This window comes from Chironomus tepperi, unplaced genomic scaffold, assembly GCF_022539635.2.
Source record: "Chironomus tepperi strain 1889 unplaced genomic scaffold, CSIRO-AGI_Ctep_v1 contig_425, whole genome shotgun sequence".
Classification (NCBI taxonomy): domain Eukaryota; kingdom Metazoa; phylum Arthropoda; class Insecta; order Diptera; family Chironomidae; genus Chironomus; species Chironomus tepperi.
In genome coordinates this window covers 208,347-352,525 of record NW_027226547.1, presented here as the reverse complement: position 1 = coordinate 352,525, position 144,179 = coordinate 208,347, and the positions used below count along the sequence as shown (strand labels likewise).

General features: G+C 29.4%; 5 protein-coding genes and 1 non-coding gene across 8 annotated transcripts; 1 reads left to right on the top strand and 5 right to left on the bottom strand.

Moving 5' to 3' along the window:
• Positions 1-5,913: 5,913 nt before the first annotated feature.
• On the bottom strand, positions 5,914-18,094 carry LOC139097629 (uncharacterized). Its single transcript, XM_070649522.1, has 7 exons — positions 17,822-18,094; positions 12,305-12,615; positions 12,170-12,227; positions 11,997-12,074; positions 11,713-11,846; positions 7,552-7,804; positions 5,914-6,214 (listed from the first exon to the last, which is right to left on the bottom strand). The coding sequence occupies exons 1-7, from the start codon at positions 17,868-17,870 to the stop codon at positions 6,132-6,134; spliced, it is 966 nt and encodes a 321-aa protein (XP_070505623.1). The 5' UTR covers positions 17,871-18,094; the 3' UTR covers positions 5,914-6,131.
• Positions 18,095-30,662: 12,568 nt separating this feature from the next.
• Positions 30,663-70,568, bottom strand: LOC139097631 (uncharacterized). 2 transcript variants are annotated; one of them, XR_011545085.1, is made up of 10 exons: positions 70,296-70,568; positions 61,467-61,970; positions 52,351-52,534; positions 51,833-51,900; positions 51,705-51,724; positions 46,594-46,729; positions 42,632-42,765; positions 31,121-31,346; positions 30,860-31,041; positions 30,665-30,751 (listed from the first exon to the last, which is right to left on the bottom strand). XR_011545085.1 is itself a non-coding variant. In XM_070649524.1 (9 exons), the coding sequence occupies exons 2-9, from the start codon at positions 61,537-61,539 to the stop codon at positions 30,959-30,961; spliced, it is 924 nt and encodes a 307-aa protein (XP_070505625.1). In that variant the 5' UTR covers positions 61,540-61,970; positions 70,296-70,568; the 3' UTR covers positions 30,663-30,958. The 2 variants fall into 2 exon arrangements, 1 of the variants encoding a protein (XP_070505625.1); XM_070649524.1 differs by having other exon boundaries at positions 30,663-31,041.
• Positions 53,976-55,080, top strand: CAH3 (Carbonic anhydrase 3). Its single transcript, XM_070649468.1, has 3 exons — positions 53,976-54,259; positions 54,346-54,641; positions 54,730-55,080. The coding sequence occupies exons 1-3, from the start codon at positions 54,023-54,025 to the stop codon at positions 54,947-54,949; spliced, it is 753 nt and encodes a 250-aa protein (XP_070505569.1). The 5' UTR covers positions 53,976-54,022; the 3' UTR covers positions 54,950-55,080.
• A 9,345-nt stretch (positions 70,569-79,913) lies between the features above and the next one.
• On the bottom strand, positions 79,914-83,001 carry LOC139097604 (extracellular serine/threonine protein CG31145-like). The gene is made up of 8 exons (XM_070649491.1): positions 82,770-83,001; positions 81,874-82,110; positions 81,668-81,792; positions 80,814-80,895; positions 80,561-80,653; positions 80,260-80,503; positions 80,122-80,202; positions 79,914-80,066 (listed from the first exon to the last, which is right to left on the bottom strand). The coding sequence occupies exons 1-8, from the start codon at positions 82,811-82,813 to the stop codon at positions 79,914-79,916; spliced, it is 1,059 nt and encodes a 352-aa protein (XP_070505592.1). The 5' UTR covers positions 82,814-83,001.
• A 3,670-nt stretch (positions 83,002-86,671) lies between these two features.
• Positions 86,672-129,598, bottom strand: LOC139097599 (extracellular serine/threonine protein CG31145). Of its 2 annotated transcripts, XM_070649486.1 has the most exons (13): positions 129,018-129,598; positions 119,658-119,703; positions 119,435-119,585; positions 114,462-115,652; positions 109,136-109,390; positions 103,794-103,918; positions 102,496-102,574; positions 95,416-95,508; positions 95,058-95,301; positions 94,917-94,997; positions 94,154-94,266; positions 93,939-94,079; positions 86,672-87,769 (listed from the first exon to the last, which is right to left on the bottom strand). In XM_070649486.1, exons 3-13 carry the CDS (start codon positions 119,470-119,472, stop codon positions 87,544-87,546), a joined length of 2,586 nt encoding a protein of 861 aa, XP_070505587.1. In that variant the 5' UTR covers positions 119,473-119,585; positions 119,658-119,703; positions 129,018-129,598; the 3' UTR covers positions 86,672-87,543. The 2 variants fall into 2 exon arrangements, with proteins under 2 accessions (XP_070505587.1, XP_070505588.1); XM_070649487.1 differs by lacking the exons at positions 119,435-119,585; positions 129,018-129,598.
• On the bottom strand, positions 107,327-107,416 carry TRNAR-UCU (transfer RNA arginine (anticodon UCU)). The gene is given in 2 exon segments: positions 107,327-107,362; positions 107,380-107,416. It is a non-coding gene; the product is annotated as a tRNA-Arg (tRNA).
• Positions 129,599-144,179: the final 14,581 nt, after the last annotated feature.

Here is a 144,179-nt window from a genome sequence, read left to right as displayed (position 1 = left end):
TGTTCCTTTAGTGTTCTATTATTGCTCACATCGCGTTCTTTTCTTTATTGTCAATGAGCGATTTACGAATGATGACGATTATCGTCATCATAAGTACGTGAGAAAAATTGAAGTTTTCTCGCAAGCGAAAACGGAAGCAATTTTATTTTGAAAAAGTGTTGCGATTGGTTGTAAAACTTGATTGTATTCAACTGATACAATTTTTTAATTGGAAAAGTTTGAAATTTTTCATCTACAGCAAGCGAGCAACTTGAACTTACATTTTTATGTATGGCTTAAAATTGATATTACTTTAATAAGAACTTCTGATCGTTTACCAATGACATCAAAAATAACGGTTTATTAAATTAAATAGTATTAAAGCTGACAACGATTGAATCAGTCAAAACCTACATTTTTAAATGAAGCTAATGCTGTAAATTCCATTTAAGCATAAAATTAGCAACAATCAGTCTTTAATCGAATTCTTATTTTGTTCTGTAATTCCGACTTAAATTCGTTTAACTTTAAGATCTTAAATGTAATTAGCTTTTATCAGCTTCATTCGTGCGTTGGCGGCATTGGTATTTAATCTCTTTAACTCAACCGCAATGATGTTTCAGTCGAAAATGTGATTGAAATTCGATACAAAAACAGCTCCATTTAAAGAAAAATATTCAATTTCATTCCCTCTAATTTCTCAAATTCAATCAAACTTCATCTATTCATTGCTGGAATTAAACATTTTTTCAATGACTCTTTATACATACCTAGAAAAGTACGAGATGAGAGTTCACATCCATTCATTCATTTATTCATTAGACTTTCTTAAATACAATGAAATATAGCTAATCATTCAACATCAAAAATTCCCAGCAAAACATTCTTCAACATGCAAGCCATAGCTACCATTTATTTTATTTCCATTTCATACATCAACTTGTGAGATGTGATGGAAGTAAAAAAAGGGAGAAAATTCACATCACTTATTATATTGCACAATACTTTCATCTGCAAGACATTGTACATTTCTGCTCGTGTTCAGGCTTCATCTGGAGTGAATCGAAGAAGAAACAAAAAGAAGAAGGAACAAAAAAATGAATGGGAAAGGAAAACTTTTTTATGTTCTTGGCAAAATTTTTATTTCTCTGCGTTTGGATGAACGAAGAAATGTAAGAAAAATCAATGTAAAGGAAATTTTCGTTCATTTTCCTTTTGGCAAAAAGGAGAGAAAGTAATGAGCAAGTCTTTAATCTTTTTCTTCCCATCTCTTCTTACTACTTACTTATGTTCAATTAAAACAGATTTTCGGTACTTAACTTTTTCTCTCGTTTTGCTTGTAAAACGAACTTCTATGCTTCACAGAACATCGAATGTAATATATTATGGCAAATTTTATTTTCAAGAAGTTAGGCAGATACTCTGTAAATTTATATTTTGTACATATGAACCAGAACGAAATTCAATATATTTCTTTAAAATTATTTTTTATCATTTCATGTTTGATTTCACTTTTAAATACGTGTAAAGGGGATTGAGAACGTCTTTTGATGATTGAAGATTAGATAAATTTAGAGACGTAAGAGCTTCATATAGAATCGAAAAGAATGAAGCAAAATATAATTTGATTTTTTCTTTCAATACCAATTTTATTTACTTTCGACAATATTTGATTTTGAGTTACATTCATTAGCTTTCATATCCAAATTTATTGATATGATTGAGTTGAATTCTTTTATGAAAATAAGGTAAATTCAAGCCTGTTTTTGTTGTTGTCGAAATATATTTGATTGATAGATTCAAGATCAAATAATTCTCGTTTTGAATGTATGTATCACATAGCTACAAGTATATTTGAATAATTTGAAAAGCATATTTTAATATGAAAATGTGTTTTTGAAATTACGTTGAAAATCTTGGAAATTACATAAAGCTTTGTTGAAATGAAAGAATATGAATTAATTTAAAATAATGTTTCGATTTTAAAATATTTTTAATGCTTTTTTAAGCAAATTTTTGAAAATTTATTAATACAGAATCACAGAAGTCATACAAATCTCAAAGCATTAAGTGAGTTTTACGTTTTAGAAGCTTGTCAACTTGTTGTCAAGCAACAATTGTTTTCTGGTAAAATACCGTACAAAAATGCAAGCGGTATAATGTGGTAAAACCGTAAAAATGTATCCTTTTTGCCATAAAAATGAATTCAAATTAGCCATTGCGATGCTGTCAGAGCAACTTCACGCTCTTTAGTTGATACTGTGACATATGTAGCGGTGGGCTAGAGAACACGTTGTATATGTTGCAGCATATGTCACAATTACTTAGTGGCATAATATGATAGTCACCTAGCACGATCTATTACACACAGTTAGGAAGACACTACTTGCTTACTTACTTCGCTGACTATACAGGTCAATTGAAATACATGGCTTTCCTCGGAATTCGCCTGAAATTGGCCCTATCGTTGACTTCCGCTTAATAATTTCTAATACTAAATGAAACATTATATCTGTCAACAGCTTCACTCCATAAACTCTACAGACATCCTCTTGATCATTTGCCATCTATAGGATGACACTAAACTGAATCAAATTCATACTAAATTCTAAATAAACATTTGAAATAAATGTTTTTGACATTTCAATCGAATGAAAATTTCTGACATCGCATAAAAATTTTTGTCAAACCTACAAGGAAGCAAATTCATTTTCATCTACAACAACTTACTTCCTCTTAAATCTCACATCACAATCATCATCGTTGATCATAAAATAAAATACTTTTTTTCCTCCTTTCTCCTCTAAAAAATTTTATTCTTTATTTTATTTTATCTTGTGATGTATGTGAATCATTCGGTCCATTTAACTTTCGCAACCTTTTCAGCTTTCAACGATGAGCTTTTTTACTTCTTTTGACATTTAAAGCATGTTGAATTTTTTTTTATTTATTTGTGAACTCAAAGACTGAATTATTTTACTTTTTCCTGCATTATTTTCCTTTTTGAAATGTAAATAAATCGTTCGTTCGCATAAAATAAATTTATGATCTCTGAAAAGGAGGATTTTCTCTTTTTTGCTTTCGTGCATTTTTTTTTTTTTGTTGGTGGTAATCGCATCATCATAATAATAATAATAATCATCATCATAAAAGGAAGAGGAAAAATAGAAAAGATTTCTTTTGAAAAGCAAATGAATGAAACGAGGAGAAAACTATTGAAATTGCAAATCTTCTTGTTCTCTCATTCCTCTTCATCTCATCTGATGAATGTTTGATGTTGAATGCTTCCGCTTTGATTAAGATTTTTTTTAAAAAATAAATTGCATAAAAAAATTAATGAAATTATAATTTAAATTGTAGATTTTTTTCACTTTTGCTGTTAAAAACGATAAGGAATTGAAATTAATGCTTCCACCTTTGTTGCTTGGAGATAGCTTTCAATAAAATTGAATTAAATTTAATGGAAAAAGTGTTTTTCGAGATATTTGATTTAAATATTTTATACATAGGGTAAAGAATATAATTTTTGTCGTAATTTCTATCTTCAAGATTTTAAAAGTTCATAACTTTTCACGTGTTAATTCTTTTAGGACAATTTCTTCGGCAAAATATTAAGGAAACAAGGAAATTTACTATAAGCTAATCAAAATTTATCCTAAAATAAAATGATTTTATTAGTGAATTAAATTTAATTTTTGGAAAAAAATATAATTTTTGTGGTAATAATTTGAGAATTTGTAGCGAGATAAATTTGATTTAACTAATATTGGAAAATGATATTGAAAAAAATTTAACGAATTTTTATTTCAACCTTAGGGAAAAATCAACCAAAAAATTTCTTAGAAAAAATACCACAAAAATTAGATTTTTTTACCACAAAAATTATATTCAATGTTTACATATTTTAAATGTGTTTTTTTAGTTGAACTAATTAACTTTAACTGATTTCTTAAATGAATCAGTGATAATTTTGAAAATTGTAGTAAAAACTTGAATTTTTAGGGTAAATTTTTGAATCGATAAAACTTAGTTATAGTAAGGTATAAGCTCCATAAAACTAAACATATATCATTTTAATAGCATTCTTTCATAATTTATTTAACTTTCTGGAAGTGAAAAGCAGTGTAAAATAGGATTTCCAATACCACAAAAATTATATTACCACAAAAATTATATTCTTTACCCTAATTCGCTTGATTAAATTTTCCTTGCATTGTGGGTATAAAACTTGTTTAAAATCTAATAGTTTCAGCGATATTAAGTATGATTCAGAGTGTTGTAGTGATAAACAACTCGACCCCCTGATGAAAGCATTTAATACACAAAAATTCAATTATAAATCCAAAATACATTCAAATTATTATACAAACAATAAAGTTTGTGCTAGTATTATTCATTCACTGAGTTGTGGCAATGAATGAAAGCGATAGATGAAGTTTTTTAATCCTTTTGTAATAGAAGCCTCAAAAATAATTGAATGGAATAAATACAACAGTGGTGGACAACCTTTGTTTTCGCGGCAAACCTTGGTAGCAAGCCGCACACTCGGTATACGACTAATACGGCAAATAAGTATCCCGAGGCACAAAGGTTCCACACCACTGAAATACACTTTTGCAAATAGGTAAAGCACGATGAGAAAACAAATAAAGTGTTTTTAACATGTTTTGCTTGTATTTGCTTATTTCTCGCAGCTAATGAAGAACACGCTTGAATAGTTGAAAAGCTTAAATAATAATGGATGTAATTATCGGTTCTAGAATAAATTCTTCTTTCCTCCTATACATATGCTCAACTTTATTTTGTTTACTTATACTTGGCACACAATCTGTTCAACAAAAAGTATTGGTTGATATACATCCGTTTACTTTGCGTATTATATACATTTTTCATAACAGTATCAGCAACAGCTGAGAAACTTTTTTCATATTTACCTTACCTCCTTGCTTCTTTCTCTTTGCTTTATCTTATACGTATTGAAAATGTAACATTTAAAGCTCTCGAAAGTATTGGATTTAAAAAATTGTAAATCAATACATTTTTCTTCCGGATGAGGAAAGAATTTGAAAAATTGGAATCATTAAGTTGGTAGGACGCAATAAGTGTCAATTGAGAAGCCATTAAAATAGTAGAATGTTGAATCTGAACAGTCTGGAAGGCTGATGAAATTGAATACAAAAGGATAAAAAGGATTAGGTTCATTGAAATGTTATAGATGTTTATGTTTTCTATTTCTACAGCACTACATCACCGACTGATTGATTATTTTCAATTTCTTCTTCCATTTTGGAATTGGCAGTAGTAATAATGGTAATAATAACAGCATTATATTATCTGAGATGAACATATATAGACTAGTATATGCCATAAGTTGCTGGGGTCGTTGAGATCAACAGTAAAAGATTACATCAAGAATGAGTAGGAGAATCAATGAACATTGTATCATCCATTACAATTACACACTATGAAGCGCGCCGTTTGCTCTCGTATAGAATTTTTTGAAGTTTCTTTCCTTTTCTCCTGTGCCAATCTTGATAACCTTTTTTCCTTACTCACTCGAGTCTGGTATATAGAAAGAAGCTGCTCAAGCTTACTTGTTACCCTTTCCCGACAATTCTTATACTTACTAATGTCATGTCTCTCATATCTCACAAAAGGAGGCCTCGACTCTCTCCTCTTCCTTTATTTCATATTCTTTTTTTCCTTCTTTAGCTTGAAACTGTGTTAAAGATTTAAAGAAAGAAAATTTATGAGAGGTTGTGAAAAGGGTTGCCTACAGAATTCTCGATGCTGTGCATATATACATGTTTTATTTTGGGCATGACGCAATGATGATGATGGTGATGATGATGATTATTGTGAGAAAATAGGATGAAAAGGATAAGAAAAAAGGCATTTGCAAAACAATTTTTTTTTTACAAAACGTCAACATTTCTTTACATTTTTTTTTTTATTTCATCCATTCTATTTTATTTTTTTTGCTCGGTCAAATATTTTAACGTACAAATCACACTTTCAGCAGCACTCTTAAAGAATGTCTATGATTATTCAAGCTATTTGTTAAGATAAATAATGAAAAACAAGAAAACAACGGAAAAAAAAATTATTTACACTTTCATGATATTTATTGATGATGAAAATGAAGCGATGTCTCATCGATAAGTAAACGTAAGAAGGAAGAGAAATGTGATGACAAGTTGTATCGTTGACTTGATTGTAATTGCGCTAGATTTCACTGTAAAGATAATAAAAAAAGAGGGATGAAAATGGAGAAGTGAAATAAAATGTTTAGGTATATATTTATAATATTGTCGATTTCAGCAGAAAAGGGAATCTTTATCTCATTGCTGTTTCTGCAAAGGTTTTTGTGGAATTCTTTTAGAAGTCGAAGGATTTAAGGGGTCTCAATAATTTGTGATTAAATTACAAGGAGATTTAAGCTTGATTTCTACCCGAATATTTTGGATGAAATCCTCTTGATTTCTTCAGTTATTCCATTTGATTTCGTTGTTAAAGAAAATGCTGACTCATCGCAAAAGGATAACATAGACTTTGATTAAAACTTTCGTTTATAAACTTTTAAATGACTTGAAACTTAGCCTTTTTCACAACGCATTTTCATTAAATTTATTCATTTTATTTTAATGGTTTTTTCAAGGTTTTTCAAGTTTTTGATAATGTGGAAGTTGCGTAATCCTCACGAGCGACACAAATAAAGAAGGCTTTATTACGCAGCCACATGGACGCCAGACAGAGGCGGAGCCTTTAAAGCAGAGCTTGAAGTTGAGTCGAATTTTACATGAAGTCGACATTTCATTCAAGATCTGAGTCGACCAGGAGCTCTTCTTAAAAGCTTCGTGTCGAAACCTTCTTTATTTGTGTCGCTAGGTACTAGAAATCCATTTTCAGTTTCACAAATTTACTAAAATTTTGAGAATTACTCATAATTTCACTATTTTATTTACATTCTAGTTAATGCTTCAAAAACATCAATGGAAGTCAGCTACAAAAGTGTGAATGATTTTCATTTATATTCCCACAAAACGTCTAAATTAGTTCGGTGGAAAATTTCTTCATTAAGCTCTACTAATTATTTTCATTACAAATTTAATAAATTATTCATAGCTCTAGTCTCGAATCCTTGTAGCGATCCAAACAGCACTTATTAATGAATAATTAATTAATGATCAATCATTCTTTTATTGATTATTAAATTATAACCAAACGATAATAATCGATAATGAGACGCACCTTGACTTATAATGTCTTGAATAGCTTTTAATGACAGAAATTATTCGACAAGTTGTTAAAACGATGATAAAGTTAGTTCGAGGAATTTTGTTTCAAAGGTTATAAGTTTTGTGAGAACTTTTAAATTGAAATTTCTTAGATCCAATATCCTCCCCATCATTTAAGACATTTCAATTCTTAAACCTTTGGGGAGACATATTTTTTTGAAAATTGATTCTAATTATTTACCCTTATCTGACTCAATAAATTCTTTCTTCGACTCATCGTATTACATTTCATTTATCTTATCTTAATTTGACATAAAAAAAGTAAAGTTCTTACCTAAAAACATAGCTTCTCTTGTGTCAATTGAAGGCAATGGTATCTCAAATTGCTGTAAGCCTTGCTGTTGTATAATCGTTTCCTTATTTCCACTCCATATGATGGGCGATATACTCGCAACACACTTAATACTCATTGTATTTTGCTCAAAATATTGCGGTGATATTCGCATGTTGAGACCAGTGGAAGTGCTGATAAGGCCATGGTTGTGATGTGTATCAGGATAATGAATGATATATTTGGGATTTGTTATCTGCGTTCCCATAAAATATATTTGTATAGATATTATATGTATACACAAGCATGCACGTTGACGACATTTGTATGTACGTTCGTACGTTGATGTCAAGAGAGTGATATTTGTTTGTGGTTTTAGGTAAATCCGGATATATGGTCGGTTGAGTCGGCATACACAGTGGAAGCATCGGTAGCAATAGAAAAAAGAAAAGAATGATAAAAATAAAGTGTTGAAATGAGATACATCAGCACTTTTTGGGGATTTTCCTGATTTCACTTCTACTCTCTCTCTCTCTATTTTTGTGTCTATTTAGTATCCACAAATGGCAATGGCATTTTTCTTCTCTTCTGTTGTTGTTTCTACTTCCTTTTCTTTCATACTCCCTATTGAAATAAAGGGAAAACATAACAACAGAAAAAGGACCAAAGAGGCACAGTAGCATACGCAATATACAAAAGAGATATAAAGATCGGAGTGACGCGATATGATGCGATTTCAAATGGAAAAACTTTTTTTTCTGCTGTTTGTATTATGAAGTGACTGCTAATTTGTATCGATTTGTCTCTCAACCCAAATTATCATCATGAGCATTAAATCGACAAATAATTGTCGACTTTGCAGCCTATAGCTGTCTCAATGGATAAAACCGATACGTACATGACAATCACAATAAGCGTGCGAGAGGCAATTAGAGAAAGGTATGGAAGCTCATTTCGATAATCGATATGACACCTGCTCACACACTTTTTCTTCAGTGTGTGATGAATTCTCGCTGCTGAGATTTCCCATTCCACTGGAAGTTATTTTATTTCTGCCTCATAATTCATTCGCTTCTCATACCTTCCTTTTCTTATCCATTTTTTTGTGAGCTCCACAGAGACATTTCTTTTTTTTTCTTTCATATTTTCTTCCTAAATTGCTACAACATGGAATTTTTGAAGCTCAACTTGTTATTATTGTCATGGGACGGTTAAGGAAAGAAAAAGGAAAAGCTAATATTCGATTTAGAAAGAAAAATAACAAACCATCAAGCTTTAAGGATGATGACACTTGTAAAAATGATGTCAAGAAATAAAAATAACAGGAGAAAAAAAGGAAAAGAAAATCAATTGTTAAGAAACACGAGGACGAAAAATTATTAAGTATAAAATACGAATGTTTTTCCTTTTGTTATTGCTATGCTTCTTGGAAATGTATGGAATGTGAAACGAGTAAAGTCAATTGAGAAATAATAAAGCTTATGAAATTGAAATATATTGAGATTTAAATAAATATTGAATGCTTTAAAGCAATGGTGGGGAACCTGTGTGCCGTCATAATTTTTCGGAAATTTTAAGAACCACATGTCGAGTGCGGCTTTCATCAAGGCTTACCACGAAGGTTTACCGAGAAAAATGAAAGGTTGCCCACCACTGCTTTAAAGACTTCAATTTTGGCTCATAATTTGGAAGCTTTAAAAGTGAAAATTTCACTTCGGTACTTTAGAAATTACGAAAAAGAACCTTTTAAAGACTTAACGAAAAACATCAACAAATACATCGTTTTCCAACAAAATACACCTCAACAAAAAAGTACTCAAATGCTGCTGTTATTTAAGCTTCATTAGCAAAAAAATAAATAAAATGAAATTTCTCAAATAATTTGTAAAGCGTGGGTAGAAAATTAAATGTGAATATAAAAAAAAACTCGCGGCTTAATTTCATTTCATTTACTATAAGAAGAACGATTTTCATTGATCGTGTTAGACACCGCATTTGATAAAAATCAAAACATTTAATAACTGTAATTTATAAAATCTCATTTTGTGAAATTCGATCATATTTCAATAACATTTTTTGTATTTATTTAAATTAAAATATTGATAAAAATTTCTTTCGAAGCCTGTCCATCAATAAAAAGAGTAATTTTGTTGTACATCCCTCTTTTTTATTACATTTTTCAATTTAGCTCAGCACAGCTTTGTTGTTATTGTATTTGATTGTATTACAGACTTAAATTATTGCAAAATGTTTTTTTTTACTCTTGTTTGACCCAAATAGTATGCTGCAATTTATAGTGGATTTGAGCAGAGCTTCTGAAGCTTTGTGCCGTGGACAAGCAGTTACATAGTCAGATGAGAGGGGAGGAGGTTGAATTTGTATGGATTGCTAAAATTTATGGAAGTTTATGGGAATTTATCATGAAAAACCTTAAAAAATTAAATATATTTCCAAATGGGGGAGGAGTGGTTTGATCTTTTAAATGCCCTTGGTCAGTTCTGTTGAACAATATCATAGATTTAGCATACCGCGTGCTACGAAAATATGAATTAAACTAAATGAGCTTTTAAGATTAATTTAATATTTTTTAATTCTTCTCTAAAACTATTTGGATTATTGAGATCTTTTGAAGCATTAATAATTATGTAAACGTCTATTAAAGTAAATAACATGATTTTAAATATCTGAACAGCATGAAAATTATTGATTTTAATTTAGTTGATGAGTCAATTTCTCCAACCCAAATTCAAAATAAATCTAATGAACTTTATTAAATTCTATATTGATCAGACATAGAATAAGAAAATGTGTCAGAATATTAAATGCTTAGTGAAAAGTCATAATTAATTCAGGATTCATTTGATTTATTAAAGATATTTCCATCAATAAAAATCATCATCTAATGAAAAATTGGTTATTCTGTCAATAGAAATTTTCAAAACATCAAAAAATCCTCGCACCACAACAAAAAAATACAACATTTTCTTCTAACTTGTCACCGCTTGTCGTATCGCGGCAGCATTGATTGATTATTGCTTTTTAATTTTTTGTCAGCGGTGCCATGAAAACAAATTGCTAAATTATTAAAACGAGAAACTCGGAGGTGGGATGAAAAAAATATCAAAAAACGCCTTTTTCACTCTCGCTTTCACGTCAATGTCGATAAATTTTTTATATCACAAAAAAATTCTTCTTTTTCTAAGGCAAAATTGAAAAGTTGGGACATTATTAATTTATGGCGCATTTTTTACTTTTTGATCAATCTACAACTTTGCTGTAAAAATTACAGGAAGTAATTCCGAAAAACACAAGTTGGTTAATCGATCCATATTTCAGCATTAGGTCGACCGAGACCAAGTCAGAGTTACACCGGTCTGGAGTCAGTTTTTAGATCGATTAAACAATCTATTCCAGAATCCTGGAAATCCGAAATCTGCCATCGTGATGCCATCAGGGTAACTTTAAGTCTTACGGTTAATACGGTGACGCAGGGGTGTCCTAGCGAATGCGGTTTGCTTAGAAAAATCTTAGTTTTCTTTTAGTTCTCTACTACAATTTTTCACTATATTAAAGCCACCTCCGTGTGCACAAATATGTGAATCTAAAAAAGACGTGGCTTTCATTTGGTGCTAATTAAGGAACTGTATCAGATTCTCGAAAGCTCCTTGAGAAATATATCTTCATTTGTTTCGTAGAAGACACAAAATAGACAAAATGGAATGACAAGCACAATCAATTCCCCTAAAAAAATGCGTAAAATATACAAAACACAAAAAAAGGAATTTTTGATGGAATGAGAAACGACAATTCATTAGCATTATGCGAATTTAAGCTTCGACAAAGAAGAGAAGAAAAAAAAAAATTCTCATATTTTTTTGTGTCTCTTTACTTTCCTACACAATGGAAATATGAATGAAAGAAAATAAGAGGAAAAAATTGAACGGAAACAAGTGGTTTGTTGCTTTTTCATTTTCATCATTTGCCTCATCCATTCACTCAACAGTAATGATTATAGTAAGCAACTGTTCGAAATGTTCCACAAATAGCAGAATTCTTGCTCATCAATTTTCATTATAATGGAAAAATATTTGCCATACCATTAGATAACGAGAGAAAGACAAGGAGAAAGGAATAAAGTGTGAATGAGAAAGATAATCTACATACCGGATTATCATTGATAAAAAATTGTAACTTTGATGCCGGATGACTTCGTGCTGATGTGCAATTTAAATTCAATTTGTCACCCGATTGATACGTCTGCTCTTCGCCATTTATAAATGGTCCGTTAGTTGGAAGATCTGTTTATGAGATGAAAATTATTGTCGATGACATTTTTGGGAATTAAAAGAGGAAATAAGCATATTCCTTCAATACATAACTTTTAATGTTATGCAATAAAGGAGGATACTTGTGCTACTCATAGCATGATCTGACACAATTAAACTTACAAACAACAAGCATGTAACTTTCTCCGTGTACGCTTGAAAATGACGGTCCCTCAAGAGACACTTCGCATTTGTAAAGACCTGTGTGCATGAAAATGAGAACAAAAAAGTTTTTTTTTTTTTTTTATAAAAAATTAATTCAATATAAGAAGCCAAATGAAAGGAAACTCACTTACCGGAACTTTTTAGTGAAACATTTCTTAAAAAGACTTTGTGGCTATTGCTTCTCTTGTGCTGTATATAAAAGAATATTTAAATTTTATTATTCAGAATTTTATAAAATTTTAACATCTTTTCAAAGAAAAACTTACATCGACTTTTATGCCATCAAAACTGTAACTATTCTGTGGATTACTCGCCCTTGGAACATAACGATAAAATTCCTCACCATCCTTATACCATTTTACAGAATATAACGTTTCATCCATATCCTCCTCATTATCATAATACAAATAGTTGTTACGTCGATAATGATGACGAGAATTTGTATTTTCATAACCAGAATTAAATTTGTTTATGCTTCGATTATTTAATTCATATTGACATTCGAGTAGTGCATTTTCTCCACGATATTTTATTGATGGTACAACCAATTTTGCTAATCGTAGACTATTTGTGGCTTCTGTAAAAGAAAAATTTAAATAAATAAGGATGAACATTTTGTGGGTGATTTTATTAAATTCTTGAGTGATTCCAGAAGGAAATATTCTTTTGAAGAATTTTGGATACAATCATTGTTAAAGGGACCGTTCACTTGTTACGTAACGGATCTACTATTTGTCCCCTACTCCCCTCTCCGTAACAAAATAGTGATGAATGTTCATGTTTATAGTTTTAGACGTAACAAAATTTCAATCCTCAAATAAGCACGTTACATAATAAGTGAACGACCCCAGAGCTAAATTCCTTTTAAATTTGCATATTTCCATAATTTTTGAAACAATTTTCTGGTTTCCATAGAAGTCTGAGCTCATTATTTTTGAACATATAATAGGAATGCTAGAATGCTCCACATTAAAAGGCTTTTGGGATTTTTACGCATATTTAATTCTGAATCATTTGAAGACTCAGAACTTCTAAAAAAATTCCCACTAACCCACATATCATTATTAAAATAAATATTTTCATGATTTTGTGAACATTAATAGCTCATGATGAAGCCTCATGTGTGCTTAGCGTGTATGCATATTTTTCATTTGTACATGCCATGAATATTGTTGCATATCACTTTCAATAGCATATTTGTGGCATCTAAAATAATACGTTTGCATTTATGACAACAGTGGATTTTTCCTCGTTTTTTTTGTGTCTTGTTTAAATATTTGCCTTTCAACATTTTTTGAACCAAATAATTCTACTTTTGTCATTTTTTGTTGCAAAAATCATATTTTTTTAAATGCCTATTTTTCGCGCGTTTGGTGAAATATCCGACACGTAGATATTTGTGAAAAGTACAGCAATATCATATTTTTAATACTGGTAGTTTTATGATTAGAAGCGCACTTTTCATTAAAACGGCTCTATTTGAATAGTTTTTTTCTTTTAATTTCGTCAATTTTTAATTTTGCTTTATTAAATTTTGCTAATCAAAATATTTGAATATTAGTTTTAATTCTCTAAATTTCAGTCACATCAATTTTTAATTTAGCAAATAAAATTTTATTAAAATTTGCTTATAGTATAATTTATAAAAATGATTTTATTTAAGTCAATAATTTTGTCTTTTGTGTGCCTTTTTGTAAAATGTTTTCTTTCTTCTGTGTAGTCAATGCAATAATCCTAAGACTTCGAGATCTTCCAATAATTATACCTTGTAAAAACTATTGAATTTGTCGACTCATTACTTTTTTCCAGAATTATCGTCTAACGAATTAGGGTACTTTACTATGCCATAACCTTTGCACTTTTAATTATTTCAGTTATTATGCCTGGACACTACAATTCAAAGTCAGATCGGAAGTATTCTAATTTGATGATGACATTATGAGTGCATTATTCAGAAAATTTGACAAGTCATGGAAGGCTGTGAAGCTCTTTCAATATATAGTATAAAAACCTTCCACTATAATGGTTCACTTAGTGGGACTGCAATTCAAAAATCGGAAGACATGATTTAAAAATCTTTCCTGCGAAAAAGGACAAGTCTCTACAAGGTCTCATCATGATCGCAGGGTCGGTATTGCAATAATTTGGTACCGAAGTACTTAGACATCCGCCAAAGGGTCTCTTCAACTCACAAAATTGAGTATGTTTAATTATATAGCACGTTCATTTAAGACAGTATGCTCATTATTTGTTAGAATAGCAAGAATGAATTAAACTAACTTCTAACGGTTTTGGTTGCTAAGGTAAATCTTCATTTTGATGCTAAGGGAAATTTCAAAACTACATAAAAATCTCAAAATAAGTACTTAAAATTACTCATTTTTATTCATGTCGAAGTTATTGCAGTTCTTAAGAACCTCAATGACGTAAAAGTTTGTGAATCAGAAGTAAAATTTTGTCATGTGAAAATATTTTACATCAGAAAGTTTTCATGCATATCATTTTTTGTTATTTAAAGTTTCGCATTCTGTACGACACAACAAGAGAGATTCCAAAAGTTTTGTTTGTACAATTTTTTCAGTTTCTTACAGTTTCTTTATAAAATAATTTACTTTAAATTTAAGGAAATAAGTTTTAACATACTTAAACAGGTGATGCACAAACATTTCATTATGCACCATAGGAAGCAGACATTTCTGTCGTTATTCTGCTATAAAAAAAAGCACGGAAGAGTATGTACAACTGTGAATAAAGGTATGAGCCTTACACACTTTTCTTCGTCACACATTCTTTTTTCCTTCATACTTGGATTGCAAGTTTGTAAAATATTCATCCTCACAAAACATGCTCAACATCAACTTATGAGATTTAAAAATAAAATAAATAAAGGAAATAAAAGAAAAGTAGAAGCATATACAACATACACACATGTATGATAAGAGAAGGAAAACTTATATAGTATACAATGTATAGGATATATTATAGGCACACTTGAAAAGTAAAGTACATGTGTTTTGTGAGGATAATGCTTTGTTGTACTAACGACATATCATAAATATGTAATGACTAAGGACCTTTTGTTAAGCTTTACAATGCATATAACTCCTTATGTTCTGCAATTATACACACATGAACGTACAATATTTATGGCATACGTTATTATAATAAAAATAAAAATCACTGTCTCGACGCCTTAATGTGTATTTTTAAAAAGATTAAAACAGATTATAGTTGTTATCTGATATCCTATTATGTATGTTGTAAGACTCAAAACAAACAAACGGAGATGGAAGAAGACATAATGTTGAATTTTCCAAATGAAAGGATTTGAATAAAATAAAACATCAACTTACGTTCGCATTTATTCTTTATATATACATTTTGAAATAGAGGAAGAGATTGATAGCTAAAAAAAAAATGTGAAAAGCCTCTCCAATACGGCACTTTTCTGTTTTCATTTCACCTGCTAAGCCTTCTTTGAAATTTTAATTCGAAAATGTTTTTCGATTCCTTCTTCTTCTTCTTCTTCTTCTTTAACACTTTTTTCACTTGATATAATATATATTTTATTTTATTTTATAAAGACGGTAAAGTGAGAATAAAAGCCGAACGAGACGAGTTAAAGATATTTTTCATTGGAAATTCAAATAGGTTTAGCAAGAAAAGAAAAATGATAGGGCGTAGAAATAAAAGAATTAAAATTGAGAAGCCTTAGTGGTGCTCTTTTAAATTTTTAAGTATTATAAATTTAAAGCATCCATTATCACTCAGGAAATATCGTACAACAGACTTTTGTCAAGAGCAAGTCATTAAAAATTTAATAAAGCACCTTTTTGATGTCGTCTTGTCTACCTTTCTTGTCATAAGTAATGGATTATATAATTTATCGTTGCTACGTCAAAAAAGATATCAAAATATTAATTTTTCGTCTTTCTGTTCTGTGCTGCTATTTTTAGTTCTGAGGATATCTTATTGAAAAGTATGACAAAAGGATTTTAATCGTTGCTTTTTTATTTACTTAGATTTGTTGGGCAACCTGTGTGCCGCTAAAAGTTTTGGAAATGCCATGAACCGTGTACAGTTATGCCCTTTGTTGTTCCGTTCGATATGAGCCGAGAAAAATAAAAGGTTGCCCACCACTGACTTACAGGTTAACTTAGATTTAAACATGAGATATTCATTTAAGTCAGTCTTTTGTTTATGATTTTCCTCAATTTTAAACCTTGATGGATATAATCAAAAAATTTCTGAGAATAAAAAAAGATTTTTTAATCGCAATAAATTTTTGGATTACATGAAAATCTTATTGGCTTCAGGTTATTGTTTTCAAATATCAGCAACAAATAAATGTCTTGTTCTTTTCGTCCCGCAATGATAAATTTCAATATTTGACAGACATCACGATGAACAAATTTGTCATCAAACCTGAGTAGTTTTGGAGTCTCGTTTTTTGGATTAAATTATTTTTTGACTTTAGAAAAAATGAATGTGACTTTTATAAAATCTGATAAATTTTGGTTTTTGTGCCTAGTAATCTTATGATTAACAAAGATTAGGAAATAAATTCGTGGTGTATATTTTTTTTTTTCAGATTACCGAATATTTTTTGTGCTTTTTATGTTTGCCTCAGAAAACAGGACCCAAATTTAGGTTTAAATTTACTCAACTTCAATTGTGTGAATTTGATTTTTTTGTATTTTGATGAAAGAAAGAAATTTTTTTAAATATTTTGCAACTTTAAAAAATATGAATTCTTGATCCTATTCTGATCAAAAAGTTTGGGATTAATGTTTTTTTTTAAAAATTTACATTTTCAAAAAAAATGGTTATTTCTTATGAACCTTAATGTAATTTTCATGTTTTAATTAAGAATTAAAAATATCAAAAATGAAAAAAGGAATAAAATAACAAAAAAAAATTATAAATTCTTGCAAAAAAGGCTCAAAAAAATCCGAAAATTATTGTGAAAATTGTAGTTTTTTTAGGCATAACAACATTTTAATTAATTTTTTTAAAATTTAAATTTAAAACTTGAAATTTTTTTTGTTAAAACTTAAATTTAAAATTAAACAAAAGTTATGCTGCAATTTTAAAAAAATTATGAAAATTGAAATTTTTCTTGTAATATTCAGATGAGCATCTTAAACATGGTTTAATGGTCATATCTCAAAATCTAATTTCTTTACAAAAACTTAATACAAATTACACTTTAATTGAAATTTCAAAAAATAAATTTCATCTCCCAAAATGTAATTTCATCAATTCTCAGATTAATGTCCTGTCTCATGTCATAAAACACTCAACTTTTAATTCTACAAGACATATTGGAAAATTAAAGAAATGAAAACACTTCTTGTATATAAAATATCACATCCTGCACTCACTTAAGTAATTGAAAAATGACACGATAAATATTTTCCGAGGAACATTTCTCAATAAACAAACATTTATCCTACAATTTTGACTGTTTTTATCAAATAAATAAGTGAAGGCTGTATATGTTTTTGCGTGTATGCTACAAAAAAAAAATGCTTCTTCTCACATGGAATAGTCACATAAATTTTCATTTTTATTCTTTCCCACAATTTTTTTTCTTCTTTTTATAAAAAAAAGTTTCGAATTTTTTGTTGTTGCTTCTTCCAAAAAAGAAATTTTCATAAATTTATCACTTATTGCCCAATTTATTATGGAAACAAAATTTCACTCTCGATTTGGTTTTATTCTTGGGGTTTGTTTTGTAAAAATAAAAATATAGTTTAACTGTATCCATAAAACATCCTCACCTTTTTCAAGTAGAAGTAAAATTATACCAAGTCGAAATATAGAATTCATATTTGTGCTGTATTATAGTTAAATTCCACTAAAATTAATTTCTTTGTTATATTTTTTGCCTCTTAGTCGTCGACAAAAAAATAAATTTAAATAATGCTAACGTGCAGAAATTGTTTTTTTCACAAAACGAAGACTAAGTTTGCGTTTTTATGCTGATTTTTATATATTTTTTATATGTTTCGCGGTGCGAATCGCGAGAACGAATTTTTCTCGTTCTGTTAACAATCGAGTGATATGAAATACTGATTTTTTTCTATCCACAGACGTTCACTCGATGTTCTTAATGTACAAAAAGAAGGAAAAAAGGTCGCTAAAGAGAGAAATTTAAATCTTGGAAAAATTTTCTCTCATTTTCCAAAAATTTTCTCTCAAAATTATTTTCTTCTCAATTTGTGTTCCTCATTTCCCAATGCATATTGCATTTTCCTGTCAGGATAAAGACTCAGCACAAGAGTAGCAACAGAAAATATATGTAATGTAACACATATTCACATCGACATTTTATCAATCACTTGGATAGAAAAAAAATGATAGTTTCGCGCAATATGCATAAATGCACATCAATCATATGATTTATCGTGCTTCTGATTTTATGTAATGCATGAGTTGTTGAGATTTATGCCAACATTGAATACATAATTGACCACATTAATATTCGTATCGTGTTATATGTTTATTACGTTTCATTATTATGAGTTTGAGTGATCGATATAATTTGTTTTATTAATCGATTGGTTTAGAATGTCTGGGAGCTATTCCTTTTAACTGTTTTCTGTGCTGTCTGCACAATACTCATGGTACTCGTTAATGCCGCGTTTTGATTATTTATCAATAATTTTCGACAATATTTTTATTTTTTTGTTGGAAGTCCCTTGTGAACATTTTCAATTCATCGATAATAGCACTGCTTAGACAGCCAATGCGCTCGAGGAATGGGGAAAATACATTCATTTAGGAAAAGTTTTTTTGAAATTAATATTTAATGATATGAAAGCATTTGCTATAATTTAAGCACAAACTTTTGTGCCTTTGCTGTTGCCTTCGATTTGCTTGTTTTCCTCCTTTTTCACATATATTCTTTTTGAATGTATCGAAGGGAATAAAAATGAAATTATGAATGAAATGTTTGTGTACTTTTATATATATTTTTCTTCCTTTCTATCTATTTTATTTCTCTTTTTTTATCTGAAATGTCAAATTGAGTTTCAAATATTATTGACATATTTATAGATGAGTGGAAGGAGAATGGAAACAGAATTTCCTCAGTCAATTTGATCAACTAAATATGATGGAAATGCGATTAGATACATATGTGTACCTGTGTATTGGTAATAGTAAATTTAGATACTTATCGTAATGTTCTGTATGACTTTTCAATTTGTTTAATTTTGGTATTTGATTTAATTGCAATAATTAATTGATTGCTGAATAAACAGTAATTATGGAAAATATAGAAATATTTAGTTCTTATTTTGGAATATTTTCAGGAAGTTGGAAGGACACAGAGTTTTTAAATTAGTCCGTATAGCACAAGTCAGTTAATTGATACAAAATCCAGCACAAGGCTGGAATAACTCTGACATGGTGCTGCTTTAAAGCCGAGTCAGAGTCACGCTGACCTGAGGCTGAATTTTGATCCATTAACCGATTTGAGTTAGTCGACTGAGTATCCATTCAAATTGACTGCTTTTATACATACGCTTAGTAACATATACCTGCATTTCCTAAGCAATTTATCGTGCAATTCTAATCTTCTACCAGAGCTCAGTTCAAAGCATTCAGGCTCTTTACTATTTAAAGTAAAATACTTTTTTGAACTGCATAAAACTAGGACGATTAGATTTAAATGAAAGCATTGCTCTTACAACTGATTCTTTAGAAAACTGTTTACGCATTCATGCCTTATAGAACTTTGCAGTAAAGATAGAAAGTCATCTCCATGAAATCATTCATTTATTACAAATCATTTAGATGTAAAGTTTCAGTTTTTTTTTACTATAGAAGGAAACTTTCCTCTATGCTTTTTTTTTTCATTCTCAAAATGCCATTCATATCATCATCGTCATCATCATCACATGTATATTGTGTATAAAAAATAGATGTGAGAGAAATTTTCCCTTTCATGTAATGTTTATTCATGCGATAAGCTTCATAGCTGATGATGGAATTTCTGCCCGCATGAATAGTCGAGTTAAATATCTAAAGATCAACACATAATCTTATCTAAAATTACGATTTTTAGCATAATTTTTGAAATGCATGAGCATTTTAGGTATCCACTGATGAGCATCTAAAATTAAGGAATCTATGCAGAAATTAGACAAAATTTAATTGTATAATGAGTAAATGTATTGAAATTCATTTCGTAAAAGTTGATTAAACTATCAAAAAATGTCAAAAAGTGACCATACCAAAAGTAACGGACATCAGACCAAAAAAAATGCGCTCCTGTTTAATCCCCCAAAAGAAGCAGAAAAAGTAAGACAACTTTTAGACTCATTCTTCAATTTCTTTAGCAAGAAAGGGTTTTGTCATTTTGCTGTGCTGCAATAAATGATAGAATCATATATTTTGAATAGAAAGACTCACACAAGCACACAAATATGCAATCAATAGACATGGAGAGAAGTCAAAAAGGAGAAAATTAGAAGATTTAACGTGTTTTATATTCAGACATTGAAAAAAAAAAGTTCTTCGTTTTTGTGTCTTCATTCAACTAAACTGACAAGAATGCCTGACATTATTTCTACCAAGAAAGAAACGTAAATGGAGATGGGAAAAGATAGATCATGACAACAACGAGAGAGAACGAGAAAGTGAAGAAGAAAAAAAATTATTAATGCTTCCTTTTTATTATAAATGGTTTTTCATTCATTTTGACTTAAATTTGTTATATACAGTATAGTGTGATGCGAGAGAAATGATAGTGCTATCAAGTTGAGCGATAAGTGAGGCCCCAAAAATGCCCTAAAGGCCGTTCATATTTCATATGCTTTTTTTTCTCTCTCACACTTCTCTGCTGTTTCATAGACTACTATAAAAGGCATTAATGGAAGTAGAAAAAAAAAATTATTATATATTTTAAATTGTGATAGCGATGCCTTTAAGCACTTTAAGGTTCTCATATTTTTCCTCAATCATCGTCATCAACAACGTTGTCATGATGATGAATAAATAAAAGTTTAGAATATAAAGGTAAATCACATGATGAGATATTAAAAGCTTATTCGAGATATTTGATATGTCAGCATGAAGCTCTTCCTCACTCTTTCTTTTTACTTTTTTTTTTTAATTTTTAAACAAAGTCACAGAAATGACAGTGAAAATTTTTATATTGCAATATTTCACATCTTCTTTTACTTACGTTACATAAAATTACCTGAATATATTATATCTATTGCAGATGCAGCAAACATGTATGTCGAGGAATCTGTCAGCTAAGACAGTCGTGAATTTATTTAACTTATATTTCTTTCATATGTGTAATGCATATTCATTTTTATTCTATTTTCTTTAATGCGAATAAAAATATGCAAAATGAGAAAACTGCACTTGATGTTGCTATTTAAATAACATAAAACGTGATCTTTACATTTGCCTTACTTCTATTCTATTCTTATACAATATTCAGCATAAGTGAAAACGTCTGCTGAACAAGAGATCTTCACTGTATCTTTTCTTTGCTTAGTAATCCTTTTAAGTGAACACAAAATATGTTAATTTCTATTCTAGTCAAGAACTTATGAGCAGACGCACACGTGTGCATGAATATTGGTTTCTACTTTTTATTTTCATATGTAAGGACTTCTTTGAATGGTTAGTTCTGCTTCTTTAATAACTTTTTTTATTACTTGACATATCAAGGAATGTCAGAGTCAGAGTTGGTGTCTACACAATTAAATTGAATTAAATCTAAAAATGAAATCCTTTGCATCTAGCTACAAACTAGTATGTCCATTATACTCCCGAATGGACAGCTAAACATAATGCTTGGTTAAAAACTAATTTACAGACCGTGCCAGAGAAAATATCATTTGTAGATCGAAGGTTTAGTTAACAACTAGACATTATTTCAGGTTATCCACTTGAAGCACTTTTATGAAATATGAATTTAGAATTCTATTCATATGATGTCCATTTGAGTCTTTGTAAACCCTCGTCCTTCTTGGATTTTGCGAGAATATTAACTGATTTAATATAATTTTTCTCTTCAGAATCGAAACCTTTTCTCTTTTTAAATTCCATGTCTTCATAAATTTAATCGATCAGCATATTTTATTAAAATTGGTCATCCATCAAAAACAAACAAGCTTTTTCAATTTAGAAGCATTTTATTTACGATCAATTTTTTGTAGAACAATGTGAATTGTAAAAACCGAAATATGGAATGTTTTATGTCGATTTTTTTAAATTAAATTCCAAACTTCTCCTTGCTTTCATTTTATCCAAACGTTTGTTTGATTTATGACCAAATGAGAAAGGAAATAAAAAATTGATCTTTCCTCTTAGTCAATTCTTTTACTCTGTATAACTGTATATTTCAATTTTCTCAAAAATTTCTAAAACATTTGTTATTAAATTCACCTAGGAATAACGATAAGAGCAATTGTGATTGAATTGGAAATAAGTTAATGCATATTGCAGAAGGAAAGTTTGTGTAGTGAAACATATAGTATAAGAATGAAAGTAAGTGGATTGAGAAAAAGAAAAAACCTAAACCATCAAGTAGTTTTGGAACGATCTTAAGACATTTCATTCTTCTGATTGCATTCAATACTGTTATTCAACTTGAAAAAATAAATAGATTTCAATATGTACACAATTCAGGAAGAAAGAAAAAAAAGGAAAGCATTCATCGATAACTTGCTTGCATTTTAACGTTAACTGAAGTGCCATTAAATCCCATATACACAGAAATGAGTGAATAAGTAGTATGTAGCAGTTGCTCAACTCTTTCCATCAGTTTGATTGATGGGAAAATTGAAAAAAAAAAAAATAAAAAGAATTGTAAAGCATTATTGTCAGTGCATTTTTCCGAATGCTTTCCCATCAATGAATAAAACTCCATTGCAATTGCTGAAATTGCTTGCTCTCAAACGTCACATTCTATCTTCTTTTACAATGATTTCATCTATCGATTCCTTTTTTTTTAAAGGATTCCTCTTTCCTTCGTTTTTATCTAGTCATACAGACGGAATAAGATGAGAAACATTCAATTGTATACACATAAAAGAACTAAAATGAGGTACATCAAGTGCTATAAAGCAGACGGAATGTAACCTATATATGTGTTTAATACAATTCACAAGAAAAGCTGTATAGCTTTCATTTCAATTTCTTCTAAACTTTTTTAAATGATAAACTGAAATGTGTGCTAGAGTTTATTTTCATGCATTATCAACGTTTTTTTTATACTCAATTCATTTCAAAAATATTGTGAATTCATATATGTGCAAAATGCTCTTATGTATGTTTTTCTCCTATAGTTATTTCTATATCTCCTTTATATTGCATTAAACTTAAATATTTTTTTGTTGCTTTCACAATATGCAAATTTCTTTCATTTCTTTTAGATCGACAATGCATCGCAACTTTTCTCTTTATTCTGGCAGCTCAAGAAAATGACATGAATTTTTTAAGCACACTTCTTGAGCATAGTCTATTGGCTGAATTTCATTTTGTCCTTTGAATTTAAATTATTATCATAAAATGAACGAATTAATTGTTTATTTTTATTGACATCTTCCTGGTCGAAGTATCACGTAGACGACCAAAGAACTAATGGAAGGAAGCAGTCGATGGTGACAGTACTGCACATATAATTGGGAATTGATAAGTGGTAGTCAGCAATAGAGCTAGTTGTAGGTGGCAGTTATTAGGGGTCGTGGATCAGAATTGATCTGTATGGCCAGGGAAGTAAGTATGTTTAAGTCGAAAATATTGAATTTAAATAGAGAATCGGAAACAATTATTTTGATAAAAATTGAATTCCACAAATTTTAAGTTTGTACCTAGACATTCGGTCGACTTCTGTTCGATTCGGTCAAGCAATTCGATGTCAACCCTAAAGTTTTACAATGCTCTTATCAAGCTCTTATACGTAATACAAATCGAACAAACTCTAGGACAAGTGATCAGAACTTTACTTTATACTTCATGCTTCATGAATATTGAAATTTTAAGTCGTTCTATTTTGATCATCGATCGATGCAATTTCTCCACATACCACTCTGAGGATTTCATCTACTTATGTCTTTTTCACTTTCTTAAATAACTACACGATTCCACTCTTTCTTCCATTGTAGCTTAAAATGCATTTTAAAAAAATATAAACTTCTAGAACGGTTTTAGAATTTGGTATCTAAAATTGTATCTTTATTATGTTTGCTCATGTACGTATATGTTGTTATTTAAAGTGACTGCTATTCACTGATATTGAAAGTGCATTTTTGAGCATAATGTACTTATTTATTTTGCGATTAAAAAGATTGAATCCATTAAAGAAAATTAAAATGCTAATTTTCTGTGAAGTTGTTTTTAAATGTTCTTTTGAAAACTTTTCATGATTAAACTTAGACGTGAGCAGTTAAGGAACATCATTCTTTTGGGGAATTGCATATCCTATTTTATCAGCAGATTGTTTTCGAAAGATATGCTTAATATGGTTTTATAAATGATTGAATTTTGGAAAACGTAATTGTTATTGTTATTAAATTGGGGCTAATTGTTTAAAATCTGAATTAAGGATGGCTGATATGATTTGAAAATTTAAAGAAATTGGTTTGATTTTTACTATACTGTGCTATCTAAATAGAGTGGAATATGGAGTATTGAGCTATATCAGAATCATATATAGACAATTCTATCATTACGATAGTAATGATTATGGTCAATAATATCGTGAGTCGATGTGGCCGAGTGGATAGACAAGCAGTAGATCTGTATGATTTTTGATATGGCTAGGATTTGCACAATTCTCTAGACATTGTACATACATATATACTTTACTTACTGTGAAGATTATAAAGATTATTTTTGATCACTGGTTTTCCTTAGACAGGACCCAATCTTGTTTTTATCAACAGATCAATATAGCAAATTTGACTTTTTAGAGTTAGAGCCTCTAGTAGATTCAAAAATGACTATAAACTTTTTGTTTAATTTTCCTAATCGTTGGGCCTGTTTTGGTGTGATGTAAATGTCAGTATTCTCATCTCCTCACATTTTGTTATTTAAAAAGCAATCCCTCAGTCGAATCTGCTGAAAGCATCATTTTAAATTGATAACAAAACATTTTTCTATGCAGAAAAAAGTAATAAAAATATTCTAACCCAAACTTTTTCTTTTCACTTTCCATTTTGTCTGAAAATTTATTTTTTTCATCTTTGGTTGTTTCTGTTAAGGTGCCAAAATGAAGCAAAAGAATTGAAGAAAATGAAAAAAAAAGAGGAGAAAAAAAAAAAATTATATAAAATTGGATGCACGTGAAGAAAATGTTTGATGTGCGGCAATTTATGGAATTTTTCCTTTCTATATTATTTTATATAACATAAAGGAAGGCATTATAATGTAAAAAGGAAGTGAAAAGTGATAACAATTGAAATTTTATGAACATAACTTTTTGTTGTCCAAAATATAAATCATTTTTTCCCCTCAGTATTTCTTTTTTCCAACCATTATGTTATTATTTTATTATTGTAGAATTTTCCGACATTGCCGTTGTGTAGTAAATTACAACAAAATTAACACATTATTCATTAATCAAATGTGACTGTTGTTACCGTTACTACCATGTTGTCATGTACATACATACACACAATCATAAGTATTTTCCACTTTCCAAGGCTTTTTTTAAAAAAATAAATTATTGTTCTCACTGCCACCGACACCACCTACCTTAACATCGTTAAAAAAGCATTATTACTTTAGCTTTACCTGAAATAGCTTCACATTAACGTTGGAGACTTTTATGATTAAACAAATAATATTAAGGAGCAGAAGAATCATTAAATCTATATACGTGAATCAAGACTGTTTTATTATTTGAAATATATTTTTTACCCAATAATTACATTTTTTACTGTTATATCCTTCAACTTTGAACTGTAGACTTTATTTTCTATGTCGCAAGAATAAAAATGGAAATGTAAAGTGTGAGGAATGAAAGAAGAATAATATTATACAACAATTTTCCATCGATTTTCATTTTCATTATAATATTTATATTCATCCCTTCTCGTTGCTTTATTTTTATCGCGTTTTTTTTTCTATTTTCGTTATGACTTACTAAGGTGTTTTGATGTGAATAAAAATAAATAAATAAATGGATGGATGTATGGAGGGAAAACAAAAAACAAAAAAAGAAGTAAAGGAAATGGATGATTTTGAACAGGGAAAAATACTTAAAATGCTAATGCCTGACTGCAAAATTATGAAACTTTTGGTGTTGCTATATATTTTTCACTTGACACAAATTGAGAATCGATTTAAACACTTCATCCTGCATTTATATTATAATGAAATGAAATTATGTTGATTTTCTTTTTCTTACGCATTTTTGCATATTTAAGGAAAGATTTTCATTTATTTTGTACTTGTGCCTACCTGAAATTTTTTAAGTCAATCTTACTCATTTTCACAAAAGCTGATGAAATTTTCCTTTGGAGGGTTTTCAATGAATTTTTATGAAGACTCAATTATTGGAGGGTGAAAGCACGTTGACAGGAAAAGTTGCAATTCAAAAATGTCTGGTGCTACTTGTTTAATGGTTTTCGCTGCTATTAAAAGCTCCACCTGCAACAGTTAATCAATTTTTGCAGACAATATAATTTTAACAAATGTTTTTTAGCTTTAAATCCTATAAAATTTCATATTCTGACCTATTGTCACTTATGTTTGCCTATATGTATATCAATAGGGTGACTTTTTTCATAAAAGGAAACGTTGACACATTTTGTCTGCTGTCGCGATGTTGAAAATAACAAAACGAGCACATCGTTCACGTATCTGCTCTTTTCCATCTATTCATATATGAATGAATGGATGGATGAAGAGCACATTCTACTTAATGCTAACTATCTCCTTTTCTTTTTCCACTCTTTCAGTTTTCGATTTTCATTCAATTTTATTTGCACTTTACTTTACTCTGCTGTCAGTCAAGGATTTTTATGACTTTTCTTATTTTCCATTTACCATTTAATAGAAAAAACAAAAGTTTATGTTTGTAAAGGAATTTGTGTTGAATACTCAAACAGGCTGATGGAAATGTTTTTATTTATCAATAGTTTTTTGGTGGTTGGAGGCTATTCGAAGCCTAATTTTGAAGTCAGAAAATTTGAATAAATAGATTCACTTAATCTTATAAACTTTTAATTCATTGGTTCGTCAATTGATTAAAGTTTTGAATTATTTATTAAGCTGTAGATTGAGACAAGTGGCAATTATGCTTATTAACTTTTAATATTCTTAATCCTTGGCTTTAGTAAGACACAGTAAGATACTCTGTTGAATATTGGGAGCAAAATTTGTATGTTTCGAAATTAAGGAGTAGGAGTCGATTGGCCGAGTGAGCCATGCAGAAAACTTAAAAGCTCTGTGATGGAGCTTTCTTCATTTGAGTCACACGGGAATGTGTCATGCTTTGAACACATTAAAATAATTATTGGAATATATACACTTTAAATTTAATAACATTAAAAATTAAAAAGGGCGATAAAGGTGTCTGTTTGCTGTTAAGTAGCAAATGTAATAAAATTATGTAAAAAGCTGCTATTAAACTCCGACTCATGTCTAACTCTCAAACGCTACATTTTAACGCAACGGCAATTTTCCGAGTAGTAAACTGTAAATAAATGTATATCCAATTTTGTCATGAAAACAGGATAACGTGGGACTAAAGAATTATTTCAACAATTTTTCACATTGACTGTATAATCATCATGTTGCTCCTGTATGCATAGAGCGAAAAAAAATATATATATATAAATTTATGTGTGTGTACATGAAAAATGTGTGTATGTGTGAAAAATGGATGGGAAATTATAAAAGCCAAAGACAACAGAGATATAGAGAAGGGATAGAGGGAGACGGAGGATAGAGATGTTTAAAGAATTATTTATGCATAACAGACTGCGTAAAACAAATTTGCCATGAAATGCAAATATTGACAGTCAAATTTTTTATTACTTTTCCATTCGCTACATTTTATGTATGTGAATGTGTCGTTATAGGCATAAGCTATCCTTATATTCAGCACATTTTGTGACATTCCCTCACGTTCAAGAACGAACATGAATGAATGGATGTGTGTGCAGTAGCGAATAAAAAAATAGTCAAAGATAATAAAAATTTATGTTTGTTGAGGAGAAGAAGACAAAGAAATTTTTGTCAAGAAATTGCCGCAGATGCTTTTGATGATTTTTAAAAACGACTCCTTTTCGTACTCACTAATTCTCAAATCTTCCCACTGCTAAACATTTTAAGGAAGAAAACAAATAAACGCCTGAAAATTCAATTAAAAATTTTTCTGTTCTAAAATTTTCATTTTTTCACTGCTTTATTTACATTTTTTCTCTCTTTTTGGTTTGATTTTCATCATTTCTACATTATGATAATGTTTCATATTCGAAGGATTTATTTTGTCTTAAAATTTTCATCATTTTTATATCTCTATTCATATGTGAAACATAAGGCAATTCATTGAATTTTATTTTTGTTTATATTTACGTCACATTCAAACTTTTTTTTATCTTTTATCATCATTATCATCGCAATTATTTTCATATATTATCACACAATCGAATTGATTCCGATTGGAACATATTGAGATGTTGCCACTATGGGGACGAGTCAGTATATTTCAAGTATATTAAGAATCAAGTGACAATCACTTAGCGAAAACAACAAAATTTGCCAATTGGCTGCCACTTGATTCTTAGTATTTTTCAGCTTCGTCACCATTGTGGCAATATTTCAACATGTGTCGATCGGGGATATGTTGGCTCTCTTTCATACACATACCTCTTATTTTAGTATACATTACCAAACCAACATAAATATGATATGGTACAAATGATTCATGGCAGCCAGTTGTTAGCCGAATGGCATCCAAATTGCCATATGGATGACACCTGACTGTCACAAAAAAACTTGTGCTCGGGTAAGGCTTTGAGGATCATCTCAAGTTCTCGTTTTAATGGAATTTATCTCAATTATTCTGGATGTTTTCAGAAGAAAATCTCAAAAATGGAAACCCATCATCCACGCCTCGACATACATATGCTGTTTGTTTGTGTGCATTTCCTCATCATCTCGACAATAAAAAAATTCTTTTCTAGTATTTGTGTCATTATTATTATTATTATTTCTCGTTATTATTTTATTACCATTTTGGGTAATTAAACACTCTTAGTTGATTAATGAAATTTATGAGCTTAATGAGTGAATTTAATCTGATTTGTTATTCTTTATGAGTTTCAAGGGATGTGAAACTTTCTGATTTATTTTTTACATATTGAATCTGTAATTTTTGATAGAAAAAGAACCAAAAAATTTGCAAATTGTTATTTTATTGTTGATGTTTTACGTGCCTTTTTGAGAGACATAATTAAAAATTTTTATATTTCATTTCATGTTGTCGTTTATCTGCATTAAAATTGAATATATTGTCACATTTTATTGTTTTAATTAATTTGATGACGCTTCCATTAATAATGAATTTAATGAATGCTGATGATAATGATGAGATAATTTCTTTCAAGGAATGGTACATATTTGATTTTTAATTTAACTTTTTACATCTCAAAGATGTTAAGTTTCAATTCATAAAAATAAATTTACAATTTTCTGAACAGACAATGAGCATGTACATTAGTATGCTCAAAAAATTGACCACGCTCAATTATGTTGATTGAGTTAATTGACAGACGGAAGCCAGCGATAGAGCCAGCTTTAGACGTCATCTGATTGAGGTCGTCAATCACAATTGGTGCATGAGCTCGCTAATTTAGCTGAGTATGCTCCTTGTCTGTCAAGGTTTGAAAAACTTTAAACTTTTTCAAGTGTTCACACTTAGACATGATCTCGAAAATTCAAATAAAAATCTCAAACTAGAAATTCTAAACTTTTTGAACAGTCTTCAATTACTTCGTGATTTATTGAGATTTTCAAGAAAAAGAAGAACTTTTTGTATTTTCGAGATCAGTCGTGGGTGTGGACGCCTTGTACATATTTTAGCTGAATTGTTCACGCTTTTGAATATTTGCAATTTCTATGAAATTTTGTATACGTTAGTTTGATAAGACGATGATTTCAATGTTTTGACCTCGAGTGGACAATTTGACATTATGTCTGGCTAATAACCAGACCTAAGGTCGATTCATGACATTTTCTCTAGAATCCGTATAATTTGTCATTTGTCGACCGTAGGTCTAGCTTCTAAATTGACATTCCATCAAGTGATCTACTCAGGTGCTGTTCAGTTGCTTCAAATAAATTTTTTTACACTAATATTCTTATAACCTTACTCGTCGACTATTTATTTATCACCACATCATTTTGAACAGAGATTCAATATACACAATATATTTATATTAATTTATTAGTATAATGCAATCATAATCATAATCAATTAATTAATTATAATTTCCTACTTGTATTTCATCTGTAGAAATAAAACATTTGTTGGTAATTATTATCGGTTTGAATAATTATTTATGTGTATTAATTAATTTTACAATGGAATATTTATGGATAATAATTTGAAATAAAATTTATTTTATTAATTTTTCGTATCCCTTGAATTTATGTACTTTGTATATAGCACTACTATAATTTCAGTTCCTCATAAGTTCTATTAACTTAATCAGCAACAAAAAGTTCATCTAATCATGTTAATCATAAATCATTCATCATGATAATAAAGGAAAATAAAAAAAAAGTTCTTTAATGTAAAAAATTCGTTTGTGTTTCCATTATTTCTGCTACATTACCTTCTATGTACACAATAGTTAATGTATGAATTGAAAAAGTCCCCTAATTAGAAGCTCTCTTTTGTTATATTTATTTCTATCTCCATCCGGATATGCTAATTATATTATTAGAACATTAATTAGTAAGATTGCTATAAGGATAATTGCAATTGGCATTTTTAGACTCCACGCGCTGCTCCTCACTATGAAAAGAAACAATAGAATGGATAATATAAAGCTTTAATCATTCATATTGACTTAGTACATTATTAGCATTATTACCAAGCAGCATTGCTTCTCTACTATCCATTGATGATAATCGTCTATGAAGTACACTCTCTCGACCATTCTGTAACAATGGTGAGAGATTCGCTACACAACGTACCCTCATCACGCCATCGAAGAAATGCCGTCCATCGACAGGAATGTTTAAACCAAGTGATGATGTTATTAAACCATGTGCATGATACATATCACGGTAATTTGTTAGATAATTGCTGTTCATAACCTACATATGAAAATTGAGGAAAGTTTTGTAAGTAATTGAGTTATTTTGTTTGGTGCACCCACTAAAATGTTGATTACGATTTTCATGCAACTTAATGCAATTTCTTCATTAATGCGCAGATTTAAATTTTTATTTCCAATCTAAATTCAAGTTTTCATGATGATCAATAATTTAACAGAAACATTGAATTGGATTTTTCTTTTAAAAATTTTACTCATTTTCATAATGTGCTGCTTACATAAACAAACAATGGCACAATTTCTGCAGCTGACATTCACAAAATGTAAACCCAGTTGCTAAAATTTTCCAACAAAACAAAAGTAATTAAGATTTTTTGCAAATTATCTATAAAAGTTTTGCATTTTTGAACAAACTTCAAAAAAAGTGTCAGTAAAAATTAACACAACACCGACAAATGTTGAGGATGTAAGAAGTAGTTTAAAAAATACTGGAAGGTATAAATTTTTATGAAATTTTCATCATCATTTTCACAAGGAAAAATAATAATAATAATTTGCTGTGGTAAAACTGAATGAAAAAAGTTTTTTGTATATTTTTACTGACTTCATAATTGAGATTCATCGAGGCTGCTTGTAAAATTAATTTAGCGCAAAAATTCTCACAATATAAAAGAGAAACTGCTTGTAGTTAAGGGTTGAAAAAAAGGAAAAAAATAAAAGTTTTAGTTTTATACTCTAGATATGAAATGCAAATTTATTGCAAAGTAGCTTCCAAAGCACACAGAAGAGGTAAAATAACAAATAATAATTCAGGAAGAGAAATTTCCTGAAATTTACTTAGCAATATATCCATCCAAACATAGTTCTTTTGCACTATCTAACTATAGTTAACTGTAGCTTCTGTCTACCTTCATTTATGATAATATTTATTTTCCCTTTTAACATCAGCAATTCTTCCCAATTTTTCCATACTACTTTTATATCCTTTCTAACGTTTTCACTTCTTTACTGTAGTACGGTGTTGTACTCACTCACTCAATATTTAGTTATAAACTAGATATTCGTACTCTTATGAAAATATTGTTTAAAGCAAAGAAAATATTGAATATAATGAGATTTTGTGGATTTTCTGATAAATTCAGAGGAATTATTCTTGAAGTCAGCATTTTTTAGATTCATTAAATAAAAATGATTTAACTAGAATCTAGTGCATATTTAAATATTAATCTGTTGGAACTAAGCAGTTCTGCTTCAAACGTCCAACATGTTTATATCTAATTTAACAACCAAAATGTAACCAAGTTTTATTCAAGTCTTTTTGTTCAAAAAGATATTTTCTTAAATGTAGATATGACTTTTTCATCTAGAATCTCTCAGTTTTAAAAAGTTTAGTAAACAATATGATAGGGTTCGTACAAAAATACCTGGAACCTTGGAAGAGCTGTAAGGTACAGCCGAAGCAGGCGTGCATATCTCAAATTCAGAAAATGCAAGCCTGCGGTTCTTAACCGAGCTCTACAATAAGAGTTTGTTCAAATATTTAGAGACTTCTGTTTCAAAATATACAGCCATTATGATGCAATGATACAATAAGGGGTAGTTCCAATATTTTGTTACTTAAGCCTCAAAGCTGCTATGCTTAAACTTTACTGCTGTCATGATGCAATGATGGTGATATTTTAAATGTGCTGATTTGGTAAATTCATCAAACATAATTGTCATTGTACTTTTATGTCAATATTTAACTTTGGAAAAATCGATTCAAGCCTTTTTCTCCAGACAATGTCTCTAGCCAGACCCCTATCTCTTCTTTTATGGTTGTATATCCTCAGTTCAGCCATTAATTGTATGGAGTTCAAAATAATTTGAATTTAAATCTACATTTTCTTAAAAGATTACCTGACAAAAAGTAAGACGGATACTTTAAAGTCATTCAGTTCTGCCACAAAATTTCTTTTCATTATACTTGAGTAATAAAACATTAACAACAAGAGGAATTGAATTGTTGTGTGCGTATAATGACTTCCGTTTCTAATTTTAGAGAAAATTAAAAGCAAAAATATGCAGAACCTTATCTCTCAACATTAATTTGATTTAGTTAGCATATTCTAAGAAAATTATAAGGAAATCTGAATGGAAGAGGAAGTTGGATAAGGATAGGTTGGCAGGAAGACGCTTTTATCCTTAAATTCACCCTCATTATTTTTTTAGATCAAAACCTTATGAGTTCGTCTGCTTATGACTGCAAAAAGTGAAGCTTTAAATTAATATTTAATTTCCAACCTCAGCCCTACCGTCGTTTATGATTCTTCATCATAAATTCTTTCCTTCATATGTGCACATTAATAATTTTTCATATTGCCTCTGTTGCTGCTTTTAAAGAAAAAGAAAACGAATTTGCCTCTTTATACTACGCCAAAATTACATGACTCATCCATCTCTCTTTTCGCTATTCTGCCTTAATACTTATAATATTTAGCTAGCATAAGGAAGAGTATAAAAAACGCTTTAATTTAATTTATAGTCAGTCAAGTGATTTAAAGCTCCTATCCCCTCAAAAAGTAGAAGAATTTAAATAGCAAAGTAGGAACTGCCGCATGAGAATTGACCTGTAGCATTAATGCGTCTTTACAGTATTTATGACTCCTTTGCTATCTTCACATCATAATCATGATTTATCGTTTCATATGAGGGTTGTAAAGCTCTCTGAATAGAAATAATATATTTGCTGTTTACATTAATGAAGAAGTAATTCTGACTCAGCAAACGATGGACTACTTTTTTAGTACTTAAATAAACTTAATTTACCGCGCGTACAGAAGAAAGAATGAAATGAAGCACAGGAAGAAATTACAACATTAAAGAAAAAAAAATTGAAATATAAATTCAGGTGTGTTAAGCCTACACATAAACGGATGGAAGTTTAATATCTTTTAGGGGCCGGCCGCAAAAGAAAAATATTTTCAGAGTGCAAAAAGGAAAAATATATAAAAAAATCTGAGGAATTTGCGCTTTTGTAGACATATCTGACTAAGAATGGTTCCCCACTAAGCATGACGATTAAAATTATGGTTGTATTTTGGTATAAAGTATTCTTCAGGATTTTTGTACATCATAACAAACTTTTAATATCCATGCACATCATGTCCTATAGGACTCATGTCAACTGTAGTCAAATCAGAGCTACCAGACTCCAACTCAAGAAAATACAATTTTTTGAACTTTTGAAGTCCGAAAACTAAGTCTTGCCGATTCTGGCTCAAATTGGTATATGTGACAGTTGCTCCTTTAAAAAACCTTTATGTTAGTGAATACAACATCAAATTTCGAAAATTATATTTCTAATGTAGCTCCCTTTTGCGGTGTTTTAGTAAAGAAAATATTTTCATAACACATTTCTACAATTTTTTGCTGTTTTTACTGCTGGAAATTTCTGTTTTTCTTTTAGGATTTTTTTCTGTCAATCAAAAAAGTTGGAATATCTCAAAAAAGTGAGAAATAAACAAAAACAAGAAAATAAAATATTAATATGGAAATGAAAAAAATATTTTTTGATAGATTTTTAACATCATATCAAGTATAGAAATTTTGAGTCATTTGAATGTTTTCAAAAAATACTGTATTAGGGGAATGGGGGAAGCTGTCGATATGACTTGGTGGCTGACCAAGCGTCAAGTGTTTCACCTTCTCGTGATACTTGTTGATGTTTTCACAATGAACACTGCTAGTGACCCAAGATATGCCGGAACAAATCTCACCTATAGGGTAGCAGCCTAACAAACACTCTAGGCATAGATATAGGCTTACAACCTGCTATATTCGAAACCAGACTGTACAAAGAAGATTACAATATTATATTCTAAATTTGATTTAATTCAATACATTGTCACTAAATTTATGGTTTCATTACTGTTTTTCTGGGAAAAACCGTAAATTTATTTACGGTATCAGTTCTAAAATTGTATCGATGACTAATTTTTAATGAGTAACACCTTCGTGCGAGTAACAAAAATAACTTTTTTTTTTCATCATAAATTAATCGCGAATGTTAATGACGGTCAGAAAGTTTGAAATTTTATGTCTTGTAGGTTTTTCTTTTTCAAGCTTCCGCCAAAAATAGTTTTTCTTATTCAATAGAATTACAATTTAATTTCTAGTAATATATTTGGCATGAGCTTTAATTACTCTTTTTTGAATTCGTTGCTACAATTTTCTTGTATATGCCAAATATTATCTACAATTCTGAATGTAAATGTAAATGAAAATGAAGATTATAGAAAATAGTTATAATAATAAAAAGTGGTGAATCTTGATTAAAAATGCCACAACTGTATATTGGAGTTGGATAGTAAAAAACGGCAAACAACCAAAAAAAAAAAGAAGAAGAACACGGGTGAATGTTCAGCCATAAAAATTTTCCCGCTACTTTTCATAAAAAAAGAAACAGAGTGAGAGAGAGAAAATGAAGTAAGAGAAATAATGGAAAAACAAAAGCCCATAAAAACGAAAATATGTCTATGGGAAATAATTTATTTGAAAACTTCCATCGCTTATGTTGTTTTTCTTTCCTTTCTCGTTTTGCTCGTGTTTTCATACACTCGAAATTGCATGATTTCAGGTGATTAAATAATCAGACTGTGGCACATTGAAATAAACTCACACACACACATTTTTTTTCAGTCTTGTGTTCTTTCAGTGATATTTTTGTTGTTATTCACTTGCCTATCGAATGGCAGCAGTCAACAGTCACTGTACATAACAATTTTGTGAATGTTTTTATACGAATGATTTCGCACCGCGCCATTGAAAATGCGAAAAATATTTTTGTTTTAATATGCGCAAATTTTATAAAAAATTAAGTTTTTATGCTGCTCATTTTGGTTGTCTGCTCATCCAAACACGAGCGACACAAGTAAAGAAGGCTTCACTATGCAGCTTTTAAGGCTTCCTTTGTCAACACCATATGAAAGCTGCCTATGTTTGGCATACATATGGCTTCCAAAAATGGGCAACTTCCATTTGTGTCGCTCGGGAAAGTAAGTTCTTGATCCCTGATATTCAAAACTTTCTTAAGAAAAAAGCCAAAATTGATTAGCTATTGTCTACCAAAAGGTACGATAATAGGTTGAAAGCATGTGAATATGCTCATTAATTTAGTCAACCTGTATTATTTTTAACACAAAAAGTTTATTCTTGTTGCTCAAAAGGCCATGACAGAAACACAATTAACCCACTTCTAACGACTTTATTACTTGATTATCCTTTTTTATATTGTGGGAGTGTGAGACTGAAACCGAGCTGAAATTCTTTAATCAAGCCATGTCCATAACTTAACACAAGGATTTTTTTTTCATAATATAGTATAGAATGTCGAGGGGAATATGCTTATATATTTCCACTTATCAGATTATTTAACGTTTTCTAATGTAATAAAAAAATTTTTTATGTGCCTTCCATTATTATGAATGAGCTTTCTAGTTTCCCCAAAAAATAATTTTTCTTTTCCTTCTTCTTCTTCACCTTTACGTTTTTTATTGTATTTTTTTTTTTCATAAATTTATTTTCATCATCAGACTATTATACAATTTATACAATATAAACTCATAGAATATTATATTATAGAAAAGGTGAGGTGGGAATGGCAGACTAACCAAACCTCAAAACACAATGGATAGAAGAAAACATTTTTTTATGATTACTGTGAAAATTTTGTGTGGCAATTGCAATAAAAAAGAACTTATAATGGCCTTTCTAGAAGCTAATTCACTAATTAGAAGATAAAACAAGAAAATTCGTCGATGGAAAAGAAATTTTCTCATGGGAAAAATTACAACCAACGTACGCAGAAAACAATAAGCAAGTGTATTAAGAAGAAAGAGAAGGAATTGATGTCATAAAATTCTAAAATGCCATAAAAAAGCGGAAATTTTTCTTTCAACATTTCTGGTTTCCTCTGAAGGGTTCAGAGAAAGGGAACTTGAACTTTTATTTTATTAGACTTAGAACAATGGAGAAAAACCTGTGTGCTGCGGCACACTCGTTTCTGGAAGTGTAACGAACCTTCTGACGTATGTGGTTTCAATAGATGCTAATCATTAATGTGTGACGTGAATAATTAAAGGTTGTCCACCACTGACTTAGAATATACATGTTATGTGTGTAACTTTAACATATAGTAGACTTAAAAATTGTTTAACTCCATTAAACGGGTGGAATCTTCCCTATAGATGTTGATTGTAAATTTAAAGCAATAGGCGGATGTTGTGTGTTTTGTGTAAAATGAAGCTAAATCAAAGCCTTTTTCTCTTTATTATTACATATACACTTACGGTTTATATAGTCGAAACATATTTGTCTTTTTAGAAAATTTTACACAACAATAAAATCCCATAAATTACACTTTTTCCTTATGTATGTTTCTCGAACGATAAAAAGAGAGAAAAGAAAACGGAAAAAGAATGAAAAAAAAATTACGGAAGGGAAGAGAATTTTTTTCCTTTTATTTTATTCCTGCTGATCAGAGAGGGTGCTTTTAACTTGTTACGTGATATAAAAGTGAAGTTCATACACTTTGCCATTTTCCGATTCTAATTTCTTGTCTCCTTCTGCTTTTATATCTTGTGCTCGAAATAAATAATTCCTGACGTTCAAATAAGAAAAAAAAAATTAAACTTTATTTATTAAGTAATTGACTTGAGTTATATTTTAGGGAAGCATAGACAAAAGAATTTGAAACTTTTGAAATTGGTATTTGTAAATAGTTGCTATGGTTTTGAGACTTGTAAAGCTTTAAATTATTAAAACACAAATTTTGTGAGAAACGCTGTTAGTTGATAACTTGCTGATTGATTATAAACATAACTTGATTTAAAAACAAATATGATTGGGGGTTGTTTAATTATGCTGTACAAAGGGAAGGGAAGGTATGAATGATTTATGGCAAAAGGGCGCAAGAACTTATAGAGAAAAGCTGTCGATAGAAATAGTATTACATTTGGTATCGGTAATTGGATCATTGTCATGGATCGCAATTGATCTGTACGACCAGCAAAGTAGGTTTGTTAGGTCAAAAAAGCACTTTATTTTGCCACTTAATAGCTGAATGACTTCTAATAGGATACAATATTCAAGGGTGAAAAGGGAGTCTCACAATGGGCAAATAGAAGATTTTTGGTATACTTTGTGACAGAGATTTAACATAGAATCGTATCCGGAAAAGAATGTGAACATGACTCCTACCTGGCTACACTTTAGAACAAGAATATTGTATTTTAATGGATATCATTTATAAATGTTCCCTCAACATATCTATAATGTTTAAATCTAGAAACCTAACAAAAATACCAAAATGTAATATTTGGCAACACAGCTAAGTTAACTGCAACATTTTAATTTAATTCACATGCCACTATTTATCTACCAGGCTTTTAAATGCTTTGTTCATATACAGTTTCAATCTTATAACATATGTTTTTTTTTATTTATTCCTTAGCACAAAACTTCGTGAGAATTCTCAATTCACAAATTTGTATTAGATAACAAGCAATTTTCGCGCTGTTAAAAGGACATGTAAAATGTTAAAGTACTTTCTAAATAAGCAGCAATCGCAATAAAGAAGAATTTTATATTCCATTATTGTATCATAAAAATAAATTTGAGAACGCTTTTGAATAAATTGTAATTACGATTTCAATGTTAAGATATGCGATTTTACTTTTTTTGTCACTTGAGACTATTCCATATATAAAAAATTGTGTGCGTATGGGTGTAAGCGATCTTGTAATTTTTTGTTCCACAACTCCCCATCTCACATTGTTTTTTCGCATTGTTGCTGTGCGTTTTCATGCTTTGTTTCTTATCTTAAGTGCGCCTCAGATCGAACAAATAGCAATTGTTTGTCGCACTTTGTCAATGTGAATATTTCCGGCAGAATTACTTTTCCTTCTCTTATTCTTATTACTTTTTTTTTGCTTTTTATTCTCAACATTTACGAAATGAAAGAATTTCTCCTGCTTTACAGAGCGCATAGAGAAAGAAAGGTGAGGGATGACATAAAAGAGAGAATGAACATTTGAATAAATTAAGGTGTCATGATATAATGAAATTGACTTTTTTATACACACAGTTTTACTCTGACCGTATAGAGCTTAAGGACAAGACCTTACAATTTAGCACTTACTTTCATCTAATTTTGATAAGAATAGAAACAGAATAGAAATTTATTTGAGGGTAGTAAAATAAATGCCTCGAAGGATAATTTGATGACTTTTTGATTGTTCTTACAATAATACACCGAAGAATGCACGGTGTGGAATGTTAAGTATACAGCAATCTCATATCGGCTTTTGTGTGAATTTACTCATGGGACACATTACATGATCTCACCTTTATTTTTATCTCTCACAACTTCCTATATCCTTCCTAGATATTATTGTATTTTAAGATGTTTTTCTTGTTATTTGAAATAATTTCGGACATTCCTGAGTAGCATATGACACGAGAATATCACGAAAAATATTCAGTGTTGGGGTTTAATTGAGTCAACAATTTCTGGGAATTACAGTAAAAAGAGCAGAGCTTTTCAAAACCCTCGTAGCAATTTAGAATGAATTTTGTAGGAACTTCTAAGGAAGTCGGACCGTAAATTGTCCTTAAATGCACTAGACTTTTTCCCATGATGACTCAAATCAGTTTTAATGGATTTACCATATTATCACTAAAAATACGAATTTATGGATAGTTATTAAATGCATAACTGCATCGACAATTGTTGAAATTACAACGATTGACAATAATCATGATACATATGCACAGAAATTTCATATTGTGAACTCAAGACTGTGAACAAAAAAAAAAAATCAATGAAAGCAGCATTAAACCCAATTCACTTTACACGTCAAAAAGGGATTTAAGAGATTTTATCATTAAATCGTGGAGCATTAAAATAATTTTTTGCGACATTTTCATAGCGTGAAAAATCAATTTTTTTTTCTTTCTCTCTCTTGAGCATTTAGACGGGAATTAAAAAAAAAATTAAAAAAAAAATAAAATTTATGTGAATTTATTCAGGTCAGGCATTAGCATTTGCTCGCGTCCAACCAAAAAAACAAAAAATGTGAAGAAGAAAAACAAGAAAAATTTTCTAGTCTTATGCTGTGTCGTTTTAATTTGAATTTAATGAGTGCTATGTATTATTTTGCACCATTAGAGGCCACAATGAATCATGTGTCTGAAGATTAGGGGATTGAGAGGTTGCCACAGTTTATGACTTTGCTGTCCTTATTTGAGTGAATTTCATTAATATTTTGTAACTGCAAAAACTGACAAAATCAAATTTCTAAGCTCTAAAATCCTCTAACCCTTAAAAACCAATAAACAGCATTTTTACGAACTCTTAATAAATTATCCGTCCATAAATTAAGTTGAACTAGGTATTTTGCTTATCATCAAATCAAAGTTTAATGCTTCTGTAATAAAATATTGAAAAGCAATCAAATGCTAGGCGATAAAATTAGCGCTTTGAATTCATTGTGTATACACCTGAAGGAAATTTAACTTTGCATTGTAATTATTACAACTAGAAATTACATAGGAGGATATATATGAATTGCCACCGCAACGATTCAGTGCGTAGATGAAAATAATAATGTGAATATATGGGCCAACATGGAATATGTGAAGGATGTAATTTATTAATTGTGGATATTTGATATAACACATATTTACGTGTATTACTTTAAGTGGTACTTTATCGTCATTCTGGTAAAATTGCTAAAGGACTAATTGTCATTCACGTTTAACTTACTATATAATGTAATAACATCATGCCTAATTTAATGGTACGTTTCATGATTAATATCTGTGAATTAATTACATTTTCGCTACAGCACCAACATTAATGCCTTTCTGCCTTACAAAGCTCGAGAATTTCTTATAAAATTCACAATAAACATAAATCATTAATTGCCAGGCAAATATGAGAAATGAAAGTCCTCGACGCTTTTCATGTGATTTTCGCACTGATTACAAGTGACTGTAAGTGGAAGAAGAATAGAAATCACGAGAATGGAATTTATATTTTGATAATAAAAAATCTTTTTTTTTCATGTCATTAATCATAATTTCTCAGCATGTTCTTACACAAAGAATTCATTATTCATACTTTGTCTCTTACATTCTGGTTGAACTTGCTTCAAGGATAAGATTCTCATGAAGATATTTAATGTTGGATCAGATTATATTTAAAAATATCTTCTTTGTCAGTGTGTCAATTGTGATCTATAGCCTCTTTCAAACTTCTGAAGCTGGCTATCGCTTGCCAACAGTTAATAACATTGTTCTATGAATTCTTTGGCTGTCCACGTGCTCTTTTGCCATCTAAAAAGTCAAACTTGAAGATCTTATTTAAAGAAGCTTTTGCAGGGTTTCTTATAACATGTACAGCCACTCCTGTTCATTTTAATTCATTTCCCAATTTTGCACTGGCATGATTATTTAATTGACCTTACTTTACTTTTGAAATGTCATTTCCAAGTTCAAGATGTCAAAAATTAAAAACAGCGCCTCAAACATTCATCCCACTGTGCATTACAAATAAGATTTTCTTATGGATTTTTCATACAAATTTCTACTCTTATTCAGCTCACCCAACTCATTTTTCTTTCTTCCTCTACTCGAGTGTTATTGTACGAACAATAATAAGTTGAGATATATCGCAAATTGAATGAGAGTCAAGTCATTATTTTCTTTTCTACCTTTTTTGTTCATTGTGAATTTAGATAGATGATAAATATGTATTTTGTTGATTTATTCATTGAAGGAAAAATGTGAATGATCATTTGAGTACTTTGACATAGAATGATGAATTTCAATTTTCATATCTACAGGATCATGTAAAACTTGTCAGAAATTTATTTTTAATTGCTTTACCCTCTAATATTGTGTAGCCATTCATATTTTTGGTCAATTTATCATGTCACCAATTTTGGTCAGTTTTATGTCATTAAATATAATGAAAAAGTTGTATTTTGTATTTTGGTTAACAAATCAAATATTCATTAGGTTCTGATTGTGTAGAACTAGGAGAATAGATGTCAAATTTTCTCTTGAGCATTTCGATTTATAGAGCAAACAGCTATTAATAGCTGAATATTCAAATTATATTAATTCGATTCATTGAAAAAATTGCTCTAGAATCGCCCACGTAAGACATCAAACATTTAATATTTATATTTAAAGGAATTCATTGATGAAGAAACTCTATAGTGTAGAACATTGTAGTAGGTGCTATTTCCATTAAGCAAAGTCAAATAATTTCATACTTACAGGCTCATCATTAATATAAAAAGTTAAAATAGATCTCGGTGATGATTTTCCGGATGTACAATTAAGACTTAGGATATCTCCAATTTGATATTGCTTCTCCTCGCCTAATATCACTGGACCGGATGTAGGTAGATCTAGTTGTAGTAGGAGAAAATGAACAAAAGATAGAAAAATGAAATCACAGAAACTTGTTGCAATATTATTATATTCTTGTGTTATATTTATGTCTATATATGCTCAACACAAAGTTTTTCCTTCTTGTGTACATAAAAGGGGAAGAATAGACCAAAAAATAAAGAAAAATTATCTTTCATAGCTAAGGGAAAAACCAAAGAAGTGAAATAGAAAAAAAAAAAACTGAAAGGAAGGAAGTATTCCTCTCCAACCCGAAGAGGCAGAAATGCTGTAAACTGTATCAATTAAGTGTAGCATGAAAGCGATAAAACAAGTTTCCAATTAAAAAAACTTTTCCATTTAAAAGTGGATAAAAAAAAAGTTGAATTAGTTGAATCTTCCCATGCTCTTCGCTCCCTCTAACTTTTGCTTTATGCTTGCGTCAAATATTTTTCTTTCTTGTTAATGGGAAATAATTCGTTTTTCTTTATTTCTGCTGAAATGCTGAAACTTTGTATATTTGCTTAGACAAGCGTTGTTTAACTTTCAAATAATAAAAGAAAAATTGAATTAAGCTGTGAAATTTTTTCTCACTCATTGCTGTTTTTTTTTCTCATTCATTTCCATCATATTTCTTCATTTAGTCTTATTAATTAGTAAGGAAATTGTGAGCGTGCATTGGTAATTGGGCAATTTTACCATGAAGAGAAGTTGAAATATAGCATAAAAGTTGGTTGATGATGTACGATAAAGATGAAATGAAAATCTTTCCCCATCATTGTAAGTGAGCAAACAACAACGGAAAAGCAATTAAATCTTTGCAAGGTTAGGGGATAAAAAAAATCATTTATGCTTTACGCTAGCCAAACATCGTTCATTCGATATTTTATGTTGCTTTATATTATTATTATTATTATTTGTTCATGCGACCTGAATACAATTTTTCTATTCTTCGTTTCAGGTGTCTTTGGAGGGAGCCATGCGGGACCAATTCATTTTCTTTATTCCTTTTTTTTTCATTCTCTTTCTTTGAAGACTTTCTTCAATACAATGATTTAGTTTTTCTACAATTTCATCTCAATTCTGAGATTTTTTGAATTCAAAGACTGAGTCTATTGACATAAAATCATGATCAGTGGTATGTCAGCACTAGGATACTTAGGAATTTGAAAAATTAGAAAACTGTCACTGTATATTTTATGAATTAACATGAATCTGGCATGTGAATTGTTAAGTGGAAGTCAGCGATACAGCGAAGTAAGTAAGTAAGTTGATTTTGAAGCCGAGAACTCATACGACATATCAGATTCATTTATTCATTTATATTAATTTAAAAATAGAATTTTTACCAAACAAAAGCCAGTAAAATACTAAAATGGCGTAGAACCGGAAACATCAAGTATCAAAAACCAATAAGTTAACATCTTTCTATATTTGACTCATTGTTTTCCCTACTTCCTTCACAACCACACAATGTTCTTTTATATTTATTCACAGTATAATCCATAGGTTTTGATTAATGTGTTTGGGTGCCTTTTTGTCATAAATTCATATACACATAAACTGTAGTTCGTGTAAATGTATTTCCATTTTCTAACACTTTTGCTTCCGGCATCTTAAAAGCCATTATTCTAAGCACATAATGTATTCAAAACACTTTTTTTGTTCACAATCTTGGAGTGATTTCAAATTGTTTCAGTAATGCATTTAAGCACTCATGTATTCAGAACAAAACCAAATTTCATGAATGATTGATGTTTGAAGAACGAATATGAATGAGACTGAGACAAAAAGATTGTTTTTAATACAAAGAATTACAAAAGTCCTTATTTTTGATCGAGTGCCTTGAGCGCAGCGATTAGTATCAAATTAACGAAAGAGTCCGAGTCAAGGAATTAATCATTTTGATATTAAGAATTCGGAATGTGTATATTGTTCCTTTTGTTTTAACCACTATTAATGCTAATTTCTAAGGCTATAGATCTCCCCTAATTATTAAGCTAAATACATGGTCGAATTTATGGAAAGACTTTCTCAAATTATTAAGATTTTCAACATTTCTAACAATTTAGACTAGCCACTTCTGAATCCATAATACAGGAAACAGTTTCTAAGTCACTTCCGGGTCACAGTACACAAATTAGTTCACTTTGAACTATTGAGCATAGTTTATCCATTCCATCAATGAATATTATTTCATTTAAATTAATATTTTTTGGTATTAAAACTGCACTTTTACTAAGGCAAGAGATTCATAAAAGCACAACATGTCTCAAGTATCACAAAATATGTTTGTGCTTTAACATTTCCATTAACAACAACAAAAGAAAACGGAAGAAAAGCAATTTTATTCCTAAATTTCAACATTACACAGTACAAATCCACCTGTATGACTCAATGAAAGGATTAATCTCGTGAAAATTTTCGAGGATTTGATGTCAGAAAAACACCTCAATGGAATTAATGTCGTTCAGAGTCAAAAAGGAAACAAAGTAGAAAGCAAAAGGTAAAAAGACTAAGTCTCGCTTTTTTATTCCATTTTTCAATTGAGTTGTTCTAGGAAATGACTCTGCAAAGCTACCATACTCCTTCTTCCTCCTTTTCTTTTATGCTGTAAATGCTTGCATTACTCACTCGTTTTACATACAATATAAATTCTTTTTTGTACTTTTTAACTGCTTGAATATGTTCAAAGTACAACGAAATAAGGAAACAAGATTCAGATACAAATATCATGTATGTGTAAGGATAATACCTTACGTGTATATGGATGTTACTCAAAAATGACTTCGTAAGATATCTTGAAAAAATAAATTCGTATTTTTTCGAGTGAAATGCTCTACATTTCTACTGTTGTTGGCTAGAATAATATACACACATTGTAATATAATGCTAAACATTAGTAGTGATTTTGCTGTCATTTTGACTTTTCCCAGTGAAATTATTTTGAAAATGTATATTATGTTGCTCATAGAGATACACAAAAAAGATGTTGAACAAAAGAAATTATAAGCTGACACAGCTACGGTTGTAGATTTTAATATCAGTCGAAATGTTTGGCACAATAATATCCTGTCTACATAAAATGTACAAATCTAGCAAGTCTGTAACTATAATATAATGTGTATGAACATAAGACTATTAGAATGAAAAAATGTATTTCAACATTAAAATCCATGCCGAATGGAAATAAAATCCTTTTTAAAGCCTTTAACATTTCTCATCAGCTTCTTTTGAGAATGAAAGTTAATATGCTCACATTTATTACTGTATACTTTTGAATTTTGTTCAAGGAATAAAATCGGCTGATATTATTAAGATTCAGCTTTAATATTACTTCCATAAACGTTTGCAGTTTGCAAAATTCGCTTTCTTAATTTCAGTCCTTTTTTCATTTAATTTAAGCTATTATAAAAGCAAGTAAATAAATTACAGCATGAATTGCTTCATTGAAAAATATGAAAGAAATCCATTCAATCCGTTTTCATTCAACAACTCAATCTGAATGCTTCGGTGTGAATAGTTGTTCTTAATCGCTCATTAAACTTTCTTTTTATTATTTTGAATAGCAATGCCTGAGAAATGCGGAGAAATGCTAATTGGCATATTATGTTGAATCGCTTCATTAGAATTTCTGTAATTAACCAAGTAATTCAGATTCTTTTCTATACATTTATTCAATCTTAGGATGCGAAATATTTTAAACTAATAAAAGTAAATGCTTTTCGAGCCTAACACAAAAGATTACCATTTCTATGAGCAAATAGAAGGAAGTAGAAATGAATAGAAAGTCATGGGCTTACTGCCCATGAAGAGTATTCATGCAATTAAATTCAGTTTATACTTACAAATAACTTCTAATTTTTGTTCGCCCATTACTGTTTTAAAGTCAGGCTCCTCCGCAGATATCTCACAGCGATAAATCCCTGACGATTTAAGTGTAACGCCTTTCAGATAAACTTTTTTACTATTTGATGCTTGATGCTGTAACGAGAATATTCAATGACAATAAATCAATGTAGTAAGGAATTTAATCATGCTATACAACTCTCTTCTTGCTATGTCATATTTGCCTGAAAATTCCATGAAGTTATTCAATGTTGTGGAATTCATATTAAGCACAAAAAAATTATTCTACAATTTTTTAATCCCTGTCGTTGCTTATATTGGACTTTCACAAGTGATGTCACGTTATCTATTTTATTTATTACCACGGAATGTTCAAGTCGTTTTTAAATTTATCCTGATCACCCTAGCAATTTTATTTGGAAATTGGCAAACGGAAGACAGCGAGAGAGCCAGTTTTAGGCGCCGTCAAAGGGAGACCATTGATCACAATTGATCTGTAAGACCAAAGATACACTGATAAAAATAATTTAATATTTTGTATTAAATTTGTATGAGAAAATCTAATACAAAATATTAGATTTTCCTCAAATACAAAAATATTAAATTTTAATACATTTGTATTAATTTTTCGAGAAAAATTTAAAAAGAGAAAAACCGTTGTGGTCATTCCAAATTTAATATAATCGTATTAAAATTTAATATTCCCATTTTAAATTTCTTTAATTTTTTAAAACTGAAAAAATCGGTAAAAATTATTAAAACTAATATTTTTTTTATTCGATTCTAATATAATTTTATTAAACATTGCTTATATATAAACTTTGAAATTAATCGCATGTGATACAATAATTTTGTCTTTTCGATGCCTTTTTGTAAAATTTCTTCCTTCTTTAGTGTAGTCAATGAAGTGTCCGAATGAATCCGAGTCCGCAGCACACTATAAGTTTTTTTTTAGAAAAATAATATATGATTAATAAAGTCAGAATCGTTCATTTTATTATCTTAAATATATTATACCTGATTTGAACCAATCGATGACATTGAATTTGCTGACTCCTTACGACCTCTACTTTTCCATAGCATCTTCATTGATCATCCAGTCCAGATCGGTTTTATTTGATAAAAAAAAAAATTTAATTAGCACAAGAATTTTTAAAAATTTCTATTAAAAATTACCTTTTTTTTTTGTGAAGATATTTCACTATGTTTTATTTGTTTGATGCTCTTTATGAGCTTTAATATCACTAAAATACCCACTGAACTTTTCTTTAAAATACAGCATTTTTAATATTTCAATTATTAACTCTTAAATTGTACTGACGCTTCACATTTTTTTTACTAATAGAAATATATTAAAATTAAATACTAATATATTAAATTTTAATACAAATTTAATACTAAAATATTAAATTTTAATATGGAAAATTATTAAATCATAAAATATTAAATTTTAATACTAAAATATTAAACTTTAATATAATTGTATTAAAATTCAATAGAAAATTTTAAAATTTTCGGATTGTTTACAAAAAGCTAATAAAAAACTATTAGAATCTAATAAAAAATATTAGAAAATAGTTTAATACAAATCTAATATGAAAATATTACAATTATTTTTATGAGTGTATTATTAACCCATTAATTACGGAGTTTTTTTAGGACTTGAGAATACATTTAGGTGATAGATAATAGATAAAAAATAAGTTTCACGAAGAGTTTGAAGCAATTTAATGTCCGAATTTAGTTAAATTAACAAAAATTTAGTGTAACATATGTGTTACGCTAGTATTTTACAAACATTTTTTTTTCACCTCTGAAAATTTTTATTCATTTATTTTTCATTTTCCTTACTTTTTTGACTAACAAACTAAGCTCGAATGTAAATCTGGTGCTCTATTTGATCATTTGAGTCATATTTATATATTCAATTATGCACAGAATTGTTAAAAACTAAAAAAAATTACTCTTACATTGCACCTTTTAACTCCTTAACTATTTATTTTTGAGCTTTCAAACTATGTATAAGGAGTTCCTTTCACCTTAATATATCACCTGAAGCACCACAAGAAGCATGTCATTCCTTTAAATAGACCTAAAACCACTTAAAAAATTTCACCACAAATTTTCATATCAAAAAAAATCTCACGTTAAAAAATCCACTAAAATGAGCTATTCTTTAAAAATTATTGTCCAAAAATATCTAATTCATAATAATTAATAAATACACAGAACAACAACGCTCAAATATTAGTTAAATCACATTAAAACAATAATTAATTATTTTCTGACTAAAATCCTAAAACACTTGTAAAATACTGGCGTAACATATATGTTACAGGCAAAATGTCGCTAAAATCCTAGCGTAACATATATGTTACATTTATTATCAACGAAAAGTTAATGTATTTAATTAAGCTATTCTTGTGTTTTTAAGCTATATTTGATAATATTCAACGTTATACTTTAATATTCTTTTGATTTCTGGTTAAAAATATGGATTAAAGACCGAAAATTTTGAGTTTGAAAATTATACATTTGGCAACACAAAAGTTAAACTTAATTAATTTTACTAATTTGCATATTGCAGTAATTTAAATTAGTAAATATGCAAGTTTATGCATTAATGCATGATAATTTTTAACCAGGTCATAAGTTAGATCAATATTAAAAGAGAATTTAACGTAAAAGTTAGCGTTACATATGTGTTACGCTAGTAATTAACGGGTTAAGTAAGTACAAATAATAGCGATTAGTCAAAAACGAGAGATTAGTGAGCATGCTTATTGGTACCATAAAATGCTCATATGTTAGGGTGAAGATCTCCTCAATCTGACTAAATGGCCTAAAATGGCATTCAAAAAAACTTTATAATACGCAATAACTATTAAAACAGGTCCTGTCTGTCCTGTCTTTTGGTCACTTGCTTGCTACGAAATATATTTGGAATACTAATGGTGCTTGATCATGTAATCCATGACTGATTCGACTCTTGATTAGCAATCATTAAACGAGCAAAAGTTCATCAAACTTTATTATTCAAACCTGATGTTCTATGATCAAATCAAGAACATTTTTCCAATTTTGACTCAATTTTATGCTTTTTAAATAAATTAAAATTTCGTGAAGGTAATTTATGCAATCTTGGAACTCATCATCATGACTTTAATTATTTGTTTATTTGTTCTCGCAATCATTGTACGTAATCATAGCAATAATTACGGACATAACAGCAGTAAATTTTATTCTTTTATTTATTTCATGAAACTGTTATTGTATCAAAGAGGAATTGAGAGAATGTTTCATGACAACAAGCAAGCAAGTAAAGCATGGAGGCAAGAAGAAGGAATGAAGAAAAAAAAAATAAAATAAATATGCAAATTTAGCTTTATTGAATTTAAATTGTGTTATCAGAGTAGATTGGCATGGAGGAGTATAAAAAGTCGAAGTAGGGAATAACACAAGAAATTGACAATTTGTCGCTATTTTAAAAAAATTATTTTCTATCTTGATTGTACAGAAGAAAAAAAAAACAAAGTGGCAGGTATCAACATTCAATTAGCAGATATTTTAGATTATTCTGTGATATTGACAGATGGAGGAGGTATATATGGTGCTGTAAATCTCTCATCTTCTTCAATTCAAACTCCATTTATGCAATTTAGCATCGACAAAATACTTTTTTTTTATTCTTCATGATAAGCACCAAAAAGTGGGTGGAATTTCAATATCAGAAATGTGAAACCATACAAGTTAGGGAGGAGCAGCAGCTGAGAAGGATGAAAAAAAATTCCTACTAAGAGCTTACAGCATTTTTATTATTCAGTCTGTAGAATCGGTTCTTGCAAATGAGGGATGACAGCCCTCTCTATAAAAATTTATCTTTTTCTCTCCTCACTCTGTATTCTTATATTATGTATACCTATATCTATATAGCTGCTTCATTCATACTAAAGAATGTGAATATATATATTTTTGTATGCTATATCGCTTTTGCCTTTTCGGCTGAATAAAAAGTAGAGAAAAAAAATGTGATTATGTCTTCTGCCAGAAAAAGTATACACAGGAAACAAATTGAGTATAAAATTGCTATGTATAGACGGTTTAATGCTTAATGCAAATTTTATTAACACAGTTTTCTCTCCTTTATTCCTTTTTTTTCATCTTTGCTATAAAGTTTTCACAGTACTTCAAGCTTTTTCATCCTTACTTCCTTTTCTTTTAAACGAAAAAAATAAAGAAAGTTTCACTTCCTTATAGGAAGCATTTTGTAGATCAGCAACAAAATATCTTCATTCATTCATTCATTTAGGAAAGAATAATACGCTTTTGGATACAAATAATTTTTGCTCGCGGACTTTTATGTCTGACTGTGAAGATATAAAAAAAAACGCAATATGACCATGATTCCGATACGAAGAAAAAGGATAACTTTTAAGAATAAATTTTAATTAGCGTATAATGGAATGTACAGTAGAAATAAAAACAAAAGAACGAAGAAGAAAGTGAAAGAAATAAAATGTCCAAAGGCGGCATAGAGGAGCTAAAAAAGGATAAGAATTAATGGATGGAGTGCCATACAGCGTAGAATTGAGATAAAGTTTTCTTTCTGTCTCAATGAGATTATAAGCTTTAGAGTATTAATATATTTTGCAATGTATATTTCTCTCATTTCTTCAAATAGAACCATCGACCGTGAATCTTAGATCAAGTTAACAGTATTTATTTTTCATGTTTATTGAAGAGAATTCATCCCTTCAAGTATTAATAGTAAAACTCTTTTATTTGCATTTCATATTGCCAGAGTGGGAAACTATATGCTTTTGTATGGCACATTAATCGTGGGTATCATAATTACCGTCAGGGTGTCATGCAATTTATTTAATAAAATTTAGTCCGCGCCGTCAAAAAATCCTGCTTTGTCGTCATAAACCCTAACATCTTTCTAAGTAAGATTCGGTCTGATTACAGTCATAATACAGACACCAACACTGTAAAGTGCTTTATCTATAGGAAAATTTTCATCATATTTTTAAATGAAATATAAGAGCTTCTGTAGTTCACCATAGCAATAAGAGAGACTTGGGGAAAAGTAATTGAAATTTGTACTCACATCAACTTTTATTCCTTCAACTGTTCACAGCATATACATGTAGGAAAAAAATAGAAATAAAAAAATAAATTAAATTAAAAACCAATAAAATTTTCCCCCAATATATCGAATAAGAGATTACGACCTACCTTTATAACTATTTTGTGGAGGATTTGATTTTGGTACATATCGATAAAATTCCTCTCCATCCTTATACCTTTAACCCACACGTACATTTCAGTTGGTTTTTTTTGTGAATTCGGAATTGATTGATCGAGAGTTAAAATGTAAAGAAAAAGTAAAAAGGTTAGTAAATAAAATTTCAATGAGCATTAAAATCGGATTATTATGGCAATAAGGAATAGAATTTAAATTTTGGTTTCAATTGTCATTAAGCATTGAAAATGTAGGTTAAAAAAATATAAGGGATTTTCAATAAATTTCTAACTGAGCAATTTTTGCTCAAGATTTTGAATATTTTCAATGCAATCCTCATGCTTGAACAATTGTAAAGCTCTTAGAAATAGTTTTTCACAAGCATTTCAAAACTAAAATCATTGATGAATCTTTAGATTTAATCAATTTCATGTATAATTCATAAATTAAACTTTTAAGTTCTAAAACTAATTTAAGAAATATTTAGTAAAAAAATTCAATAAATTCCTACCATTTCACAGAGTATAAAACTTCTATTTCTCCATCCTGATAATTAAAATGTGAATTATCGATATCTTCATCACCTTCGGAATCTCTACTTCCATTAAGCTCATAGTCACATTCAAGGATAGCATTCTCTCCTCTAAATTTATATTGTGGAATATTTATTCTATTTAATCGTAGACTTTGTACAACTGTAAAAAAGGAAAATAGCAATCAATATGATTATAAGAATATAAAGGTCAATAAAACTTTCCATTAATATTTTTATCACATATAAAACTCCTACCAAAAGGCTATTGAGAAGCATTAATCATGCAAAAATTAATATAAATGTCAGTCAATATATTTACAAATTTCAGCGGTCAGTTCGATAAATATTTTATTTATACTATATTAAAGCAGTTCTTAAAGCAACTCGGGATCCATGATTCGATTTCATTTGATTTCCCAAAGGTAGAATTTCCCAATTCACTAGAGGAGTTGTGGGCAACCTATGTGCCGCGGCATACTAGTGTGCCGGGAAAAAAGCCATGAAACGAAGCTTACTGCCTAGGTATGCCATGAAAATAAAAGGTTGTACATTACTGAACTTGGGATTAAAAAAATCTGCCTAAAATACCTAAGTCTGCCCCTGCATAATTATGATGGCGAATAAGAACACCCATAAAAAGTCATCACTAGCTATGAAAATTCAACGAATGCATATAAACAAAATTTATAAATGTAGGTATTTCATAATGTCAGGCTGCATACATATGGATGTACATATTTTTAAAGCGGAAGTATTTAGCTTCAAACTATCGTTCAAGTACAATGAGGATGAAAATTTCAACAACAGGCAGCATAGAAATAGCAAAAAAAATTTGTGGCATGTGCAGAATGGGAAATGCATTGAATTCAACGAATATGAAAATGTTCATAAATTCTTTAGAAGATTTTTTTTTTCATGAAACGAGCTCGAAAAAAAATCAATAAATTTGATTAAATATTCATACATAAAAATGGTAGGAAGTGAAGATGTGACGTGATGTGCTGAGCTGATGAAAAAACAACACAGAAAGATGTCAATTCATTGTGATAGTAAGCTGACAATCCATTGTCATTTTCATTCATTATTTTCATAGTTACATTAATAGTAATGGATTTGTAATATGGATTAGTGGATTACTATCACATCCCACATCGTCTAATAATATTCAACTGACATTCCTATAATTTGCGTGCATGTATAGTAATCTAAAACAATAAATTTAGGTCTAATCCTCATATCATGTTTAAATTGTGCTATACATCATGGAATCTATGTCATAAAATGTCAAAAAATATTTATCTTTTACTAACTATGAAAAATATTGTCATTCGGTTCTCACGTTCTTATCAGTTTCGAAGAATAGAAAAGATCTTTTTTATCAATTCACAAATTAAATCCCTTTGACACAACTGATAAAAGCGAGTATATTTCCTTATCACTTTGCAATCGCCAAAAAATATCATTATCACTTCATATGTGTAGGAGGAATTATAAGCTTCTTTATTATTAAATGATAAATGCTAAAATAAAATTTATTTTCGATTTCATTTTTCGATAATTAGAAATTTTTTTTCGTGTTATTTTTTAAAGCAATGAAACAATCAGTCGTTCATAAAGGTTTGATAAATTCACATATAGCACAAAACAAATGTCTACTACACCAGTTCAATCTCCAATTGCATTGGAAATAAGAGAAGCAGAATTGAAGGATGATGCACCAGCATTGGAATATGTTGGTCATTGGGATAAAATTGGAGGCAGTGCTGAAATGATTAATACAGGAACGTCAGCTATGATAATGCTGCCTAATCGTAACCGCAAACCATATATAACTGGAGGTCCTTTAAATGATAAATACATTTTTGAGCAACTACATTTTCATTGGGTATGAAACGTGAAACGATTTCTATATAAAATTTATATTATCGAAAATGCAATGAACTAAAAGAGAGAAAAAAAAACTTATTGCAGGGTGATTCCAATGAGTACGGATGTGAACATTTGCTAGAGGGAAACACGTTCTCAATGGAGGGACATTTGGTTCATTACAACTCAAAATACAAGAACTTTCAGGAAGCTGTCACCAAACCGGATGGTTTAGCGGTGACAGGATTTTTCTTTCAAGGTTTGGGAGATAAGGATTGTCCTGAATTCAAGAAACTTACTGATGGCATTGAACGAATCACAAAGCCCGGTACCAAAACTCGATTGGGTGCTGATTGTTTGTCATTTTTAAAGCTTCAAGAGTTGAGCAAACATTATTATTGGTAAGCTAGCTTGCTCATGAATTTATGTCTTATAAAATGTGATAGTGCAATTTTAAAATCCAATTTTCTTCAACTTTACTATCGATAGTTATCGTGGTAGTCTTACAACACCACCATATAATGAAGTCGTTCAATGGATTGTATATCGTACACCAATTTATGTATCGGAAAAACAAATTGCAGTATTTAGGTCGTTAATATGTCAAGATGAGACAAAGTGCATCGTTAACAACTATCGTGATGTTCAGCAGCCTGTTCGTTCTCCGAAAATTATCTTTACTCGCAATATACTTAAATCGAAATTGTAAAAAAAAGAAGTATAGCTATACATGTATTGTACATAAAAGAGCACAAAGTACTGTATCACACAAGAAGGAAGAAAAAATTTTTATGTTTCTGTTGCAATAAAAACATTTTTTTTTTCTTCATTCCATCTTCATTGCTATCTTACGTTTTTATTTTTCATATTCTTTCTCTTCCTTCACATTCCTTACGGCACACGAAATAACGTGAGGAAAGATTTGTGTGAAGACATGATGATGGTATGTATGTATGAAATGAATCGAAGAGATGGTGGTGAAATTCACATTACCGTTTCAGTGGCTGAGGTGCTTTCATTCTCTTATTCTTTGCCTTTTTAAAGATTATAACATTTTTTCTTCTTCTTCTTTACTTCACAGAATGCACGGAAATATCATGATCATATAAAAAAAATTCTTGAAGCAGATTTGTGTTCCTCTACATTGCTCTATTGCCATTTCATACATTTAGACGATTATCAAGGGATGGAATAAATTAATGGTAATAAGCAAATTTTAGTGCCATTTTTTGCAAATTTTTGACATAAAATTAAATTGATTACTTTAGATTACGACATAATGGAGAATTTTATCATTTAAATAAAATTACAAAGATAACGATTAATCTGGCTTATGAAAGTATTTATTTATCATTTTATATATAGAATGACATAACTGTTGTGTACATTTTTAAAGATTTTATTTTGATGACAATGACAAAAACTTTGAGTTTTTGATGTTAACATGTTTAGAGACCAGTTTACTGCAGTTTACAACTTTTTGAATATTGTCCTGATTCCATTGATGGCAATAGCATTATTCACAAGCCACACTCTAGTGAAATTCGTGCTCAAGTTTCAGCACAAATCCTAAAGTGTCCAAAATGCTTAACTTTTTAGTCACAAAGAAATTGAATTCACAACTATGAGTATTTATCAAGGGAGCGGAACTGATTTAGCATGTTTGGCAATGATCAATATTTTTGTTCAGTTTCGTACCCTTGGTTTGTCCCAAAAATCTTTTAATATAGACCCCCTTCTCCTACCATAACACTAAGTTACTCCCTTGTGAACCAAATTTTAAACTCCTAAACAAAATTGCAACCCCTACCCGCCTACCCGTTATGTAATTTCCGCCAACTCATTTCAATTATCAAATTACTTTTTCACAGGAACTAAAACCATAACTAGTTTTAAGCAACACACAACCCTTGTCGTGCTTTGTATTTTCTTGTCATTTTCTCTATTCTTTCAATACTGTTCTTACATTTTATTTTATCCAACTTTATTTTACTTTATATCATTTTTTTTCTTTATCACTGCCATTTCGCGTCGTATCGCCTTACTTTTCCGTTTATTTTTTTCCGTACACATTTCTTACTCCACAAAGCGGCAATGAAAATATGAACGTTTTTTACGAGTTTAATTTTTAATGAAATGCAACAGCAACGGAAAAAGTACACACGACTCGCTACAGAGATTTATAAGATTGTACAAGAATTTTTATTAAAATTACAATAAATTTTATGCATGCTTTAGCTTTTATACTAAGCTTTTCCTTTCCTTTCTTTCTCTTTTTCTGTAACAATGAGAAAGGGAATTTTCCTTTCTTAATCTTAATGAAATTGTGGAAGAAGGAAGCGTTGATACAAAGTATTCTTAATTCTGTAAAGTTAAAGATAGTGAATGTGAACAAAAATGCAGCGAGGACTTGAGAAATATGGGAAATAAAATTAAATTTCAACAATTACAAATCTATTATTAGCTTGGGACATGGAAATAAATTTTCATTGTTATTTATATTAAATGCTATTAATGAGAAAATTGTAATTAAAAAATCATAAGGATTGCAAATTTTACAATTTCCCCAACGGAAATGCAGAGCTTTGTATTAGTGACATATTCTAGCAAAGAAATGTGAATCCTTTCTATTTAAAATTTCTGAAAATTCTATTTATGATTTCTAAATTTGAATCTCATTTATAAATAAAATAGTATTAGGTAGTTGAATAGCTTCGCCATTTATGTAACGCATTGTTGTACTTTACATCTTTTTATAGAATTCCAAATATTCAAAAAAAGTCAAACTGATCATTATTCCAACAAAAAATGTTTTTATATGTAAAGCTGCAAGAATTTTATAAAGTTTCGTAGAAAATGAAATCTCTTTTGACGTTGTTTCTTTATAAATAAAAAAGATTTTCTTGTTTACTCCTACATATGTCGCGTAAATGAACACGTCAGACATTAATCAATTTGATTTTAAGAGCTAGACATTATTCAAATCTAGAGTAAAGCGTAATGGGCAGAAATGCATACACTCTATAAAGTTTAGTTTCCATTTGAATTATGTTATAAGTTGTGGAAGTCCTTTTTACTTCTCAATGTCTTTAATCTTGAGATTCAAATATCAGTAAAATTGGCTAGGCTTAAGAAACTTCAACTTTACCAAGACCATCTAAACAAATCTTATTTTGAGATTTCGATATTATTAAAAATAGAGGCGGTAGAGACGGATCTATGACAAGAATGATAGACAGAATCGGGATCGAAAACCTACGCATCTCATCTTCCGATTTCCGAACGTCATGCATAATTTAATAATGGTTAATATTTTATTCTGCTACTAAATTTCTAAGAAGACCAAAAACAGTGATTGCATAGGTTTGCCATAAAATATCGATTTACTGGAAAATTTCCATTTTTCCAGGATCAGATTTTAAAATGAATTAATTAATTATTAATCGCTTAATAAATTTTGGTATTTTTACAATTTTATCGTTTAGTCCGACATTCATTATATAAATTAAAAATATTCAATTTTAACCATTTATCTCTTTTATTTAATTCCCTACAATCAATTATACAATTATGTTTGCATTAATGTTTGTCACACTATGTGAGCAAATGAATGATTGCTCGTATTCAGATATAGGTTTATTCAATTCAATAGAATCAAATTAAAATTTCAATTATGCCTATACAACTACACATTTTTGTTGAAATATTTTGTAGATAAATTTTTGCCGTGGCGTGGATGAAATGGGGAAACAATTTGTTAATTGCACGTTGTTTATAGAAATTTCCTGCGAATTCAAAATGCATTCATAAATTCTCGTATAAGCCAAATTTTTTGCCATGTATGTCGTTAGTGATATTTATGAATTTTTAATTATGTATTTACTTCATTGCTCATTTAATGCACTTACAATAATTAAGCCATAACATAAATTGCACACAATATTATTCTCACATTTTATATTCCATGTCTATGCTGATCATCAACAAAACAACTTTTTTTACAGTCAATGAACAAAATAATAATAATAATAATAATAATAATAAATGAATAATTGATAGTGTGTTGTCGTGAATGGAAAATATACGCATATGGAGGAAAATATGATTGAATGATTATCTGCATGATTAAGCAATTGAAATGCGATTTCTGTATTTTAGATTTTTCCTTTCGTACACAACCGATGATCATCATCATTGCATTCTGTTGCGAAATAACATCAATAATATTGGTAGTAAAAACATACACATATATACATCCTTTTTCATTCATGAATAATAAATCTGACAGCAGAAAAGTTGAGAAAAGAAATACAAAAAAAAAATTACATTTTTCCATTAACGAATGAATTTCACTTCACTTCTCATTCAGCACCAAACTAATGTATCGGAGATGAATATTTAATTAAAATGGAATTATATGATAATAAAATATTTTCATTGATAACACTACACTACGTTCATATTTTTCGTAAGTGTATATTCAATTATGTTTATATCTTTATTTCAATTTCATCGAATGTGCATATCCATATGTTCGTAAAAGTATCGTATGGTATGAGAAGATTCTCCACTTATCCGTTCATACATATTATGAGTTAAATTTTATTTTACACATTCTGATTGTTTCAATGCTGATAGCGGCAAATGAATGTGAAAATAATTTTCCATATATTTTCAATCGCATTCACACAATATTGTAGAGAACTCATGTTCATTAACACAATTTTATGGCTGATAAGCAAAAAAGTAGAAAAATGGATAATTCAATCATCATTGAAATGGAATTCATTAAAGCTTCAATTGTTTGATCGTTTTCACCGCATATTTTTCAGATTACTATTATTACATTTTGAAAACATGTTCTACTTTTACGTAATGATTTACTCATTTATGAAATTTGTCTCATCTATGACTTGTAAATTATTGAAATTTCTAAATTAAGGACTCACTACTGAGCGTAAAACCATTGATGTTAATGGAGACTTATTTTAAATTTACTACAAAATTCTATCAAGGTCTTCAAATGACGCCCATTAAAATTATGAATTTGAAATTTTTGAACAGCACTCCCGAATCCGACGCCCAAGTCTTTAATGAACTACTTCAGACTTTGTGGATGGCAAAAGATCGCGAGGAAGACCGAAGAATTCCTGGATTGAATGTGTTGGAAAGGATGCTAGAGTCTTAAATATCCCAAACTGGCAGAATGTTTCGAAGGATAAAGTTATCTTCAGACATTCCTTATGCGTTGCAGTGGGCCCTCGTGCAAGAGAACTTCAAATGCATGGGGAATTGCTCATCAAACAGAATCTTGTTATTAAAAGAGGTTTAGTGGAGCTTTTAAAACTCCGTGGCTGTGCCTATAAAACTCCGCATTTTCCATTTGTGTTGCTCGGACTAGAAAACATTCTGAGATCTGCTGAAATCATTAAAAATGTAAATAGCAACATTAATTGTTGACAATTTGCTTCAACTAAGGATGTTTCTTTAATAATTAAAGCTATTAAAGCTTTTTTTCTTAAATTTCTTATCGAAATCTGGAAAAAAATGTTGTCAATACAAAGAAAAAGTGTGCATTAAAGTAAGGAAACTGTAAACATTAAAGGAAAAGTTATAGCAACAACGTGGAGACAAAAAGAAAATAAAAAGAGAGGAAAAAAAATATTGAAGACGTAGAGAAAAGCTCAAATAATGGGCAATCATGCTCTACGTGACAGAGTATATTGTGGAAATGTGTAATGGTCATCAATAAAGGTAAATTGTGTACGTATGGTTGTGGAAGGTCTTCATTTTAATTCTTAGGCCATTATTTTAATTAAGCATTATTGTGACCATTGTTTGCATGGCCGTATGTTCGGTCATATATTCTTCGTCATAAATTTATTTGCGTTCATTATAGCTGTCATATTACTTGTGAATTTGAATGAAATTTCGCCACTGGGATATGAAATTGAAAAAGTCTTTAACCTAAATTGTCCCCATTGAATTTATTTTCTAGTTTATATTATGTCCTTTTATGTATTCTTTATTTTTCATTTAGCAAGGAAGTTGAAAAAGTGTTGAGAAAATAAAAACGATAGTGATAAATGCTTTCCATTTTTCTTACAAGAGTACGAGATATGAAAAAAATACGAAATAACAGTGAGACAGAGATAAAGTTTTTTATTCTATGTTTTCATTTCCAACTTCTTTCATTTTGTGCTAGTCTTAAGGAAAACGTAGTAATTTAAAAGGAGTGAGTGGGAAAGCAAAAAGAGAAATTTCTTTTTCCCAACTCGCTTCCTGTCACTTTTCTGTCATTTGATAGTTTTCTTCTGCAGTCTCATTTTTTATTCGGTGACATTGCATGGTACTGACTTAACCTCAATAAAGATAAGAAAGCTTATTACTATCGAATGATGTGGAAAAAAGTTTCTTTAAGATAAACCATATGTGTGTGTTTTGGATATCCAGGAAATGGAATTTTTAACTTTGTAGTATCTTTGAAAATTATAAAAGATGATGTTTAGGATCTGTGGGGGCTGCTTAAGGTTTAATTTAAAATTGAATGGTTTAATACTTATTTGTGGTATTTACATTAAATCTATAACAATATTTGACATTTTTGAATAACATTTTAGAATACTGTGGAGGTTGAAATAAGTATTAGAATACAATCAACAATACGCTGTTGATCAACCTTTTTTATGTCATGAAACATTTCGACAAAAGAAACATTTTCGCTGGTCAGCAGATTTTTGTTGATCTACATACAGCATTCATGTACAATCTATATAGCTACATGGCGTCCAAGTGGCAATTTTTATGTTAACTACCAAAAATCCAATTTGGTCAACATCTGGCTGTGGCTCAAGAATTTGAATTGCGGTTCTTTTTGCGTCATTTTCTCGACAATAATCTTTAATTTTCAGGAGAACTACCTATGAGTGTATCGTAGCACATACGCTACCTACCCATGAATTACCACGCTCTGTCACACAAAAATGCTAAGATGATTGATGATTATTAAAATGATATAAAAATAGAACTCATCAAATAAAAGGTTGAGTTCTGATAAAAAGAAGTAATCGACCCTCATTGACTTGTTTTAAGAGGTGATTATATAATTTGGGATAAATGGTAAGTAAAATTGTGGTAAATGGATATTACATCAAATTTAGCATAGTAAGAGTAGAAAAAATTAATGGAAAGTTTTACGGTATCATACTACACATATTAACACTTACCTTGACAAAACATAATTAAAATAATGGTTAAAATGAAACCCTTAGACTTTGCCATGATGTCAACTTTGAACATTTTGCTAGTTCTTCTGTTTATATATATGTTGCTGCTACTGCAATAATGATGATGAAAATCTATTTCTCACTTTTACTGAGCTTTTCTCATTTTCTATGTGCTCACCAAGTTCAATGAATTCATAAACTATTCTGCAAACTTTTCACAACAGCACATCGAGGATCACATCATGTTGATTAAAATTTTTAAAAAAGCACACTTTTCAATTTATTTAAATGACACTAGGTTTGCTGTTCCTTTAAACATGTGAATTTCAATTTTCTTGAAAAATTCAAGTTCCTTCTTTGATGACATTTCAAAGTTTTTCTCATGATTGAAAATATTTTCGGGCTATCCACTGCAATACAATATTTCAATTGGATGATATTATAATCTCATTTCATTCCTATTTCTGTATCTCTTATTCAGTTCAATGTATTTTGTTTTATTTGCTATAAAATTGAAGAAAAAAAAATTTAAACATGAAATTTTATATTTCTAATCCCGATTTAATTGGACTTTATTCATTCATTCATTTTATTGATTTTTATTATTCCTCTTTTTATTGGATTTTCCTTCTGTTTTGTATTCGTTTATGAAGAGAAATTTTTTTACTGCTTTGCTTTGCTCAGGAATCGAGCATTATGTTTTTTTGCAATACTTTCACAGATGAGTTAGAGTGAGTGATAATTTGATGGATGCAATAATTATACCAATATCCTTCCCAGTGGACAAAAAATCATTGGAGGCAGTCATTAAATAGCCTATAACCAGTTTTAACTATTTTTATACACTCGGGCCTGATTTTTACATTTCTTCCAATCTTTAGTTAGTTAGTTATAGTGATTATTTGTCTTAAATGATTTTTTGCGTTTTTCCTGACTGTGCACAGTTGCATGGCTCAGAGTATACCAATTCACAATTTGTGTGTCGCGAATGCACAAACCGAATTGGCGAGACTCGAAACAACGAAAAATCACCCAGAACTGAATAATCTTTCCCTGGGATCAAATCCGTGTCGTTAGGGTCTGTTGACCGATAATCTTACCAATTCTCAATAGTTACATTTCTACCGCTCTCTGGTAAGGAGTAAGTGAAAAGTAGTTCATGAACCCTTAGGTAAAACGACTTAAAATGCAAGCAATCAAATGACAGCACTTTCTTAAGTTCTGTTTAGATGTTCTTGACTTCATAACTACAAAACTTCATACTTGACTCTAAGACCTATCCAATTTTCACACTTATAAATTCATTCAAAGAACAACTCATCTTTATACTGCTTTGTATCGGCATTACATTTTTCCGATGAAAATATGATGAAATTTCAATTTAATTTTCATGCAGGCATAAAATAAGCCTATAAAATTTTCACAATAAATGTCTCATATAGTAATAATAATAATGGTGCATATATCAATATATTTCAATATTATTTTTATACAGAAGGATGAAATTTCCTTTCTTATAATACACAGAGAATGTGTAAAATATAAAGACGAAAAATATTACTTATTCAATTGACTTGTGAAGGCGTAAATTCCATTGCTTTTTGCTTCTTTTATTCATTCCAGAAACGTGCATTTGAGTGATTTAATATTATAGTGTTGTATATATGAGCTCTACCAGTCATCGTGTATATACATCGATATATAGATTGCTTGCTCTATGAATGACACCTGAGACAGTAAATGTGCTTTGTCCTGTAATATAACAACACATTTTTTATTTCATTTTTTTTTTGCTGCTCTCACTTTTTTTTATTTTATTTTTATTTGCCACCAGGAATGTTACCTTGACGACAACTTTTTTTATGTCCATATACGCTGCACTACGTACGAACGTATACAATATAGTAGTAAAAATACGAGTGCTTCCTTTTTTATAGCACGGGAGGTTTTTGTTTTCACGTGTCAAATGATAAAGGAGAGTGAATAAATGTACATGTTGAGAGTGTGTATGCCAAATGCCAGAAAGTAAAGTTTCTTTTTTTGGTCTTGAAGTTTTTCCTATGAGCTGTCGAATATATATTTCTCCCACACAAGAAGGATTGTCTTTTTCTTCTTAAAATTATGCAAACTCAACAAGAACAAAAAAAAAATTATGAATAATGAAAAAGAGAAACAATCCTTTCCATTGGCATTGGCAATGGCTAGCAGGTAGGTAGTTGAGAATGAAAATAATATAAAAAAGAACTTCTCTCGAAAAAAAAGGAAGGAAAATTAATGTTTCTCACGATATTTGTTTTACTAATCGTAAAAGAAATAAAAAGCTTTACTGGACGACAATAAATCATTAACTTCCATACTTTGGGTGTAGAAGTGAAGCAATGCTGATTTGTTTATCTTGAATATTAAATGAGAAATTATTATTTGCTTCTGAGATTTAATTTCAAAAACGCAAACAAATTTAGGTACTTAAAGTCCACTTTTATTGTGGTCCTAAATAGAGTGCTATTTTTAAATTACAAGTATAAAATTCCAAAAATACCCGAGTAATGCTTAACCGAATATCTCACCATCATGTTTGGTAGGATTTTTTCTAGTAATACGATTTCGGGAGGATTGGGCGAATCCTTGTCAAATCGACAACACTCTGTTAAATGATTGGAGATCGATCTCTGATAGAAATCGAACTCTTTTACTAAAAATAGAGTGATTGCTAATCACTAGGACACAGAGGCCATACTCTTGCATTCGTTGATTCGCCATTATATGAATTGATTCCCAAGATTAAACTCTGCTCAGGCACCTCTGTTAGGTAATCAAATTAAGGTTGAGATAGTCCTTAAAAATAAGATTAATTTTAAATTCAACAAACTGACCAGCTCAGGAACCAACTCCTCTGTCAATGAATAAAGGCAAAAACGCATTGCCAAAAAAATATAGAGAATTTTAAAAGAAATTACAGTATTTAACGCGGAAGTGCAAGTTATCTCATTTTGAGACTTTCTGCAAGAGAGTGTCAATAAATCACAGAGTGATAGCTCAAGTGCTGGTCGCATAATCTTAGAATAAAATAGTTACGTCCGGTTGTAAAAGTTTGAATACTCACATTCCTAGATATTTTCATGAAAACCAACAAAATAAATCACTTAATGATATTTATGGACTTGAGCATTTTATCTTAAGCTGAGTATGTAAGTTTTTATTGCCTTCATGATAAAAAGTATTCAGCATTTAATAACATAAATCTTCATATCAACTTAATATTTTTTCTGATATATTAATTCAGGTATGAAGCAGTTAGTAGTATGTTAAGTTAGTAGTTCATTGAATTCAACTATATGCAAACATGAAACTGTATTAACAATTAAATTGAGATAATAAAGAAGTAAAACACAAATGTTTATAGCGAGTGAGTGCTGAGCCGCTTTTCCGCATCGATGATATGAGAAGGAAGAAAGGAATTGAAAAATTCCGGAATTGTTTGTTCTATGCTTATCTTGTAGTCTATACAATACTTCTCATTCTGCATTGCATTGTTTGCCTCCGCTTATACTCGCTAAGCTTGTTTGCCTGCTTGCAAGCAACAGCAACAAAAAAAATTCTGTAGCATGAGATTGCATTTCTCAGATTATTAATAAAAAAATCTCTCTTTTTCCCTCTTTCGATGCGGATGAAAATAAATTGCAATAATATAAACTTTCATTTCGTCGATTTCATAAATTCTCATAGAGATGAGCAACAGCACTAGATGATAAAAATATCTTCTGCATTCAAAACACCCAAAAAAAATTGTATGCGAAAAAAATTGAGCTCATCGAAAACTCATTTTTAAAGTCGATTTATTTGCGATATTTTCATCACAATGAAATGATAAGAATGCATAATACGTACGTTCAGTAGAGATTTTATTGATTTTCATCAAAATGTTTAATGTAAACATTTCATTTGAGTACTTTTCACATTCATTTGTGGGTTTTAAGGAACATTATTGGAAAATTACCATGTAAGTGGATTTTTTCGTAATTTCAGATGTTTGCACTCGAGATTGATGGAAATTCATTTAAAAATGTTTTATAGTGTAAAGGAAAATTTGAGTAGCTTCGATAGCTAAATATTTATCAATAACTGATGATTCGCTAAAATTCTTGCAAATAGCACAAATCGTTTAATTGATCTAAATCCGATACCAAGCCTGTTAGACTCTTTGGAATGGTGTCTTTTTGGTTAACAACTTGGTTAAAAATTTAAACTTTATGCGACACCGATAGCGCATACGAATTGTCGAATTCAAAATTCGACACCAAATCAACGTGATTTTAACATGGATGTAGACGTGAATTGTAATGTGTGATAAAGCCAACAACAGAGTCAGGTACGAAATCATTTTTAGCAACCTAGTCTCCATATAGGAGCATGGTTCCAGTAATTAAGTAAGTATCCAATTCACGAATGATGTCTTTTTCAAGCAATTTGAGTAAAATTTTCAACCTTTTAAGACACACCAGTACCCTCCAGTTGGGTAATCTGATTTGAATTGAATCCTGAACTAATTCACAGTCACACTATTCTGGGACCTTGATCGATTATTCGTTTAATGCTATTAGTAGTAGCGACTCAGTACTGTGACGTGGACCACAGTTTGAGAAGCACTGCAATATTGGTATTTAATCCATTTAAGCTTGATGTAATCTTTTTTAAAATGAACATTACATTTTCTTTTTTGGTAGATATTTATCCAAGAAGAAACAGATTTCATTTCTTTTGGGAATCAAATTTCAACGAATTTGGATCAAGTCGAATCTACACAATTTTTCTTAGTTGGTGGTCAGACTGATAACATTTACATTAACTTTTACCTTGAAAACTTGTAATATGAGTAGTTTAAAACTATAAAAAAGTTTTTAAAAATGAGAATTAATTCAAGTAAATTTCTGGACATGAAGATTAAACTTAATCTCTTGATAATCTCTGCAAACTATGTCAAAGTTTACAAAATTTCAAACTTTTGAGCTTTTTGCTTCCAATCATAATCAGGACTTTAAAAACTCTGCAATAAGCTTCAAGTTTTGAGGATATTTTTTATGTTAAAAGAATCTTTAAGGAAATATCAAAAAGTATGGTTTTTAAATCTGAAAATCCAACATCAAAAACTTTTTTGCTCATCTTCATAAATTTATCTTTTCATATTCTCAAGCTTGGCAATCTTTCCTTTATATGTAGCAATGACTATTTCTATATATGACTGTATAAAAATATTTCTCCTTGTATATATCGTTTAACTCCTTAAACGTAGGTTTGTGTACTCAAAAAAAAAGACTGAGAAAAAAATTCATATATTTTGAAACTTTGCAAAGGAAAAAAGAAATTCTTTTTCATAAACATAAACATAATATGGGCAATTTATTCCGCAAAATAAGAGAAGAGAAGAAAATTTCTTCTCATTTCAATGTCAAATCATTGTTGTTGAAGGAATGTTGAATGGATAAAAGAATACGAATTTATATGTGTATATAAATAGAAGTGAAAGAGGAAAAAAAAAGTATTGAGGTAGTGAGTATGGGGAATATCCTTTTCATACACATATCGTGTGTGTCATGTATATATACATGTACGTGAATGTTCGAACATAAGCAGTGACATCGAGTCGACTGAAAAGTCAACGATGGAAAATTGAAACATTAACCTTTTCTCTTCCTCACATTCTATCATATTACCTTACCGAAATATTTCCCCTCATTCTACTACGTATATTGTATATAATTTTATCGTTACCATTTACGAAGTGAAAAACCAATGAAATGAAAAATTTTTTCCCTGTCATCAAATTTGTGACTTCAATCCTTCAATCTTTTTTTTTTACTTTCTTCGCTTTTTATGTGTGCCTTTCCAATATGCTCAGATAATTCTGTCTCGCTTTGAACCTCAAATAATAATAAATAAGAAAATATATTTTTATTGTGCAAATATTTATCGAGATGCTTTTGAAACATGTTAAAAAATAGAATAAATTTAATATTAATAAAATTATGGTCAAGTTCATTTGTAAGGATACATCAAGAAAAAAAAAGGAAAAGGAAAAGGAGATATAGAAGGGTAAATGTTTACATAATATCACTGCTCAGATATTTCCCTGTACCTAAATTTATATTCACATGCACAAACACACACACAAGTCATCTATGTAAATAAAAAATTTAAACCATTGAGAAAAAGGACATATGTAGCCTTCATCAATAGAGAAATGTCATAGAATTCAAATATTTTTTTATGGTTGAAGAAAGTTAGAAACAAAGTTATAAGCTTAACATGGGATTTCTGCATTTGCTCACATTGTCGTCTTATATGATATTCACGGGGCATTGAAGGGAAAGTAAGCAGGATTCAGATGATTCGAAAATTCATGGATCTCATAATTCATAATGTAAACATGCTTTTTGCACACAAAAGTGCCTTCATGTGAAGAAATTCTGTTCTGCTATGTTATTTAGATTTATACTCAGTGTCAGTTTGGTAAAATCAATTGCTTTTGAGACTTAGCGGTTAAACACTCTTCTTTTGAACTTTCATTTAGGATATATTAGAAGAAATGTGTAGGTAGACTCATTCTCATAATCATTCTATCAAAGTCATGTTTTAAAGGTTAACTATCATCAAGGGAACAACATCTTGACTGGTATTAAGAAAAGTTACATTGCTGTATTATGTTTATATTAATTGCTTCACCCTTAGAAATGGGTTTTAGCTAATAGGATTTAGTTGTAAAGTTATGGTTGGAAGAATTATTTACGGAATTAACATTAAGATGAACATTAACAAACATCATTGAATTTTTATATTTTCCTATGATCATCTTCAATTTCAACAGCTATTCTTGAAAGATTTGTTATGCAGCAATTCATTTGAGAAACTTATAATTGCAATATTGTATTTACTGACTGCTTAATTGATATTTAATAGTTAAGTGGAGAACAGCTTATGCTTTGATAAACAAACAAATTAATTAATAGGAAATGTTCAATTAAAATTGTTAAAAAAGGAGGCCGAAGTCGAATTGAGATCGCTCTGGTTCGATATACCGAGCAACATAAATGAAGAAGACTCAATCAAGGAGCCGCCTCTATAAGAATGCCCTATGACAGCCAGCAGGAAACAAATGCATTGTGATACAAGAAAAGACTGCGTATTCAGGAAGAAGTTTCAAAAAACATTCCCGAACGCCTTGTCCCGACCTCGAGAAAGCCTAGAGTTCAGGGCCAAAAATTCTTCCTCCCTTTTTGAGGCAATTCTTCATTTCGCGGTTTCCCGAGACTAAAATTCACTAAATGCAAAATGCTACTCAATTAAATGAAAGTATTCATTGAATCGGCTGCATGTGTATTCTCTGTGTGCCTCAACAAACAATTACAATTTAACTTAATTGTTAATTGAAGCATTTGGTTGTTGTATTTTGTATTCTCGAGAATGTTTCTTAATACACAATACATGAAAAGAGGATTTAAAGAGTTCAATTAAGAGAAAATGTGCTCCGAACTAAACAAATGTGATAATTTGAATAGGAATGTAAATGAAATTTAGGGTTTTCGGATTTTATTGCTTTTGTTACAACAATTATTTAATGGAAGGTTAAGATTTAGACAAAATACAAATGACCGACCCGAATCGAAATAATAAAGTTATTGGAAACAATAAAAATTAATGTTAACAATTTGAATTCTTTATCAAAATTCTTCGAAGCCAATTAATTCTGTAAAAAACATAAATTAAGATTGTACCTAGAAATGATCATGACTTCAAACATAAATTACCTTAAGTGCTTCATAGAAAAAGTGAATTTTCCCATGAATTGTACTTTTAAATTTAAATCGTTTAAACGACCTACAAGCACTTTCCGTAATCGGTCATGAAAAATCATTTATTAACTTTTATAGTTTTATAAAAGTAACTCTGCAATAAATGAATTGAATAAATTTTCATTTTTCGTTCTATTCGAGTAAGAATGGCAAAAAGGTTACGTTCATTTCTTCTATTTTTTTTTTTCACAATTGCCCTCGCTCATTCCGCATAATTTCTTTCTTTCTTCTCTCTTTTTGACACCAAAGTATCATAAATACTATTTATTCGGCATTTTAACCTGAATAACTTTTTTCTTTTTTTCTTCGCTTTTTTTTTTGTCTGTTTCTCTTTTTTGTTGCTTGGCATGTCTGTTTGTATTATTGGGGTGTATATGTATTTCAGTGGCTCCTTAGCAAGCAGCACATAAACTTTTTTCTGCTGATTCCAATTTTTCTGTAAATTCTTTTTATTGTAAATTATGTGGAATCTGCATTTTGCTGCCTCTTATTCTCTTATGCCTCTGTGTGTATAAATGAGTAAGGAAGAATAAAGATATAAGGTAGAATGAGGAGGCAGTAAATTTCAAAAAGCACATAGAAGAAAATTCTATTGTATAATAATAAGATGAAGGAAAAAGTTCTCTAAGTTATGTGTAAATTATTCATGAGATTTTTTTTTTCTTCCTTATATAACAGAAATTGACATCATTTCCGCGTTTATGACAATTGAAGCTGTTGCTCTTAACTGTTATTTAATTTCACTTTCATCACTCAATTTAACATATTAAAATTCTTTCACTTTTATAAAGCAAATTATGGCAACGGTAGCATAAGATTCAGGCGTATAGACTTTTATAAATTTATAATTTTATTATCATCATCATCATCATCGTTAGCGATCGTATTGCAATAAAGGATTTCTCTCAATTATAAAGAGTGACTCGAAATGATTGAATAAAATCAACAATGATGAATTATTTAAATTTCACATTCAATTTACATTTTATATTTGTTTTATTTCCTTTTTTTCGAACTTCCATTTAAAATTTTTTAGTCTATAACTTAATAAAATTCACCAAATGTGTGAATCACATTCCGACAAAAGTCACGAAATGATTTTTCTTGCACGTAATCACAGAAAAATAACTCTATTAGATTTAGCTCACTATTGAGTACTTAATTTCGCATGAATCTCTTCCTTTCATGAATGTCTAATGTCTGTGAAGACGAAATGTTTTATATCACGAAATATTTTTTCACTTCAAACACGAACAACATCCGTCCCGTACGAAATTTCATTATAAACTGGAAAATTACTGAGACGCCTCGCTGAATTTTGTCCAAAGAGAAAAGAAATCATGCTGCTCACTGGAATATTCCTAAAAGCATTTTCTTCTCTTTCGCTCTTGCTTCTCTATTTTGAGCACATTTTTCCATATCAGCATGGTAAGGAAGATATTGTGTCTGTTGGATGAGTTCTTTTGGTAACAACTTATGTTGTATATAATATGATAGATATAGGAAGTATTGAGTACACTACAAAATAAATTATTTACGCTTTCTAGAGAAAAGTCCCTGAGACAGATATGTATTTGATGCATCACAGTAAATGCACTTCAAGTGCAACATGTAACCTTGTATGTTACTTTTTCGATTAAGTTTTGATCATCAGATAAGCTTATAATGAACATTTCTGTTAGTCTGTCACTCTTTGTCATTTGCAATTTCAAAGATTAATCTGTAATTTTATGGAAATTAAATTGAACTTTAAAGGATAAAGTTTTCATCATCTACCTAAGTCATTTATCAACTTTTTGTAACAGCCTCAACCAAAAAATTATTTTTGTAACGACATTTTGTAACGAGGGGGAGGGGGGTCTAGAAATGTCATGTGATTTTAAAAGAATTCCTTAAAGATTCTAAATATACTTCAATTTCAAGAGTTTTATTAATTTACTTTACATCTTAAATGTGTTATGTCAAGAATTCCTGTCGATTATAGCTTTCACTTCGACTATATACGAACAGCATACTCTTGTGATGTTTTCTAATATCCGCAATTGCCTCTTCGTTTCAATAGATAATTGATATTTTATAAACAAGTTCTCTGTTATCTATTGACGAGCATTTAATATAATAATGTATTGAACGTACTTTCATAGTGAGCTTCTTTGTGTTATTGACGGGAAAATTATATCAAGCATAAGCAGTTTATTTTCTTTATGATCTTGAAGTATGTTCATCTTATCTCATCTTATCGAGATCTCTACTCCTTGTTATTTTTGTGGAAATTAAATAGAAAGGTACTTCATAAAATAGATATAACACATGAGACATACAAGGGATGGGTGATGTTAAAATCTGAATACATTGTAAGAAATTTCAAAGGAATCAATAGATTAACAAGACTGGACATTTAGGAAACTATGTAATCTAATTAATCAATATCTAAATCATGTTTTGATTCCCATGATGCGGTTCAATTTTTGCAATAATTCCATAAAATCAGAAATCAACAAGCTTATTCTTCTCCCTTCCTTGTTTCAACAAGATTTCATCCCCTTGAGGCGTTAATTAAGATTTCAAGCTGTACCAAATAGATTCGTTTCATTGAATACCGTAACTATAATTCAGTATACAATAGAGCACGATCCGTGCACATAAAAGGTAAAATAATTTTCGATAGGCTGCTCTTGTTACTGTAGATGCCGAAAATATTATGCGGTTAACTAATATATGTGATTAAATTTCGCTTAATTCATTTATTTTTTTTGGCTTGTTATGTGCCCATTCCAATTCACATCCAATTTAACAAATGCCTTTTTCGTACTTAAGGATTGCTTAAAGAAAACTTAAATGCCATACGTCGTATGAAATATATAAAACAGAGATTTTGTTCATATATATTTAGGAAATACTTACACACAAAGCACCAAAGAGAATCGTGTGTTGGATGAAAACGAAAATAAATGAAATATAAATTATTTTCTCTCATCGTAGCTCCTCAACTTTCCTCGACTGCTTATGTTGCTGTTATTTGTTCATTCATCTTAGCCGTTGTATTTCTTTCCTATGTAAAAGTATACATTTCATGTCATTCTTATCCATTATTTAAACGTTTGGAGTTCTTTCTTTTGTTGTTGTTGATCTTGCTGTTGTTGTATGCATTATAAGTATTACAAGAGCCATTAGATGCTTCCATGATATTGCCCTGAAGAGAGCATAATTTAAAAGAAAATTTATGATAATGTTAAAGTCTTCTTCTTATTCCTGCTTTTCTCTTCAAATCATTCTCGTACAACATTGCTTGTCTTACAACTTAGTCAATTTTTTTCAGTATGTATTCATAACATTTTTCGTTGTTGCTGCTATATACGTTTTCTTCCTTTATTGCATGCCCGTATAAAAACTGTTGAATAAAATGAAAATCGAAGACGAACAAGGGATGAAAACGTAAAGTGATGCAACTATTTAATTAAGTAAAAATTCCTTTAACTCCTATCATTCATTCATTCATTCATTCAGTCATTATTATTGTGCTGAAATTTGTGTATGGTATTTTTTAATAAAACATGAGAATAATTAAGAATGCTATGGATGCTTTGCTGCAGGATAAAAAGTACATTAGATAATTAATTTTTCTCCTTTGAAAAATTGCTGATGATAAATTTTTATTGCTGTAGAATGCATGCGAAACATACATAGTTGATTTTATAAAGCCAATGGAGATGTTTGTTACTAAAATGCTCCAGAGTTGGACTCAGTGATTTTCTTAGGAACCTGAATATTTTTTTAATTTGTGTTTCCAAAAACTGTCAAACTCCCGAACGATATAAATTAAAAAGGCTCCTTCATGGAAATTTAAAATATCCCATAAGCCTCTTTTATTAACAGAAGCCGGCTAAATTTGGCAGCTATGAGAATGGATAGATTTATTCAGATTTTAAAGCCATATCCACTGAAAGTCTTTATATTCTGTGTCTGTGGTTGACATTGTAAAAAGAATTAAAGCCTCTTCATCAATGAGTTGGACATGTGATTGAGAGATCTGAAGAAGCTTTGTTATACTTTGTTAAATAAGTTCTATTAATCTCACTTTGTATATGGCAAAGATAAACGAGGGCGGTCAAATAACTCATAAGAATAAAAGCTCTTGATGAATACAGTTGCATTATTTAAGCTTTTCAATTCTGGATCAGAATGAAGTTTATCCGTGGATTGAATATACTTTTTTCTTGGAACTAAAATCCCCTGCATTATTGGTGCAGCCTAGTGATTGAGGCAGCTTCAGTTGTTATCTTAAGGAATTCATGAATCACAATTCTAAAACTAAGTAAGCTTGAGTAATACTCAAAACCACATAAAACATCCCTGGTTAATAGGAATTCAGCTATCAAAAATTAGACTTTTATATCCTGAATTTACTTCAGAATTTAGTAAAATTTTTAAGGCATAATATATTGTGGATATAAAAATGTTAATAGAATTGATGGATCAATATTCTTATTTTCATATATTGTTTGCAGAACACAGCCATATGTTTACAAGCGCATCCTTTTCAACTGGTAGCAAAAATGTACACATTGATCATTGAATATGCGATGAAAAGGGAATCGTTTATACAATGAACGATTTTATCTAATGAGAGCCTGTCCTATCATATAATAGATGGAAAAATGTTAAGTATATTATTATAGTACATGAAAAAAGAGAAGCGAGAAACAAATCATTATAATCATGATTATTAATGCGTTATCACATATGCGTGATTCCAATATATACACGAGCACGCACGATATATGTATTAAAGTGAGAAAAATTTTTAATCTTGTGATATTAATAATTATCACATTATACGAGTGCTTTTTTACGCGACGCACGTTTCATTCTTTTATTTTCGATAAATGTGCTGCTATGCATGCATTTTATATCCCACACAATTATCATTTTTTTTGCATACACAAATGAATATGAGTGTGTTTTATTCATCATAAAAATTATTATTGATTTTTCTGTTTCATTCTTCATATTTAAATTTCACCTTGTGCCTGAATCGACAGTCAGCATAAAAAACCTCATAATATAATAACAATTTTTTTTAAAGAACATGAATTTCTAACTTTCCAGCAAATAAAAGTCACATAAAAAAAGTTCTAATGAGCGTTTTTATGAGTCATAATTTTGCTATAAAACAATGCCATCAACTTTTTTTTTCCTTATTTTTCTAAATTTTATTTTTCAAAATATAGAAGTAGAAGGTTAAAAATATTGTCGGCTTGTCAATTGCGATCTAGCAACTAAAATATGCGTTGAAAATCGTAAAAGAACTCGTTTATTTTTGTGGCTTTCAAAGCACTTATACACGTATAAATAATTACGTGATGTTGATTTGAGTGCAATTCAAAGAGAACAAAAAATATTTTTTTATATCCCCCCACTTAATTGCATAATTTAAAGCAACTTACAACAATTATGAATAAGCTTAATGAACGATCAAGGGAGAGTTACTGTAGTTAACGAAGGGATATATTTTAAAAGCTCATTTTGAATTAGATTACAATACAGTGAAGTCGATTCCTATTTTTTTATGTCGACTTTGAGTTCAGGTTTGCATCATTAAGGGCAGTTAAACTGTTCTACGACATCTTATTAAATGCATTTAATGTGTCGTTAAAAGCATGAGGTGTATTGCATTCTAATAAGCTTGGAAAATATTTTAGCTGAAGCTATAAATTCCTTCGGAAATGAAATAAGTTTGAATACCTAGTTATGCTGGAAATGGAAACATCAAACGTGTTCATTCAAATGAATTGTATAATTTTTAATTTCTATGAATTAATTATTGCAAACACCTTAGCAGAATGAATATTTCTCTGCTGAATAGTCTTCAACAGCACGCAGCAAAAAAGCTGTATTTCTATGTAAATTCATTATTTTATGTTGAATATACATAAGATCAGAAATCTGAAGAATCGACAAAAACTGGAGACTTATGTCAACATGATAAAAAAGAATTCCTTTCAGGAGAGGTCAAGTGTGGTAAGTGGCTCTTAAGCATTAAGAAGTATAACAGCAACAAAAAAATAAATGAATGAGTGAGAGACTAGAATGAAACTTCCGAAGGACACACACACAAAAAAAAAGCTGAAAATGATTTATGTGACAATAAATTTCAATTATAATGCCGTGTTTATTCTATTTTATCGTTTTGGTACCAAAGAAATAAGATAACAGGAGAGAAATGTACACATCGATTGTACACTTGACACATTGACAGTCTGAGTGAAATTATGGGGTGTTAAGCTTCGATAGATTGAGACTAAAATGGGGAATAAATACTCATAGGATTGATAGTAATGAATTTATTTATTTCTCATTTCTTTATACCTTAAGGGCTGTAACATCATTATATGATTATTGAGATATTAAGTAAGAATCTTAATGAAAGTAAAAGTTTCAGCATATGAGCTTAGAAACACAAATAAATCCAAAAATTTCTCTTCATTGACATGACATTATTTCATTCATTAATGTTGACACAATCTATTTCCACGTGTCTTTTTGTTGACAAAGCCATCAATAGTTCATATCAAGTTCATATTTGAACATCCGGCAAATTACTCAGAAAATTAATTGATTTTATTGAAAGAGTAAAGAACTTTCTGATTAACTGTTTATTTCTGATTAGGGCTATTTGGAATCAAATGTCTTTCAATGCCTAAATAAGATTATTTCAAATCTTTGAATGGTATTCTGTTTCAATTATATAGCATCCGAGCGACAAAAATGAAGAAGAAGTTATTAGCACCAAATGGAAGTCACCAAATATCCATATGGCGTCCAAATAGTTGGCAAATTTAAACATGTTTCATTTGGTGACAATGAAAGTGGTTTCACGGATCCTTTAAAGCGCTGTGACGGAGCCTTCTCCATTCCGTGCATCGTTCGGAGGACAAGCTTGTTACGAATTATAATGATGTAATTTTCTATCATGATTTTGAGCGCACATGGATAAAAAATGAAATCCTCTTTAAATTTCTTTTTATTTTTTCATAGGTCTATATTGACCACCAATATGGGAAGGTTTTTCCTTCGTCAACATAAATTGGATGTAGAATAAAAATGTTCTTCTCTTTATCTCATTGTCAAATCAGCAGTATATTTGAATTTATTTGTAAATAATAAGATAAAAATTTCTTCTTTTTTTATATTACAGAAGAATAATATTCGATTCTCAAAGGACTTTTCTGACATTGATACAAAATATTTTAATGTGGAATATTTATTCAAGTCAAATGAGACTCATCATGTTTTTCTTTATGGTACAGTTTTCTTTTTATTCATATCATATCTACGATGAAGCAAAATCAAGAAATCCCTATCAAATTTCCCTGTCGTTTTCCGATTGAATTAATATCCAATTTCTTTTCAATTTATTTCGATTTCATTTCATTTTATAAGTTGATATGAAATTTCCGCTATCAATATACGGGTCATTTAAGTCAAAGCCAAACATTTTCATTCTTTTGACCATCAACTTGTTCACAATAATTCAAGATGAAGGTAGGAAAAGAAATATTTCAAGTTATCCTCTTCAACTCAAGTGCAATTTTGGTTCTCTTTTTTCCTTCTTCTTTTTTTTCATGTAGTGGATGATCATCATCTCTTTTTCCGATAGAAAAAAAGAAGCCTCATACTTATATCTCATCATACGATACGGAAGATAAATTTTATTTTACTTCTTTCCTAAGTTTTGCAAACAATTTGTTGATGTTTGTCAAGTGTACTTGAGAAGATGTAAAAAGTATTTTTATTTCTAATGTCCTACATCACATAACGTAGCACTCTAAAAAAATTTCAAAATGTAATTGATTTGAATTGAGATTCTGGTTAAATGTAATGTTTGCTGGCACTACTGTTGACTCCTAAAAAAGGTAGTTACCCTGTAGTTTGTTGACATAAGAGCACTTGTGAAAGCTTACCTCAAGTTGTTTGAATAACTTTTCATGAATGTTTTCATTCCACAAATTTTGCAATGAAATTGATGTTGAATCGCACATTCCGCACGCTTTTTATATTCAATAAATTTATTTAAAAAAAAATTTCAATAAATTGAATGGGTTTTTGATAAATGAGCCATTAGAGTTCACTCAGACGCTGCATTCAATTATACATAAAACGATAAAATAATAAATTCAAGAGAAAGGTAAAAATTTCCATTTAAAATCAATTAATGCTCACAGCATAGCAAAAATTGTGATCTAAAAAATCTGCTATAATTTCCCTGACCTGCAATTTAGAATGAAAAATTTTTCCACAATTAAACCAAGATATGAAACTTTGACCCCTATATAATTTCTCTCAGATTCTCTTAACATATTGCAAGGTAGACCATTGCCACCTTCACAGGGAATAATTGAAAAATTTGTATATATATGTTTATGAATCTATGTGTGGAAATGGAAGACAAACTTATTCATTTTAAGTGCCGAGAAAAAAATCTCGTTTAATTTATCATCATTAAGTAAAATTGTCGAGAAGATTAAGTCGTTTAATTTAATTCCATTTTGTCGCACTTTTTTTTTTGCAGTCTTTCAACTTTTGTGCGAATAACAACGGGAGATTTTTTATGTTACGCTATTAAGATGACAAGAAAAGAAATATATTTGAAGTCAACCTGGAAAATTGTTCCTTTCCTGAGGTATATTTCGGCACATTTATATCATAATTATTTCTACTCGCCATTTACAAATGTTTTGAAGGACGAGAAGGGAAGAAAAGTTTTAATGACATTCTCTTGAGGCTTCTTTGCAATCCCCTCTTTTTTCTATATTTTGCTAAGCTTTTTGCAGTTCCTTTGGTACAAGCATACGGTAATACAAAATAATATTTTAACGATTTTGGTCCTATAAAAGCATCAAAATGTCATTATTGTGAAGTTAGAACTTTTACGTGTATTTTGAACAGTAATCAAATGCTGCCGTAGTGTCTACTAAGCTGCGTATTGTTGAGTTGCGTAGTCAGAACATCAGCAGCTTGTTCTAGCCCATTGAATACTTACATTCTGTGTCCAAATTAGTCGCTACTCATTAATTACCCAAATTTTATTGAGCGTCATAAATAAACACAAAAATTGTTGAGAAATCACACAAAATTCTGCCAACTGTCCACAAAAGTCAACAATACTGTAAAATAAATGGCCTAAGACCAACAAAAGAATTTTCGCTCTTTTTTGCGTGAAGATTTACACAAGAATGACATAATTCATTGTTGCCCTCATCGTCATTTTATATGATACACAAAAGCGAAGAGGACCTAAAAGAAAGACGATAATGACAATGGTGATGGAAAATCACTTTAAAGTGTCAACAGTAACTGGAATTGAAAAGCGAACATGAAAGAGAAAATTTTTTTATTTCATTTACTGGTTTCACAAATTGTCGGCTAGAAACTTTAAGCAAATTTCTCATCATTCATCCAATTCAATTTAGGATTAATATATGTATAGTCTAGCCGTCGTCGCTGTCGTTCATGTCTAGCATAGTAATTTTTTTTTCTTCGAAAGAATCAAATTACAATTTTTCCACTTCATTTCCAGTTTTATGCTTTATCTTCTTTCCTTCTCCTTTACATTCTGTGTGTATTACTTAATATTATAAATTTCAATAAAGCGCCATCAGAGATATCTATATGTTGTATTTCATTCTTTATCCGCCATTTTTTTTCTGTTATGCTGCTTATGCTCATAGTACTTGTGCAACATAATCACTGAAATAATGATTTGAGTTGATCCAATTATTTGATAAATTTGAGAATTTTCTTATTTTTTTTCATTTTTTGTATCCTTAAGTCATTTTTCTCTCTTTTTTGTCAAGATGTAGCACAACAGACATATTGCGAAACGTGAGATTTTTTATCGTTATTATTATGCAAGCTCTACTGTAAGTGTACTATAAGTTTTACATCCTTGAAAGGCAATGCTTTTAGCATTTATTATTTATTCACTTCTTCTTTAATTTTTATTTTTTCATATAATGAGGAATTCTTTTAAAATGGGGAAATTTTATTGGAAATCATTACTAAATTAATGCTGAAAAGTCTCAATTACGATAAGCTGATTTGCATAATAAGAGTCATTATGGCAATTTTTTCTTGAACTTTAAAAAAATTATGTTAATTAATTGAAAGATTGTAAATTGAATTTAAAAGAATTTAAGCTGTAAAGTTGCAAATTGAGACTATTTGGCTGCCACACAATTTCTAACAGTTTCTAGAATTAAAGCAACTCTTCTGTCAAGTGCTTCTAGATGTGAATCAAGCAAGATTGGTGCTAATGGATCTGCTGACATAGCTCCACGTAAAACTGCTGATAACTTTTTAGATCCGGTGTGGAATCTGCAGAAAAAGTTCATTTTTAGAAAAGTTCATCAAATATTCAAAATTTTATGCTTACTTTATGAGCGTTTTCAATGTAGATGCTCTTATTGAGCAACATTGTTGAAGTGGAGCTAGGATAGAAATTTCATCATGGTATGGTCTGTTGAAGCCTTGTCCGAATTCTGAGTGAATTATGAATGCATCGTCTCCAAATAATCTAGAGAAATAAAATTACTTTTTGTTAAAAAACCTTTTTGAGATTTTGACATTTGATGTCATACCTGAACATTTCATAATACTTGCGATTCATGTTTCCAACAAGAAAATCCATAATTGCCAAATCCACAACATCTAAAATTCTTTTTCCAGATTTATATGGTTTTATACCGCGAATCTAATCGAATAACGGAATTAATCACTTATAGTTTTAATAATTTAATTCCTCTTACAGTTTCGCAGTAATTTGGATTAACTTCCCACATAGCTTTCCTCTTTTTATCAAATGAGCGTTTCCATGGATATCTAAATACCTTTAGAAAATCAATTATATATTAATAGAACTTCTAAAAATAGTTTTATAGACTTACATCTCTAGTAGCATTATCATGTGTTGGAAGTGATGCGGCAAGTGAAGCTTCAATAATGTTTGGATGCCCACATGTAGGATGATTAGTATCGCAATAATTTTTACATCTTCCAGTGATGCAATTGTTTCCTTCTGGAGTAACATAAAAAGATTTGAGTAAATCATCATATGCAAAAGGATGAATTTCTTCCATAATATTGACATAGCGTCCAACATGGGGAATTGCACGACGGAAACCTAGAACTCTAAAGAAATAATTTAAAAACTTGGAAATTGAATTAAAAATGCTCATTATTGTTTACCTATCTAAATGATATGCTGCAATTTCTGCATTATGTCTGTCTAAATCATCCCAGTAAAAGTGATTGGGATGAGCATGTTCGTCGCGCTTAGCTCTATTAATGAACAAAGGTGAAATTAATTCTTCAAATCGGTCAAGTGATTCTTTTAGATAGCAAGGATTTTACTGAGGACTATTCATAAATTGTCACAATTGACAACTGGTCTGATCATTAGACCAAAAATATTAGATACAATAAATAAATGACCTCTTACCTTCCTGGTTTTAAAACAGCTCTTGTTTCAGTTTTCAGATACAAAAATATTTTTAAATGTTCAGTATCATATTCCATATAATCTAAAAACGAAAATTTTAAACCAAATTAAGTGATATTCTCATAATATTTAAAGCAACACACAGGATGGGTCCATCACTGATTTAATGGGTCGTTCACATATTACGTAACGCGATAACGATCTTTTTTAGCGCATTTTTGAAATTTTTTTCAAAAAGGTAGCTTAATAAGACACTATGTATGTCTGTTCGGCTGACGTTAAAAACTTTTATCTAGACATCGTAGAGAGCTCGGAATGGTTTTAAAAGATCAGTTCCATAAAGTTATTGCGGCCACGGGCATTTAAAAGTTTCAAATCTACGCATAAATGCTATAATTAACAAATTTTCATTTTCATAAACAACAACAACAAAAGCATCAACACGTTTTTTCATTGTTTTACAGTGTTCTTCAATGTTTTTCGATGTTTTTACAGTGTTTACTGAACAAAGTTTGAATTTTTTTTGACCGTTATGTGGTTTGAATAATGAAAATCCGTTAAATCATGAACTTCTTAAATTTCTAGTATGGTGACTTAGAATTTACTGGATCTTGCTTTGTGGGTCTGGAAGTGATGGTTTTTTTTGGTAGGAAAACTAATATCTATTAATATCTCTTAATCAATTACAGATCGCTGGGACAAAAATGCGCTTAAGTCCCTCGATCAATAACACGAGGACTTTTGTAATTTTTTTTCAAAAAAGAGCAATTAATTTATTCGAAAATATATTAAGTCTCTTAACTCGCTTGTTACGTAATAAGTGAGGATATAAATACTGTATGCTATATACTTACCAATGAAGACCACAGGAAGTGTTACCAAGTCTTTCAGTAAATGCTTAATAACTTTTTCATTTTCTGGATACATTTCATTTTTAGAAATTGAGTATTGAAAAAGTTCAAGATTCGTTGAATGCCATCTAAAATTCATGAAGTCGTCGGTAAATTGACATAAATTATAAATTGGATAAAAAATAAATTTCAACAATAATAATATTTACCTAAAAACAAAGTTTGTAAGCTCTGCAAATGTGGGGTTCTCATTGCTTAATTTTTCATGAATAACAACTTTTTCATGATTTTTGGGAGAATTTTCATCAACTCGTCCTTGAGCTATTGCCAATAAGTCAGCAAACTTGTCACTCATTGTAGGTGGGATTTTGACATGTTTACTTCCAAAACAAGTATCTTCCATGTCAAGTCTTGAAAACTCTTCAAGATGTGCCCAACATAATGCTCTAAAAATTGTGAACAAATATAAGCGTATGAGTTTCATGCTTCAGAATGATAATGACAGCTTTAAAGCATCTATTCTGTTTGCAATATGGAGACACGCGTTCATCTACTCATATAAGAAAAAAAGGCACAGATTGTCCTTACAACAATTTTCACTTTTTATTATATCATATTCTACAGAAGTAATAACAAGAGAAACAATGGCAAAAATCATTTGTATCACAAAAAAAGGCAGAAAGTGAAACAGCAAACTTTTTTTTACAGTTTCAAGAGGGAGATTGTGATGAGATATGAGACAGTCAAGTCTGACAGTGTGTGTGAAATATGATGACATGAAAAAATTTATGCAGCAACATATTTTTGTACAACTCTCTCTCGACAGTCCTCATCGCCCTTTATGGACATTTAAAATAAAATTTAACTACAGCAATAATTCTTGTTAACAATGCACTTTCGTCCTATTATGTTAAGCTTTTTAAATTAATAATTTGTAATTTTTTCCAACAAAAAAATAAAGTTATGACGAAAGATATGATGTGTGTTTTCACATCTATTTTAATATGCATGAAGCTCACACTTAAATTATTTTAAAAAGCATTTCTTTTATTTGTGAAATTGGCCATAACTTTAAAATGATTTAAATACATCCACATATACTTACACAAGCAACAGGAATGATGGGATAATAAATCTCAATTTGATCATATTGAAAATTTATATGAGCCTTTTTAAATATTGATTGAATTCTAGTGACAAGGATCTTTATGGCAACTTTACGTTTGCATAACAATAAACCGTAATCACTGTAAAATTATTAGATACTAAAAAAATATTTAGCGTTTAAGGCAACGATGTGTTCACCATGTGCCTTTGAAATACTAAATGAGCTGTTGACGTGGGCTGTGTTTCAAAACTTCGAACTTCAGAGCATCCGTGAATTTAAACAAGTGTTTTTATCAGCCCGAAGTTCATATGAAATAATAGAATTCGAACAATATTGAAGTAATGGTTTTGAGTTTTATGTGTTTGATGACAAGTACACACTAATTGAGCAGTAAACGTTTAGTAATATTTTTAAAGCAAATGGGGTCGTTAAATGAGGAAATGTATTCGGTCTGGAGCTGTGTGACAGATGAATACTTTTACATAAGTACCCCCTCAGTTAGTACGCTTGCTTTTTGGGAGGGAGGAGGGGTTTAGTATTTTGAAACAGCTCAATCAAAAGAAGATTTTTGTATAGGCAGTTTGAAATTAAAACAGGAAGGGAGGGTGGTTGTAAAAATTCGTTTTTTTTGTGAAACTTAATAAGTGTACGGACTCAAAACCAAAAAGTCAACGACTTAATTTTTAAATTACGTTTTTCGTGTAGACATTTAAAAAAATATGAGAAATTTTTAGGGCTATTTAATCATTACGTAACCTGATAAATTGACTATACCCATTAAGTCAACGTCCTCTAAAGGTTTTGATGAAAATCTTATGAAGATGAAACTTTTTTTTGTCAAACTAGAAGGCAATGTCTAGGAAGAAAACAGTTAAATTAAGCATTAATTAATTAAGTTGTTCATGTTTCACTAAAGATTTTACCATAAAGTAAATTAATTTCAGTCAAAAATCAGTTTTCGTAAAACTTAAAACCTTGTAATTTTAGTTGAAAGAGTTGCTGTAAAACGAAAAAGTTGTTGAAAAGTGTAAAAAGAATGCTGAAAAATAGTAAAAAGAAATCAATCTTTATGAATTTTTTAACATTTTATTAAACAGTTTTGTTTCCTCTTTTCTCATCATTGTCGAAGAAATTCAACGAAAAATTATTCGTTTTTAATTTTTCTTATAATAATATTTTTTGATTGTTAAAAATTATGGATTACAATATTTGTATTAATATGTATGTAATCAATACCGGCATTGAAATCCCCAGTTAAAATAAGGTGATGAACAAAAGTTAATTATTTTTTTTGGAACTTAGCATTTTCACACTTATGAAAATTTAATATAACTTAGAAATTAATAGTAAATAAAGGATTTAACATTTTTCAGTAATCAAAAGTTGAATAAGTTGGTAAGAATAATTTAGCTGCATCCTAACAGCTTTTGGTACATTTTCTCTCTCAATTTTATTGTAAATCTTTTTTTAATTAGTAATATATTTTATTTCTTTTATTATTTATATGTATAAACTAGAACAACAGCCTCATTCTCATTTTTTAATTTATATTTTTTTTTATATATCTCGACTTTTTTGGGTACATTTTTTTTCGTTAAATATTTTATTTCCCATAAATCCTTTATTCAATTTTATTTTATACAAGAACTGAATAGAAATTTTATCATCAATAATTTATTATTTTAAATATGAAAACGAAGAATTGTTTTGTTATTGAACCATTAAAAATTCAGTCAATTTATATCCATAAAAAGAGTTGTATTTATTGTACAATGCCTAATTTAGTTCACATATTCAAGTGCAACTGAAACTGAAGGAAACAGGAGACATTTATAATGAATCTATTATTTCCATCACAGGAAATTGAATTTTTATGATTTTATCAATGCAATTTCTGGTATTTAATTTCAAGGCTGCATTTGTCTGACTCTAAATTGATCTTATAATGTCTGACATTTCATGAAATAATTCAACATTCCTTCCTTATCTTAAAATCAAATTTATCTCACAATATTCCTTCCTAATTAGAAGCTTAATTCACAAACTAGTTTTTTCAGCTTTATCAGAGTAAGAAAACTTAAAAACGAAATATTTTATAAACATTAAATAATGCAACAGGATTGTCATTATAAAACCATAAATAATTTATGATTGTAAATTTTTTAACATGTGCAAATTGATTCAATTAAAATTTTAATTCAAAATAGAAATTTTTGTTTTGTCAAAAACATCATAATATATAAACCGATTGTACTTATTGTGTTAAAACATTGTCCTAGTTGTTTAAACATTGTGGTAATGTATTTGATTGTGTTCAAAATTGCGTGAAAAATTAATAAATTTTAGTTAAAAATATTTGTTTATGAATTTTGATGGAATCATGATTAGGTAATTAAATTATCATTAATTATTGATTTCAAATAGATTCTATTTCACTTTTTGAACTGCTATTTTAAAATATTTAAATTTTTAAGAATTTCTAGATTTATTTATGGACTGTATTCTTTTGGAAACCAGAGCTCAAAGTCTACTCGAATTGTAGATGAAATCGAGTCGGCACAAGTTGACTTTTCCATACAAAATTTGAGTCTACTTCGAACTTTGTTGATAACAAAATGTTTTTTGTTTAAAATTCAGCAAAAAATTGTCAATGGTCAAGAAGTTAGTCAAGCATTGATCCACATAATTCATATTTATGAACATAAATCTAACTGGCCAAAAATCTTATTTTCAAGGGGTAAAAATCGATTTATCTTCGGAAGATGAAGCCTCAAAATATTGTATGTGTGAAGAAAATATAAATTTATTGAAAGCACGAACGATTCGAAGATAATTAGTTAGGCTACTAAATGACAGTTTTGGGATATTTGAAATAAATCTGAAAAGCTTTTTCATCCATGACATTATTGTATCCAATATCATCTTGTATTATGAACAGTTCAAAGTGAGTCTCATAAACATCAAAGAATTTTTCTTCTTTTAAAAATTGTTTTAGAATTCTTTGAAGCACGAAAGATAAACCGTGATAAATCTATGCTATTATTTTAATTCAGTTTTCATTAATTAGCGTCGAAAAGATGAAAACTGTTGAATAAATTAGAAAATTTTAGGGAAAAAGTTTTAAAAGAGATTCTAAAGTTTCAAGACATTAAAAAATCAAAAAGATAATTTTTTTTCTTCATCCTTTCTGTTCTGAATTTTAATTAACTAAAAACATTTTCGTTTTTTATTTTTTATAAATTTAATCAAGCAATTAATACTAACTTAATTATTTACGAATATTATACATTTTTGGTAACATAATCGTGAAAGGGAAAGCGATAAGATGACAATTTAAATATTCTAGCGGTTTCGGATCTTAATCAAAGCATATTTCTGCTCAGTCTGGAACCCTTACCCATTTAAATTAAATAATGTAATATAATAATCTTAGCATTATTACCAAAAATTTTAAAGGCCAATTTTCAACACTTTTTACTCTTTGGTTATCCTACGCACACAACAAATTCACATTCTAAATTATCATTAAATCCATCCATTCATGAAAATCTATTATTTCCTATTTCAAATGAATTTTCTTCGCCTTTAGCTTATGCAAAATGGAATATTCGAATAAAATGTTAAACTTATTCATCAATGATAATCAAATTAAGGAAAAGACGATAACAATCTTGAATTTATAAAATTATAAATAACAATAATTAAAATATTTTAAAATTAAATTGCACTGACTTTGTGAACAAAATTTTGAAAATAATCTTAAAGAGTTTTTATGGGTGAAATTTATGCCAAATTAATGCTTTAATGTCTCTTCAACATAGTTGTTGATTAAATTTAATTTCTTAGAAATTTTAAATTATAAAGATTGATTACAGGAAAATTAAACCCTTCTCATAAAGTTTTTGTGACTTTGTCCCTTTTAAAAATTGTAAGCAAAACTAGTTAAAAATTCAACTTAAATTTAACAAAATCTGAAAAATCCAAAAATTCTTCGTTAATTTTTCTGTTTTTCTTAGAAAATTTCTGACTGCACCCCAGCCAACTCAAAAGCATAAGGCCTATCTCAATTTGTATTTTCACTCTGTTTGAGATTATTTTTCAACATATAATCATAAAAAAATTATTCTGTCAAAAACATCACATAAGAATTTCCTAAAAATTTTGATTTTATATATTAATTTATGTGAAAAATGAAGTACCTACGAGAAAAATCTTGAATAATCTTCTCCCACAATTTTGATTGAAACAGTTCATTAGAGAAAAACATCAAAAAATATAATATCATCAATTTCTAAAGTTTTGGCTGTCAAGTGGTTGAATATTTTCCATAGAACAAACAACTAACTGTATATGAAGATTTATATGCAAATCTATAAGATGTTCTTGAGTACTTTTCTACAAAAAATATTAAATTTGAAGTTTCCTTCTCTCCTATGGTATTATTGAGAATTGTTGTATGATTTTTTTTTTGGAAAGACTTAGTATTGCATATATGTATCATTGGATTACAAACTTGATTTTTATCTCTTTTTTACTTAAAATCTATATATTTTTCTCATTTTTTATTTGGAAATGCATTTCTACTTTTATGCATGCTTTTAATATAGTAGAAGGATATATGAAGAAATGTCTTTACTATTAAATTATTTCCCTACATATAGCATATTTACATATCAGAACTATTGACAATTCTTTATTGTATCTCTCTCATGTCGTCGTCGATTTACTTCTATTTTATGTATAGAAAATTTTGAAGGAACTTGGAGTTTATTTACGCTTGATTTGATGCCTCTTCTTTAGGGATTTCATATTCCACATTATTACTTTGTCTCGACTCAATGTCAACTTTATTGAGACAATCACGAATGCCCTGTAGAATAATGACAATTCGTCTATCAAGTGCTTCTAGATGAGGCTCCCAAAGTACAGGCGAAATGGGATCAACAGCCATTGACTCACGCATTGCATCTGATAACTTTTTCGGTCCATTATGGTATCTGTTGAAGAGAGAAAAAAGGAATATAATATTTTATGAAAATGATCTCAAGTTTTCATTGCTGCTAAATTATGTGCATAATATGATTTTAATGAGTATTACGAGTTGTACATATTCTTGATGTAACCATAAATGCTGATATTTTTTTAAATAAAATTATTCTACAACCAAATTACACAATTGGATTTTATTACGTGAAACTGATACCGGAACAAAATTAATTCTCATTTACAAAATAAAATCAAGCTAAAAAATAATTAAAATTTTTTTTTCCGTCGAGTCAAAAAATTTACGCTCGTTTTGTTCGTTCTCCTTTCGTAGGAATTTTTTCCATACATCCATTAATTTAAAAATGAATGTTTATTATTTTTGAAACCGAATTTCAGTGCTTGATATGAAATATCATTTATAAAATTACAGCAGAGTTTCAGGATATTTATTCAACTGAAAAGTGTTCACTCCATGTGTATGAAATTGAGAAAATAATATTAAAAAAGTTGATGTTGGTTGAGTGGAAACCACAATTATAAAAAATTGGTAATTTTTCAGTCGACAGTTTTATAATGTCCGATTATTATTATTATTTTTATTATAATATCTTTCTCGCTGTTGTTTTATTGAATAATTTATGAATATATATTTTTGACCTCTCTTGACTTCCTCATTGTTAATGACTACAATATTTACTCAGAATTTAACCTACTGACAATCATAAGGGAGCTTTTTACAGTAATGAATAGAAAATCGAGGCAATCAAGTGATCATTAATAGATAACTAATACGCGATAACTGAATTACCTTTTATTAATGTAAACATGCATGAATGATGTTTTTAGCATGAAAAAAATATATATAGGAATGAAAGTTGACATATCAAGCAATCAATAAAGAATACAGTCATTTAATTTTGTCAACAGCAACAGTACAGTGAATTTTCAATTCAACATTTATCGTCGTGTCATAGTGAAATAAACAGAAATATACAAAAATTAATGGTTTTTGCAAGTATAATTGATGTAGCGTGTTATTTATTGTCATTGCTCCTCACTCTTTTTTTTGTAAATAAAAATTGCATTTTTGTATTTCCCTTTATTGTGCCGCTTACAGTTCTGTGCATTTGATTGATTATGTCATGCAACAATTTAATTCTCTTCCCCAAATATCATCCCTCATAGGAGTAGGAGTCATCAAGTAGCTCTTGATTGTCATTTTTGGTGACACTTGACTTAATGAAATTTACATTATTCGCAATTGCTGACACAAATTAAATTAAAGCTTTATTGTTTAAATGAAAAAAATTAAAAGCTCTTCCAATTTCAATCCTGTCCTGTTTTGATTCTTTTCATTAGTTTCTGTCCGCTTCTATTCAATTCGGAAATTTTTCCACAATTTTTTGATTTCAGTCATTTAAATGAATCTAACAGTATGCGAGTGGCAGTCTGCTTGTTTTCCAGATTGACAATTGTGACAAAATTATAACGAGCCAAAAAAGGATCTGTTTAAAATTAAAAAATATGGACTTGATAATATAGAATATACATATAGATTAGGAAATTTTGCTTATTCATATCCAAATAAATGCTAAACTTTTATCGTTTCCCGAGCAGCACAAGACGTAATAACTAAAATGGATCGAAATTAGCCATTACGGTACTATCTGGACAACTTCGCGTCTTACCGTTAAAACGGCTACTGTTGCCATTCTGAACAAGCTGTGTTGCTCGGAATCAGAAAATGATGAAGAAAGAAGCTTTGAAAACAAATTAAATCCAGACTGACCGTTATAAATAATAAAATTAGCTGTGATTTGCAAAATTAGCATAAACTTCGCCTCTTATCAATCTACAATACAGACCTTGAGTATCTTAATTAAAAAGTATATTTTGTGGCTTCCCTTTTCATTATCAACAATCAGCAGTAAAGGGAGCAACATTCGAGAGAGATAAAAAGATAAGAATTTATTGCTAACCAAAAAATTGAATGAGAAAAAAGTGAATGGAAAACTTTTCTTGCTCATCTTTTCAACTTGAATGAACTTCTTTCGTCCTTTTTTGCAATGGAACCGTCATTAATCACTGTCATTATAATGTTTATTAAATCAATTAAAATATCTATGTTGACCTTTTCTACTGACTTATAACGTAGAATGTATTTTTTTTATTCTTTTGTTATTCTAGTTGACAACAAAGCATGAGTAAGGAAGATGGAAAGAAGAAAAGTTAAGTAACTGTGATTTAAGGAACAAAAATAATTTTCCTGTCCATTGTTACAGTTTTTTTATACTGAGAAATAGCAAAATGTTAATGAAGGGGCATGAAAATAGGACAATACTAATGTAAAATGAATATTATACTGATAAGTTGATAAGGCTAAAGTCTTATGATAGTTTTATGTTTAACAAATCCAATAAATTCCATTTCTCATAATGCCTATTGTTATCCTTTTTATCAAATCTTTGTCTTTATGTTAAACTACGTAAAACAAAGCAAAAAAAAATCTTCTTGTCTCTCTAAAAGGAAGGAAAAGTTTTTCCATATTTTGCGTTAATTTTCCTCATTTTACCTTACAAATAGTAAAGAGAATGAGTCAGAAACAGGAAAAGGAACAACATCAACAATGCCATCATATAAGATTCAGCTTTTTTGAGAAAGGACAACTAAAGCCTTTTTCATGTTATTTTCATTTGATAACATAAATAAATAGACTTATGTGTGTTTATACATACATACGCAAACAAAAGAGAGGATAGACATTTTTTTTTTTGCATTTATCACGGAATTTTCTTCTTTTAGGAACTAAATTGGGCTTTTTTGACAGCATTCAGCCATAGCCAAAATGATTATTTATATTATTATTTTTTAGTGGCTCCTTAGTCTCCTATTATAGCCAGTTATGTAAATTACAATATATAGTAATAAAGTTTTCATGGAATGAATAATATTAAAAATTCCATTGAACATTTTATTCTCTGCTGTATCGCTTCGTCAACAAATATTATTATTGGTATAACGAGTAGACAATGAAGTATAGCATACATGCTTCACATTACAACATGACTTTATTGGCCAAATATTTTTGCATAAAAGAATATTTTAACAAGAATTATTTGGTAAATTTTACACAAAAAAATCACAATTAAATTCCTTGTTTTATTTCAATTTATTGAGATTATGAGGACACTAGCTGATTATAATACTTGAAATTGTGTCCGAACAGCATAATAAGGTGAACTGCATTGATCAAAGGGACAAATGGGTAGAAATTAATCGTGACGAGATTTACAAGGAAACTTCAAGTTTTACCATTAATATGGAGACGTACCGGTGTCTAAGCAAGCACACTGTGCTGTTCGGGGTAGCACTTACAGTTGTGTATAAAATTCTAAGAATAAATTAAAAATCGATAATCTTCCAGGAATAAAATTTCTAAGAAAACATTTCGGAGATAATAATTTTATATCCAGGCTTATCAGTCACAAAATCAAATCCTTCCATTTTGATTTATCGCATGAGTAAGAAAAGGATTCGTCTGAATAAAATTAAAAAAAAATTTCGTTCCTTTCCGAAAATAAGAACAAAGAAATCTCATCATTCTATTGTTTGATATCAACATGATTGCTATTTCAAAAATTTATTTATTCATCCTTTTTAGTTTTATATAAAATGTGGTAGAATATAAATCTTTGAAATAATGTACATACATCATCGTCTTTGGATGCAGAAATTAAATATTTTACTAGGACTTGGGATGTTTTTATTCTCGTCTGCTCTGCCATTCATTTACATTTTAGAATAGCTTTATAACTATTTTATAGTCATAATTTAATAAAATACCATCCGTAGAGCATACAATAAAGGATATATTATGTGATACACATTACTATTATTGTTATTATTATCACTATGATCGAGTGAATAAGAAATTTCTCTTACGTGTAACGCACATAAAGTAATATAAGTGTATATCTTGATTAAAGACATCCTTCATGCTTCTTGTATTTGAGGAATGTAATAAATGATAAATAAAAAATTTTCTCAACTATATATATTGTATGCACGTATACATGCGGAGCCTTACATACATTTCGTGCACGCATAATTAAATTTCTCATTTTCCTTTATCCCTTTTTCAGATGTACTCTTATTTATAAACGCAAGCAAAAGTGTATGAGTATATATTTATTAATAATTTTAGAGGTCTCAGCATCAGGATCATCATTCATGAATAGTATTATGTAGTTATTGTTATTGTTGCTGCTACAAAGAATATTCTCAATAGTGAAGGCCTCCAAAATAAAGTATGTATGGTGGAAGGAAATTTATGTTGCAACATTAAACATATTTGTGTACGTGCATGGCGTATTATAACCAACAAGAGATATATATTTTATTGTTATTTTGTCATTGCACATAGCAACAGAGAAGGAATTTTTCATACTAAATGTGAGTGTATCTATATATACATATATGTGTTGATATTATAGTAAGGCAAAAAACAGAAATTTTTTATTAAATTACACTCTCGGGAAGAAAAGTTTTATACACAAAATATATATTTATATGTGTACAGTAAAAACTATTTCACATATTAATGCCTCGGAATTTTACCTCAAAATTTTACATAAATAGTATGGGGAGGAAAAATAACATTTTTAATGCACATTGGAATAAATATTGGAGCATCATGAGATGAGAAAATTGCAGTTACGTGAAAATGACCAACAACATATTGTTATTGTTACTGATGATGTTCATTTCTCCTCAAACATTTATTGAATGCAAGTGCAATGTTACACATTTATCTATCTATCTACAAAATAATTTCGTATTCATTACATATAACGTTATAGAAAATTCAAAAGTTCAAAATTGTTCGATGCTTAACCCTTTGAAACATTTTGCTTGAAAATTTAAACTTGTTACAGACTAAATTTACATTCATAATTCACGATAAAGTTTCTAATCTGACAAAATATTTCAAGTGGGACAATATCAAATGAATAAGATAGAAATGAAGTAAGCATTATTGTAACGACACTAAATTATTTTTATGACTTTTCTGCAGTCGTTTAGTGGCTTTTCGAAATGAACATTTCTGCTTCTCTCAATCTTTACTGATTCACTTCATAACTCTGCCTTTATATCAATAATAACAATAACAATTCCTCATATCTGTATGTTCTATCTTTTCATAAAATCCATTCAAACTAGTGTATCGGGTAGAAACCCAATGCGGATATATTCACACCGTCCCATAAAAAGTCTCGCGAGCTTTTCAAATGTTTGAGGAATCAGGCTCCAGCGGGTCCATTCGCTTGGCAAATGTTTGAGGAATCAGGCTCCAGCGGGTAGGCCAAGCTTCGCTTGGCATATGTTTGAGGAATCAGGCTCCACAGGCCAAGCTTCGCTTGGCACATGTTTGAATAATCAGGCTCCAGCGGGTAGGATTCGCTTGGCATATGTTTGAGAATCAGGCAGCGGGTAGGCCAAGCTTCGCTTGGCATATGTTTGAGTCAGGCTCCAGCGGGTAAAGCTTCGCTTGGCACATGTTTGAATAATCAGGCTCCAGCGGGTAGGCTCTTCGCTTGGCAAATGTTTGAGGAATCAGGCTCACGCGGGTAGGCACATATTTGCAGAATCATTTTTCATGTTCAATGTTTCAAAAATCATCGAAAGTTTTTTGCTTTTTTAGAAGCAACGGCTGCTCCTGGCATGCCCAAAAACTAATTATAGAGCAACACGGATCGATTATAGAAGTCTCTACGATATCCCGTTATTGAGATTTCTTGCTGATTCACATGTTTGTTTGCTTGTTTGCTTGTTTGCTTGCTTAAGAAAGCGAATTTTTCGATTTTCTCGGCAACGCCTTAACCAATTTCAAATCTGTTTTTTGATTATGGTGAGGAATTCCAGGCACAAACTTTTTGTGACAGAACAAAACTTGTCATTGTGCTTAATTTTGCTGAAAAATCCATAAAACTAATTTTTCAATCTGAACAAATTCAATACATTCACACGTGAAAACGGTGTGAATATAAATATTCACCATGAGCTTTTCTTTCCATTGCATTTTATACATACATACATATGGATTGTGAGAGCAATGGTTAGTAAAATCGAATGATAAATGAACTCAAAATCTCTGCTCGTCTATTATATTGTTATACTTACTTTAGTAATGTCTCGAGGGTTGATGCACGTATCGTACAACATTGCAATACAGGTGCAAGTATAGATATCTCGTCGTGGAACGCTCGACCAAATCCTCGTCCATGATCTAAATGTATTGGGAATGTATCGTTTCCGAAAATTCTGAATAAATAGAGAATTTTGTTTGTGGTTTTAGAATAACTACACATTTTTGATTATTTAACGTTTTGACTTACTTAAAGGTCTCGTAATGATGACGATCCATATTGCCCATGAGGAAATCATAAATGGACATATCTATCAAATCAAGTAATCGACGTCCTGAATCGTATGGTGGAATGTCTCTAACCTATGAATATAAATTCATTCATTTAGTTTTCATAATTGTAAGCATAACATGAACACATGATGAATGAAATTTGTTAAAGAAGTTGTCAAACAAAATATCCTTTAACCTGTCTTGTGTCACTAATGCAATCCATCGTCCAGTTTCATAATGGATTAGTAAGGTTCTTTTATGTCAAAATCATCAACAGTTCTTGACAGGTATAGGAAATTGTATTTAGTATTTTTGTCCCTAATTCTGATAGTTTTTTTTGTGCTGAATATTAATACAATCTTTATAAATCATAAATGATGGATGTAGAATTACGACATGACAAAGGTACAATAATAAGAGAACTCAGAAACATTTGTTCTAAATTTAGTTTAACATTTAAGAGTACTTAGACTATACACGAACAAAGTTTTTAGCATAGATGAAAATTTAACTAAACTTTATTGATGTTTTTTTGTTGTTTAAACTAGTTTATTGAACTTTAGGTTTGTGTTGTTATTAAAATTTTCTATTTATAACCCTTGTCAGAACAACAAAACTATGACGGTAAAGTTTAATATCATTAAAAATTAAAAAGTAAGTCACGAGAGCAAACATTTTTGTTGATATCATTCATTATTCACGTGTCATATTGAATTTTTCATTTTGTAATTTAAACTTACCATAGTGCAATAATCAGCATCGGTTTCCCACTGTGCCTTTCGTCTCTTATGATAAGATCGTCTCCATGGATGTCTCCATACCTTTAATTAAAAATCAATTTAAACATCAGTTAATAAAAATGTTGTAATTAAAGTCTGTACCTTTCGTTGAGCGTTTTCATATGTCGGTAGAAAGGCTGCAAATGAGCCTTCAAGCGTATCGGGATTGCCGCAAATAGCATGACTTGTATCGCAATAATAAGAACACTTGCCATGAAAACAGACATTATTTGATGGAGAAATAAAGAATGTTTTAAGCAGATCATCATCAGCCAATTGATAGATTTCACTTGTTATATTTAATATACGACCGGCAACTGGCATCGCACGACGAAAACCAAGTAATCTGTTTATTAGGTAAGAAAAAAAAAATAAATGGTGAGAAATAATTTTTTTTCATGATTTATGCAACTGTTGGATCTCACGCTATAGCGTCAATTTCTAACAAACAGCTACTCACTTGTCCAAATGATATGCTGCAATCTCAGCATTATGTCTTTCAAAATCCGTAAAATAGAAATGATTTGGAAGTGTCTGCTGCTCACGAGGAAATCTGAAAGAAGATTATGTTGATGAGAGGTTTGTTATTATGTCGTAAGATGTCATAAAAATTTTTCTTTTTTTGTCTGAAGCTTGTGGAACTAAATTTTCAATCTCATAAAACGTTTTAACCCCCCCAAAAAAAAAGAAAATTTCCATCAAAAATAAAATCTCATGTTAAAGTATTAGTGTAATAGGACTAAAGCGAAAATGCAATAAAATTTTCATTTTATGGGTAACTTTAGTGTCACAGTTAGTGTCACATGTGTTTCAAAAAGCACTTTTCGAATATACTGAAAACGATATCGCTTTTCTGCCAAAAGAGAGTCAAATCTTAGGGCTTATACATGTAAAGAAACGAGGAAGTTCTTTAATGCCATAACCCACACAATGAAATTCTAAGAAAAATTATTATATCACGTCATAGAATAATTCGGTTGTCATGTGCTGTTCTACATATTTTTTTTCATTTGTGTAGGTTCAAAACGCAAAATACGCTAATGAAAAGTAAACTTGTGCTTCTTTTAACTGAAATAATTCTTCTTATTACTACATTCTTTTTTGTGGCCTGTTTTTTCTCTTAGTAATATGATTTCAAAGCCAGATCTTTAGTTTGAAGACAATGCCAAAAACACATCAATATTACAACATATCCCTCTACTTTTCGCATCACATAACGAGCTTTTTGGGAGATATAATCATAACAATAAAGCAAACATTCGTAATGACATAAGAATCGTAAAAACAAAGACAACAAGAACCAGATGACTCCCAGTATCCACTTGTTGTTAGTGGATACGCCGTGCCATTTTGCTTTAGCCTTATTTTCCACACTTTTATGATACTGGTTTTCTCCTTTTTTCTGTTTTGTTCAACTTTACGATCCACAGAAAGAAAAAAAGTTTCAGTTTGCATCATTCCAAATCTTGACATTGAGAATGGGAGACATAGAAAGTTTTGCTGACACTCTCATGATAATTATCGATGTGGATGTGGAACATTATATGGAGTTTTATAGAGTATATTCGGGTTGCCACGACCAGTCCATATAATTTATGGTTTTCATGAGAAACTTTTTTTTTCCTCATTGAGTAGTTTATTCTATATTGCAGCTATATAAGTTGATTCATATAAAAATGTGGTTGCTGGTTGAAATAGAGATGAGAAAATTGTGCAAAAAACTTTTTTTTTCTGTATCTCCAAAGGGAGAGTGAGAGAGATGAAGCTAGCAATAAAGGCCATAATTAGACCTTTCTATTTAATTGTGGCTTTATATAAAACATGTCAGTTTTCCTCATCAACCATTTATGCCAATTTTCATTATCATCATCATCATAAACAATAGAGCAGTAACTCAATTAAATCTCTCTTTACGAAAAAAAAATTCTAAAAGTTTTTCTGTCCTCATTCCTCACCCCCGCATCAAACTTTTTCTGCTTCCTTGAAAATTGCTTAATTGGTTATTTGATACTTCAACAGATTGTTTATTAAGAAAAAAAAAGTCAGAAAATCAACAAACCGAGAAAACCGCTAAAGAGTTCATAAAATTATAAAAGAAAAAAAATGTATTAAAGGAAAAATCGATATTTTTCCTCGCAAGGAAGCTTTTGCCACCGTTTTTTTTAGTTGAATGACAAAAAATATGCCTAGAACTTTATGTTTGCGTGACTAAAACTTTATGTGAACTTGAAAAATGTAAAAACTAGTAAAAGTAAATGTATTCATCATACTGTAATAAAATTTTAGCAGCTCTTGAATGGATCTTATGACGCCCAAAATACGTTTACAAATTGAAGGAAAGGGATTGTCGAATGTAATGTGGGAAGTCACTTTTAATGCGTTTCTTCCATTTAATTTCTCAGTGTCCATCCTCATTAAAGTGGAAATTTAAGGAAGAAAGTGTATTGATTTTTAACTTAAAACAAATCCACTGGTAAGTATATCAAAAACAATTGAATAGAAAATACAATTGACAAGTGGTAAGTTAAACTTTGAATTCTAGTGTCAACTTCAGGGCTAGAAATATAATACTATTGAGATCTATATTAAAAGTCTAAAAAAAGGTTTAATACTCAAATTTCTAAGTATTTCAGCCCAAACAGCACATACAGTTCGCAAGTGCACCGATGCGACGTCGTAATAACGACAAGACGTAAAATTGCCCTAACGGCAATTCGACGACCGATTCGCCGAAACGACGGTACGCCAAGTTGTCTCACTCAGTCAATTCATTCGATTTATTTATTTATTTCAAATCTGTTTGAAAATTTCTCTGTTTATTGTCTTTTTGTCAAAAGACACAGAAAATGCCTGCGGCTGTGTGACAATTCAAATAAAAGCAGTCATTTTTGTCAACATTAATGACAAGAAGGTGTTGTCTTTTGCATTTAGCAATTAATAAATGATCCTAAATCAGAGTTAATGATCCCTTAGGATTAGTGCTGTGAATAAGCAATAACAACCAAAGTTAGTGTTAAAAATAACAGTTCTCATCTCCTTCCTCGAAATGCTTACTAAATTAGATTAAACTTTTTAAAACCATTACACAAGATTACATCATTTAAATTATTTTTCCACGATTACAGCACATTATTATTGTAAAAAAAGACATTACAATTACATAAAGTGTGGAAGAGTTTTCTTATTTCCTAATGAAGCTCTTTAATTTGTTGCTTGAGGGCTTAACAAGTATTAACAAAAGTTAGTTGGGGAGAGAAAAGTTGCCAACATTTTAATGATGCATCAATTAGCTGTAAGCAAAGTTTTTATTTAAATTTATAAAAATAATTTTGATTATTTTTTATGTTAACAAGGAAATTTTTGTAATTTTTTGAAAAAAATAATTAGGTGCTCTGTAAATGCCAAGTTAATGCTGTATTGATGAATCATTGAGGCTAAATCTCTGTTGATTTCTTGGACAGGTTAATTATAGCATTTGAAAATTCAACAAATTAAGTACTTTAAATGTTAAACTAATGTTGAAAATTAATCATAAACTAAGTATACAGCACAAAAGAAATTCATGTCTTTTTTAGCTGCTGTAAAACAGAAACTTTCATGTAATTTTACATAATATTTAGTACGCGTGCGAAAAATATGAAAAACTTTCACGAAACTAAAGCAAAATGAAAAAAGTTGACTTAAAAGGCTTATTTATTGCTAGCAAGAGTGCTATATTATGCATGTAGGTTTGCCGCTTAAAGCTATTCGAAAATATTTTTGTTTGTATCTAAACAGCGAACAGCAAAGTTCATCTCGTAATAGCAAACTAATTGTTGATGAATTAATAATGTAAAAAGAACTGCACAAAGGCAGCAGACGTTAATCATAAAAAATGCAACAATGGGAAATATGCATATGACTAACTTCCACTTTTTGTGCAAATATGCTCTTTCAACTCTCCTTTTTATATTCTGTTAAATAGCTATTCTTAGTGCCTCCAACTATTGTTAAGCTTTTTGTTGTTTTCATTTCTCTTTTGCCTTTTTTGCTAATACATATTCTTGTCTGTTGTTCCGTATTTAACCCTCCCAGTTAACTCAAAGTATTTTTGTGTTCTTTGTAATTTTTCATCCTTTTGAATTTTTTTTTCCATTGAAAAACATTTTTTCTCACTCGTTTATATGTTTTGTGCGACTCAATGCTCAATATTGTTCATTTTGTGTTTTATGTTTACTCGAAAATAATTGTTTTGAGTGCGCTGCTTTATAAAAAAAATGAGTTGAGATAAGTTTCTTAATTACTTTCATTCAACTCTTATATCAGTCCAGTAAAATGGAAAAATTAACTTTTTTTATGTATTTTCCAAATGGATAATTGGTTTAATATCTGAAGTAGCCTTTATAGTTCCTGTTTCATTGCAGTGGATCGTAACTGGCAAAGAACATGCTTTCTATAGCTTGCATATTTTAAATAAACCTGATTGGGTTTTACAGGTTTGGAATTGATATAAACTAAGCTTTGAAAAGTCCGATCACTTCACAGACTAATCCTCTTTTTAAGACCAAAATGCAAGCCGCTGTGCTTGGTGATTAAGCGGAAAATTATGAATTTATGAAGATTTTCATTGCGGAATTGAAGAAATAGAGGAAAAACAAGAGATTCATCTACAGTTTTCTCAAGAAAACACAAATTAAGGACACGAAAAAATAAGAAGTTAAGCTAGGATTAGAGAATAGCTTCACAATGTTATCTTTAAAGATATTTTAAGCGTAAAAATTTCAGACTACGTTTAGCTTATTGACACCAAAAAAACAGATAACAGAAACGTTAAATGGTATTATCAACAACAGTGAAGCTTTTATGCTTGAAAAATTCCCGTGGAAACAAATAAGAAAATGCAAAGAAAGGAAGGTAAAGGCACGTGAATTACAAAAAAGGCACGGAGCACACAAGGAGTCTTCATAATAGCATAATTTAAAATAATCATAATAAAACATAAAACTGTATGCCTGAGTGTGTATTATATGGTGAGCAGTAACTCCGTAATATGAATTAAATGGCCTAGATTCACTTAATTCTATTTTCAACTTCCTCTTCATTCTGCTTCCCTTCTTCAGTTATTTTCATATATACATATTTTTTTATTATTATTCATGGCATTGTGTTCAGTAGCAAGTTAGGCACAGGAAGACTTAGCACAATAATTTGTTATCCTGCAATTATATGCTAAATAGATATTTTAATACTTCCACTTCCTACTTCTCTCCATTCCATTCTTTTCAATTTCATATTTGTCGGTCGGAATGGAAAATTTTCATGGACTTTTAATTTGTTAGAAAATTGCTTATGACTTGGCAATTTAATAACGATCAAAATAAATTTAAATTTTGTTTTGTTTTCAGACATAAAAGCAGAAGGTTGTTGTACCATTTACATTTTTATGCATTTATTTGTTTATTATAGAAAGTTCTTGCTTCTGATCTTGCTATAAAAGTAATAAAAGCTTTGATAATTGAACTGCGAAAAATCATTAAATTCGTTAATCCAACAAAAACTTGTTTTCCTTTTCTTTGCTTTGCTTTTTACTCTTCTGACTTTAAAAGCGACAGCAGATAGAGAATAAAAAGGAATAAGATAGAGCTTGTTATGCACAACACATTTCAGTGAATAGCTTTTGTATTTAATTCTGTTATTCTTCTACTTATCGTACATGAACACACTTTGTTTCTAGCTCTTTTTGTGCTGTAATTAAACAATTCGTTATGATCACGAAACCCCTTTTTACATTTTCACACACAAAAAATGCACGGCATGAAAGGCATAAGACTTTATGCAGCACAAATGTACATGTAAATTAAAAGATTTAAAGAAGTTTACGATATGCATAATTTGTAGTGCTTGACACTTTTTTTTTTATTCATCCACCGTTGATGAAACTTTTTTATATGCGAACTATGCTTGCGAGAAAAGTGGATGAACATACAAACTCAATGACTGACGTGAGCTTAGTGATGTGTTCTGTGTGCTTAAATATTTATATTAGCAATGAGTTTTATGATTTCGTGACTACGATAGTATTATCTCGTCATCGTGTTATACGCGAGGAAAATTTTCTTAATTCAAAACTTTGATCAATTTTCATAATGAAAGTTTTTGAATGTTTTACAATTTATTAGCTTAATATGCTCATCGTTGATCATGATAGGAAAGCTTTTTGATGATAGGTTCATGAATATTGTTGACATTGATTTAAAAATATGATTTTTTTAAATCAAATTTATTGTTCCTATGAACAAGATATATAGATGCGAGTTTACAACTTGATGTATTGTCTAGTTAGTCACTTGACCTACGACATATTTAATGAAGTATTTCGGAGAATGTGGCATTAGTCGATTGTAGATTTAGTTACATATAAACAGGATGTTTTGTCACATTGTGGACTCGGAAAATGTAAAGTATAAAAACGTATGGTCGTATTTTTCGAATCATAACAGATCAAAGAGAATGCGTTTAGGTTTTGAAGTAAAAATGGTAATTTCTGTGCCATAAAGGAATGATCGTTTCCTGTTAGGTAACTGTAGCAAAGGAAGTATATGAAAGTTTATCTATGTGATATCTTGCCTTTAAATAAATGAAAAGTGAATAAATTTTAAATAGGAATTTTAAACTCAGCAATTGATGTTCTTAAAGATTATGATTAAATAGGTATTCAAAAATTGTTAAATTCTCCTTCGTATCTTAATTTTTATTAATTTAGTTTACGATCCATTAATTTTTAAAAAAAAAGAAAATTTTTAAGCCTTTCACTTCAAAAAAGGATTCCTAGAAAAACTGCGATAAATTTAAATTTTAAATAATTTTGATCTTTAAAAAAGACAAATTTAACTTTACTCTTTTGAAGGCTCAAAAAATTCAGATACTTTTTCTTATTTTATCCTTTGAATTCACGTTTAAAATACGTAGAACATTGAACTGGTTATAATGAAGTCAAAAGTAACTCAAAGGTAGCAAAAGGAAAAGAAGAAATCAAGAAGAAATTTAGATCAAAGAAAAAAAAATCATAAATTTATGAAAAATTTTTCCCCCCTTTATGTCTTATAGATTTAAGTCTATTGATGAAGCAAAGGAAATTGTTAAATCGTGTTTTCTTTCATGCTCTGTGTACCTTTTGAACAAAAAAAGATCTTGGTATTCAAAATAAAATAAGCCCACATAAACATAAGCTTTGTTTTGCTTATAATAACCTTAAACTTGACATTATTCAAAAATTTACATGTAAAGGTGATCTTTTTGGTTTGAAATTTGGGTCTAGATGTTTTTGACTTTTAAATCAACATCGTAAAATCCCACACATGAAGATTCAGTTTTGTTAAATTAATTGCATTTTTTATTCACTTTTCAAACTGACATTTCGCCCACAAATTTTGCAATTATTCTTGACTTTCATCTCCTTTACTCTTTATGCACTTTATATAAATTATTATTCTTACAAGCTTCATTTTAAAGTAATAAATAAGTTAAATTGATTACTAGAAAAAAAACATAAAATCCTTACCTCATGGGCTTGAACAATGCATGAACATCATTGGGATATTCTATAATCAGCTTAAGTTGTGTTCCACCCTCCTTTTGAACTGAAAATAAAGATTTATGCATTTGAAAAAATATATTTGATTGAAAGGAGAATCACGTGCTCATTTTTATAATTGAGGATTGCAAACTGATATTTTTGTTTAACAAACTTTTCATTCATTTGACTTTCACTGGAGTTTTAAACATTTTTATGTCAGTAATTAGAAAAAATTTAAATTGATGAAATCCAATGATACGGGTTTGATGACCCCTATACATTACATGATCAAAAAGATTATTATTTTCTGAGTAAAAGGATTGAAAAAAGGAATGAAATTGAACTGATAAATGTTTTAAATCCTCTTTCGTTTATAATTCAAAGGTTTTGCAATTTGGTTTGAATTTCAAGAATAAATGGAAAATGAGAATTTTATAAAAGTTTTAAATAATTTAAAATAATTGTGTAGTGGACGGAGTGGTTTACTTTGACACTTGAAAACAAGATTTGTGATTTCTTTCATTTAGAAATCTCATTTTATATTTAAGAGACTAGTGTATTTGAAACGTTGTCATGGACGTTGCATTGTTATGTCCCCAAGCATTGCTACGTTTCCTGACATTGCTACGTCCCTGGGTGGACTCCTGAACATTCTACTACAAAATTCTTAAGAAAATTCGAATTTCAACAGGAACGCGAGACATAATTAAAGGGTAATGCATTGTTCCCTTATAGACAATGTTAAATGAATGTGCTCATGGATATACTCAATTTATTATGGTCAATTTTGTGAGGATAACGATTAACATGCACAAAGTCTATTTGGAATAAGAGATTAATTCATTACTTTTACTTAAAAACTGATGCTTGAACAGCTAAATAATTTCTAGAAAAAATATTCAGATGGTTCTTAAAATCTTATTAAGGAAAAGATGAAAAATGTTATGATTTGCTTAACATTCTGAGCTAAAATCCAAATTTAGATCCATTTTGACTCTAATTTTATTAACCGTAATTACTTTCATCATTTTAAAACTGTTGACAAAAAATCATCTAGAAAATATCATTCATGTTTTGTAACCCACGTCAATATAAACAGCAGAGAAAAGTTTGTGAAATTAGCAGAGACCGTTGTTATATTTGCCAAATTAATTAACAACTTTTTATTGTTTAAGTATTGTATTGGCTTGTATATCTAGCGGTTTCAGTGACTTTTTGTATAAATTAACTCAAAAGCAAGTGAATGATTTGCTAAAAACAAAAAATACTATTTGAGTACTAACCAATATGTACGATGGGTTGTTTAATCATATCCTGCATCAGTGCTTGTACAGTTCTATCGTTCTCTGGATACATTTCTTTTTTGGTGATTGAGAGTTGGAAGCGCTCCAAATTTGTTGCATTTTTGCTGAAATGAGAGAACAAGAAGGAAAAATGAAAATCTAATACCATTAGAGCGACTAACTTGTTGCGTATTAAATTATCTAGAAAGAAGAAAAATTCATCTCGAAAAACGAAACAATAGACAGAGATTTTTCATTTTATGCACAAAGGCAAGCTGTTGTGTCTACTGCTGATGCATTCTTTTCTTATTCTATTTTATAAAAATACTTCGTCATGAATAATTTAGTTAGTCCCCCATCAGTGCTAACAGTACGAACGAATATTTCAACATTCATATTTTCAAGTGTATATGTATAGACACAAAAATGCAAGCTTCAAACGTGCAGTACATTTGAGGAAGTTACAAATTAGGGACAACTATTCATGCAGCAAAATACGAATTTTTTTTTATTTTTATGCTATCGCAAGCACAATTTGCATAAAATGATGATTTTGCTACGATGCAGTTGCTTTGTATTACAAATTTTATGTAAAATATGATAAAGTATTGACATGCATACTGTTGTGCTAAGCATCAGTAATGGTAAAATATTTGATATTGAATAATTTGATAACAGACAGATTTCATGATTCTTTTACAATGGTTTTAAAATACATTTTTAATGTCAATTGTAATGAAATATTGGCATCAAAAATTATTGAAACAGTCGGCAAAAATGGATATTTTATAAACTAGGATAAATCAAATTTCTTCAGTACATTCAAACTAATATAATTTCTAGGGAGCATTTTACATTGTGTAAATTGTCATGTTGAACAAATTTTCGACATTTGTAAAAAAAACCGAAATCATCTTTCAGCTCCTTGTACAGAATAGTAAAAATGTTGTTGAACATGGTGATAAAAATATGACAGTAGATTTTATACAAGAAATTTCAGATCAAGGAAAAGTTTAAAAAATTCTTTTTTGATAAGATTATAAACTTTTCGAGCAATTCTGTGCATTATTCGAATCGAATAGAATTAAAAGTTTATGTGAAATGGAACATTCGTTAAACTTTCGTTCCCGCAAGCATACAGGAAATAATTAAATCTATCAGTAAAGATTTCTTTTCGATTATGAACCTTAACAACCCTTTTCTATAACCAGCCTTTAATAAAATGCCCGAACAGCATATCAGTGCATCGCATCGTTGCTAAATTGATTGTTAGTGTGGCAAAAAATGCGATTTGCCACTCGGGAAGCTAGCTGCAAACTTAGTTTCAAATCCCAATAAATTTCTGCGAAGGAATAAAGTCTAATCTACTTTATAAGTAAATAAAAGTTGCCAATAACCACCAATAACTCAATTTTGAAATTTATTTAACTCCATCATCCTACATAGATACATTTATCTTCTATATTCCATTAACCACTTTTGTATGACTAAGAAGTCATCAATTCACATCTTACAAAATTATTTTTATATGTGCTTTGAGTCACTTAGAAGAATCAGACAGAAGCAAAAAAAAACTCAACTCATGTTGTTATCGCAAAATGAAATAATAAATTAAATTTAAATTGATTGACGTATTACATGATAACGCTATAAATGAGATTGTTATCTTTACACATTCAGTTAACTAATTCCATTTAATGGATGACAAAATGCCATTGCTAGGGAAAAAGATTTTTCCCAAAAGAGCTTGTAAGTAAACAATATGAAGAAAAATAAAGGCAGAACATAACCACACTGAAGTAAATGTCGAAGAAAATTTCTCCCGAATTTAACTTTTATTACATTTTCTACTTCTACTACTTCTACTTTCCGTGTTTTTGATGATGGGTTAAACATGTCGCAAAATTTCCATTCCCAAAGGGCAAGTAAAAAAGGCAAAAAAAAGATGAAACTTAGTGGTAAGAGTGGTTATTGTGGCCGATTCCTCGCTTTGACATTCCAAACATGAAACTTTTAATTGACATAAATTATAATGCTCATTTCATTGCTATATGAAAAGCTTTACCAACTTAACCAATAAATGTGAAATGTACTGACAGTAAGATAAGAATCCTCTTCTGAATCAAAAAGTTTTATTTTGTTGCTGAATGTTAAGTAAACTTCTCTTTTTTTTACAAAAAAAAGAGTGCATTGAAAGGAAAACTTTTTTATTCACTTTTTAGTTACTACAAAGTACATTTTACGTACAAATGTACATACACCATAGTGTATTGGTTAGATTGGAAATAAAATAAAGTCAACTCTTTTATAACGCATTTATCAGCACAAGACTCCTCCATTCATTTCACTTGTGGTTTAGTTTGAATTGAAAGTTAAGTTTCAAACTGCAAACTTCCCTTGAACATAATTTATGTGCCTTTTTACTTGATGAATGCTGCAAACTTCCTCTTAGTTTATGGATATAATATTATACAGTAAAATAGTCAGAGGTGTATCCAGGAAGGATTAAGCATTTGCTACTTAATTTCATGATGCCTTCCCTAAACAGAAGCGATATATTAATGGATATGCCCCTTAAGTCATTGAATTCAAGCTGGCATAGACATTAAATTTCAATTAATCTTTAGATATCCATTTAAATCTATTGGATCGATCAAAATCACCAAATAAAATTGAACAAATTGTTCTAAAGGGCTTAAATCAATATTTAGTACATCCATATATACCCTCAACACTTGTGAAATCGATTAGCATCATGAGACTTGGTATGTAAAAGTTTTCATTCCTTCTCCTTCATCTACGTTTTAACTACTTAAATGGCATAGAAAAAGAGCCATTGCTTGTCGCTTTTCATTCTAGAAAAAGTTAAAAAAACAGCAAAAAGGAAAAGCTGAAAAAAAAAACTTTTTCTCATTCTCTCGGCTTTAATTTTTGATGTCGGTTTTCTGTGCCAGACTAACAAGCATGTAAGCGTCATGTGTTTAAAGTTAATGAACAGGAAATTGCCATGATATCGATGGAGGTTTTCTGTAGCACAAGATGGAGCACATGAATTTATCTTCTAAGGATTAAATTGCTTCTTTGCGGTTACAAACAGCTTTTGTAACACTAGAAAAATATTTTGAGAAAAACTTTTTCCATTCTCAACTAAGCATTAAAGAGCGTAAGAGAAATGTAATTAATTTAATGAGTTGTTTTTGAGATGTTAAATCTTGAAATTCAGCGAATTTGTAACTCTTGAAAATAAATTTATGATATCGTTCCTAATGAGTAACTTGATTCTTCGTTTTTATTTGTTATTTCTCACCAGCAGATTAGTTTGAAAGACATTGCTTTAAACCATTCTAAAATGTTTAGATCTAATTAAATGGTTTTGAAATTTAAGGATTTGTGTAATCAACTGAACTGGATATTCTTTGAGATGTGAATCATGCAAAATAGAAATTATTCATGCAAAAAAAAGTTAAAGTTCCACACATTTGAACTTTAAATGGCAAAAAGGAAGTCTATAATTGTTAAAAATAAGATAACTACATCCCATGCGGGATTCGAACCCGCGACTTTTGGATCTCTTCATTTGTCTAATTAGAAGTCCAACGCGCTAGCCACTGCGCCAATGGGACACTTGTTGTAAGAATAACTTACGCCAAACTTAAATTATACGAAATTCTAGTAAATTTCATATACTTCACAAGAATGAATTCATAATTTATCCCCAAAACTCTTAATAAATTAAATCTACAAGGTAGGTACATAAATAATTTAAAAAGTGAACAAAATTAAAAATTAACTTTAATTATCCAGAAAACCCTCTTTTAATATTAATTATACAAGGTTATTAGACATTCCATTAAGGAAAATTATATCACATCAATTTTCATAAAATGAGAAGAAAAATATTTGCTTAATGTTTTTGTTGTTTGTAAGCTAATAAGAAGCTTGTTCTTGTTTTTATGACATTTTCAAAGAAAATGACAAAGAAAAGGTTGTGACAAATTTCTTTTTTTTTGTTGCCTTTCGTTTTTTTTCTAGTTCTTCCGAAGTAGGTACTTACAATATATTTCAATCTACATAAACAGAACACAAAGTGAGAAAAACTTTTTTTTTCGTGCTGTTTATTCTTGTTATGAATTTAATTTGTGTAATGGATGAGGTTATAATAATACGGATTTTCTCTAATTTGTATTTATCATTTAGACATTTCAGACTTTTTTGTCAAACCATTTTTCTCGCTGTTTCTATTATTTCGTTATCATTCTTCTCGTCCTTATGCTTTCTTTTATTAAAGTGGATTCTTAAGAATTTCTAATTTCGGCATGTTTTGTCTTCTTTTTTGCTGAAATAATTGAATATTAAATGAAAAAGTTCTAAAATTAGTCTGCAAAACTTCGGAAAAGAACATCTGAACATTTATAAGTTCGAGAAGCCTTAGGCTGTCAAATAATGATTTTTGCATTATTTATTAATACCATGAATTGTTTTTAATTTTTCATCTCAGGATTGATCCAAGCCCGAGCGATATAAATGAATTAGGTTGCGTAGTGGAGCTTTTAAGGCTCTGATAAAGCTTTTACTAAATGGAAGCCGTTTCTATATTGCCTGCAAATGGCTACCATGTGACATTCACATGCAGACGGATTCCATTTAATGTTAATCAAAACTTGAAGTCGACTTTTTGTATGGAAAAGTTGTTTTTAGTCATATGTTAATAAAAAAGCTTTAGCGGAGATTTTAAAGCTTCGTGGTGGAATCTTCTTCATTTGTTTTGCTCGGTGGCTTTTCGAGTATTTTTAGTAACATTTCTTAAAATACAAATTGTATGTAATTATGTAACGAACATTAAGAAAGTATTGCTTTTCTGTCTCAAAACTAAGAACATTCATTCTCTTCATTTAAATAACGAAAGCAAGGAAGTAAAACATAAAACTTTGTCTTATCAATAAAAAAGTCTGAATTTGTTGGAAATCTTTAAGAAGATTGTCTTTAAATAAGAAGTTGAATTATGTTGAATTATTGACATTCATTGAATGTTTCTTTTTTAAATCACTTAATTATTGTTTAAATTTATTCTGTCAGCATATAATGTAAAGCAGGCTGTCATTAATTGACAGAATAAATTTTGGTGTATCAAATTTTACATCTAAATTATTCATGCGAAGTATTTTTTATCAGTTATTATTTAAAGCATAAATCCGACCGTTACCCTGTGGCAAATCTCATTTTCTACCATCAAGTGGCTTGAAAACAACCTCCACGGTCGTCAGGAATTCTCAACGTCTTTTTGACGTTTTACCGTAGCGACTAAACTGTATCGCTCGAGAAAAAAGAAACATTCAACTTACCTCAGTTTTACTTCAAGCATTTCTCCCATACTTGGATTGAGATCATCTGTTATGTCATTTTTGATGATGACCTTATCGTAATTCATAGGTGTTTTACTATCAACATGACCGAGAAGAATTGCCATAAGGTCAACATATTTATCATTCATTGTTGGAAGTACTGGCACACGCTCTTGTCCAGACGACGAGACATCATTTCGACCGTTGAATGGCGGCTTAAGTGTCGTTACTACTTCTCTTGATCCTGAACCATTGCTGTGAATGTAAAAAAAAGAATATGATGAAAAGATTTTAAATGAAATCCTGAATGAAATCTTCATAAACTTGATTGAAAATGACATTTTTCTCCTTCATAATTTAGTCACACTCTCGCCTTACAGTCATTTACACTTTATCATCCTTCATATTTCGTACACATCACAAAACATTTTGTTTTACTGAAAGGCTAACTTTTTGGTTTCATGAGAGAGATTGTGATGAGATATGAGATATCCAAATCAGTCAGTGTATGTGAAATATGATGTCATGATAAAATTTATGCTGTAACATATCTTCATCCTTAGCTTTACAATCCTTTACGGACATTTAAAATGTAATGTTACAGCAGTCATAATTCTTGTTAACAATGCACTTTCGTACTATTAAGTTAAATTCTTTAAATTAATAAAAATGGATGAAGGAAGATGAGAATGCTGTGAGGAAGCACATTTGTATGATTCGTGTATCGTTGTCTCATTTTATAAATAAAAATTATTTATTCTACCATCTTTCCTTCATTTTATCTCTCGTTAAATAATTATTATTGTTTCTGCTCGTATGACTGACGTATGTGCGAATGTTCACATTAATTTCGCCAGTCTGTTCACGCTTTGTTTGCATTTTTCTTCTTTTTCCTTCAGAAAAAAATTCATTGAAGCACATGTGAGACTTATTTAGAAACAAAAAAAAATGGAATGAGGAGCATTTATGTGATTTGAAAATTCTAATTTTTCTTTAATAGCTACAAAAATAATCATTTCAAGATTTGCAAGATTTTAAAACATCTTTGCCTGTCATTATGAAAGAATTTTCCATTATTAATCGTTTTTCTACAGCATTGACTTTTCTGAGAGACATAAGGCGGCGTACCGCATTTTTCACCGTAAAAATGGGTCGAAATCTGCCACCACGGTTATTGACTTTACGTCTTATTGTTAAGACAACTGTGCATATAGGAAGGCTAATTGGTGCCCTGTCAAGCACGTTGTGTTGCTCGGGATTATGTATCTTTCAGTCTCAATTTGTCAACCACATCCACTTAATAAGTTTACAAAATTAGTCAAATAATATTTCAAAAAATTTAATTAGTTGAGTAATTAACTAAATAAAAATTCAACCATATAAATTTGGTATAAAGAGATGGGTCAACTTAATATAAAATAACCAGAAGCATGAAAAATTCCAAACATTTTAATGTACTCTTTCCTTTTGGGATGGAGAGACCAAATAAATCATGGGTAAACCTCAACATAATTAAACACATTATCAGATAAAGAAGGATAAAGAAGGAACAAAACCAGACGAATGAATTAAAATTATTAATTTTATTAACTCGAAATGTAGACAAAAATCTATGGAAAAATTAATTTATGTAATTTATGATGACAATATGTCAAAATGCTCTTCGAATCTTGATTTGTAGACTTTTTGGAAACATTTTCAAATTTATTAAAGTTTGAAGTCAATACACATTTTATATGGAGTAAAATCGAACTTTCCATACAAAATTCATGTCGCCTTCGAGCTCTGCTCTAAACTTTGTATGTATGTTGAATTGTAGTCAAAGTAGCAGATGATTTGCCACCCTATTACTCTCTGACAATGAAAAAATTAAGAATTTTGAATGGAAAATTAGAGACGATGCGCTTAATTCGTTCAACCATGCAAAATTTCAAGCTTCTTTTCTTTAACTCAATTTACGATAAAAATAAACAGAACAATAGAACAACGGTTGTTCTCAATAATTGAGAAAAAAGGGATTTTCTGTATCGCTCTAGAAAAGCTCATAAATTATGCAAAAAATTATAAATTTTTATTTAAAAATACGAAAAATGTACACAAAATTGTACTTCCATTCCCCAAATGCAAAGTTTTTTTTTTCACTCTACTCTACACTCAAAACTTCTCTGTTTCATTTTACCAGTTTGCTTCATTTTTTCACACAAACTTTTCAACAATATGAAATATAAAAGTGTAAAAATGTGTTTGAGAAAAGCCAAATAGACAAGAAGAAGTAACCTTGAATACAAAACTGAGAAATTCGGTAATTACCTCGCGGCTATGGATTTTAAGAGAAATTTTCTGTACTTTAAACAAATCTCTGCTTAATGAGAACGTGATGGAACTTTAATATGTAGCAAACTTTAACTGCTTATACTTTAAACAAGCCTTAAATTCGTGATTGCTTCAACAGCAATTTTGTAGGTTAGGATTTATTATATGGAAGTTAAAATATTACTGAAAGCTACTAATTAATCATAATATAGGTATTTAAATAAATAGTCATAAATTAAGAAGCCAACAATAAGTTGAAAAATTTATTAAACTTGACTTTTTATTGATTTATGGACTTTTGAGGGATCAAATTAAAAAAGCTCCACTTTTTTAAGAATTTAATGGAAATTTATTATAAGAGCGGGTAGGCCAAGCTTCGCTTGGCAATGTTTGAGGAATCAGACTCCAGCGGATAGGCCAAGCTTCGCTTGGCAAATGTTTGAGGGATCAAGCTCCAAGGCCAAGCTTGTTTGAGGGATCAAGCTTAGGCCAAGCTTCGCTTGGCAAATGTTTGAGGGATCAAGCGGATAGGCTGCTTCGCTTGGCAAATGTTTGAGGGATCAAGCTCCAGCGGGTTTCGCTTGGCAACAAGCTCCAGCGGGTACTTTTGGCACATTTAGCTTTCGCTTGGCAAGAATTTTGAGGGATCAGGCTCCAGCGGATAGGCCAAGCTTCGCTTGGCACATGGATTTTTTGAAATTTTGTAATTTATTGATAAGCTGATTAATTTTGGCACATGTTTGAGGGATCAAGCTCCAGCTGGTAGGCCAAGCTTCGCTTGGCAAATGTTTGAGGGATCAAGCTCCAGCGGATAGCCAAGCTTTGGCAATTATTTTTACAAATTATGAAAATTAATAGCTTTAAAATATTAATTTAAATTTCTTTAAAACTTTGTTTCATGCAAAAAATATTATGTAGACTTTTTAAAAAGTAGGTGAAATTTCTATACATTTAAAAATCTCGAGATAATGGAGTGGCAATCCCAGCAAGTAAGCTAGAGATAATAAGAAATCACGGTGATGTGGCGTGGCGATAGAGCCAACTTCGAACAATTATTAGAGGCCATATAACACTTTTAATCTGCACTATCAGCAGGAAGTTAGTAAACCCTTACACCATATATCCAACAAGTCACTTTTATATTAAGAAATTAGTGTGATCCCTCCTTGCATGCAACTATAAATTTTCATTCGAAAGTCCCTCCTCTAAACTTTATTCACACTTTTGGCTTTTTTTTCCATTCAATACATTCTACAACAATTTTGAAAAAGTACAAAAAAACTAGGAAAAGTTTCACAGAAAAAAAAAAATTCTCGCTCATAGTAAAAACAGCAATGCTCATGATTTATAACTTAATTTAAACGAAAATGAACAAAATAAAATTAAAGCAAAAATAAATTTGTTTATATGGACCTGTTAAAAAAAGAAGAAACAATAAAGCGGAATGAACAATGTAATTTTTTAGTCAACAAAAAGGAGGAAAATGAAAATTAATCCACATAGTGATGAAGAACGAGTAGTGTTGTGCCTTACTGTTACTATAGTATTTTGCAATATAATAAAAATCTTTATTAACAACAGTTTAATTTGTATATGATGTGTGACCAATGATTATGAGTAGTTAAATAAACGAAGTAGAATTTATTATTAAAGTCAATCTATTTGTAGAGGCTTTTAAAGTAGTTTTATGCCTTTTATTTATGACTTTCTTTACATTTTAATTTACATGTCTTTGATTTATTTTCCACTTTGCATAAAAACAATAAGCACGAATGATTGAAGGCGGTGAATAATTTATGCCATTACCTTTGCCTCAATGTTCATTCTAACAATTTCTCTCAAATATGCATATGTAGTTAAAAAACTATATTTTAAAGGGCAATTAACGACAGAAAGCAAGGCATACTCTGAATGATTTCTGCATGGTTCAGCAGAAATAGTTTAAATGTGTGGATACATTTTATTAAACAGAGCGCGATTTAATTCATTGTCATGGATTGTCATGTGTGAATGACATTGAATAATCATTGGAAATTTTTATACAGTCATCAAGCTGTAATGATAACATTTACTGTCATTATATGTTAAAATTCGATGGCTCATTTAATTTTTAATAAGGTTCACCCGAAAATTGCATGTCTGCATTTCCTGCATTTAAAAAGCGCAACCTTGCAATTTTCTCCATGCACCAAAAATGGCTTAAGTTATTTGGAAATTTTAAGAAATGCCGGCATACCAGTTGTTTTCACTATATGAGGGATATTAGAATGCTTGATATTCCGAGCGACACAAATGAACAATGATTCGTCATGGAACTTTAAAGTCTCCTTTAAACATCTTGCTTTATCACCAAATAGAAGCCATCGTTGCCATATGGTCGCTATATTTAGAAAAAATGTTTAGTACAGGCGGAACATTCTTCATTTGTGACACTCCAAGGATGCACTCCAATTATGCGGTCAACAGAATTTAAATGATAATAAGTCATATCATTATGTAGATACATTGTAGAAGCATCTTGACATTGATAAAAGTAATGTCATAATTGATAAAAAAAATTAAGGTAGAATAAATTAAAATTTCAAAATTTAAACTGAGGTTAATGACACAAGTATCTTAATCGGAAGCATCTTACAAGTGTTAAAACTATTTTCAACACAACTTACTTCCATACTAATAATCTAAAATCTTAAATTAATTTACTTCCTTATATCATCTCCTTTCATTTAAAATAATTGCATCTATAAGCACACAAGAAGTTAAAACTTACATGGTGAGATGCCAACACTTAGAGGTTAATGAAAAGAACGAGAAATATAATATCTCAATAATTTACAGAGTGTAATAATAAAACTATTAACGTCATGAGCTTTTAATAACATTAAATTATAAAATAATGAATTGAGTTTGAAAGAAGAAAGAAACGAAGGAGAAAAATGTACAGCATTGGTGTATTGTGTACCAATACAATGGAAAACTAAATTTATAGAGTTTATTAATCATCATAACTCACCGCTTCTCTAAGTATTTTCTTTGAAATTCCTTAAACACACCAGTCTTATCTTCATCTTGTAAATATTTATAGCGTCCATGATATCCTGTTGAAGGAAAACTGGCCTTTGAAACTCCTAGGTCCATTTGTAAGTCTATCACAAGGAGTAGGGTGAAGAGGACAAGCGACACCCCAAGTCCGACAGCGAGACGCTCTTTTAGCTTCATTGAACGTATTAAATACATTTTATTATCACTAATATTATTATAATAATTATTACACTTTGCCACTATCGATTGAAAATAGCCAAGAAAAAAGATAAATAATATATTAATGGAAACTGATGACGTAGCGATTGGCACATGAATTAGTTTACTATTACTATTATTATTTTTATCATTCACCACACTTGCAATATCATCTTTTTTATGTGAATTAAATTTACGATTGACACGTCTCACTCGTACAATATATTCACCATCACTAAACGATTGATTGATGCAATTTATTTTATATAGAGAATTTCTAGAATTGATGTATGCTATGCGCTTATCACTAACAGAATGATCATCACAATTATTATTGTGAGTCGACGTGGGCCAAAATGTTGTCTGCTCAGCAGCTTCAGTGCTTGTAGCAAGCTTTACACAGTTGTTGTTGTCACTTATATGATGACGATGTCGATCGTCACTTGAAAATAATTTTCTGCTATTCGCGTTGCTTTTATGTCTTACAATGTGAAAATGTTCTTTCGTATCAGCATTTTTTAAATAGCTACTGCATTTATTAGCTTTTTTATGTAATTTATAGCACTTTGTTGTGTTGCTGTTGTTATTTCTGCTGCAACCTTTAAGCTTATTATCAATAAGTGAATTTTTATCAGCACGTTCTTGAGAATTTGTGTTTAAATCACTTATAGAATTTGTCGTTAATGTTGATATTAAATCATTATTTTTTAAATTACTTAAATCAGTATATAGAATACTTTTTATATGATTGTGTGGATGAGGATGATGGGATTCTGCAGCTGATGAAAAACTAATTACATTGTTACATGCAGTCGTTTCTGTTGATTGCTCTTTTCCCTTAATTGTATACAATGGGCATTCAATTGTTTCATCTGCAATATCATTGCATTTTATATGATCAACTGATGATAGTAATAATAACTTTTCCTCTTCGATTGCAGATTTTATATTAAAATCAATAGACCTGAAATGAACAAATGATAGACATCGAATTAATGACAAAGCAAAAAAATTGTTATAAATATACATGGAACTAGTAATAAGCTGCTTAGTTGCTACAATAATGAATAATTGTTAAAATTTTTGATTTTAATAATATGATTAAAGCATCGAATATGCATCATACGCATCATTAAAAGAGCAAGGTCACTCATATTCAATACAAAATTATTATATTTAAATGTTCTTACTCATTTAACTAGACAGATATCTTGTCTGCTATTCATAAAACCTCAAACTATAATGGAACATCATTAACGCAACAAAAAGAAAGCAGCTATGATGTGCATGATATTTTTAATGGATTTTCAAATGAATTCCAATTCTGGTCGAATTTCTTTTCTAACAGGAAAAATTAAGAAATATTCTGTTAATAATTGATCTCGTTCCTTTATGTATTTAATTGATTTCTTGTTCAAGTTGAGCAGTTAATTTTTACGTTCTTTCATGACAAGACTTATTATAACTATGAACAAAACGGAAGCTGCTTTTGTTGAGAAATGGAATAAATAAGAAGTCTGAATTTCAGTTCTATTTGTGGTTTCATTTCATCATTTCTGCCATTTTGTACACGTGGGCTCAAAAAAATTTAATATCATATTGACGGAAGATCGTCGAAAATATCTGTGAGGAATTTTGAGAAATAACAATTTTCTGCTTTTACAGATATTGCTGCCAAAAGCTCAGGTACATGTAGAAATAAATAAATTTTGCAAGACGTTATGGGCTGTTGAATTTTGATTGCAAACAACATCAAATTTTGATTTGACGGAATATTAAATGAGCACGGTTGAAAAATTGGATGGATATAATTTTTAGTGACTGAAAGGGTCCATATAAAATTAAGTTCAAAGCAATGATTTTATTTTGACACGGAAAATGCCTTAAATGTGGTTTATGATTCAATTAATGGTCACACGAAGCAATAAATCACAAATGATTTAAATCTTCACACTCATTGATGTGAATCAAAATAATATGAGAAAATAAAACGAACACGGAAATTAAAAGTATGTGTTAGACTTGGCAACTTCATCAAAATGATGATGATTGTAAGTACAAAAATTTGTCTGTACAAAAGTCGGTTTTAGGCGAACTTAATCATACGGTAATAAAGTGAAATGTGTGTTACATATGGAAACTTCCTGTAACATCTTCACTTATATTTTAACTTCTCTTGATGATGACATCATTGTGTTTATATGCACAATGATATACATGATCATTTAAAACATTATAATGGGAATTGTGATGTGGAAAGTATCACATCATTGATAAATATAAAAATAGAGTGAGAAACACATGTTATGTGCCCTTTTAGATTTATTATACATGAATTGTGCTATTAGAGTCAGATACTATTCTATGTGTCAATCAATTTGAATCAAAACGAATTTATTTTTATTATACTTCATAAAATTAAAGCTATATCAATTTGTCTACTCTATTTTTAACTTTATAACCTCTTCATAATTAAAATGCGCTTTTGTGACAAACTTTCATTTTAGTTATCTTTTGATACTATCGGCATCAGGTGTGTATTACTCATGAGAACTTTTTTCTCTTCTTATTATTTTTGAAAGATTCAACATCTCAATTATGTTACTCGTGCATGTATATTGAAAAAGATGATTAAGTAATAAAAAAAAGTTGTAAAGACACACAAAAGTAATGAGTTGTATTTTTATTAATTGAATACAATAGTGAATTTATACATTCAGAAAATATAGACAGAGAATCAATCTTATAATGTTAGCAAGTTCACGAGTCTCTTTTTGTTGTATCTTGCAAATTTACATCATTTGTATTGTTGCCGGATAGAAATAATTAACATGATAATGAATTTATAGATTTATTCTGAATGCTGTAAAATTAATGACACCTCAAGTCAACAATACAGTAATTAAATAGTGAAAAAATGCCGAAAATCTCTTTAAAAGTCAATGTTTAGTTATTTATTGAGGGAGGAGATAAGTTGAAAGGGCCATGAGCCACAAAAAATTATTTAATGTCTGTTTTTGACTTTGATTTGCCACACACCAAAACAGAATTGGTATACAAATGGAAATTGTTAACTTGTTGAATTCATTTAGATGCGTATTAAAACAAATGGCTGGGCATTAAGCATTCAAAAGTGATAAATGCTTTGCCGACAACATAAAACCAAAGCTTTTTGCTCCTAATTGCCATTAATAAAAATATCCCAAATTATTTTCTATATTTTGTGGTACATTAAATGCGGCAAAATGGGATGACCTCTATGAAAAAAAGCATTTAATTCATGCATTATTTCATCTATTAGTGATAAGCACCCAATTTTGATAGAATATATAAAAATTTTGTAAAATGAAAGTTTATCAATAAGTTTTTTTTTTCAATTAAATCATTGCACAATCCAATCAAAATCAAATCGACGTAATACTAAGCATTTCCTCAATTTTTAATTGTTATACCGTTTCATGCATTCATAATATCGTTAAAGCCTTTGTTAGTTTTTTGCTTCAATTTTTTTTTTTTTTTTAAAATAATGAATTCCTAAAATCAACAATTTTGTTAGCGGCGTTTAGAGGTTTTTTAATGTTAATAATCAACCGGTAACAAGTTTTTTTGATGCTAATTTTAAGTGGAATTCTTGTTAGCACAGTTGGTATTATTGGCAATCATTGTCAGAGTCGTATTCAGAGGAGTGGTCGGACCCCCTTTATTTGTAGCCAAACATGCAATTTTCTAATTTTTTTTCTTCGAGTCAAAAATCTCAAATCCAAAAATCTGGCTACGCCCCTGAGTGGGATTATTGCGGATTAGAAATCGGACACTTCTGTAGAATTTGTTTCTTCACAAAGTTTTTAATTCTTTTAATACAACTCTGATTTTTATTTCACGATTGATTTACTCTTTTTGTAAAGATTATTCAAATTATTATGCGATCTTTGAAACTGTAAACTCCATTCTAGAACATCAGTTCATTTTCAGAACCATTAAGCATTCAAAAATAATAGCAATAATGAAGTTTTAATTCAAAAGTTTTAATCATGAATAAATTTTTTGTTTAATCCATATCTAAAAGTGATTCATAATCAACGATCTTAATCAATTGTTTTCGGTAGCAAAATTGTAATGATGTGTTCATATTTTACTTAACAAAAGTTATCATCTGTCATCTTTGCGTGACCCTAAAAGAGCTATAATAAAAGCGAATGGAAAACAAATAGCACTTAATTAAGAACGCGTGAATGAATGAAGTCTGCCAAAAGAATAAAATTTATTTTAATTCCATTTAGATGTCAAGCAAATACTCTCTCAAATAAAATGCTTTGTTGAATGAAAAAAAGTAAAAACAAAATCAAATGAGAAATGCTTAAACGTGATATTATGAGCACAAAGTACAATGAAATGAAAAAAAGCATTGCTTGGTAGGTTACGGAATTCAACAAACAAAAATCAGTCAATGTCACATGAATCTTGAAAAGCTAAAAGCCATAAAATGCAAGTCACACAAGAATTCTGATTTCAGCACAAAATTTAGATTCTTTTTTCACTCGTTTTGGGGTCAAGAAAGCTGCACGATAGAAAATAAAATACGACATTTATTTCTACTATTTTTGGGTTAGATGATTTGTACAAAGAGAAAAGAATTCACACTATTTGTGATGCAGTAGGGTTAAAAATGAATGTTTAAAAAACAAGATCACAAAAATAAAAGTAATAAAATTCTTTAAATTTCTAAATAAAAAAATCACATCATACATATTTACTGTGAGCTCTTTTACTATAGTCTTTTTCATAAATCGAATAAATTTTATTTTTCGTCTCACAGCGATAACAAAAATGTAAAAAAATAGTAACAACAGAATTTCACACTAAATTGTAAGAAAAAGATGTTTAACGGTGTCTTGCTCTAGAGAAAATATATAGAACATTAAATTGCAACATCAAAAAAAGAATAATGAGTAATTTAAAATGTCCGCACTTTACTAGATTTCTATGCTGCAAATTTTCAGTAAATCGACAAAAATCTGTAAAAAAAGAACAAAAAGAAAAAGAGAGAATAAAATTGGACTGAACAATAATAATAAATACATCAAAAGAATTGATTAGCGTTGCTGCTGTTCTTTTTTTATAATTTCGACTAAATTCTTTCCCTAACTGTAGAAATAAACGTGTCTGCTTTTTAAACACTTGAAAAAGATTCTTCTTTCGCTTCAATTTCTGCAACAGTTCACTTTCTTTTAGAAGATTCAACAGTGGCTGACGGAATTCTCGATTGAATGAGCAGTAGATATAGAAAAGAAAACTTTTTTTCTGTTACATAAATTATTTGCCAAAAAAAATTACTGACATCAAAAGTTAACATTTTGAATGGTTTCAATAAGCTGTGACGAAAAAATGAGGCTAACCATAAAGCTATGGATAGAATTATGATTAATTTACTGAAATGTTGTGGTTTTCTTGTAATTTCTTTGATGCGAAGTTGAACTGATCTATTTAATTTCAACAGAGTGCTATTGAGTTTAAAACGAAAAATGACAGTATTTTGGTTCTGGTCAATTTGGTATGATTAGTAAAACAGTGGTAAAATAGATTTGGAATTTAAATTGACAACATTTATTGAGTAGCAACCAATAAGTTATCGTTTAGGTTACTTAAGGGAGTTGATCATTACATTGAGCTTACACCACGGACCGGAGTGTTTGTTAATGTTTAACTTACTTAGTATCTGATCATTGTTATGTAAATTAATGAAATCATTTCAATGACTAAAATAAAAATAAACTATGAATGTATCTTGAATAGTTTATTTATAAACACGTAAAATAAAAATCCAGGAAAAAGTACTTGAATAAATAAATTTGATGATTAAAGTAATTGATGTATGCAAGGTTTATGAAACCTAATAAAAATGAATACATGATCTTAAATTTGAATATATGCTAAGTGGCTCTTATTCTAATAAAATATCCAGACATTCGTTAATATGCCACATTCTTGATATCAATTACATTTGAAAACATAAAAGACCGGCGTAAAAATAAATTATTATAAATGCAAAGATTTTTATGGGATAATAAGCTTATTATTTCAATAATAATATTGAGTGTAGTAATGAACTTCTTATAGATACTAATTAAGTCTAGAGAGACATGATTTTATTGCTTATTAATTCTAATTTTAATGAACAGATTTATTCTTTTGTATCGAAGATTCTTCAATTTTTAACATGTTGCTGAAATACTGTAAGTATGCAAATTGTATTTAATTTGTGCTTAACCCAGCATCGGCAAGACAATAACTACAGATTTTGTAGAAGAATAAGAAACAGTTAAAATAATACCAATTTAAAATAAGTCAAATTGAATGATGCCTAGCTAATGCTAGGCTGTCTTACTTGTTTCTTATGCAAAATATTCTCAATATCCCTTATCGTAAAACTCTTATACAAGTATAAGAAATGTAATTGATGCTACAACACGCTAATCATGTGAATCGCGATCTTCCTGTGATTACAGCCTTCAGAAAGTTTATCATACGGATAATTAGTTTCATTAATACGATCGCGGCTTGAATACCATTTTAATACTAAACTTGTGAATGAAGAAAAACATTGAACTGTGTAGCACCACGTGACCACTTTAAAATGTTGAATATATGCATGACTATATGACTATAAGTGACTATAAATGACTAAAATCGACAATTTGAAAATATTGAAACCGAATCCAATTTATTGAGAATGTTGTTCCTGTGGCTCTGTCAAAATTATTATAAATATCCATAAATATTGGAATTTATTGCATATAAATTTGAGGCTATTCCTAGGGTCATAATTATCAACCGGCTTTGAGATTTTTCTTGCTGTTTTATGATTTAAAAATTAATTCTGTAATTATTATTACTTAACCGAGATGCACTAACGATTTATTTAAATCGTTCATTTCCACCCGATTAAATACTCTACTTTTCTTCTAATTCCAATACATGGAAGTAAATCTTCTTTTCCATCTGCATTATTTGATGAAATATCTCATTTTAATGTTCGCAAAGCGAGCTTAAAATGTTGAGATTATCTAACAAAAGTTAGGTAAGATTTTAATCGGTTTAAACTGTGTGGCTAATGATCAGCAAATGATGCATGAATAAAAGCAAATAATCTTTGAAGTAATTATTGAAAGCTAATCTGTATATTGCCTGAGAAGATGTTCAATTTTCTGTCAAAAAAGAGTCTTTTATCAGGTGCATCTCGTGATTCCTGAAAATATATAATTGGCCAGTTGGACACAAAAATTATATAATACAATCTTTTTGTGTATCTATCAAATGGCTGTTATTAAACCAGGAAATAGTTTTTTTGATCTGTAAAGTAATGCTTACAGATAAAATTATAAATGCTGAAAAGACTTCAAATAAATTCATGAACAGAGGGATTTGATGTTTATAAATTGAATATTTAATTCAAAAGTAAGGAGTTATACTCATAATTAAATATTTTTAAACAATACACAAGCTGCAAATCATTTTGGTTTCATTACTTGTTGTCTTAGTAACTTCATAGTTAAGAAAATGAATAGATAATTTAATTATAAATTGACAAGCTATGCAAGCTCCACAATTTTCTCTAACTGAATATTTCATATATGTTCACCATAATTACTCGTTTAGATACCAAAATGGAATAAATTTGAAATGCAATTGAATTTTCAGATGTGCTAAATTTTTAATTTACTCTCAAATGCATCAATGTTTATTTGCATATCCATGAATATAAATCATGATTCATTGTGTGTAAAACCTTCAATTAAACTTTGGAAAACTTCATCATTAAACTTTACAATGATGATTTTATGAATTTTGATGATGGAACATATTTTTATGTCATAAATTTTCACAAAAAAGTCATAAATACAACAGACAAATTTTTATGTCGTTTAGTGTATGCCAGAGTTCATGATAATTAGTCAAATTTTATCCGATTGACATTTATTTATTTATACACAACCCGCATATACTCTCGGAAAATGATCAGTAAATAATTTTTATTTGAAAGGTTTTTAATGACTTTTTTTTTTTCTCGAATAAAAAAACATAAATATTACGAAATTGGCAGACGTTGCTTCCGTGAGTGAACGATTTTCCCATTTTTTTCATCTAATCGTTCATAACGAGAGTTTTTTCATCTTTCAATTTATTTTTTTTTGTTGCGAAAAAGAAGAGAGAGAAATTCAAGATGATTTAAAGACGTAATTTCTCACGTCGTCGATGTTCGTCAAACGCTTGCTTTTTGAAGAATTAATAATAATGAAACGAAAGCACGACAGTGAAATAATCGATGGAAATTGCTAAATTTAGCTTACTGTTGGTTAAGAATTATTTACACTCGCATTTAATTTTGCCATTAATTATGATTGTGAGGTATTATTTTTGAACGAACCTTGTAGCATTCAAAGTTATTGTAGGTGTTGAGATAGCGCGACTACTGATAATATTTTTAAAAAATCTTGAATTTATTTTTGACTCCCCAAATCACTCATTTTCCTAGCTACATACCCGACTATCCAAAAATAATTTTTCAGCGCAGGAGATAAAGTTAAACTAATAAATTAATTCGCATCCAACAGTGAATTGTAGACATGTTTAATTGTGACAAAAATTCCGAAAAAAAATCCAACAAATTCAGCCACAACTTAATGGAATTGTAGATGAGAATTTTAAACGGCTCTACAATGAGACACACAATGCACTTCCAAAATGAATTTCCATTTCCTAGTTGTCATAATATATCATTATATGTTTCCTCAAATGATATTCGTTTTGAGGTTTCATCTCAATTTCTATCATACAAAACTTTTTTTCACCCCGCATTTTGCATAAATTTCGTATGTGACAATTTATGTGTCTGCAGTTGGAAATTTGAGAAAACTTTATATTAGGGATCTATAAGAGCATATATAGATTAAAATGAGACATGAGAAGAAATTTTCATTCGCCTTTTTTTAATGCAGCTATGCTGAATGACATAGCGTAGAACAAAATTTTATGTAAACGTTATTTCCTGTCTATCATTTCTCATTTCTGCCGCTTAGAAAGAACTTAAAACTTATTGCATTTCCAAATTCATTATTATCATCGTCATCATCTTCCTCCATTTATTGTTGTCATTGTCTAAATATAAAGAATTTCAATTTTAAATTATTTTTTTTGTCCCATACCACCCAAAAGTTTTTGGAGCATTGCACAATTTCATTTGTTAAGTAATTTCATGCATCCATGAAATTAAGTTTCATCCAACAATGGCAGTAGATAGACATCGATCGATTATGGAAGTAAACAGAGAAAATTTATTTTAGTTTGACACAGACACCTGATGAGTTGTTGACTGATCGTAATGACAATTAGAACTTGACGGTATTAAGAGCTAATGAGAAACAAATTGTTGCTTGCTTACTGTTCAGTCGGCACAATAATAATAATAATGATAGATATTTGATGAAAATGATTTTTCCTTTAGCATACTAACTGAGTGACTGACTGGCTTCTTTTCTGACTTGTTTAATAATGTGTGTATGTATTTTCACACTCGATTTAACCAACAGAAAAAGTAAGCAGAAAAGATTTTTATGAAAATTATTTCTCGCTTGTCAGCTTCATTCATGCTTCGAAGAACTTTTCTCTTTCTCTGTCTCTCTTTCACTTCCTTTCTTAACTTGCTACTGATACGATATGAATGTGTACATTTTCTACCTATAAGCGCCACATAGCGAAACAACAAGATGATTATTTTATTCTTGCATGCACATTCACACATTTCTTCTTATTATATTTCCATCTGACATGATACATATAATCAATCAACTCAAACGAATGACACATACCGACTGGTGCGGAAGAAAAGTCATTTTACCTCATGGAGCATTTATGATATTTTCTACTTTGAGTATTAGCATTATCAACATCGTCGACATGATTATTATGATCATGCGTGTGACTTTAGTTTGAAATGTAAAGAAAACACATTCAAAGAGACATATTTAAATAACATATGTAAAGCTTTTAATTCAATTAGCATCAGTATAAATGTAATCACTTCTTAGAGCTATATATGAACATGTAATTCAATTAAATGAATGAATTAATGTGAAAATGTAAAGAAATATTCATGAACTGTTTTTCAAATATAAAATTATATTAAAAAAAGTCGGAGATAAAGTCAGTCTGGGGCGATGAATTGAGCTGAGAATTTATTCAATTAGAGTCACAAACGCGAGAGACTTTTTCCGGAGAAAACAAATGCATTAACTCATTATAAATTATTCAAATAACTGATTATTATTTGAGTGTGCTGCAGTTTATTCAACAACAATCGCAGACCATGCATTCGACTAGCGGAGGAAAATAATCAGTATGTAGTGGAAACATATATTTTGCTGATGTTTTTGACTTTGAAATATTTGTGTTTATATAGAAAATTCATTTGAAGAGCCTTGATTTTGATATATTTTCATATGTTAGAACAAATTGCTACTTAAAACATTTCTGTTGCTAACATGTTTGTTATTTTTGAAGTATCACAGAGCTCTAGACCACCTCCCTTCTAACTGTTGCACGGTATAAATAAATGAACTCATAATTAACATAGACTCACTTAGTTAAACTTGACTATATCTGAATTTAAGTGAAAATTTTTGAATTACATAAAAATTTAATCAATTTAAATACATTAGAGCTTTCCACAACATGACCGAAAATTTCACATGAGATATTTTTCTTCAATCTCCTAAGTATCTGGCTGAACAATATTTCCCGTTGAAGCATGAAGCTCAACCAAGTATGTAAAAAAAATACTTTTATCAATTTTCATGGTTAATTTTGGTGTAAAAAAGATTACAAAGAAAGCTTGAATTTTGGATTATTAACTTTCACCTTTACGCAGTATTTAAATTTATCAGATATAATTTCTCTATTGAAGGTTAAGCCAATGCTTCCATAATACGATCATCAAATGGCACAAATTGAATGAAAAGTACAATGTGTTAAGTGTCATTACATTGATCCTCTTGTAGCCTACATCTGTGCCAATAAATATGATATTTTTAAACCTGCGATGTTCTTTATTGAATAGTTAAGCACATTTTCCATGAAGGTCAATTTTGTGTGTCAAATGGAATATCTAAAAAGGTGTGAAATTAAAGCTATATGGCCGTTTCACCAAATTTTGTGCCATTCTGATTTCTATTTCAAAGCTCAATTCCACAAATGAAGACTTGTAAATGCTCCAGGCTTTATGTTAATCAAAAAAACTGCCCACAAGCTTATCCTAAATTACTTAATAATAGCACATTTTTACACCTCATTCAATTTGACATTTTATTGATTTGTAATTTTCCATATAAAGTCTCTCAATGATTTTAAAAGTGTGTCTTTTCTACATGAGAAGTTAAACATTTTCATCTGCAAAAACACTATTTTCACTATTTAATTTCTTCATCATCGCATAACAACAATTTCACCATGCATACCAAACATATTAGAATCACGAAGAAAACAGAAAAAAAAGTTACTAAGTGAAAAAATAGAAATAGCAAGTCTTCTGTCGTTTAACAACAAATTATTTCTCCATTTATGAACATATGAAACTGAAAGAAGAAAGAGGAAAGATTAACTTTAATTCCGCATCTTTGGCTCTTCCTTAATTGCACTTAATTGGTGTATATATACTCATATATGTGATGTGAATTTATTTTCTCACATAACAGAATTTTTTCTTTTATTACTGCGCCTTTTACTGAATAAAAATCCTCAGCAATATTAGCTTACGGTATCAGTTGTAAAGAAAGAATTAAGAGACAAACTTTTTATAACTTCATTGTCATCATCATCATGTATTCTTCTCATTGATGTCATGTATTAACTTTAACTGAATTTGTTTGTATGACTGCGCACACATACATCATGATGTATCGTTAAAAATATAAATGAGTTAATGAATTAATCCCATTCAACCATAAAATTCACACATTAAATTACGCTTTTAATTCAATTAAAACCAAATAAAGCAGTGCGAAGTATCGGAAAGGGTATTGAGAGGAATAAACTTTAAATTGAAAAACTGATCTGATCGTATCACGACTTTGGTATGTACACAAATATCTAGGAATCAAAAATAGTTAAAAAACATTTACCGTTCAATGACGTCTGCTTAGTGATTAAAGTCACATTAAGAGATAAGATAAGAAACGACTGATTTCTTTTTCTATGACTTATTCCTTTGTAAAATGCATTTGAAATTGCTTTTATTAATATTAATGTGTTCGTGAATCTTATCAACAGATCTTATTTTCAGCCTTGACAGATTCTCACTGAAATAATTTTTCTCTCCGAGTAATTTAATCTTATATAGCTTGTTATCAATTACTTTTTGAGTATTGAGACTCAGTTAGCTTAATATACAGATTGAAATACACTCAATGATTTGACGTGGAATTTAATTTTTTTAAGAAATTTAGATTTAAATTAAGACAATTTTATTTCAAAGGTCATGAATCTAATCTAGGTGGAATCACTTAATTTAAATAAAATATAATGACTATGATTTTCAATCCCGAGATTTAGTTAGGCTGGCTAAATCACCAATGGGTCACCAATTGGTCAAAAATGGGGAAAATGGTGCTATAGATGACAGAATCTTTATTTGATGACAATTTTTTAAATATATCTGAATAATTTCACAATTTCCGGATTTCATCAGAACAATGGAAAAACCTCACTGACATATTAATCATGAGCTCGTGTATTCCTAGAATATTTATTCATTCTACGTGATTTTTATTTGCCTTTGAACTTGTCATTTACCAATCACTCATCGACAATGATCATAAAAATATCACCATTATTTGACTGACGTAGTGTTAATCGAGAATAAAAGAAGAAGCTTCAACTTGACTCTTTGAATAATATTCATGAATATTCATACTCTTTGTTTAAAATTGACAAAACATATTCAATTGTTTGAAACTAGTTTGAAATGTATCATAGACAGTGGCAATAACTTAATTTTAATTCGCTGTATTCAAATTAAATTAAAATATTGCAAAATTTAGTATAAAGACTCTCCCTGTTTTATCCACTTTAAAATAGCCATACTTAATACATTTAAAACTGATTATCGCATTTATAAATATCATTAATTTATGAATCACGCTCGGCAACGCTTGGACGAAATGTGTATATCAGTTTGTAATTTTATACATCATTTGGCTTAGGTAAATAGTATTCAAAAGCCAACAAACATATTTACCAGACTCAGGAGTATTGAGTTCTAGATTAAACACTTACAAACACCAATTCAAAACTTTTTTGAGTCTATAGAATTTGTTGGGATTTTTTAAAACCCATAATAAACTTTTTTTTTTGGAAATTATTAGTTACGCAATGTGGAAATTGCTTGATTATACAAAAATGAAAATTATTGTCTACACTAACTGTAAATATAATCAGTGTTGAAAAGAACAACTTCAGTTTGAATCCATTCAATGGAAAAAAATTTTTCATGCAATTTGAATCGTTCTGTAAATTTTTATTTATGATTTTCGTTTGAAGTTTTAAAAGCTTATATTCGAGTGCAAGTCAAGGTTTTGAAATTTAACTTTATTTGGATTTGAAAATTTTTGAATCTTTGTAATGCACAGGATTTTGGAAATTTTCATAGAACCTTTCAACTTTGAGACTTTGAATTATCTTTATGTACACGTGTATTGAACTTGAAATTCTAAAAAATTTATGGATGTATCAACATGAGATCAAAACATATAAATTGCATTTTCAATACTTTTCAGCCAAAACATTGATCTCAATATTTGCTCATTCTCAATCTTCAAAACTCTTTGTTTTGAGATTCATCACTCTAAGGCATCATTAATTAAAAGTATCAAATGAACGTGTGGTTTCGATCATTAGTATAGAATGTGTTATATTGCTTGAATAAAATTCTGACTTTCTGACTTTATTAATAAATGAAAAAATGATTTTGTTAAATTTTTTTGAATCTTCGTTGTCTAAAAATATTTTTTTTGCAGACAGTACTAATTTTATACCAGAGAAATTTCTTTTTAAAAATAAACAATAAATTTTTCATCAGCGAATTTCTTCTTGGAACTCTATCGGTCTGTAATGAAAACCACGGAAAGACACAAAAAAAATTGAAGCTGTCTTTCTCATGAACAAGATGTTGCATAAACCATAACGCTCATATTATTGAACATCATATCATATCACCGTAGACAACAATAATAATAACAGCATCAACGGCAGCAACAGCAAAAATAAAAAATTCACGTACCAAATAAATCTCGGGGCTTATATGTTACTAGGTCAGAGATCCACTGTCTCGTCTGCTTTACGATATTCTCTATATGCTTTTTTTTTGACTATTCAGTCTGACATCTTCTCTCTCTCACACTTATTCCGTAATCGATTGTCTAATAAACGTCATACGTGTTTTTATCATACGGTTATCTCTATTTTTATACATTTATGAGATAATTGAATCATCGTCTAATCATATCGTGCAGTCACTCACTGACATGAATGTATGACGAGATATTAACTTGAAGAAGTGAGCATGTAAAGAACTCTTGTGGCACGCGGTTAGAATAAATTAATTAAATTATGAATTCGCACTACACAGCACAAGAACAAAAGATGCGTACATAAATTTTTTTTTTTCACTTCTCCTCTGTATGTTTCAATCACAAAGTCTTGTTTGTTGCACTACGCGCGCGGTTATATTTACACATGGAAGAATACGTAAATTTTTTTGAAAGAACGGCAAAGAAGAAAAATATCCGATAGCAATGAATGCGGCAGCGGTAGAAATAAAGTGCGTTCACAAACAGAATTTTCACTTTCAACTGAATGAATGGAATAAAGCAAAAAATAAAAAATAAAAAAAAAATGTATAACGTAAGATAATAAATCCACACACAGTAAAATAATATTATTATATGTACGAACGCGGAGAAGATTCCACCGCGAGAGAGTAAGAAAAAAAAATAACAACTCGAAATGTAAACAACAAATGTGGCTATACTGTGAAAATACAGTTGGTAATATGAGCAAAATAAAATATTGTGTGGATGAATGCCGCTTAATTCATTTTGACTTAACAATATGAGAAAAGTTTTTTTTTTTTTTGACAATTTTGAGAGATTCAAGCGGGAGAGACAAGTCGTATACTATTCACATGTGGTTACAAACAATTTTTTAAATGTGTGTGCTCAGACAACAAATGAGCACATATTGTTGTATGTCATGAGCAAAAGGCCACCGGTGGGCACATCAAACAACGTGTGTTGAATTTTTCTTTCCGTCTTTCTTTTCCTTCTTTTGATATAATTTTTTATTTTTGCTTCCGTGCGTGCTTAGCTTTACTTTGCTGGATCATATCCAGACCTTTTATTTTTATACACTTTTCCGCGAAATTTTTGATGCCTTTAGAAGATCAACTTTTTTTGGAGAAGCTTTCAAATAAATAGCAAATTTCACCTGCGATTACTTGCTATTATTAGCTACAAAGTGTTGTGTCACGACGGATATTTCAAAAACCTTAATTGGGTTTAATTGATGCCTCAATAAAGCACTACTTTATTATCTATACAAATATGAAAGTTTTTGAATGGTTAATCACGAATTAACCTTGCAAAAATGTATCCATAACATCATTTAACTGCCAAATGAACTTGAATTCTTGATGACATTGGTTCATATTATATTTGATGTCACTTCAATCCATATATCCAAAATGTTCCATATTTAATACAATGTATTACCTTGATGTTCTTTAGGAACTTGAATATAACACATTAAGAACATTTTGGTTACATCATCGATGGTGTAAATGGATTTTACAAAATGTTTATGTGGAGGTTATCAGTACAATCTTGATCACAGTATACTTTCTGCTATGCTCATTAGACTTAAAATGACAATAAATTCAGAATAATTTAAATTTCTTCTTGGATTTTCAATTCTACGACTTGAATCTAAAATTTTAATTTAAGTGACTAATTAGGGTGTGTAGTAATTTTTTTTAATTATTTAAGTGATGGTTTGAAAATGAGCTTGACTGGTTGACTTAAAACAATCAGAAAGTCGTCATGTAATTATATCTTTCAAACCTTACTTTAATAAATTTGACAAATCTTGAATTATTCATAGTCAAAATTAATTCTTACTTTTATCATTTCTGCATTCTTTCATTTCGAAGACTTGATAAGATTTCATGGTTTCGTTATATAAAGAGCTCCCCAAAGAACTCATTCCTGTCATGTTTATTCAATTTCAGTTCAACAACTCTTTTAGATTATGTTTAAGTGTAAAAAATAATTAATTTAATGAAGGTTCGCGTAGTAACTTTAATGTTCTGTAAATATTATTCAAGAACAGCAATTAACTCGCTGTTTTTTTCAAACATAATATAAAGTTATTGTAAACTGTAAGGTACTTTTATTTAGAACGTTTAAATGATAAAATACTGTTACTTTTTGTTCAATAAAGCAAGTAAGGGAGTCGAGATCGAAACGAGATCGAAATTTAAACAATTCTTCAATCACGTAACTGTCTCGAAAATCTTTATTAATAGGATGATTGCAGGCAGAATTATTTCGTGTCACATTTATTTTGTCTGGCATTTTGCTTTATAGACACATTTTGCATTCAACTTTACGTAAAGTCTGTTGATATCTGAATTAACTGTAATAATAAATTCTGGTCTTCCTGTCAAAATGTCAATTATCTAACTGACTTTGTAGTCTTCTAGGCAAGCAATAAAATTAGAAATTGATTCCCAATTTTTAATTAAAGTGTGTAAAAATTTCCATCTAAATGAAATAAATTTAGTGAATTCATATGAAATTTATCACTTCACATTATCTATCATCTTCTATCTTAAATGTATTCTCAACAGACGCTAAAATGTTAATTTGATTTTCTTATGAAATTTGTCTACACATGAATTTACTCATTACTCAAAATTGCAAATATTAAGTAAATATCATAATTTATATAGCTTTATTTTCCAATTTCACATTGAAATGTTTCTGCTGAGTGTAAATATTATTATTACTTTATACTTTGCAAACAAATGATTGCATTTGAATCTGAAATTAATTAGTCAATTAATGAGCAAGCTGTTAGTTCTTGGTTTCATTCTCTTCCTCCTTAGAATGAAGGATCCTACTTATATACAAAGTATTCATTACTCCTGATATTTACCTCATGATAAATGTTGAAGTTTACAACTTTAATTCAAATATTGAATAAACAACAGTAAGTTTTCAGTTTTATACAGTTGATATGTTTATCAAATAAACAGAATCAAATAGAGATATAAGGCAGAAAAAAAGTTAGTGAGCACTTATGTGTTTAACTTTGTATTCTGAATTGACATTCATATATAATTTGATATACGATATTTGAACAAAAGAGAAGCGCAAAATTTAACAAAATTAGTCACTAATTTAATCTTTTGAGTTTTCAGACGCACACGATGATTAAATTTTTTTACGGAACATTGTCACAAAAGAAAGACTTCTTTTGTTACGAACAAAAGAAGAAGAACTTCAAAGTGCTCAAAGAATTTTTGTTGCTTCTTATTTTGAGCGATAAAAGAACATTCATGTATGCTGCATTTAAATCTTTTCTGGGTTGTAGTCAGGATAAAGAGATAAGCTTACCAACCATTCATTACTCTCTTGATTCTGATATAGAAATACGAATCACGATAATGATGAGACACGAGAGAAATTTAATTTCGTTTCGACAAAATCATGAAAAATATCTCTAATTTTTTATTACATTAAGCTAATAATAAGCAAGATTCTATGACGACAATGAATGAGAAATACAAGTGCAGCCGAAAGATAAGCTATTCAAAGCAGAATTTCTCCTATTTCTCATCACTTCTTCTTGCATTGATTTTTATCTGTAAATCTTCAAAAAATTATACATTCATCCAGCACTCAGACAGATTTAAATTTGAGTAATAAGAAACAGAATCAATTTGAACAGTGAAATTTGAAATTGCAAATTTAGTTTTTTGAACTTTAATGCAAATTGTATTTTAAAATGACTACTAAAGTCTTAGTTATTGGCAAGTTATTGGTAAATCATTTTAATGTTGACTGATAAAGATGCAACTATGTTTAATAAGCTATAGCAAATAAGTTAATTAGTTTACTTGTCCTGTGATAATATTAGATTGCATACCATGATTAAATTTGCATTTCATTAAATTAACATGTATACTTGATGTGTACCAACAAATTATGATGATTTAATATTGCTTTTCAATTTTCACACATTAAGACCAATACAATTTGCATTATATGATTGCGTCTTGTACAACGCAGCAGGATAATTATTGCATGCCTCATCTTCATACTGTGCACAATATAAGCCAGATCGTCAATTCATCATCATTTCTTATTAATGCAGCTTGTTTGACTTTCCAACTTTTAAATGGAATAATATGTAATTTAAATTATGTCAAAATTTCTCACAATTAAATGCGACTGGTATACTTCCTTTCTATAACAATGTACAACTTATAACAATGCTCGTAATTTGAACATTTTAATTATGTAATCTGTGCTATATTAAAAACTTTTAACAGAATTATAATGTACTCACTTTCTAATTTTTAAATTAAATTTCCCACTTTATGTCAGCAAGCTAATTGATGTACAAGCTTGTATTTAAAACTTTTCATTTTATAACAAATTGCCGATGCCGGTTCTCATAAGAGAATACTGATGATCTAAGTTAGAAGCTACAAATTAGGTTCTGAGCAACACATCATACACAAGCTTTCAACAGGGTGTCTTATGACCGTCATATGACAAATCTTCAAAAAATCGTCGTCTAGACGTCGTGACGAATGATTTCAGAATGTCATAGAATGATGTGTCCCTCAATATATAGATAATGAATTGATGAAAGGTAAATAATGACACATTTACTATTTAATGTATAGTTCATTTCCTATAACAATTACGATTTAAGAGGCACCATCCCCTCTGAATTTGAAGATGATTATCAATTTATGCATGAAGCATTTAGTCCAAAAAGTCGTTTTAAAAGTATTAAACGAACTAAAGATTAATTGATTTTAAAATGAGTTCAAATATTCATATAGCTTCACTGTGCCTGTACAATACATCCAACAAATTCACTCCATGTTCCTCAATGAATTTTTATTCTTTTTTATACTCGTCTTAAATTTGCAAATCCTCTTTTCGCATTTATAGTCATTAAAAAGAGTTAAAGTATGCGAATTTCGTGCAATTTAAATCATTTAGTGGATAATAAACATCAAGAACAGATACCTACTTTTTATATTTTTTGATGAAAGAGTAACGTTTCTTTTTAAAATTAGACAAATTTTTTGTGTATCGTTTACTACTGTGTGAATGTTTTTATTATTTCTCTTTTATTTCTGTTCTCTTGCTGTTGTTATTTTTATTACTATTTAAATATAGCTCATGAAGTTGCTATTTTAAACGAAGGAAATGTTCGTGAGTGGGTTATTGGCATAAGACACTAAGAAATCTAATATGAGGTAATTCAATACAGAATTTTGAGGAATCCTTTGTTTTCTCATCTTTGAAGGTCTTTGAAACATGACTGTGCATTTCGAAATTGTGTATATAGTTTAATTACCCATTCTTGCTTTGATCTCGATTGGGAACTTTATGTATGTCTTATTATAGGATCTCCAAGAAACTGCTATGTTTCATAAAAGTCACAAGTTTCATTTTCTAGAAGAAATTTGCTTCATTCTGTTTCCTCTTATTCATTAAATATTTAAACAATCAACAATTTAAGTTCATTTTGTTTCTTATTTTTTTTATAAAAACTAAAGCTTTATGTCGTCACGCAATATTTAGTTTTAAATCTCAACAGTATTCCTATTGCTAAATATCACATTGTTTTCTTTTTATATATTAATCTTTTCATCTCTTTCACTGTGCATTATGAGGAGGAACAATTTTTATAAAAGAGTAATAAATATAGTGCGGCTTAAAAAAAACATTATTTCACGCTTCAGATAGCAGTGTGAGATACCGTAAAACTGTTGAATATGTCATCTGTTTGAGGAAAATATTAATTTTTTATGATATTTTTGTCATATATGCAGGTTGCTTTCAGTTCAATAAATTGATTGCAGTTTAAAGTCATATTTTATAGAGTTTAGTTTTCCAATTGATTAGGAATTGAGGTAAAATAAATATGAAAAGCGTTGTTTTTGATGACTATAGTATTCGTCGTAACCTCTTAGGGGTCATTCATTTATTACGTAACGTCTTAAGAGGAACCTAAAGGTATTGGAGATATTGTTACATTTTGAAAAATTTAGCAATATTTCCATAAAAATTGAATCAAAGGGATGGATGTTGATGAGGTCAAAACCAATTCTTCGAGTTACGTAATAAGCAAACGACCCCTTACCAAATTTGTTTTGAAAATTTCTCATTTTTGTAAACAATTTTTCAAGGTTTTAATACCATTTCTGCTCAAAAAATCCATTTTTCATCGACATTTTTCAATGATCAATTTAATATCCTAACAATAGAAACGAGTTTCTCTGCCATTGAAATGAAAAGAACTTTGTGATCGAATAGCATTTCAAAAAATGTGAAAAAGAAATTTGTGTGAAAAATAAATGAGGTAAAAAATTGTAAATTAATCAAGAAATTACTCGACTAATCGAAAATTGACCTATAATAACCTCTCGCGTGACCTCACAATTGCTATTTGTGGGTCATCTGCTAAAGTAATGTTGAAACAACATAGAAAATTGTTTTTTCTCCGTCTACAATGATAAAGTCATTTATGGAAAAAGCAACAGCAGAGAAATAAAAAAAAAAAATTTCTCGTTTACTTGCTTAGCTTCATTGTAAGTGAAACTCTTAAGACATCTTAGCTTCTTAATAATTAATTATTTTATTAATAATGAAATGAAATTTCTCTTCTCTTCTCAACCACCTTCACTTCACCGAATAAAACATTTTTTAATTAATTATGTCTTCAATTGAAGAATAAATATTATGTTATTAGTACAAAGTAAGTTTGTCGATGAAAGTCATAGTATTTAAAAACATTAATTTTCATTTTCAATAGACGGAAAGACAAATAGAGTCTTTTCATTTCTGTGACTTCTTAATTAAGATGATTAAAGGCTGACAAAGGTGAAAGAAATGAGAGAGCAAAACGAAACTGAAAGCATAATGATTTAGCATAAATTTTCCACAAACGCCAAAACAGATTTTGACTTGAGCATGAAATTTTAAATTTTCCACGCTCTCAATCTAAATCAGGAAAAGATTTTTTTTTAGTTTTTGTTGTTGATTCCACTGTGAAAATATGGTTTGGATTTAAATATTGATTTATTTGTTGATTTGCATCGTCAAAAATTCATTTCAATTTATTTTTCATAGTGATATTTTCTACTCTCAATTTATTGTATAGAATGCATGCGATTGCGGTACATATAAACATTTTCAAAATAATGCTGGATCAAAATGACTTATACAGTGCATCGGAAGCATGAACGTAAGCGAAGCTTTCTATATTATTCAAATAAATAAGTTTATCAATCAATATGAAAAATTTATTTTCCTCTTTGAGTCAACAACAACAACATCCAATCCACAATTTTCTAGATCATCAATATTAAACAACAAAAGCCGATTAGATAAATAATGATTCTACCAATTGTGATCCGTTAATTTTGAAGCCTGCTTCATTGACGTGCGGTATATTCGGTTGATCTCACTATTTTAGACTATAAACATGCGTGAAATTCAGACTTTTGAATTTTTCATCACATTGGTGTTTTATTGATTAAATAAATTTTTGATCGTAAATAATTGTTAGTCTGATGATGACGGGATGATATAGCATAGCGGTTTTCACGCTGATAATATTGAAGAATGGCGAGATAAACGTTTTCATTATTTATGGAAAAGTTTGTGCTAATTATTTCCCCAAAGCTGTTAAGAACTAGGATTTCAAGTTAAAATATAAAAGAATTTTAAATTATGATTTTGTTTTGACTTCTTTAACACTTTTATTGACTTTTTACGCCTACATTATGAACTTAATCTTGAACAATTAATTTCTTATCATTTATCGTTTTGCGGCATGAGTAAATAAGCCGTAGCTACCTGTTTTTTTATAACACTATTTATTGTTAAAATTAGATTGAAATGTTTTGGGGCCATCCAACTAAAGCGTGTAACTTCAAAGGAATGAGACAATCATGAGAACTAAGAACTGTCTCTAACTGACTCATTTATTCATTTCTTCCAATATATAACATTGAAGTAGAAAGCAAAAGTCACTTGGACTTTATTTTACTTACTCATCACTTATATCTTAAAACGCAATACTGTTTGTCACAAAACAGTAAAGTAATGACACGTCTAAACAAGAAAGAAACATGTGTGATTGTGTAATACATACTCATTCTGCTCACCGTTCAAAATATAGCCTTATCTACAATATATTTTTCAATAAAAGTCAAAAAACGTAAAACAATTCATTTTTAAGTGATAAGATAATTTTTTGTTATATTTCTTTACATTGGGTCATAAATGTTGAACATTATATGTATTTATTTTGTAAAACCGAAAGAAAAAAAAAACGTGCAATGCAGAAGCCAGCTGGTAACCACTATAATGATTCATAGCACGTATAATATATATTTGAAATAAATGGTATAAAAAGAGGAAAAATAAAAAATTTACTGTTGATGATGAAGAGATACAAGTAAAAATTATTTTCATGTAAACCACAACAATTGCTTGAGGCTCTCGAGCTTAACTTATTAATTTTACTGGTCAGCAGGTCAAATTAAACGAACCTCATGACTTATGCATGAAGAGAAATTGTTATAATTTATACTGAGAACAATTGGATGTTTCTATTATTTTTTTAAGAGCACCGAAAATTCGTTGTTTTTATTTTGGGTGTGAATGCATAATGGTTTTGTAGACGGATGAATGTAGAGTATCTACTGAAAATTTTATTACATTTCTACTTACTTACATCATTTTGTTTACGAATTTTTTTTTTCCATTTCTTTTAATTTACGGGTGTGCGTGCTCACTTAATTGGGTTAGCACACTTCATGAAAATAGTAAGCAGGACAAGACATAAAATATTATAAACAATATGGCATTACAATAACAAAATCGTAGAAGAATTGATGATGATTCATTGCACACATAAAATTATTTGAGGCGCGAGCTTGGAAAAAGCATTGAGCATGAGAAAATTTAATACGAACCGGATGATTACAATATAAAAAAAATTACTGACCATTTGGTCAATTCTAGTACGGTTTAAATTGATTCGTGGGTCAATCATGAAACTTAACAGTCCAATGTAAATAAACAGTAAATCTTCATTTATTTTTGGTTGCCGACAATTGTCAATAATATTTGATGTGAAAAAACATTGACTAAACTTTATTTGATTAGATTTAGTCACCGTGGATAGCTATGAGGCTCATTAACGATACACAAATATTCTTGATTTGATTCTATCATTTGAATAGCGATGTTAATTAGCGTATTGAAGTTCATTTGTTTGTTCAGACGTGCGGATGTGTATGTATGCATATTGAATGGACATAATGAACAATCAGTTCGGTTGAATTCAATGACAAATTCGAAATACGCCGAAATGTTCAACATCTCACTCGTGTGACATGCTCTTTAGACTCTATTCATTTAGAATTTATTGGAAAATTTTCTTTGTGCTATTTTAGAACTATTCACAAAAGTCTAAGGTTGCAAGTTTTTCCTGACTATTCAATTTTTATGCAACCGCATTGTCAATAATTGTGAATATGATTGCGTGCAGTTATAAAGTCAAATTAAAAATTATTTAACAGACGTCACATGAAAAATCGAAATATTTGATAATTTTTTTATTAAAATGTCAAAAGTGTTTGCAATCGGCACAAAATAAAGGAACGAAAATTTTCATCATTGAATTTAATTGAGAATGATATCAAAGAAGCAAAAAAATGAGCTTTTGGTGGTAACATATTGCGGTTGAGTTGGGTTTTTATTTTTTGGGTAAACTCAACATCAGTTTTAGCACTTTAAATATTTGGTCATGAGTATCACAGATTCACAGTGAGCTGAATAATTTTCACTCGGGAGTCGAAACAATTTTCCCGATGTTATAACTGGAAAAATTAATATTTTTATCATCACAAATGCCTAAAGATATAATCTCATTCATGTATACATTTAAATATACAACACAGCATCCTCCAAAAATGAGCAATTAAAACTGTCAGAGAAACAATTTACCGCGATAGCACCGGATTTTTTTTTTTTTTTCATATATTTTGTTTCAAAAAGCTTGAGTAATTAAAAATGAAAAAATAATTTCAACCTCATTTCCATAATGTTTATACATGCGAGTATGAGGCAATATAATGTTATTATTTTATTTTTTTTTTTTTGTATGCGAAACTAAGAAAAACAAAAAATGAAAAATCCGTACAACTTAATTGGGCAACAAAAATTTGAATGAATAAAAGGAAGGAATTAGGAGAAAATTAGACACAATATGACATGGTTTAGAATAGAACAATGAAATATTGCTGACGAGCAGAGTTTTCAAATTATTTCAATTTTTCGGTGCTACGATTACTACATGTTCATAATATGGAAGAGCTCATACTATCAATTTTCTAGCATATTTCGACACTTAGTTAGGAGTCATTCACTTATGACATCTAATGTAACATAATTTATGTGACCCTTTTTGGCAACAATTTTACATTTTTATGAACATTTTGATAAAAGGAATTAACCTAAATAGCACAAGTTGACTAGTCGATTCAAATTCCAACACCAGATCAGCTTGATTCTAGCACAAGGCAGAATACGACGAAATCCTGCCTCAGACTAGAGTTAAGTCGACCAGAGAATGGATTCACAGCAATTTCTACGCCGTGAGCTTTTCGAGTAAAAGTTGTAGTCATTATTTTACAGCCTCAGGATTCTACATTCCTTTAATACTCCACAGTGGGACAAAAGAGTTTGACACACTATGAGGAGTTGCCACACTTTATGCATTACTTTGGAATTTTAAAGAAAATTTCTAGACGTTCAACAGGAGGGATGAAGAAATACAAACAATAAAAATGCTGTTTTAGCCTGGAACTGAAAATTGTCAAAATGTTTTATTAACGCCCTCAAATCAACAGTGGATCAAAGAAAACACACCAAAGAAAGGCGGCCAAAGCCGAAGCCTCGAGCATTTTATGTAAAATCAAACTCAATACATTTATTTGATTTAGATACAGGTGTCAAAAACACTTGCTGTACTGCTGCCTCCTCTAAAATATTTATTCCATATTTGTAAATTTTCCCTCAAACTTGTTCAAAAAACAACAAAATTTCAATTAAAAAATTATTGAAAATGATCAAACTTCCACATAAACAATTTATGGTTTTTTAAATGCTTATGCAGCAATACATAATGCTCCATACACAAATTTTAAAATTAAACCACAGAATTGCATAAAGGAAGTTTTTCCCTTTGAAATTTCCTAACTTTTCTTCATCACTAAAACAAATTTTCATCACTCTTGATCTACTTTTTTTCAATTTTCATGATTCTTTCAATTAATCAAATAGAAAGGAGGAGAAGAAGAAGAAGGAAGGGGAGATGAAAAATAAATATTTTTCAAAAGAAAAATGATCAAGTTTCAATGGCGAATAAAAAAAAAATAAAATAAAAAAGTCATGTTTGTAAATTAAATTACGGTTCTTCAATTTCCGGTATGCTGCACAGAAGCAACACAAAGTTTAATCAAAAAAGTTTTCTTCTCGATGATGATAGAGAGAATGGAAAAAAATTGAAAGAAAATTGCAAGTGAATGAAGTAAAATAATATCAATAATGATGACAATAGTTGTGGATAGATAGATGAAGTGAAAATCGAGAAAAAATAAGCTTCTGGTGCTAATATTATCAAGCAATAAATCAAATTGCAAATTGCCATTGATTTATGTTAATTTTCCTTCCCTGCACTATTCAAAAAAATTCAATATATCTCTATGCACTAATAGAAATTCGCATAGATACACACAAACCCAAATAGGGAGATTGATAAAAAAAAGTTTCCCATAAAATAGTTGCAGAATATTGCAATTTTCATTCACATTTAGTTTTGTGCATAAAAACAAAAAAGATTGAAACTATTTCTATGTAAATTTCTAGCTCTCATGAGACAGTGTAATAAAGATTTGTGATTTATGCCAATTCTCTTTAATTTTTAGATAACATGCAATCGATGAAAATTGAAATTATGGAAAATGTCATTGAATTAATCACATTTGAAAATGCACATATTTATTCAAATGATGCATTGACAAAATGCCAAATGGAGAGATTTTAGACATTGTACGTTTATTATCAAGCAATGAAGCTATTTAAAAGGCAAGTGATTTGAGTTCAAAGTGGTAATAAACACGTTTTCATTCATTTCATGCTTCATCATCATTTCCATTTCCATCTACGTGAACATATAGACCGCATATATGTATATATGTAAGTCAAGTTCAAGAACTGTACATACACAATGTGTTGAGTACAGAGATACATTTACGGTAAAATTTGTAATTATTTTGTAACATGATGACTTGTTGGACTTTCATTTTCATGAGATTCAAATATGGTAAGATGATATTTCAACTTTAGCGAGTGCTTAGCAAAGAGTAGCAAGTTCCGTTCTAGAAAAACAAAATTAAATTGTTCACATAGTCGCATTTCATTTCACTGATAAGAGTTCATCATATTGCAATTTTTTTGCTATGCTCAGCGGAATTTTTTTTTGCAAAATTTCACATCTCAAAATGAAAAATTCTTTTCCTTTTTTATTTATTTTGCAGTTTTTTGCCTTGCCTCTCTTCTAAGCGTTTATGTTCTTTTTTGATGTTGATACTTTGGTTGAAAAGAAATATGAAAGTTCAAAGAAGCACTTAAAAATAATTGGAGATGATGATATAATTGAAATAAGTAAGGAAAATGCCACGTCGTGTGAAATTATTGAGTGGTTTTGGAATTTTTGTAGAATTTTTTCTTTAATTTTTTTTTGTGTTTGTTAGCAAAAATACCGGAGTGAACGGTTTATTTGCGAAATGTTTTTTGATTTGACGAAATGTTAAGCATTTCAAGTTTCGTCAGATTGAACTGTTTTCCTGAAAATTCTGTTGAATCATGTAGACAAATTTGTCACTTTATTGTATGATAAATTGTTTTCCAATCACCACAATCCTCACCGCAATCTATTTCATAATAGGAAGTAGTAAAGCGTTAACAATTAAAACTGTTTCGTTTCATTTATCAGTCTTAGCTATTTGATGTTCAGTCATGATACATTAAAAAATCATGTGAAAAAGTCAAATTAAAATATTATTTAATATATTTTAAAGTGAAATTGACATTTCAGCTATCTATCCTAAAATCATAATTCACAATATGCACAAATACTTTTTCCTCATTAAAAATGAAATAATTTAAAATCTAAAAACGAATGAGCAACAAGTAATGAGATTTTTAATTTATTAAATAGTCTATGAATTTCATATGATTGTAAGTCATGCATACAGATCATGTAGCTTTTCTTTTTAGACAGATAGAATATTAATATTCACTGTTATCAAATGAATACAGAGCAAGGATGTCCTATGAACTAGATTGTTGACATTTCATGATAAACTTGAAAAGTTCAAACTACTTTGTTATAGAATAAAGCTTTGAAACTTTCTGCAAATTCATCAATTCTCACTCAATAGAGTAGAGTTGCAAGGATTCCAAAATGGAGGCTTCCTAAAGTCCAATCAACTCTGCTATTTAATATATCGCCCACAATTTTAATTGAAAAGATCCAAAGTTGGCAGAAATTCAAAGCTTAAAAATTCATAAATATAATAAACACTTGAAATCTCTGAATTAGATCTCAAAGTAGAAGAAGATCTGCAAAAATTAATAATCTGCCATAATGCAACTAAGAAACACGTAACCCTCGCTCTGAACTAAATCTACTTTCAATAAGATGATTTAAAACTAATTAAAACTTCCCACGATAATTCATAATCATATCACTTAACAATATTTATTTTGTCTGAAATTACAAACTCCTTATCAAGTAAATTGTTCTATGAGTTTACATTAATGCGGATGATTAGTAATTTAATGAAAACAAATTTTGCTATTGAACTCAATATCTTATTGAGAATTATGCAATATTCCAAAATTAATTGGTACGAAGCCTATTAAGTTCTCATTAATAATCTTGAGGATTATTAAAGTTCCTAAAAAATAATCTATGATAATTTCAGCTTCAATTTAGGTACTTATTAAATCGAATGAAATTTGGATATACAACAATACCAGAAAACATAATGTATAAAAAATCGTGAAAAATAGATTATTGCAACATTTTCTATCCGACTTGCGCAAGTACAGCACATTACAAATGCTGAAATAACAATCAGACAAATTCAATCATGATTCAATAATAAATGTCTACAAGTTCAAAAGCATATATGAATTGCTTACATGTTATGTAGTAATGACTAATTATTTGCTATTGATTAAATTTTGAATAATATATTTTTTGGCATTCAGCTACTGATAGAAAGGTAAATAAATTTTCCAAAGTGTTTGGTAAATAAAACGACTTGAAAGCGTTGAAATGAACAGTCAGTGTGAACTAAACAAAGAAGCCAGCTTAATTCATTAAACATTTCAAAATCTTCTTCGCTCCCAAATTAGTAATTTACTTTAAAGCACCGCAAATCACTTTAATTTCTTTTTCCACAGTCTTTCTTTCTTTCTTTCTTCTTTATGTAAGTCAGTCTGCCAAGAAGACAACCAGCTTGAGCTAGTGAAGCGAGTGTGGGAATAAGACAATTGTCATAAAAAATAAAATGAAATTTTTCATGCCCATTTAAACTTTCAACTATTCATCGTCTAATGTAATATCAATTTACGAGTTTAGCATGTAGAAGATGGCACAATAAGAAGAGATATAAATGCATGCATGTAATGTACACAATCTTTATTTGTTTAGCTAGCATATGCATATGAATATCTTAATGCTTTCCTCACTTCTATCTTTCCATTTAATAATGACTTTTTTTTATTTCAAAAAAATAAAGTGAAAGAATAATGCATCCGAGATGATGATCGTGATGTTAATGTAAAAGTCATTTGAAAAGTTGTTCACTTTGTCCCACATTTAAAGACTCTTCGACTTTAAGAAAACAGAGATACATGCGGAAACTGCAGCTCTCTTGATTTTTTTTTTCTTATTTTTCACATTTTATTGCACATAACATAATAAATAGCAGCAAAAAGAAATAAGAAAACAAGAAACATGTTGAATGTATTTCTACATGTGAATATGA

Excerpts from the sequence above, each read along its gene's own strand:
- LOC139097599 (XM_070649486.1), bottom strand. The coding sequence starts at position 119,472 with ATGAAAAAGACTATAGTAAAAGAGCTCACAGTAAATAT. Across the intron at positions 115,653-119,434 it reads AAAGAGCTCACAGTAAATAT|GTCTATTGATTTTAATATAA; the intron begins GTATGATGTGAT and ends TGTTCATTTCAG. Across the intron at positions 102,575-103,793 it reads ACAACCCATCGTACATATTG|TTCAAAAGGAGGGTGGAACA; the intron begins GTTAGTACTCAA and ends CTTTATTTTCAG.
- LOC139097631 (XM_070649524.1), bottom strand. The coding sequence starts at position 61,539 with ATGTTCAAAGTTGACATCATGGCAAAGTCTAAGGGTTTCATTTTAACC. Across the intron at positions 51,725-51,832 it reads TCCACAAAATAGTTATAAAG|TTGAAGGAATAAAAGTTGAT; the intron begins GTAGGTCGTAAT and ends TGCTGTGAACAG. Across the intron at positions 46,730-51,704 it reads TTGAAGGAATAAAAGTTGAT|CATCAAGCATCAAATAGTAA; the intron begins GTGAGTACAAAT and ends TTCTCGTTACAG.
- LOC139097629 (XM_070649522.1), bottom strand. The coding sequence starts at position 17,870 with ATGAATTCTATATTTCGACTTGGTATAATTTTACTTCTACTTGAAAAA. Across the intron at positions 12,616-17,821 it reads TTTACTTCTACTTGAAAAAG|AAGCCACAAATAGTCTACGA; the intron begins GTGAGGATGTTT and ends TTTCTTTTACAG. Across the intron at positions 12,075-12,169 it reads TGTTTCACTAAAAAGTTCCG|GTCTTTACAAATGCGAAGTG; the intron begins GTAAGTGAGTTT and ends TCATGCACACAG.
- LOC139097604 (XM_070649491.1), bottom strand. The coding sequence starts at position 82,813 with ATGATCAAATTGAGATTTATTATCCCATCATTCCTGTTGCTTGT. Across the intron at positions 81,793-81,873 it reads CTTACAAACTTTGTTTTTAG|ATGGCATTCAACGAATCTTG; the intron begins GTAAATATTATT and ends CATGAATTTTAG. Across the intron at positions 80,203-80,259 it reads ATGATAATGCTACTAGAGAT|GTATTTAGATATCCATGGAA; the intron begins GTAAGTCTATAA and ends GATTTTCTAAAG.
- CAH3 (XM_070649468.1), top strand. The coding sequence starts at position 54,023 with ATGTCTACTACACCAGTTCAATCTCCAATTGCATTGGAAATAAGAGAA. Across the intron at positions 54,260-54,345 it reads AGCAACTACATTTTCATTGG|GGTGATTCCAATGAGTACGG; the intron begins GTATGAAACGTG and ends AACTTATTGCAG. Across the intron at positions 54,642-54,729 it reads TTGAGCAAACATTATTATTG|TTATCGTGGTAGTCTTACAA; the intron begins GTAAGCTAGCTT and ends TACTATCGATAG.